The sequence below is a fragment of the Nicotiana tomentosiformis genome, chromosome 9, assembly GCF_000390325.3.
Source record: "Nicotiana tomentosiformis chromosome 9, ASM39032v3, whole genome shotgun sequence".
NCBI lineage: Eukaryota > Viridiplantae > Streptophyta > Magnoliopsida > Solanales > Solanaceae > Nicotiana > Nicotiana tomentosiformis.
This window is the reverse complement of record NC_090820.1, coordinates 715,789-859,967: the sequence shown is the minus strand read 5'-3', so window position 1 is coordinate 859,967 and position 144,179 is coordinate 715,789. Positions and strand designations below refer to the sequence as shown.

General features: G+C 37.5%; 7 protein-coding genes across 10 annotated transcripts in view; 6 read left to right on the top strand and 1 right to left on the bottom strand.

Annotated features, from left to right (window-relative positions):
* LOC138899516 (uncharacterized) overlaps window positions 1-1,530 on the bottom strand; it is a 2,003-nt gene extending 473 nt beyond the window's left edge. Inside the window, exons 1-3 of the mRNA XM_070186042.1 lie at window positions 1,203-1,530; window positions 794-998; window positions 36-586 (exon numbers count right to left, since the gene is read on the bottom strand). Of these exons, the coding sequence (XP_070042143.1) occupies window positions 36-586; window positions 794-998; window positions 1,203-1,530 (1,084 nt within the window). The remainder of the gene's footprint in view (window positions 1-35; window positions 587-793; window positions 999-1,202) is intronic.
* A 5,976-nt stretch (window positions 1,531-7,506) lies between these two features.
* Window positions 7,507-9,342, top strand: LOC104086907 (SNW/SKI-interacting protein-like). The gene has a single exon (XM_009591257.4). It carries the CDS (start codon window positions 7,721-7,723, stop codon window positions 9,050-9,052), a length of 1,332 nt encoding a protein of 443 aa, XP_009589552.4. The 5' UTR covers window positions 7,507-7,720; the 3' UTR covers window positions 9,053-9,342.
* Window positions 9,343-23,484: 14,142 nt separating this feature from the next.
* LOC104086906 (uncharacterized) lies at window positions 23,485-35,980 on the top strand. The gene is made up of 4 exons (XM_070185886.1): window positions 23,485-24,232; window positions 26,178-26,424; window positions 34,936-35,113; window positions 35,391-35,980. Exons 1-4 carry the CDS (start codon window positions 23,686-23,688, stop codon window positions 35,913-35,915), a joined length of 1,497 nt encoding a protein of 498 aa, XP_070041987.1. The 5' UTR covers window positions 23,485-23,685; the 3' UTR covers window positions 35,916-35,980.
* A 12,041-nt stretch (window positions 35,981-48,021) lies between these two features.
* LOC104086905 (PTI1-like tyrosine-protein kinase 1) lies at window positions 48,022-63,659 on the top strand. Of its 2 annotated transcripts, none has more exons than XM_009591255.4 (8): window positions 48,022-48,181; window positions 49,289-49,463; window positions 52,858-53,111; window positions 53,206-53,332; window positions 53,432-53,705; window positions 62,641-62,773; window positions 62,881-62,964; window positions 63,172-63,659. In XM_009591255.4, exons 2-8 carry the CDS (start codon window positions 49,370-49,372, stop codon window positions 63,301-63,303), a joined length of 1,098 nt encoding a protein of 365 aa, XP_009589550.1. In that variant the 5' UTR covers window positions 48,022-48,181; window positions 49,289-49,369; the 3' UTR covers window positions 63,304-63,659. The 2 variants fall into 2 exon arrangements, with proteins under 2 accessions (XP_009589550.1, XP_009589549.1); XM_009591254.4 differs by lacking the exon at window positions 48,022-48,181 and adding an exon at window positions 48,296-48,490.
* Window positions 63,660-68,964: 5,305 nt separating this feature from the next.
* Window positions 68,965-69,378, top strand: LOC138899515 (uncharacterized). The gene has a single exon (XM_070186041.1). It carries the CDS (start codon window positions 68,965-68,967, stop codon window positions 69,376-69,378), a length of 414 nt encoding a protein of 137 aa, XP_070042142.1.
* A 15,167-nt stretch (window positions 69,379-84,545) lies between these two features.
* Window positions 84,546-103,809, top strand: LOC104086904 (plant UBX domain-containing protein 11). 3 transcript variants are annotated; one of them, XM_009591252.4, is made up of 10 exons: window positions 84,546-84,655; window positions 90,502-90,601; window positions 92,168-92,220; window positions 92,319-92,400; window positions 94,330-94,395; window positions 94,473-94,540; window positions 99,030-99,236; window positions 99,313-99,808; window positions 100,605-100,865; window positions 103,414-103,809. In XM_009591252.4, the coding sequence occupies exons 2-10, from the start codon at window positions 90,502-90,504 to the stop codon at window positions 103,635-103,637; spliced, it is 1,557 nt and encodes a 518-aa protein (XP_009589547.1). In that variant the 5' UTR covers window positions 84,546-84,655; the 3' UTR covers window positions 103,638-103,809. The 3 variants fall into 3 exon arrangements, with proteins under 3 accessions (XP_009589547.1, XP_009589548.1, XP_018623124.1); XM_009591253.4 differs by having other exon boundaries at window positions 103,391-103,809; XM_018767608.2 differs by lacking the exon at window positions 84,546-84,655 and having other exon boundaries at window positions 90,483-90,601.
* A 20,814-nt stretch (window positions 103,810-124,623) lies between these two features.
* On the top strand, window positions 124,624-125,067 carry LOC108943499 (uncharacterized). The gene has a single exon (XM_018767610.2). The coding sequence runs from the start codon at window positions 124,624-124,626 to the stop codon at window positions 125,065-125,067; it is 444 nt and encodes a 147-aa protein (XP_018623126.2).
* Window positions 125,068-144,179: the final 19,112 nt, after the last annotated feature.

Sequence of the window (144,179 nt, the reverse complement as noted above, 5' to 3'; positions counted from 1 at the left end):
TTTACAATAATATTTCTACAATAAATCTACAATACTTGCTGCATCCATTGTGCTAGCTGTAAGAATTATTCCCCTATATGCCGACTTCAAGAAGGTCCCATCAACTACTACAACTGGCCTACAATATTCCCAACCATTGATTGGCGTACTTAGCGTAACAAATGCGTACAAGAAACAACCATCGTCAGTCTTCTGCAATTTAACTACTGACCCCGGATAAGTATTCTCCAGAATATACAAATAACTAGGCAATCGACTGTAGGAGTCAGCAGGATGACCTCTCAAAAATTCCAAAACCTTTTCCTTTGCTCTCCAAGCTTGCATGTATGTTAAGTTCATGCCGTGTTCAGACAACTTATCAGTTTGTATGTCTTTTGGTGTGTAAATTGTCTTAGGATCCGCATATTTTGTTATAACCATGCTACCAACTACCATGGCAGTAGGTTTGCGTTGTATGTATGTATTGTCCATCAAAGAGCATGTGTGCAATCTATTAAATTTTCGAACCTTGAACAATGTTGAATCATTTATGCTGGTGGACTTGAAGTGCCATGTACAATTGTCCCCAACACATACCAGGCAGTAGCTACAGAATAAAAACAATTTAAAGAATGTTATGAAAAATGTAGCTACAAAATAATAGGTTGTTTAAGCATAAAAATCTTATATTTAACAATTTATATACAAAAAAACTACAAATTATCTACAATTTGTATACAATGATATTACAAACTATAAAAATAAACTACAAATTAAACAAAGATATGATTTTTGACCATTGAACTATTCCTACCTTCTAGCACTAGACCTTTTCACCCTAAGTTGGAACTTGTTCATGACAGAATAATGATTCATTGCACTGGCAATTGTTTGCTTGTCTTTGTATACCTGACCTACTTCAATAACACTTGGTGTATGTTCTGTTATGATGATACTTTCATATTTCATTATCGCCGGAGATGTTGGCATATCAATCAACTTCAGTATTACAGATGAACCTGCAATCAATCAAAGCTAACTACAGTTCTGACATATATTGTAGATAGTTTGTAGTAAAATTGTAGAACACGTGAAATTCAATACTTTTATATTTATAACAGTTGAACTACACTTGTTATGTAGTTTTTTGTAGCAATATTGTAGAAAAAGTGAAGAACGCATGAAATATAAACAAACATCACCACTGATATAACAGAACAAACCTGCAATTGTGTTCGAATTAGAGATACTGCATTCCAAATTAAAATCACGCACTGTTATACATAGTGGATACATTTCTAAGCTTTTGTTTTTATTTTTCGTCTTCATGTATACTCGAACTCCCATATCGTTCCGAATTTCCATTGGAGGACAATGTTCATTGACAATGTATTTGATTTCGGTGATTTTTTCTGATGTATCGATCATTAGATGCTCTGTGATTGCAGAATTCAATTGACTATAATTTGAATCTTCGCTGACTACAATTCCGTCAATATTAAAATCTTTGTATCTCCCAAAGCTATCCCAATTACCATTTAGCTGAAGCATAATAGCTATTTTCGATATTATTTTGCGGAATTCAGTACAATTGTAGATAATTGCTTCGCTTATGGTTGTGAAACCAGAATAGACAGAGAAAAGTAGAGAAAGCAGAGTATCGGAATAGTGAGAAAAATGACTTGATTGCAGGCTTAATTCATTGCGATTATTGCGTTGCAAAAATCTCGGTAGAATCTAACGCTATCCCAAAATCCCGTTTCTAAAAAAGGAATGCTACTGCATAAAGGATTCTAGTTTAAATAATTGTATAGAATTTGTAGACAAAACCTGTTCAGGCCGGATAATTAAGTAAATATGGATATTTTTGGTAATAAAATTTCATATAGTGTATAGGAATGAAAATATCCCTTTATATATGTACCATTAGGTTGCAATGTTTGTTAGTGGACTGTATCATGATAGGAATTTTCTCTGAATTATGACTTGATAAGAATAATTTTTTAAAAAAAAGTTGAGACACAAAATAAGATATACACACACAATTATCTAAAGCTTCTTTTTGCATAGACTATTCGAGTGGGTCGTGCTCGTCCGGGTCGAGAAAAAAAATAACCGACCGGTCACCAATTCGGGCCGGGTTCCGAGTTCGACAAACCGGGCTTAACGGGTCCGGCCCCATCCGGTCAAAAATGAAACCAAAACGATTCCGAGCCTACCGGTCCAGGCTGGGTTTGTGTAATTTTTTTTTATTATTATTATTTTATATATATATTCTATAACTAAAGTAAAAATATAAATACAAAAAAATAATCTTATAAAAAGAGTGTTTGAATAAAGGATGCAAAGACTTTAAAATTCTTATATTTGAATATTTCATTAAGAATTTAAGATAATATAAATACAATGAAGATAAAAAATAATTGCACTTATAATTTGCAAGTTCTTTTTTTATTTCAAACTTGCAAATTAAAGTTTACATTTAACAACAACTAAATTAACGAAAAAGAGTAAATTTAAAGTTTAATTATTAAATATAAATCTAGAACTTCAAAGGTTTTGCATTGCCTTAGTAAGTTCTTCATAATCAATATGAACTTCTTGGCCATCTTCTGGAGTGTTAAATTCATATGGGTGACCATGTGTTAATATATCTCCAAGTTCCTTGTCTTCTGGTTTATCAACATCTTCACGTCTATGATTTCTTCGTTCCAATCTAATCCAATCTCTGAAACATACTAAAACTTCCAAAGCATTGCATCTCAATGAGTGACGGATGTCTTCTAGTTGTTGTCTTGCTTGACTAAATGCACTCTCTGACGCAATAGTTGAAATTGGCACATTCAGCACATCCCGAGCCATAGCAAAAACAACAGGAAATTGCTTTTCATTCTCATGACACCATCCCAACGGGGAAAATTCCTTATTGCGAGGCTCTGATTGCTTTTGCAAGTAGAATTGAAGTTCATCAATGTTCCTGCTACTGGTTTGAGTGGAAGGAAACGTAGCCTAAATATTATAACCATCAAGACTTTCATCTTCATCCATATTAGCAGATACAGTAGAAGTAGTACAATGCATAGTGGGATTAACATTGCCTACATTAATAGCAGCATCATCAATTATATTTGCATAATAATTATATAATTGTTGTAAATAATTATTTAGCTTGTTCATACAATAAATTATATATATCTAGGGTTTCAGTGGGTCCAATCTCCATATAACTATATAGAACATTGATTAATTGGTGACAATTAGACATCTTTATAGAAAGATTTAAAACAACACCAATTAAGTAAATCGGAGGAATTGGAAAGAAATATTTTTTGAATTTGGCTTGCATTTTTTCAACAATATCCTTATATTTTTCTTTCTTCTAAAATTCAGAGAGTAGAAAAGAAATTTCAGCTATATGTACTAAAGCCATAGTAACAATAGGGTAATATGCTCCAGAAAACTCAACAGTAGCTGTATAAAATTTATGTATAAATTGAACAACATTAATGGCCTCCCAAGTATTAGTTGTTAACATACAGTTTGGATCAATACAATGTGCATTAGCAACTTCAATTATTGGCAATCTATATTTGTAGTAACATTTTAAAAATAAGTATGTATAATTCCATCTAGTAACAATTTCATCTGGCATGAATCTAGGTTTAAGGTTATGCTCCGTTCACTTAGTCTTAAATTCCCTAATTCTTGATTGTCTATTATTTCCTTGAATAACACCCACTGCTTTTCTAACATGAGTAATCTCAGTCTAAAATAAATCAAGACCACTTTTAACGATTAAATTATAAATACGGCATGCACACCTAACATGAAAATTTTTGTCTAGTGGTGGTTTCAAATGTAGTCTTAATATTAAAATAGCGTCATTATTGTTAGAAGCATTATCAAAAGACATACACAATACTTTTTTATTAAGATTATAAAATTCAACAACTTCGCAAATAGTAGTACTTACAAAAATAGCAGTATGACTTTGATTCATCATATTTAAAAGCGATAATACGTTTTTGCATACAATAATTATTATCTATCCAATGACATATAATTGTTAAATAATCATTTCCATTTACAGCATGGCCAATATCAGAAGTTAGAAAAACTCTACAAGGAAGGTGGTCAAACAAATAACGTATGTATGTCTGATATTGTCCATTAAGTCTAAAGATATCAGATCTACAAGTACTTCTAGGTGTACCTTTAAATAAGGGATTATAAATCTTTTGAATATACATAGTTAGATATGATGAAGAAGCAAAAGAAAAAGGTAGACAACCCAAAGCAATCATTTTTGCTAACTCCTCACGATCCTTTATTTTATCATATTTCATAAGTCCTCCAGTACTAGGGTTTAGAGTTCCTTGATTTTCATCTAAATCAGAGCCTCATTCTATAGGATGAGTAATGTTTAAATGTCTACTAAGTGTTCCATTCCCCCCTAAACTTCCTCTAGTCTTATGTTTAAAATCATCCTTACAAAGTTTGCATCTAACTCTATCATAATTCTCTATTTCATCAAAATATTTCCAAACTTTACTTCTTTTCCTCCGATTAGTAGTCGGGGCCACAGGTAATCTACTACTAGTGCCACGACCACCATCCTTGCTACTAACTCCAACACTACTAGGTGTAAGTGGTGTCTCATCTTCAATTTCTAATTCATTATCTTCTATACAGAAATCTTCCTGTAATTGTTCATAATCTATATTATTATCAGATGATGTTTCAGAAACATGTGTAGAGTCATTTAAATTACTACTAGATGTTGAAGTAGTACCTCTTTTTCTATTTTTCCGATTACCCCGATTAGCAACCTTATTACAAACTCTTTTTGCAGCATTAAACGTATTGTGAAAATGTAACTACTAACAAAAATTAAATATGCAAATAAAATAGTAAATAAGAGAAATAGTTTGAGGGAGTGCACCGAATTCCGAAATAAGTTGAACATTTTGATAATTTTCGCAACTCCAATGTTACCACGAAGAAACGTCAATTGTTCAAAGTTCAAACTTCAAACTTCAAATAATACGATAAATTAAATTCCAAAAAAAATGAGAGCCAAATAATTGATTGCAATTTAGGTGAAGAATGAGAGAATGACAATTGAGACTTGAGTTTGAGAAATGAGAGATGAGTGAAGAAATGAAGAAGAGAGGGAGTGTATTTATAGTTTTTCAAAGGGCTAAATTAGTAATTACTAAAAGTGCTATTTATACAAAACATTGCCCAAAAAAGAGCCATTCTTGCAATAATTCCGTTGGGCAACAGTCAAATTTGAAACTGACCGTTGGCAATAGTCGTTGAACTGGGTCGGGCCGGTTAATTGGTTCAATAGAAAATTTATTACAGCGGTTTAGACCGGTCCGGTTAACAGAAATTTTTTTTTATATGGACCAACCCTCCTACCCCTCCCCCCCCCCCACAACCCAGCCCACCCGTCCCCCTAACTACCAGTGGGTCGGTCCAGAAACGGGTCAACCCGACCCGTTTGTCACCTTTAGATAAAGATACTCAATTTCCACTCAAAATTTTAAAATCACAAATAATAGTAACTCTTATAGCGTAATGTGTTGCAAATTCAATTAAATATTTCACTGATCAAACAATTCGCAGTTGACATTCGTGTTTTATGATGAAGGTTTTATAAAAGGATTTTACTTATCCTTTTTCTACATGAATTCCTGCAATAAGTTTATATCCCATTGAATTGAAAATATAATTCAAATAGAAAAACAAGGAAATGCGGTTATCCATGTATAACTGGATTTTTCTATAGGAAAATACCAATAATTTGATGGTTATTTGAATCCAAATTTTGCTTAAATAAAGAGTCCAATTAGAAAAGAAAAGAAAACTAAACTCTCCTTCATAATTCACTCTAAACTCCACGCAAGATTCAGCTGTGTTTTTAATACTCATGAATTTATATCAGGTGGCCCCTTAGGCGCTTGTCATGCCGAAGATATTTGATAGCTGACTCATCTTACGGTTAGAACTAAAGCACCTCTCTACCAGGTTAATTATAAGTCAAAAACTACGGGGCAAACATCATTTTTAGCCGCGGCATAAATTATTTATATTTGTTAGCCGCAGAAATATATAAAATTTATATATAATTCGTATATAACATATATAATTATATATATATATATATATATATATATATATATATATATATATATATATATTTCGACTATTATTTTGAGATCAGCTATATGGTGTCATTTTTTCAAAACAATTCTATTTCATTAAGTGTCAATTTAGTGAAGTGCGGACGTGAATTTAAGTTCAGAAAATAATTATTCCAGCAAATTGATTCTAAATGAGTTAAATTCAACTTTAATCAATGTCGAGTTAGGAAGACATCCTATTTACAAGAAGAAAATTGCGTAGTGACCAAGTAACTAACTTGGTCACCAAGCCACTAATTAAATTAGTTCTCTAGTAACTAGCTTGATCACCAAGTAACTAGCTTGGTCTCCAAGTAAATTTAGAATAATCACAATTAATATTTCTGCAACATTTGCTTCTTTAAGAATATTTGTTTGTTGCATACATTTTTGATCGGCTTACGATTTTTTTGTAGCATGAGTATTATTTCAATCTTACTTTATTAAACTTTTGATAAGTAAATATATGTTTAGTAAAAATAAACATATGATCTATTAAGATATTCTTATGGATGAATTTTCTTAATAACATATGATCATTATTTTTTTTAGTCGCCTGACAATAATTTTTCATTGATGTACACTTTCAAGATAATCGAACTTAATAATTAAACATAAGAATCAATATGATACCTAAATAATGATATACTCTATTTAATTTCAAATTCGAAAAAGATATAAGAATTTAATAGCTCTTGACATATGAATATGGAAGAACAAAGAGATTGACGCATTTCAGTAACACTTGATAAGAAAGTGATTATACAACTCGTTATTTAAAGTCAATAAAAATGGAGTCAGAAATATTTCTAGATATTTTATAAAGAATTTTTTCTAGATATTTTATAAAGAAATTTTATATAAGGTTTTAAAAGTATATATAAAAATCATACATTTATTTGTCGGTTTGGTTCGTTTTTTTTACTCAATACCAAACCAAATATAATCGGGTTTTCAATCGATTTGATTTAACTATTCGGTTTGGTGTGATTTTTCGATTCGGTTTGTACACCCATGTAAGTATTTCAAAAATAAACTAAACATAAAAGAAGATGACAATAAAATAATATATTGGCAAGATCCAGTGAGTACTGAGCACTTGAACATGTTTTTAAAAAAGATTCTAAAATAAATCCTCTACTTTTATTCGCAATTCCTCATCTTATTTTTATAAATGAGCTTTTTAATTGTTTTGTAATTAAGTGAATATATATATAGGTAAATCAATTTTTTTTTAAACGCATGTTGCAAATTAAAAAAAAGGAGCGGTGCAAAAGTGTACAGAAATATATAAACATTATATGTAAAGAACTTTTCCTTATGTATAGGAACGATTTTAGGATCCCAATCCTTGTATCAGTAGGAGTAGAATCCTCTTCTTCGTAGAATTTCATTCCTTTTAGGGTTACTCCGTAAAAACTAAAACATAATATAAAACCAAACATACCAATTCATTCCCCAACATATTCTTTTCTAGTTATGGCCTGTCCTCCACCATTAAAACGGATACAGGATTTTGGGGATGGATTCATTATGTACAATATCCTCTTGATATGGGCAGAAACAAAGATTGGGGAAGGACTCTGCCTGTTACCGTAGGCGAGTACGGTGAAGTGAGATATGATGCAATTGTGAGGCAGGGTGAGAACGTTAAGAAAATTGTTTATTATCAGCACAAGGATCTTGTCCCGAAGGTTGTGAAAGATGAGGATCATGAGGAAGACTTGGATGTGGAAGAGAAGCAAAAAATAATTGAGGAGACGGCCCGGGAGACGAAGGCTGCCCTTGAGAAGATGATAAATGTTGCAGCCGCACAGCCCACTAAAGTTCCTGCACAATCTCAAGACCCCAAGTTCATTAAGTACAAGCCTTCCCAGCAGTCATCAGCATATAATTCAGGCGCAGTGGAGAGGATTATTAGGATGGTGGAGATGCCGGTGGACCCTATCGAGACACCTAAGTTCAAGCACAAGAAGGTCCCCAGGGCCTCTGGTTCACCACCTGTGCCTCTTATGCGTTCTCCTCCTCGTCCTGTTACAGTCAAGGACCAACAGGATTGGAAGATACCGCCTTGTATATCAAATTGGAAGAACCCCAAAGGTTATACAATCCCTCTTGATAGGCGTCTTGCTGCTGATGGCAGGGGACTTCAAGAGGTCCATGTCAATGATAATATGGCAAAACTTTTGGAGGCTCTCTATGTTGCAGAAGAGAAAGCCCGAGAAGCGGTTGCAATGCGTTCAAAGGTGCAGAAAGAGCTGATGATGAAAGAGAAGGAAAAGAAAGAGATGGAACTTCTGCAGTTGGCTCGCAAGGCAAGATCTGAGAGAATTGCTGCAGGTCCTATGAGTAGTGTGAATTATGACTGTGGATTATTGAGAGAGAAGATAAATGAGAGAGAGAAGATACGTGAGGAGCGACGTCGGGAGAGGAGATTGGAGGCAGCAAAAGATGCTGCAGCAGTGGGTGGTAAGAAGAGAAAGATCACCAGAGATAGAGACCGTGATATCAGCGAAAAGGTGGCTCTTGGGATGGCTTCTACATCAAGAGGAGATGTCATGATGTATGACCAGAGATTGTTCAACCAGGAGAAGGGGATGGATTCTGGATTTGCTAGTACTGACGATGCCTACAACATCTATGATAAAGGCCTATTTACTGCTCAGCCTACTCTTTCCACTCTATACAGACCGAAGAAAGATGTGGATTCTGATATATATGGAGGTGCTGATGAGCAGCAGCTGAAGAAGATCAGGAATACAGATCGCTTTAAGCCTGACAAGGCATTTGTTGGAACATGTGAGAAGGTTGATGCAAGAGATAGACATGTGGAATTTGAGGATGCTGATCCATTTGGTTTGGACCAGCTCTGGCCAGCGGTTTAGAACAGTATGGCAAATGACTCTTATCCAAATCGCAAGACAGACTCAAGAATTGGGATGAGTACGTAGCTAGACTCACTTTCCTTCCATTTTCTTGCAAAAGATTTAAAAGAGCATAGAAACCGTTCACTCTCTTGCATAATCAATTTTCAGTGGCTAAACTTGTTTGAAAACTTTAGGCCTATAGATGTTTATTCAATACATTCTGCCATTCTTTGTATTACCTGGTCCCTCTTCATCTATGCATCAAATTTCATTTCTTGAAGCTAATAGATTTCATTTCAGTTTTTTCATGTCTCATTGCAGATGTATTACGTTGCGCACCTATATGTTTTTAAGAAGTACAAGAATTCAAATGTGCTCCTTTTGGCATTAGTTTCATCATTTTGCTGAGCAACTTCCCATATATGTGCCAACAGCATAAACAGAACAATCACGATATTAACCTGCTCATGTTTTCTCTGTCCATTAAACGTAGTCTTTTATTTCATAATTGGACCTGCAAAATGGCTACCACGACAGATACAATAACCAACTTACTAACGTAGTAATTGCAAATTTAGCAAAGATTTTTCTTCTAAGCCTCACCTAAATCTGCCTCCTTCAACAATCCATCTTGGTAATTAATCACATGTGAAATTAGTTTCAGCATATCACTGTTAAAGCTCAGATACATTTGGAGGAGAATATAACCTCAATTTTAGCAAAAAGTAGAGAAACTTATTCACTTGTTTTCGGCTTATGTCAAGCAGACAAGCACCTTACATCAAAGTTCTCTCCTTTTCACACTATCATTTTTTCCATATTGCAATTCACAGTATAAGTGTTATTACAGTTAATGCGCCTAAGCTGAAACTTCCCATAGACGACTGAACGCCAAACAAAAGAAACACATAGTGGAAGAGGTTAATTTATTGCGACCCAAAAGATACCACAAAAGTTAACTGGAATACAATATGGTTCGAGAAGATATCAATGAAGCTAAATAGGGTTAAACTGTTAGAAAATTCTAATTAACTGAACACCTCAATATTCATTTTATACAAGTTCATAAGTTATCCAACTTGGAAATAGGGTGAATTTGTCAGTATGACTGAGTTATACCTTGTCAACAGCTATAATTCTATATTGAACATTTTGTTAGTAAAGAATTCATAACGGTTCTTTACGGACCCAAAGACAGCCTAAGTTTCTGCATACCCGCATAGTTAGTCAGTGTAATTTGTTTGCTACAATTATTGGATATTCAGCAACCTGTGCGTCTAGCTTGCTTCCATCACCGTTAATAAAGTCCTCTCACAAAGTAAAGATGGTTGGATGCATACTACTGGACAAGGGATATACAATAAGTCGCACATCGAACAAACATCAATAGAATCTTAATTATGTGAGCAAGTAGAACAAAGAACTGATGTAAATATACCAATAATAGATACAGTTCCGTAAAAATCATATGTGTTTTATGTTAACTGCACGAAAATGATTTCGTTTAAAAGCTGGATTCACGAAATGCTAAAAATATCAAGTAACACCTGGGGCCAAAAGAATGAAGTTTGAGGGTGTTTTCTAGTACAATAGAAAACTTTCTTTAAAAGATGCCACTTGCATATATCAAAGTAGACTAAGGTGACATGACTAGTACAGTTTTCTGCAATTTGGAACTGATGACCCCGTTGGGAATATATATTGGTCCATCTGTTTTTGGAAATTTGTGCACAAACACATATTAAAAATATATATTTTAGAGCACAAAAAAGATCAAAAATAAATTACCTTTTGTTTGGATAATAGAGTTGACCTATTAGGTAGTCTTGTATAAATATGAACGGAAATATTTTTTATGCCTAAAGAGAAACCTTGCTGGAATTGCTTTACAGGCAAAATAGGCCCCAGTCTTCTGGGGATTCTTGGAGATAGGGGTTGAGGGGAGATGATTTTTTTCAGTAAAGTCCTTTTATCATAGTGTGTTGGTGAGGGAGGAGGTCCCTTTCTCACACTCCTCAAGCTGGATCCTTAGGGCGCCTACGAGGTGTGTTTTTTTGCATGGTTAGCGGCGAGGGGAGTGATCTTGACTGTTGAAAACCTGAGAAAGAGAGGTATTACACTCCTTAGTTGTTGTTATATGTGCAAAAGTTCGGGGAAGAAGTTGATCATCTTTTGTTGCATTGCCCCGTGTCTTAGGGCTTGTGGAGAGTTATCCTGAATTATTTTGGCGTTCAATGGGTGATGCCAAGCTCTGTTAGAGACTTGTTACATAGTTGGGGTGGCTTTCATAGAAGAAAAAGGCAAAAGGCTTGAAAGTTTGCTCCGGTAACTCTCATGTGGATAGTATGCGGGAGAAAAAGAGGAGAGCGTTTGATGGGATTAAGTCTTCCTTTGCTCAACTTAAGAATAATCTTTTATCTTTGACCATTTTTTGGTGCCCCCATGTAGTCTCTACTTGTATAGAAGATTGAGTGTCTTTTGTAGAGAATCATATTTTGATGTAAATTCTCTACTTTTGGTATACTTCTTGTATACAGAAGTTTTCCTCCCTTTTATTTAATACAATTTACCTAATCAAAAAAAAAAAATCTCATTCATTGTCAAGTTTTTTGTTTTTAGTTCTCGGTTAGAAGAAATTTGAAATTGTAGTTCAGTTGTTGTTTTCATTGTATGTGACAATAAGATAGATATAGTATAATTTAGTGCACAACTTCGGCTATTTTGTTGAAACGGTAGGGGAAGTAATCAAGTAAATACAATGGTAGCATGCATGTCACACTATTTGGTTATATTTTTTTTTTGTATTTTTTTGAAATTGTAGTGAAAGTAATAAAGTAAAAAAAATGATAGCTGACTTACTTGGTATCCATGACGAATTTCGCGGCTTGTTAGTGTTGGAGCTAACATACTTTATGCAGCCACAATTCACGACAAAGGCAGATATGCATGTTTATGGGATATTATAAGTATTTACTATTCCCCATTTTAATTTATGTGAACCTATTTCTTTTTTAGTCCGTGCCAAAAATGACTAATGTTGTACCAAACACATCTAAAAGAAAATTTCATTACGGGTATATTATTAACCAAAGCCAGAAAATTATGGTATTGAACATGCAAATATAAAATATACAGTGAAAAGCTCATTACACTCACTCATGCAAAGTTACCCAACCACAGAAATAAGGCAAGTGAAACCATGCATTTTATTTCACAAACTTCTAAATCCATATGCAAAAATAGAATTATGTTTAAACGAACTTCATCTAATACTTCAAGGTTCATCGCCTCCAGACCCTGATCCATAGCCGGAGCCACTACCATAGCCTGAACCATTGCCGCTGCTGCTACCTCCTCCTCTGCCACTTCCTCCTCCACCACCACCACCGCCTCCTCCTCTTCCACCACCACTTCCATAACCAGAACCACTACCACTACCTGAACCATATCCTGAACCATTTCCTGAGCTGCCGCCACCACCACTGTGCCGTCATACCCATAGACACCCATTTATTCAACCGATGTTGTTCCTGGACAAATCTCTAGAGGAATTGTAATTGTAAAGAATTGCGGAAAATGCAACCCGAAAACAGAATACCTAGTCAATGATAAAATATACATGCATATCAGTTTAGGATACACGAAGAGTTGATGTGATCACAACTGAACCAATATTCATACGATGGTAATATGATTAATTCACGATAAATTTCAGTAGAGCTTACAGATATCGCTGGATAAAATTCACAGCTACAGCAAAGGGGAACAACTTAGCATAAGGCGCACTTATATACATGTGCATCCAATTGTAGGCAACAAATACTTAGGAGACATGGAGTCACCAACATATCTGGATTTTTCCTGTATATATTCACTGTTGGAAAGTGATTCCCTATACTGTCTACAATAGCATTCACCATATAGAGAGACAATCAGTAGATAGCATACATGTAGATACAAAATTTAGATGAATTTCAAAGAACGCAAGCGCAGAGGTAGTGCAAAGATACCGTTTTCGACAAATTGAGTATTCTAAGGACGTAAGTAATCAATCCAAAAAGAACTCCAAACTTTAGTCAGTACTGAAGTTTCTGTCCAAGATACTTGGTAAGAGAATATTAGGCAGACGTTAATTTCATATAGCACTTCTGACTTCTTTCATTTCTAAACATAGCCTATGCTGGAGAAATACCTAAATTGTGATTGCATAAGCCAATGAGTAACTCATTCTCTTCTGTTAAAAACTAATGGCAATTGCAATTTTAATTCAACAATTAGAATAAGAAGTAGCACGATAGTAAGAAGATACTCTTTCGTGCTCATGACGAAAACATTATCATGAGCATCTATGCGGAAGACTGGTTAAAACGATCCTGTTTTTCACTTGAGGGAAGTTACTTTGGAGCAGTCTTAGCAAAGAATTCTGATGTATATTGAGAGTTTAGACATAAGGAGCTTCTGTCAAGGATTTCCAAGGGAAAATCTTGGAATATAGTCAATTGTTAGATAGCTTCTTCCAATATTGTGGAGAAAACAGAAAGTTCTTTGGAATAATGTTAGCTATCACCCCAAGATTATCGTCTGGGTGCACACCTCTAAGTGTGTGATGTAGATAATCTATCCTAATGCAAGCATCTGTGGATGCTTCCACAACTCAAACTCGTGACCTATAAGTCATATAGAGACAACTTTACCGTTGCTCCAAAGTTCACCAATTTAAAGCGAAGCTTATGTATCTAAAAACCAAACTCAATCAGCATTATCCAAGGCACTACTTCATAACTTAGCTGATCAGCTCAACCAACACAATTCTGTTGAGGTTTTTGTTTTTAAGATGAAATAGTCTTAAAATGAGGGTGAATGGGAAATGGAGGGAAAATGAAATTTTTGAGTAAAATTTTAAGTTTCCCTCTTGACAATGAGACATTGTCCCATATTGGAAAAGGAAGAGATTTTTGGTGGGTATATATATAATTGCTCTTCTTGTAGCTCTTAAAGAGTTAAGAAGAAAGCAAGCCTCACGCCGTCGTCGTCGTCGCTCGGCTACGGCTACGGCTTCGGCTTCGGCTTCGGCTTCGGCTTCGGATTTTTGGACCAAATTTATTTGTTAATAGTAAATATTAACATGCCTAATGCTCTTCCCACCATGATTGTGCTTGCTCCACAAACAAGCTAATGTTTGCTCCACCATGGAGGGTGGACGATTGTTCTTCTTCAACACTGGCTGCTATAACAACACACAAACTGAAATCGCTCAACAGATTTGGCTATACATTGCACTCCTTCCTCTCAGCATTTCCATACGATTTTCTGAGTTTCTACTCCCTCGTTCTGCATTGTTTTTAACTTCAAACAAAGCAACTGTAAGTGTGATTTGCTACCGAACTTTGTGTTCGCTGAAACACTGGGGTTTGAAGTACTGCTATACCAGTGTGTGATTCGTTCTATCCTGGGAGAAAATAATCTATTACCTTGGGTACTAGGAGGGGATTAAATTCCTTAAGGAAACACTGTAAATTCAGTGGGCTCGAATTAATTACTGTTTTATTACGATAACTTATATTTTGCAGAATTATTATTTACAAATACAGCAATATTGGCGGGACTAACAAATTCTTCTTTTAATGATTTGTCTTTCTCAAAGGAAAAAAAAATGGATTCAGGTTAAAGTTAAGGATTCTACAAAACCACATCCTTCTATCCAAATTGAATTACCCAAAAATGCCAAAACTCCTCATCTTTTCCCAAAATAATCCAAACTTTATGCAGAAAAAACAGAACAAACTTTACAGCTAGCAAATAGGGGCGGATCTATTGAGGCCCGAGGGGTGGTACGCAGTGACGGATCCAGAATTTTCATCAAGGGGCGTCAAAATATAAATAATTAGATACATCGAAAAGTCAAAGGAAGTTAATGTATAGAAAATATACATAAAATAAAAAAAATTATCTAACAAAATAGCATAATTTTCGGAAGGGGTGCCGTTTGACACCCCTTGCTTCAATGTGGCTCCGCCACTATTGGTACGCCACCCCCAAGCTTCGGTAGAAATTCTATATATATATATATGCAAGAAAGAAGATAAATAAAACAGTTGCCACTCGGAATAACGAAAGGTAACGAGGTGCCAGTGGTTGAGCCACGTCGTTTTCTCCCTCATGGCGCGGGATCAAACCTGCCCTGTCTACGTTTTTGAAATATTTTCGCAATGTTTTCGCTTGCTACATCAGATAGTCCGTTATTTGTAATTTGACTACAACTATGAAAGTACCTTAAAATTATACTTTGTTTTGTTTAAATTTTATTTGGGTTAATCAAGGACTCCTTCATAATTATTAGTAGGAGTATCATTGTATCACATATAGGATGCTCATAAAAACCCGAAAAACCGAACCAAAATGACAACAAAACAAAACAAAAAACTTTTTAGGTTTGATTTGGTTTTGGTTTTGAATTTTAAAAATTAATCAAATTTAATTTTGTTTTGGTTTTAATCAAAGAATAACTAGAAAAAATCGAACCAAACCGACTATAGAAGTAGCTATTTAAATTTATTAAACACCTATATATATATATATATATATATATATATATATATATATATATATATATATATATATATATGTATATGTATACTTTTATATAAAGTTTCTAAAATTTTATGGTACATATTAGTCATTTGTATTTTTGGTCTAGTTCTTTGCTACTATAATAATCTATTTCTTTGTCTTTACATTCTAGTTTGATCGGTAGTTTTATTAAAAATAATTAATTTTTAATTGAGTACTTAAATTATTCATCACTATTTGATTCAATTATCATCAATATATATTGGTAAATGATAAATTTCTCAAAGAGTAATTGGTTTGATAGTGTTACGTTGAAAATATAGTCGCCGGAATATGTGTTTGATAGTGTATGTTTCATATGTAAGAAAAATCGATAAATAACCAAAAAAATAAAAAAATCGATAAAAAACGACAAAAACCGAATCAATAAAAAACCGACTTAATTGGTTTGGTTTGGTTCCAATATTTGAAGAACCGACTTACTTGGTTTGGTTTGGTTTCTTTCTAGGGAAAAACCGATCTAAACCGAACCATTAACACGTTCATGATTCTTCGTTATTGTCAATTTATTATCTTCTCTTAGAATTTTAACATAAATATTAGGAAAATTAGCATGCAAAATATTATAGATATGTTACATAGTTTAAATAAGAAAATAATTTATGTAAGCTTATTGGAATTTAAAGTCCTAGTATTTAGGACTTTCTACATACTTCAAATTTAAAAAAAAAGATTTAATAACGATGCTTTTAGTTAGTTTTAAAAATTACATGGGGCGTCCTATTTGGTGGCCCTCGTTTAAGCTATACACACATTTTTTAAATTATTTTACCTATAATTTTGACAACTTCAGACCAGTCATCGCTCCTCTTCTTCCTCTTATGACATGTGCGCTCATTTCTTCCTCCTCTTCATCTTCTTTTTTTCTCTCAAACACGTAAGACTCTGTGTAAGTATTATTGATTGAATATAAAATATACAGTGATTTAGCACTAGGGTATGAGTTTTGCGTTAAGTACGTTGTATTATGCTGAATATAAGAACACGGGTCCAGGATCGGATATCAATAACAGGGTTCACGGCCTGATTATCGTGGTGAGATTAACTTCTTGGATGCATCTTATTTCACTGTCTTTAATTTCATAGTGGGAATTATTGGCTGCCTTAGACTAGAGTCCCCTACACCGGTGGTTTTCTCTTATATTAGAAGCAACAGTTGGGGTTTAAGCTATCCCTGTCATCAACATGCTTGTCTAGCTTTCACATGCTTCTCTGCCGTTTCAACAGACCCCAAGGAAAAGTCAAGAGTCTTATAGTTGATAACTTCTACCAAATAATATCTCACAGGATATTCTCTTACAACTCAGTAAGCTTCCACCGTCTCTGAAACTGTAACACTCCGAAAAATTTTGAAGAGTTTTAAGACCATTAAAGAGATTGGCGGGTGCTAATTATATTAATTCGAGTATCAACAAGACTGATAATTTGAATGATATCAATTGATCATGATAATATATGTATGAGGTGCATTAAGAATGGTTTATGGTCTAAGAAAAGTCCTAAGGCTAAGTCAAGTTGAAAATTATATGATAGGATAAAGTTTCAAGTGAGTTCGCACAAGACCTAATTTCAAACGAGCATAACTCTCACTATATGAAGATTTATATGGTGTATAACCTATCCAAAGAAAGGTATATGTGTCTAGTTTCTAATTCTTCAAACTGTTTGCCATTTAGAGATTCCTACAAGAAGTTATGACCTTTTTACTAAAGGATAGTATAACAGCTATGCGAGTCTTACGTAGCCTACTCAGCATAGCAGCGTAACCTACGCACCAATGTGTAGGCAAATACAGCAACTTCCAATTGAAGGGGAATGAAAGTCCACCCTGCGTAGCCTTTGTGCGTAGCCTACGCAACTTCAAGGGTTATTTTAAGGAGCTGAAAAATATGGGTTTAGAGAGAGAATGAGCTAGTTCTTCATCTTGGAATGGATTTCTAGAGAGAAGGAGGAGCTCTTTCACCATGGATACACTTCAAGGTAAGTTTTTTTGGTACAAGGATGATTATATAATATCATTTAGTGATAATATTAACATTATTATGGATCAAATCCATAGTAAATGGGTTGAATCTTCAAGAACACCAAAAAGAGAAAAATTTAGATTCTTCCACCAAGAGGTAATCCCTTCACTTGAGCTTTATATATATGTCATATTAAAGTATGGGTAGCATATTTATGAGTTTTGGGATATTGTATGAACCCTAAGGGAGGGTCTTGAAAATGATATTTTGTGCAAAGAGGAAGATGAATAGTGATAAATTGATATAAAATGAATTGTTTTGAGTTTCTAATGATTCCAATAGACTTGATAACTTAATTGATGAATGAATTGAATAGGGAATCACCATTTTAACAAGATACAACACTAGTTCTTGAAATGAGTATTCTTGAACATAGGGTTTTGTTGGAAAAGACAATGAATAGTGACTTAATAATGTTAGGTAATTAACATAGTATTATTAATGACTCCAAATGAGTATTAAACGATAAGAATGGAATTGAATAGGCTAATGGATGAGCCTATTGGATAATTTGGGATGGTTGAAAGCTTGTTGCCGAATTATGAAGCCTAAATAGATATTTATGAATCTTTTCGTATTTATTTTGAGGTAGTTGGGATATCTAATGGTAGGTATTGAATTGTGAGTGATATTTGGATATTTTAATCAATTGGAGCATTGTAGTATTTTCAGAGCTTGAAGGTTGAGGTAAGTAACTCTTCTAATCTTGAAGCTGAGGGTGTGAATCTTGAATATACCTATTATGTGAATTATTTGGAGGTGACGCACATGATAGGTGACGGGCGTATGGGCGTACACTATAAAAATTATGACGTAATAGGTTCCGTGAAATTTTATAGTCAAATAATTTTGGAATTTTCTATGTAGTTTTATGTGTTAAAAAAATTGAGCTGAGAATCATATTAAAAATCATGCTGAGGCTATGTGCCAGTATTATTGAGATCCACAGAGGTCATATTGCTGTTGAATTATTTGTTTAAAATAAAATTTCATACTCACTCATGTTCATTCATTTCATATTATCTCTCAGTCTCTGTTGCTATTTATTGATTCATCATATCATCATTTTGGGCTAGTTTCATGACATTGTGAGCCCGAGAGACTGGAGAGATTGATGACTGAGTGAGGCCGAGGGCCTGATTGTGAGGATAATTATGAGATCGGACTGCACGCCACAGCAGACCATATTGGCTTTATATACTTTATTATTATGGGATCGGGCTGCATGCCGCAGCAGGCCAGATTGACTTATTATAGCATGTGAGTTGTCTGTGCGGATCCAGATATTGATACTATAGCACGTGAGTTGTCCGTGATCACGTGAGTTGTCCGTGCAGATTATAGCACTTGGGCTCAAGGAGTCACTCCGGAGTCTGTACGCACCCCAGTGAGTGCAGATACCTAATAAGTGCGAGTGTCGAGTACCGAGTGCGAGTACCGAGCGATTGGGAGGATTGAGTGACTGTGAGGACTGAGTGATGGAGAGGACTGAGTGAATTGATACTCTAAGAAGTATGCATATGGTTTTATCACTGAGATACATTGCATTGACATGCACCCATGACATACAGACATAGAGATGTATTTTTCTCACGTTGTACGGTATCACATCATTCATGACTTCTCACACATATTGGCTTACGGGCATAGTGATGCGTTTTTCCACTGGCTATCTGGAAAGAAAATAAAATATCTTATCATTGTTGAAAGGATTTTTGAGAAATATTATTATTTTCAAACTTATTCGTATTTTTGGCAACTTCGATAAACGACTTGGGACTTTCACTAATACACTTGAAAGGCAAAACTATTTTTGAAAATCATGATTTAGCTGAACATTTATTCCTTGGGTTACTTCTTTTATTACTTGCTTTATGTGGTTATGAACTGTTGTTGGTTATTGGAGTTGGACTCTAACCTTGGTACAAGCTCGTCACTACTTTCAACCTAAGGTTAGGTTTGTTACTTATTGAGTACATGGGGTCGGTTGTACTCATACTACACTTCTGCACCTTGCGTACAGAGTTTTGATGTTGATGTTGTTGTACATGGCGGGAGCTGGATCTGAAAATATACCTGCGTACACAAAATTTGTCTTGGTCTACAAATTGAGTATATGAAAGATGGAATTTTTGTCCATCAATCAACATACACTAAAATGATTTTAAAGCGATTTTATATGGATAAATCACATTCATTCCGACCTCATAAAAATAATGAAGAGCTTATTGGTCCCGAAGTACCATATCTTAGTGCAATTGGTGCACTAATGTATCTTTCTAACATTACAAGGTCTGACATAACTTTTTCAGTTAATTTTTTAACAAGATATAGCTCTGCTCCTACAAGGAGACATTGGTATGGAATCAAACACATATTGTGGTATCTAAAAGGGACTACCGATATGGGATTATTTTATGGCAATGATTGCAGTTTCGATCTAATTGGTTATGCCGATGCTGGGTATTTATATGATCCACACAAGGCGCGATCTCAAACAGGCTATGTGTTTATATATGGAGGCACTTCCATATCTTGGCGATCGACTAATCAATCAATCGTGGCTACTTCATCTAATCATGTTGAGATAATTGTTATTCATGAAGCAAGTCGAGAATGTGTATGGTTGAGGTCTATAATACACCTTATTCGAGACAAATATGGTTTGAAGTGTGACAAACTACCCACAATTTTATATGAAGACAATGCAGCATGCATAGCCCAATTGAAGGGATGATTTATAAAGGGGATAGGACAAAGCAAATTTCACCAAAGTTATTTTTCACACGTGATATTCAAAAGAATGGTGATATCAATGTGCAACAGATCTGTTCAAGTGATAATATGGCTGATCTGTTCACCAAATCTCTACCGACGTCAACCTTCAAGAAATTAGTGTACAAGATTGGGATGCGAAGGCTCAAGGATGTGAATTGATGCTCTCATCAGGGGGAGTTAATACGCGTTGTACTCTTTTTCCCTTACAAGGTTTTGTCCCACTGGGTTTTCCTTGCAAGATTTTTAACGAGGCAACCAAAAGGCGTATTTCTAAACATGTGTACTCTTTTTCCTTCACTAGAATTTTTTTCCCATAGGGTTTTTTCCTAATAAGGTTTTAACGAGGCACATTATCTATGGACATCCAAGGGGAGTGTTATAAGAAAAATCAAATTATGGTGGATGTCTACTCTTCCTCCATGATCTTCTCAAATGCTTAATGGCATATTCAATGACATATTTCTATGCTTAATAATATATTCAATGACATATTATTTTTCATTTTTCATGCCTATATAAAGGTTTTGTAATAGATAAGAAAATACACACAATTGAAGAAGAAAATCTCTTCCTTCTCTCTATCTCCATTTCTTGTTCATGTTTTACTAAATTTGCTTTTATTTCATAACAATATTTCTTATTCATGTTTTACTAAATTACTTTTATTTTATAATAAGATTTTTATTGTTTATATTCTCCGATAAGTTATCGAAAATAACGTAAAGACTTTTTTGAATCAAATAAGAGTTATAACATTATCAATGGTCGATTAAGTCGTGTTAATCCTAACCACTCTTTAGTGCACACAGAAGTCGAGATGGCTTTTACTAGTAATACTATTATAAAGAAATTTGACAATGACCTTCCCAATTAAAAAAAATCAAATGGGTTATCCTTGGAAGAGGCAAAAATTATAGCAAGGACACTATTTTGTGGTAATTCTTTATAGAAATTTATGAATTATTTTAACACAATTGCTTTATAGTTATCATTAATTTAATCTCACAGTTTTCATATGTAATTTTCGTAACAATGAAATTACTTTGGAGAAGGATGAAGTAGGAGAAGAGTTACAAATAAAAGGTTAGCTAAAATTACATAAGTTTTCATGAAAAAATATTAACTTTTTGTACTATATAAATAAGATAATGTAATCCATGTAATTTTTTATTTTAAAATATAGCTATATCATATAATTATTACTTTAAAGGGCGATTTTGCCGAAAATCACATGTATCTAATTAGACGTTGATTGTTTATCTTTGTAGGTTCAGATGATCCAATTATTACTACTATATGATAATTTATATTGATCATTCATATATATACTTTATCTTGTCATATATAATTATTTACTCAAATAATTTTTTATTAATATTGATATTATTTTAAAAAATCGTGTATTACATGACTCAGACATATACGTACGTTGTACGTGCAAAAAAAAAAACTAGTTATTAATAAAATTAGCCACAAAATAATTTACCTAGTACTATTTTCGTTTAAAAAAGTACCTAAGGCAGAAGATGAAATTTAGTTTGTATTTTGGTAAATGATTGGATACAGAGACAATTAATCTATAATGCAATAAAGTTTAAAAGTGTTCCTTTTTTGGAAACATAAAGAATTTATTGTGGGTCAGATTATATCCTTATATTATACTATGAGAAAATATTTAAATATGGAATAAATATCTATACGGCTCCTTAAACTTGACTTTACTTTTCATTTTGACATTTTAACTAAGTCTATTACCCATTAAACACTTAAACCTTATCTTACCTATACATATTAAACACATTTTTTATAACCTTAAACAGACTTCAACGCGTGAAGCTACTTGCCATTGACCTAACAAATGACACCAATAAGAAAAAGACAAAGCAATAGAGAAAAAAAAAAGTAAAAATTCTAGAAAGCAAAAAAGAGAAAAAGAAATGGATTTCATGCCATTTGTTTAAACGCAAATATTGGGAAGAGTCTTCTATAGAATCTGATCTCTTTCAAACTCTCCGACAGATTGATGATGTATAAGGTTGGTTCCATTGACTAAAAAATAAATATTTGAAGACGAAAAATAATTTGAAGTTCATGAAAAATTTTGTAGAGCTTCATGGTCGAAAATTTTTCCATCGTCCTCTTCTTCGTCAAGCTCATACTTCACCATTTTTCTTTGATCCAATTTCTGATCAATTTTAATTATCTCACCAATTCAACCTCGTGAGTCAACGTGTTGTCTGTCTCTGAATTTTTAAATCTCCTTTTCTATTCGTTTCATGTAAGGAGGGAAGGGAAATGGTCGAGGAAGGTGGTGGCAGTGGTGGGTAGGGAGGAGGAAGAATAGGAAGGGTTGAGGGTGGTGTGAGGAAAAAGAAGAACTAAGGAGAATGGTGGCAGATGAATGACAATAATGGAGTTAAAAAGGCAATGATACAGTTGCTTTAGAAAAAGGGGTTTTAATTTAAATAAAAAAGATGAAAAATATAATTTCAGATCCATTCACGTGCTTAAGAGCGGTGAAATACACTTATTTTTGTCATGTCTGTTATTGTGTGTAATAGGCATAAGTAAGATAAGGTTTAAGTGTTCAATAGGTACTGGCCTTAGTTAAAATATTAAAATAAAAACTAGAGTCAAGTTTAAGGGGCCACATAGGTATTTGACCTTTAAATATGTCCCTCGTTATATTTTTGGTCTAAATATACCTTATCGTAATACTATTGATTCAAATATAACCCTCTTCTATTAAGTTTATCCAATGTGAAAATCCAATACGTGACACTAACATTTATGAGTTGGATGACACGTGGCATGCCACCTTATAGCCCCTAACGTATTTTACCCTCCGCTCTATTTTTTTTTCATCATTAAACTTTCCTTCCCCGCAAACAAGACATATCAAATGTTAGTGTCATATTTAAACTCGTTCACATTACAAGGGTATATTTGGACTTTTAGGATTGGGATTCTCAAAAAGTTTCTACGCCGCGGGTAGAAAATGCTATAAAAGCCCTCCAAATGCCTAAACCTCAAACTCCTTAGCTCCAATTTACAGCTCTCTCCCTCTTGTGAATGTGAATAATCATCATCATCGCTGACGCTTTGGAATTTCATGCTGTTTGTGCTTCCAAAGAAACCCTCTCTGAGTTCTCCAACACCAAAGGGTACCAAGTTGAAACCGATTCCCTTTCTTTCTCCGAGAAGGCCAACTCTGTAAAGATGACAAGCATTTCTGAGAAGCTCAATATGGATACTCAAGAATTTGAAGTCAAAGACAATACCCATGTGCCGCCCAAAGATACAACAGATGATGGGTCTGTCAGGTGTTCACTGAAGATTGAAGTAATTGATGATACAGCAATGATTGATATCTCTCAAGGTGGAAAAAGTCGCACAGTTGATAAAAGATTCAAATCGGGAACAAATAGGAAGAAAAAGAATGCAAATCATCAAGTGGAAAAAGAGAATGGAGAGAAAATGGTGGCAAGAAAAGCAAAAGGTAGGACTATGGCTGAAGCCAAAGAAAAAAATGTGCTCATTTCTGATGGCTTTAAAAGGAAAGGAGGAGAAGAGAAAATGGTTTATCGTAGGAAGGAGTTGGAAAATTTGAGGTTTATTGGAATCGAAGAACAGAGGAAAAAGTGGGTTGAGGTGTACTGTGGGCTTGGTGATACTGTACAAAAGGAGTACGATGGCCTCCTTCAGTCTAATACTCAAAATCACATTCGTGGACACCTTGGAAAAGAAAATACCCCTGTGATTTCTGGTGCGTTTTTCTCAGTCAACTCGTATTATCTGATTCTTTTTTCTGCATTGTTTGAATAGTTGTGCGGCTAATGTTGTTTGTTCTTTGATACCTGGTGTTTCTTCAGAGTATAATTTACTATATTTCCGAAACTGGCAGTAAAGATTACATGATAATTTGTGGAGCCTGAAAAAATAATTATGCTGTGAAGTTTACCTTGTCATTAGATTTGAAGGTTTAATATTTAAACCTCTCAATCTTTGTGAAATAGTGTTCATTATCTGTCGGCATGGTGGTACCATTTTAAGAGATTTACATGTTGGATTATTGCTTTTGGATATTTCTTTCTAAAGTTGTTCAAATTTAAAGCGGGAGGTCATTCTATTTAAATCAATGTACGAACATGCAGGCCAGCCAAATTTAAGTTGTATCTTTCTTTTCTTTTCGTATTTGATCGGTAAATAAGAAAGCTATATAAAATAAAAGCATCAAAGAGATGTAAAAATACGTATGGTGATCCGGGAGTACATGAGAAAAAAGACAAGAGAATGCCATACCCAAATTTGTATCAAGTCAAAATCAAGATACTGGAAGATGGCAATTGTAAATGAAGTTGAAGCCATCCTTGATTTCATCAGCAAACTGCAATTCATGTATATCGTTGGCTGTATTTTGCACCAGCGTTTTCTTAATGCTGGTTTTCATCTGTGAAACTTTGCTTATTTATTAAAAAAAAAAAACTAAAAGTTTTGTTTTTGTTTTTCACCCTTCCTTTTTCGTTTTCGTTGTTGATGCTTGACTTCTTTATACATATAAATATAATATATATGCACACACCCATACTTGGTCGCTATCAAAAACAACATCTCACTCTCTCCGTCTGCTAAACATATAAGCCTGTGCGCAAAGTCAATATTAGTTTCAGAAGCTGTTTGATCTTCACCTTTTTGTTTAAGGTCAGGGTTTTATCTTTTCTACCATTCCTTGCTGGCACTATTATTGGATATATCCAAGAACGCCAAAGAATAAAAAGTAAAATCTCAAATGCCTCTCTTTACATTAGTTTTTTTTTTGTTGTTAAATCTGTTTAACACTTTGGGTAAAAGAGGATTCAAAGTGTGCTTCTTTCACCACAAAAAAAAAAAAGAAGGGAAAAGGACATAGCTATTGCAGTGGAGAATTGTGTTCCAACAGCGGACCCCTACATTGGCCTTCCCCATTTTCATGCAAATGCAAGTTTAGATGTAACTTGGGTTATATTGTAGGTTATAACTCTTGACATTTTGACAAGCTATTTCTTTCCTTTCAAAGTTTTTACTCTATTTCTTGCCTTTATGTATTTTTTGCTTCTCTACACATTCTGTTGTGGTTGTGTCAATTTGATGGGTTTCCAAATTTCTGTTGGCACAGGTGTTTTGGCTGCAAAAGAACGAGGAAAACATATGAAAGTTTATACACAAAGAGGCATGACATATATGAATCTGCAAAACATTTTGTGTTTACCTAGCCATTAGGTCTTTACTATTGTACCCAGTTCGAGATAAAGGGTTGTCACGAAGAGCATTTCTAACCATTGTCCAATACCTCTGCTGTACAGAAAAGTGTTTGCTATGAGCATTGATTTCTTATTTGCTCATATCTTACCACAGTGATGAAGCTGATTGTAGATAGATAGCTCTTGTAAATGAAATGCTGATACAGTGCTAGATAGAGAGATGATGTGTTTACGTGTATTGTTCATGTAATAGAATGTAGTACACTGGAAAATGGATTGCTGATGTAATCGTATGGTCTACATGCAGTTGTAAAGTGACTGAATTGATAAATTTCATTTGCATTTGAAGTGAATAAACATCTCAACCTGAAATTTGCTTGAGGATGATATATTAGTTGATTTTCTGGATTAGCTCAGACATCTGTACTAGAAGTAGCTGGGTGTATGTCAGTAATCGTTTATGCCTTTCAGGTAATGACCATTCAGAGCACTTGGATGATCAAGAAGGGAATGTAGACACAAGAAATTCTCCTTCGGCGTTTCCTCTCAGTAGGGATGATGGCATCTCTTATGAGGGAGAAAGCGATGTTTATGAAGAAAGTGATGATAGCAATGATGATTATAGTAGCATCCAAAGACCTGCCTTTATAGTTACAGGAGAGCCTGACTTTGATTCTGGTCCTCCTGAAGATGGACTTGAGTATCTTAGGCGTGTCAGGTACCACTTTTCTATCCGTGTCTAAAAGGGCTGCTCTTAGCCCTATCCATGTTATGGATGTTGCAAAAATAAAATGAAGGCTTTATAGTAGATCTGGGATGATAAGTTGTGCTTGAAGCCTCTACCCTTCTCATAAAAAAATGTAGAGGGATAGCTTGGTATAGCATTGAATAACTTGGTAATCCATCCTACTCCAACCTCTCCAAGATATTTCCAACCCTCTATAGGAATACTGTTTGGACCACAGACTTTCTAATGTTCATTTTTTTTCATGGCATCCTTTACCTTTTGATGGCCTAATTCTAAGAGTGTAGCTAAAGGGTAGGATGTATGGAGATTTGTAATTCTCATTGTTCGAGTTGAAGAATTGATAAAAATAGCCTAATCAATTTCTCCTTGATCTGATTATCTCCTGTCAACACTAGTTGAGCATTGTCCTTGATACACTTCAGCCAGTTTAAATCCTTACTCCTCTTCTCTCTCAATCTTACTATTTTAAACATTTCTTTCTCCCTTTCTCATGTCCCTAGTTTTTGGTACAAGCCATTTAGGGCTTCCTCTCGAGCTTTACTAATAGTATTTGTAGCTTCGCTCTTAGCTCTCTTATACTCTTCAAATGCTTCTCGGTCTTCTGCTTTTGTTAACTTCCTATTGATCTTTTAGCTCAAATAACAAATTGATCCATAAAAAATTACAAAGAAAAATAAGTTATTTTGGGTTTGATCTGTTTGATATAGTCAAAGTAAATAAAAGAAACAACCTTTATTAGTTTGGTTTGGTAATTAAATAAATTATAAAAGAAGAAATAAATTAATGAAAAATAATTTTGAGTTGGGTGGGTTGGGTTATGATCTATGTTTAGGCAAATTGACCTTCCCATCTTTGACCTAAGCAAACTGTGGCCGGGTTATGACCCAACCTGTTTATTGATTCAACCAATTTTAACCCCACCCAAGTATAGCACAGGCCGCCACTTGACGCAACTGACTCAATAACATTGTTGATGTACTGAAGTTCTAACAAATCGAGTCAAATTTGGAATCACTTTTAAAAGTAAGTTGATTTCTTTTGAGATGGTGGTGATAAATCAATTTCATTTCAAATGGTGAACTGTCATTGATATAAGCATTTTCTTTTTTGAATGGGTAAGATGAAATCAGTTTAGTACCACATATACAAGGATATACAAGTGTTATTAACAAAAACACCTTTAATTGAATAGGCTTGATGTCGCATATAGAAGGATATACAAGTAGCCCTTAGCATGTAAAAAGATGTACTAAATTTGTCACTGACTCTGTTTAGAGCCCGTCAACCCAACAAGAGAAGCTAGTTTTAAGCTGGTATAAACTGACTTCATTCACTCAAATATTTCAGTTTCTCTCCCTCCATGTCAATCAGCATATAGCTGAAATGTTATCAACTGCCGTGCTTTCTGCGAGACAATTCTAGTTCAGGAGGATATCTTTGACCATTGCTGGATTTCTCCATTTGACATTAAAAAATGCAATTGATGCCGACAAAATCCAGTCATAATTGAACCAACACATATTTAGACGTGACGCTAATTGGTTCACAGGAAGATTTGATAAATACAGCAAAATGTGAATTTAGGAGTTAAGTAGCTTAAGAGTATTTTGTGTCCAAGTTCTTTTATAACCTTCTTGTAAGTCATCTTTTAGCTTCGGGATATTTCTTAGAGTTTTGGTTCTTGAGCTGTAATTTCATGCTTCCTCGATCTCAAAAGCTATTGTGGGATTTGAATTTTGAGGGTCAGCGCATCTAAGCCAGTTTTCAACCATTGCTTTATTAACTTTTTGAAATAAAATTTTCATATTTAGGGATTACGTAAAGTACTATATGTTTAATCCACTGATATGTCTGATATGTTTAAAATAAAGTGCTATATGTTTAAATTAAGGTTTACAGTTAAATATGTTTAAAATATATGCTCCCAAGGGTGTGGCTTATCAGTTAATGAAGCTGATAAAGGAGATGGAATTTCAGGGCACAAATCCCAGTAGAGGCAAAATAAATGTTTAGGTTATTTATTCCCAGATGTCTAAGTCTTGGTATATAGAGTTACTCGGTACCTATACTAGTGGGAGATAGCGCGTATGCAGTGGATAGTTGCGCTGCACACAAACTCCGCCACCATTATTAAAAAAAAAATAAAGAGTCTAAAAAATGTTTGAAAAGATCATAGTCAAAGAAAAAATTGTTGACTCCCAAATAGTAAACGTTCCATCTTAAAGTAATAGTTCCATCTTTTGGGATGTAAGGAGTAGTTTTTTTAGTAGCTAGCCTTTAGAGAAGGCTTGCGCCACAAGTTTGCTAGCAGTTACGAGCTGGTTTGGCTGACAGTTGATAGCTTAACTTGGGAGTTATTCATTTCTTATCACAAGTTTTTGAGCAGTTAGTGTGCCTTTGTATCCTTGCTACTTCCCTATCATATGAAATGAACATGCTTAAAGTTTCAAAAGTCTTTTAACGAACATTTTCTTGAGTATGACAGGTGATTGTTTTCTATTTATAGAAGAAGAAAAAAGTTATGTGATTGTTCCCCCGTTGTCTTCCCATTGTCTGCTACTTCTACCACTGCTTCTCTTCTTTGAATTTTAGATTTTGCTTCTGCAAACTCCTATACTATTTTCCCTCTCTTATTCTTCTTCTTTCCTTTTCCCTATCTTTACACTCATAGTTCTGCTATAGGAGTTTTTGTGCATTTATGTCTCGACTTAAAATTAATCTGGATTGGCTGCTTGGTATCAAAATAAAGGATCTACTACATCAAGATGATCAACAATTGACACCAATCATTGCACTTCCTAAAGGTTATAACCCATTGGGTAATCCCTTTTAACGTCACCCAGCTTCAAGCTTATCAGCCAGAAGCTTTTATTTTTTTTATAGTCATAGCACTATAAAACATTTCTTGCTGGAGTTGCATCTTATAGATGTGCCTTGTCCCCTTCTCTCCCCTTCCCCACAGAGGCTTTGCTCTAGTCAAACTTAGAAATCTTAAGTGCTTAATGAAAATGGTTAATGTTAGATAATATACCCGTTCTACATTGATTCTGCAAGGAATGTGATAGGATTTTTTAAATTCTCCTGGGTTAATTCACTAAGTTTCTTAAGGTTTTAAGTAGGTTTTAGGTTGGATACATAGATTCTTCACATGATAGCAATGCCAAATTCGGTAAACCTATCCTTGCTCTACTTCTATGCTCTGGGGTTCCTCCTCTGAACTCAGTCCTATGAGTTGCTCCGTGCTTCTCTCTAAGTTCAGTCCATCAGTCACTAACTCTATTTCAGGCACGCTTATTTGCCTATTGAGCTTACCTTCTATTTACGCTAAGTTTACTCTTCATCATATCGAGCCTCTCCAACTTGCATAACAGTGCTGTTAATTTCACTTGTCAGCGTATCGAAATGACTGGTCTACTCTAAACATGTTGAGCAATTTCAGTTTAGAAAAGAAAAAAAAGCCTATAGAAAACCAAAAAAAGAGCAAAGTGACACGCAAAAAGTCAAAATTTTGCATGTAAACCTTTGAAAGGATAACACATACAGAAGGGCATCTGATAATATACGTCCCGCATTGGTTATGTAAGTGTTTCCAAAGGGGTATATAATGTTTACGAAATACTTCACCCATTGCTTTAGAGTATTTTGTGTCCAAGTTCTTTTATTACCTTCTTGTAAGTCATCTTTTAGCTTCGGGATATTTCTTAGAGTTTTGGTTCTTGAGCTGTAATTTCATGCTTCCTCGATCTCAAAAGCTATTGTGGGATTTGAATTTTGAGGGTCAGCGCATCTAAGCCAGTTTTCAACCATTGCTTTATAAACTTTTTGAAATAAAATTTTCATATTTAGGGATTACGTAAAGTACTATATGTTTAATCCACTGATATGTCTGATATGTTTAAAATAAAGTGCTATATGTTTAAATTAAGGTTTACAGTTAAATATGTTTAAAATATATGCTCCCAAGGGTGTGGCTTATCAGTTAATGAAGCTGATAAAGGAGATGGAATTTCAGGGCACAAATCCCAGTAGAGGCAAAATAAATGTTTAGGTTATTTATTCCCAGATGTCTAAGTCTTGGTATATAGAGTTACTCGGTACCTATACTAGTGGGAGATAGCGCGTATGCAGTGGATAGTTGCGCTGCACACAAACTCCGCCACCATTATTAAAAAAAAAAAAAAAGTCTAAAAAATGTTTGAAAAGATCATCTTAAAGTAGTAGTTCTGTCTTTTGGGATGTAAGGAGTAGTTTTTTTTAGTAGATAGCCTTTAGAGAAGGCTTGCGCCACAAGTTTGCTAGCAGTTACGAGCTGGTTTGGCTGACAGCTGATAGCTTAACTTGGGAGAGATTCATTTCTTATCACAAGTTTTTGAGCAGTTAGTGTGCCTTCGTATCCTTGCTACTTCCCTATCATATGAAATGAACATGCTTAAAGTTTCAAAAGTTCTTTAGCGAACATTTTCTTGAGTATGACAGGTGATTGTTTTCTATTTATAGTAGAAGAAAAAAGTAATGTGATTGTTCCCCCGCTGTCCTCCCATTGTCTGCTACTTCTACAGTTCTACCCACTGCTTCTCTTCATCTCTGAATTTTAGATTTTGCTTCTGCAAACTCCTCTACTATTTTCCCTCTCTTAATTCTTATTCTTTCCTTTTCCCTATCTTTACACTCATAGTTCTGCTATAAGAGTTTTTGTGCATTTATGTCTTGACTTAAAATTAATCTGGATTGGCTGCTTGGTATCAAAATAAAGGATCTACTACATCAAGATGATCAACAATTGACATAAAACATTGCACTTCCTAAAGGTTATAAGCTATTTGGTAATCCCTTTTAAAAGCACCCAGCTTCAAGCTTATCAGCCAGAAGCTTTTATTCCGTATAGTCATAGCACTATAAACGATTTCTTGCTGAAATTGCATCTTATAGATGTGCCTTGTCCCCTTCTCTCCCCTTCCTCACAGAGGCTTAGCTCTAGTCATACTTAGAAATTTTAAGTGCTTAATGAAAATGGTTAATGTTAGATAATATACCCGTTCTACATTGATTCTGCAAGGAATGTGATGGGATTTTTAAATTCTCCTGGGTTAATTCACTAAGTGTCTTAAGGTTTTAAGTAGGTTTTAGGTTGGATACTTAGATTCTGTCACTTGATATCAATGCCAAATTTCGGTCTCTACTTCTATGCTCTGGGGTTCCTCCTCTGAACTCAGTCCAATGAGTTGCTCTGTGCTTCTCTCTAAGTTCAGTCCATCAGTCACTAACTCTATTTCAGGCACGCTCATTTGCCTATTGAGCTTACCTTCTATTTGCGTTAAAGCTTACTCTTCATCATATCGAGCCTCTCCAACTTGCATAACAGTGCTGTTAAATTCACTTGTCAACGTATCGAAATGACTGGTCTACTCCAAACATTTTGAGCAATTTCAGTTTAGAAAAGAAAAAAACCCATAGAAAACCAAAAAAAGAGCAAAGATAACACGCAAAAAGTCAAAATTTTGCATGTAAATCTTAGAAAGTACAACACATGCAGAGGGGCAGCTGATAATATAGAGTTTTTAGCTAAAATTGTCCCTTATCTTTAGGAGTAGGTCTAACTTTGTCCTTTATATATGACCTTGAGCACCTTTTGTCCTTTAACTTTGCTAAAGTGGAGCAGTTTTAGTCCCTTTTAACATAAAGCCCAAACGGAAACCTAAAAACTAATGTTGGTTTTACAGTCACCTGGATAAAGGATCTTTTAAGTACTCATGTTCTGCAGAACCTGTGTAGTGATTATATTCTACGAAACTAAGGAATCTGATTTGATAAAATTCACGGGAGGCCAAAAGCTCATCCACCGTTCCTCGTTTTTGGGATGGATTGGAGAATCTGGAGATGGGGAAAGTAATTTTCTTTTGTTTTCTCCCTCTGTCCCTCTACTAATCTCTTTCAATCAAAAGTTAGAAAAGAAAATAATAGAAGGCAAAGTTAGAATTGCTGCTAAAGGCAAAGGGCTTGTTTATAAGCAAGGAAAGGAAGAGGCGGCTATAGTTTGATGATTTCAGACATTAATTATCTCAAAAATAATTTCCGGTTTTCTCATAATGCCTCATATACACATGACCATTCGATCAATCGCATTCTACCAATATAATTCTCAAATGTTAGTGAAAAGTAAAGTATCTTTCAGAAAGTATTAACGATCAGATTGATTTCAGAAGAGTACTAACGCTATCTTCTTGATTGATTTCTCAATTGAAGCCTTCTTTTTGCACAGAGAAGTTGGCTTCTTCGTTTATGAATTCAAAGAGCAAACTGAGAGAAATGGAATTAAGATTTCAAAGAACATCTATTCACAGTCTCTTTTTTCCCCTACCCACGGGAAAACCGAAAACCCATGCATCTTCCGTTAAAATATTACTCTCCGTTTGATGTTTCTGTTAACTAGACTAAAACTGCTCTACTTTAGCAAAGTTAAAGGACAAAAAGTGCTCATGGTGGTATATAAAGGACAAAGTTAGATCTACTTTTAATGATAAGGGATAATTTTAGCTAAAAACTCGATAATATACGTCCCGTATTGGTTATATAAGTGTTTCCAAAGGGGTATATAATGATTATGGAATACTTCACCCATTGCATTAAGATTTTATATTTGATGCTCGAATCTTTCACAATTAATTTCTGTCGTGAACATATCTTCTTCTGGTGACTGGTGAGCTCCTACATGACTTGGCTCATCTGATCACACCAACAGTTTGAATTGACCCCTTTCTCTATCCATCTCAATAGCTGAGGGATGCAACTCTTCATTTGAGGGGGACATATCCACGGTGGAATCTAATATTTGCCTTGCATTGGAAAAAATTCTTGAAGTGAACCCATTCTTTTCCAATACTTTTCTGAAATCAATGACCCCCCCACATGCACTTGTATTTGCATTTACCTTTCTTCCCATTCTAAATTATATCTTCTTGAGATTTGCTAATATCATACTGCATCCTCACTGAAACCTCTGTACCAATTTGCTGATCGTGAACGAGAAAAGAAGAAGAGAACTTTTATTGATAACTGATGACAACATAAGATGGCTCATTTTAAGGATATTAAGCAAAAAAAATATTTAGGAACGTTTTCCTAATTCTTGGATAACCAACTTATCACAATGTGGTTGCCAAGTCCACCCTGAACTGTGTATAACTTCCGGTAGAATGATTACACTTCTTCTGCTGCCTTGAACTGCAACTATGTGTATGTATCTGCCATAGTAGTTGTAATTTTGGGAACAATAATACTGGTAGAGTTGGTCTAGCATCTTCCATCTTCTGTAGATTATATCACGTCCCACTGAAGCTTTGTGAAACAACTGGCATAACCACAACAACACTCTCCTACTAACAGTCATACGACAAATGGAGTTTTTCGTTCTTTCAATCCAATCATACCAAGCTTCACTGTCATAACTGTTCTCTGAAATGTCATAAGACTTCTTACCAGATATGAAATAAATTCTTCTTTCCATCATTAATTGCTCAGTTTTTAATCGATTACTTTAAGAAAATGATTGGAGAAAAACAAAGAAACAGTGTCTGAGAAAACTGGCCTACCAGACTTCTAGAGAGAAGTTGGACATTCTCTCTAACTTTCTGCTCCACTGTCATATCCCCTTTCCTCACAAGCTCTATCAATCTTATGTTATACGTCAAGCCATCAACTGCCTTCCCATGAACTCCACCTTTATGCTATGTTTGCTTCGGTAAGGAGCGGGGAAAAGGGGAGTCTCTGTATTTACTCCCTTGGGTGAATATTCTCATTAACTTCCAATTACTTGTTGTGGTTGCAAGGGATGTAAAGGATTTTTAATTTCTCAATAAAAATGGAAGTAAAGGATTTGTAGTTTCTCCTATGTCCAGTTTCTGGGGCTTGAAAAAGCAAATGTTGAAGCCAATAAAGCCTCTACTTTAAATTTCATGCCTTTTCATTTTCTAACTGAACAAGCAAAATAGGCATCAACACTCCTGTAACTGCTCATCTTGCTAGCCCAACCAAAAATAACATTGATGACCTTGCCTATGACCAGTTGGTACTCTTCTCCAGAGCTTTCAGCCCTGCTGCCAAATTAACCATGCATGCTTTCCTCTGCCACAGTAGGAGGCTACGCATCTTTCATGACATGTCTGAAATTTGTGGTTGTGGTTCCTGCAAAAGGTATAGTACTCTTATTGTCGCCCTCCAATTTTTCAGTCTTAAACTCTTGGTCACCAGTAACGTACCTGATGTATTGTACACTTATGCCCATGCAGGTTGAAGCTCTAACTTGAGTTAAAGCTCATGAGAGCATTTGTTAGCTAAATGTTAAACACGTTCTGAAACTTGGTCGATATATTTACGAGTTAGCTAGACATTGTATTTCAGAATTTCGTCATTTTCTGTAACCTGTTCGGCTGGCCATGACATTAAGCTGGCGCTAAAATGATATGGATGCTGAATTTGTCCTAGGTGGGAAGCATTACAGTTGCCAAAAGTGAAGGTTGCAAAGGTTGAAGGCAGTAAACTAAACAAAGAACAGACGTCTTACATGCCCCAAATTCCTGATATTGCAAGCTGTCTAGAGCACTTGTTGCCGCTCAAGGAGTGGGAGGAAGCATTCCTTGCTGATTTTTCAGAGCTAAGACAGGTATTTCTTTCATATTTGCGTTGAAGTTTTTTAGAAATGGAAATGCAATAGTTGTTTGAGCCATCCAAACATCAAAATATCCCATTACGAGCTCTGCTCCTTTACCCCTGAAAATGTATCAGAACTTAAAGTTGCATGACGGATGTGATTTGTGTCATTATTGGTTACTCATGACCCGAATTTTGAGATTACTTTATTTTTATGGAGTTCCTGAGCAGGTAGTGCTCCTGAACGGTTTACATATGTTTTTTATGAAGGAACTTGTGGTTCGTTTCAGGCTTTATCACGTTTGGAAGCTAATGTTGGAACTTCTACTCAGCTGCGTTCTGCAACCTTTGTTGATCAAGAAAACTCGTCAGATCAGCCTCCTGAAAACATTGTTTTGGATAAGTTTGATGGTTTGATGTCAGGAGAAGACGAGTCTTGCCTATCTGATGCTGGTGATGATCCTGACCTGGGAAATTCCATACCAAAGTCATCTCCTGCCGGAAGATTTGGCAACAGCCCTACCTTGTCTGTTATCTTACGAATGGATGCTGCAGGTCGAGTTTCAATGTTAAGGAAGAGAATTACAGCTGTGCAAAGCATGAGCGCTCTTTCAAGGGATGACTGCTTATGGCTGTTTGCTCTGTGCGCTGCGGTTGATACTCCTGTCAATGCCGATACATGTGCAGCCCTACAGTTATTACTCCGAAAATGTGCAAGCTTGAGAGCTGAGAAGTCCAAACTCGATGATGAAGTTATTATGCTTAATATATTGGTGACAATATTTGGCAGATATTTTGGACAGTCGGAACAATGAATATATCTTTTTATTTAATCAAAGAGCCCTGTTGGGGACTAGAACAAAATGCACTTTCCAGTTTTCTTTGGTCATGGTGTTCCCAGGATAGTTTGTACTAAAAAAGTAGAGTTGATGTCGTACTTCATTTCTCCAACTTGTCACAACTAGTTTTTACGCTAGAAGGAAACCTCGCCTAGTAATTCCATGCTTCCATCTTTATGTACAGTGACGTGCGCGCATGTGGGCATACGCTTTTGAAGTTCTCCTATGAGCCCGACAAGTTCTGCAAAGCCATTGAGATTACACCATTAGGGGTTGTTTATGGTCTACTTAGGTGGAGATTACACTTTTATTGATATTGCAGATACATATGACGGGCGAATAAAACATCATAAATTATTATGTGGTGAATTGTAATATATTGATTGTTATGTAGGAATTGCCTAATTTAAGGTAGTTAGTTATCTTATACCGAATCAATGGTGAAATAACAAATAATTTTACTAAGTCGAAGTATAACAACTCACAGAATGTTGGAGGCTAAATTAAAAAGCGGTTTGTCGTGAAGCTTGCCTTAGGAAAATCCCGCATTGAAATGGAAGGGGAAGTTATTTCCATATTCCTCATTTTATTTAGGACACGTCTTACTTACTAAATCAGATGTATAATAGTCATACCCTATAAAATCACATAAATGATATAAATTTATATGGAACTGTTGTGTTTATCTATTTATTGATAAATGATACAATGTAATATGAACTGTTGGCGTTTTCTTAGGTGTCTCAAATTTATCACTAGATTAAATAAACATATTAGTGGCATAAAGATGCTCCTTTCTGGTAACATTATTAGTGTTGGTTTCTCAAATAATTCCTCTCGAGTTACTTGAATATTTTTATTAAACCGGTTATTTGTCGTTAGTTCATCTTTGCATATTTCTCGTGTATAAAGATATCACAAAATATTAGATAAAATAGATTTTAATTAAAGTGATAATTTACATACATCAAATAAAATTATGTGTCTGTAATTACAAGAAATTTTAATGCTTCAAAACAAACATGTCATTCATCTTCTTCTTTTTTTACGTTACTTCTATAAGACTTTTCTTAAGCCAGGAGGAAAAGAGAAGTTTTTGTGTATCATTCCTTTGAAGGACTATTTAATTTAGGCGGAAGGAAAAAATAAACAAACTATAGTTATAAGACAAGGAGAAGAAGGTTTTTGCGGAAGTTGTACAAAAGCTATTTTATTTGGATAGTCAACCCCATTAAATATATCATTTTTTTATAATTATATATGTAATCGTTTATTTTGTTACACAGTTTTACAAAAGCATCAAATGATATTTACAATATATTGTTAACTAAAACATATTTTGAGAAAAGCGAAGTAAAATATAAATTGTAGTTTTACGTAAGTTTGTTATGTGCTGAAGTGTTGGATTGTGGAATTGTATTATTTGATTTTTACTCAATAAAAAAGGTGAAAGTTTGCTTTATATTCATACACATTGATTTCAATATTCTCTAAGTGAAATTTTAATCGTTTTCCTTTTCTTACTTATTTGATTGTCTTTTTGCACGCATGATGCTCGTTATGGATTTTCTCAAATTAATTTTCATTTCAACTAAGAATGTTTACATTTATATTCGTAGGAATCATATATTTGTTGAAGGTATTTCATTTTAGAATTAAATTTTTATAATTGAAGTTTACTAATACAATCGTAAAACATGTGAAAGTTCAGATTAAAAAATGATTATGAAGTACTAAATTTGTCATATAAAGAAGGATTTCTAATATGGATATTTGAAATGCATTACATAAAAAATAAATTTGAGTTTTACATTTCTATTACGTGTAATGTTGTTGCTATCTTGGAATCGTTAAGAAATAACGTGTTTCATTTATATTTTTATGAAAGAATTAAACTAGAAATAATCATTATAATAATTTCATCGAATTAACAAATATTGAATGAATTTGATAGCTAAGACAACAATTCTAACTAGAACTAAGAATTCTTGTTCTTCCATGATTTTTTAGAAATTTCAAAGTCATATTTTTGATTTTTTTCGATGACTTTTTCACACTCAAGTATGTATAGCTTTCGTAAAATAATTCCGTAAAGTCTAATAAAAATTGTAAAAATAAAAAATATTAAAAACATTTATGTAACATTTTGATATTTTCTCAATTATTTGACATAGTTATGAAAATTGTAGCATTCATTTCTTCATGATTCATAGATGAGTCTACTAACAAAACAATATCGTCTTGATCTAGGAAAGAGGTGTGGCACCTTTTCTTCTCCTTTGTGATTAACGAGAATTTTCATTTTAGGTTTTTTTCCTTTGGGCAGAAAAACTAGAGCATTCAATTTCATTTTAGTTTATTTTCTTTGGGCAGAAAGAGTAGAGAATTCAATTAAATAAAAAGCTAGGGTACAAAATAATTATATTATAATGTGACTTATAAAACGTATTTGAGGAATGAAACTTGTAATCGCATTTGAGGAAGCGAGTTGTAAATAGTAGTATTATTAATCGTATTAGTAGAATGCAATATATAAAGAAGGAGACCAAGGGGATTTCTACTTTTTTTTTCATTAAATAATAGAAGGGGAGTAGGGATTGGACCGATAGGCTCGTTTTGGACCCGAGGACCTAAGCTTTGCTAAAGCATGAAAAGGAGTGGACGGTTGTATTTTGGCCTAGTTGGACTGGTTTGCCTAATCGAAGAGCCCTTACCTTACTTGTTCACAGTACTAAACCTCCATATCATATGTGTAAAAAGCCCACCTCGGATATGAAAGAAGGTCAGTGTCACGACCCAAACAGTACGGTTGCGACGAGCTTTCGGTGCCTAACTCAACCGAGTACCAATGTAACGTATCTTTCTTATCATACTATCATGGGTAAATAAACCGGAAAGGTTGTCATGAGATAACTAGAATTAAACATAAGAGAATACTCGACATGGGATGACCCAGCATGATATAGAAGCTTATGCATGCGACAAACGGGACTATAAGGCCGACATGATCATTTGTATACTCAAAACATAGGCCGACAAGGCCATACAAGTATATATATACATGACATCTGTCTACAAGCCTCTATGAGTACATAAATGTCATAAAACTCGAGATATGGCACCGCCATACCAATCAATACATGTCCAAATCATACTGACCAGATAGGCAAATTCGGAGCAAGTGGAGTGCACTAACACCTTCCGTTGAGCTGATAGCCTACTAGGAGGACTCTCAACCTGTCTATGGGGACCTGCAGGCATGAAACGCAACGTCCCCAGGAAAAAGGGACGTCTGTACAAATAAAGTATCGAGTATGTAAGGCATGACAGTAGTATATAAAAGACATGAAAGAAATATGGAGTAAATAACTCAACCTGTAATTCTGAATAGCTTTGTGAATCATGAAAATTTTATAATGTCATGCATGTGCGTATAAATGTCATACCATGCATAGGTATATGCATACATAACATCATCAAGCCTCTAAGGGCATCCTATCATATCATCTCAGCCACTGTGGGCAAAATCATCAATGTATACCAGCTGATCAGGTGGTGGTGCGTATATAACGCCATAACCTTTTCCCATATCCCATATACATATAATATACGCGTATATAGCGTTATCTGGTCATGGGTCAATATACATGTATAAATGAATGCAATGCATAATGAAGTAAGTCAGTAAGATTTCTAGGAATGTCATAAGATCAATATGCCTTCGGATAAACTTTAACAACTTACGTATTTTTCTGATACCCATGAACAGAAGATATAATAATAGGACACATGGGGAATCAAGAACATAGGCACCCCTAGTACCTCTATGAATATAGTCATTTATGAAAGTTCCGTATTTGCACGTTTCGTTTGTATCATATGGATCATGCGAAAAGGAAAGAATGGATAGCCTTAACATACCTTCATTCCATTGAGTCCTTAATACCTTCCAAGCGATTCTTCAAACAACTCAACCCAATCAACCATAGCATAAGGAGATTCAAAATCAGTGTTGAGTAAAGGCTAAGTCTGCAACTTAAACTAGTAGCTCGTTTATGTAAATTTGGGCAGCATCTCCCCTGTAACAAGAGCCTCCTCCAATACCATATACCAACAACAATGACCAGAGAAATCCAACAATATATAATTATCAATAACAAGATATCATATAACAACAAGTCACAACTATTTCATGACGAGCTACATGCCTAATTGAAATCCGTATACCCCATAACACCCCTTATATACTTCTTACTTTAACTTACTAGTATCATTAACATGATAATAAAGTCATTCATCAATTATTCCAGCCTTGTACCATATATTTATAACAAAGAAAATAATCCACAACTTCAATTATCCTCAATTAGCAACTTTATTCACTAGTTCATGTCTATTCCATCTATTTAACTTAATCAATGTCAAGATAACCTTAAGTACATGCAAGAACACAATATACATATCTCATACAGTAGCTTCAAGTGGAAATCCAAGTTATATTTAGCTTACAATAGCCCTCAATGGCAATACAACACCATATAAGTGACTTAAGCTAATCTTCATTTCCAACCTCAAGTTTCGTATGCTTCTTTCACCAATTCACTTGATAAACATATAGACATGCATAACAACAGAAACCATATCATAATCAAGTTATTTTCCCTATTTTTCAGCCATTTATAGTTCATAGAAACAACCTGTCCAAAATAGTCCATTAAAACCTAGAATATCTCAAACTATTTCAAATCTCCTCTTATAGTATTTTATTCAGATAATGCAACCAATACAAAAAAAACTTCAAGTTCATGTAGTAGGATTTTATTGTCACGACCCCATTTTCCCCTCTGTAGGATGTCGTGATGGCAAATTACATGTAGTAGGTTGCTCGAGGACGAGCAAATGCTTAAGTGTGTGGTGGTGATGTTAGGCTAAAACTCCATGTTTTTGCATGTAATTTGCCTTGCATTATACCTCAATCTTGTTAACTTTGGTGTAAATAATTGTGACTCGAGCTTAATAATGGTGTTTATATGTGTAGGAGTCAATTTGAAGCGATTTAGCAAGCTTGCATGCAAAGTGAAGTAAAAACAGGGGAATTTGGAGGGAGTATGAGTTTGGTGCCCAGGTTGGTTCCAGGCACCAACCAAAACGCCAAAGGCAGAATAGTGGAAATTTTCGGTGTCCTGGTTGGCGCCAGGCGCCAAGCGAGACGGCTAAGGGCGGATTTCGTCCAACTTCGGGTAGGACTTGGTAGTTTCGAACATACATGCCCCCAATATGTATGGGGGGGGGGGGGGTTCTAAACCTATTTCTTGTGGAGATATGCTATTTTGGAGAAGAAAAATGTTGCAGAGCACGGTGTAGTAAGAATCAAACAACAATTCCCTCTGTTTATCTCTATACTTTGTAGTTTAATGTCTTTGAACATCATGATGATTGTTGATACTTTTATGAGTAGCTAAACTTTCTAATCTAGGGTTTGACGGAACCTATTGGAGGATGATTTTCTACTACGTTTAATATAGATTTGCCTTTGATTTTTCTCTACTTGTTCAACTACATTTAAATTGTAGTTTATTGAAGAGCTCTCAATCGACTGTGCCTATTTAGTGTGTATTGCTTGGAAAAGGGTACATATATAGGTAGTTGTTGAACAACATCACTCATAACGTATGTAAGGAATCAATATGGAGGGTTTAAAAGTGGGATTAGGAATAACGAAACCTTGATGCGATCTTAGTGAGCGGTGAATTAGTGCCTCCTAGCGTAGTTCGGAAGGAATTTGTCTAGTAAATTGTGGTAGTTGCTCGAAAGAGAATTACGACACCCGAAATACTCACGATCGGTAGATAATACTTAGGCAAAAATAAAGAAGACGTAGCGGGAAGGATTCCGATAATTGGGAAAATCATAACTCTAGACCTCCTTAATCTTGTCTCCAACCCTTAGTATCCCTAGTTGTTAATCTACTAATTTAATTTGTTAGTTAATTAGATACAAGAATCTTAATATTTATAACTTAGGAATTGTTCGAGCTTGTCTTCTTAGTGATAGTAAACAGTTATAGCTAAACCTTTGTTCTCTGTGATATTCGACTCCGGACTTGTAAATCAGATTATATTTGCAACGACCGCTTAGTTCTTTTTATAAAGTATAGTTGGGCGTGATCAAAACTTGGCGTCGTTGCCGGGGAGCTAACGATGTAGCTGTAGTTGTACATATTGCTAGGTTTCAGTCTGAACTTTTTTTTTTAGTATTTAATTTTTTTTATTTTAATTTTACTTGTTGATTTGAAAAACATGGCATCTTTGAATTATGAGAGTTTTGATGTTGGTAATTCTACTTTTGATCTCCCTCATGCATATTGTGGAGGAAACCACTTGTGCCAAAATTATCAATATATTCCCGAGAGCGAGTTATGTGAACCAACTCAATCTCATATGTGGAACGTGTGTGATACGTGTGGTGATCAAGATGATAGAGGGGGACTCCGAGGTCTGCGAACGCTGGCAGGTATACTTAGAAGTCTCCACGCACAGTCCGACTCACTGGTATCTAGACTGGTGGGAAGAATCCGGATGACGAGGTTAGGTCAGAGCCCTACTTGTTTAAAAGAAAAGTAAGGTAGAGGATATAATATTATTTTGAAATGACTGAGAATTTTAATAATAAGAAGTTTCAGAAAATATATGCATAATAAATAGAGGTACAAAGCAGGGGCACTCCCGAGGTACCGTCTCGTAGTCCCAAATATAAAGATGTAGTATAGAGGAATCTCTCGAGGAACCGCCTCGTAGTCCCAAAGTAAATATGCAGTACAGGGGATCTCCCGAGTAAACTCCTCGTAGTCCCAAAGTAAATATGCAGTACAGGGGTATCTCCCGAGTAAACGCCTCGTAGTCCCAAAATAATTATGCAGTATAGGGGGATCTTCCGAGTAAACGCCTCATAGTCCCAAGTAAATATGCACTACAAGGGGATCTCCCAAAGAATCGCCTCGTAGTCCAAGTAAATATGCAGTACATGAGGATCTCCCGAGGAACCGCCTTATAGTCCCAAAGTAAATATACAGCAAGTAATCGAAGGAAAACACAATTTTTCAGCATGAATCTCACAGTTAAAGATTTAATTCAAATCAAGGAAAGCAGGTAATTCAACTAAGTATGTTGCACAAATTACAAGTAAGAGTTAAGGTACGTAGACATGCAATGCTAGACTAAACATGATCACTACATATGCTAAGGCAATTTTGTTAATGTATTTTAAAAGAAGACAACTCAATTAATATATTTTAAAAGATAACAAATCAGTAAGAACCAAATTTTTCATAATTAGCCCGTGTACGCACTCGTCACCTCGTATACACGGCGCCCACATATCGCAGATTGTTACAACAGTACCAAATCATAAGGGGATTTCCTCCACACAAGGTTAGACAAGTCACTTACCTCAAATGTCGCTCAATCAATCGGTAAAAATGCCTTTCCCTCGATTTTCCGACTCTGAATGGCCCAAAACTATCCAAAAGCAATTTCATAATATGAATACAATTAGAAGAAACTAATTTAAATCATAAATCTACGACTTTAGCAAGGAATCGAAAAATCACCCCAAAAAGTCTATCCGGACTCACGTCTCAGAATGAGGTAAAAATTACAAAATACGAACACCCATTCAACCACGACTTCACCCATACTAAAATTATAAAAATCCGATACCAAGTCGCCACTCAAATCCCCGAATTATACTCTCCAAATTCCTAGCCTCAAACTCTCACATTCCACCTTAAACACACATAATCTAGGTGGGAAAATCAATGGGGAAACAAGATTATTGACCAAAAATAAGAACAAGGGGCTTACCTCAAGAAATCCCTTGAAAATGCTCTCAAAAATTGCCAAACCCGAGCTCAAATGTCCAACAAATGATTAAAAATCTCGAGCCCTTGATTTTATAGAATCTGCCCAGGCTTTCCGCTTTTGCGGACCAAATTCCGCTTCTGCGATGAAGTCTCCACATCTGCAGAGTTCACTTAAATCCCCAGGTTCCGCACCTGCGGGCAAATCGCCGCATCTGTGGATGCGCTTCTGCGGTCCCTCGTCCGCTTCTACGGAAGCCTTCCTAGGCACTCATCCGCTTATGCGATCGATCCCCCGTAGAAGCGACTCCTCTTCTGCGGCCCACACACTGAACCTGTGATCGCTGGCCAACTCCCCTAGCTCCGCACATGTGCCCCATTGCTTGCACATGTGGTCAACCTTGTGCATGTGCGATTACACTAGAAGCAGCCCAGCACCAGAAAATTTTCTAAGTCCTAAAATGATTCGTTAACCATCCGAAACTCACCCGAGGCCCCTAGGACCTCAACTAAATATACCAACCAGTCCTCAAAATGACACTAACTTAGTCGAGCCTTTAAATCATATCAAACAATGCTAAAAACACAAATTACACATCGATTCAAGCCCAATGAACTTCAAAGTTTCAAACTTCTATATCCGATGCCGAAACCTATCAAATCAAGTTCGATTGACCTCAAATTTTGCACACAAATCATAATTGACATTATGGACCTACTCCAACTTTAGGAATCGGAATCCGACCTCAATATCAAAAAGTCCACTCCCAGTCAAACTTCTCAAAAATCATCCTTTTTTCCAACTTTCGCCAATTAGTGCAAAAATGACCTACGGAGCTATAGGAATCGTCAAAACTCTATTTCAGAGTCGTCTTCACACAGTTTGAACTACGGTCAATTCCTATGACTCAAACCTACATTTTACGGACTATGTTTTCCATGTCACTCCGAAATCAAAACAAATCCTCCCGGCAAGTCACAAAACCCAAAAATGAATTAGAGGGAACAGTAAATAGGGGTTCAGGGCTAATTTCCTCAAAATGACCGGCCGGGTCGTTACATTTATACTCACCTTAAACAGTCAAAACAATACGAAATTTCAGCCAAGCACAACCCACAACTATCCTCAATAACACCACAATACTATAGTAGTTATATTCTCTTCTTGAATCAACTTTTGGTGTTCAAGTTGGCACGTAAACACTTATAGTTCGCCTTGAAAATCTAATATATATGAAGGAGGGACTGATTATTACCTTAATCAACAAGAACAACACAAAATTTGAGGTTACTTACCTTTGAAGAGCCCTTCAAAATAGTCATAAGACGAAAAACTATGATGTAGCAAGCACCACGACATTTCTAGCGTTGGATTCATGTTTTCATCTTAGGTTCTCACCCTAGAATCATGGAGGAACCATTGGAGAGCATTTAGGAATTGTTTTGGACCAGAAAAATGAGTTAAAAAGACGGAGAATTGACTTTAATACAAGCTGGAAGTTTTCCCGACTTTGTGGGTCCCATCGTTCTACTTGCGCAGTCTCGCAAAAATATGAATATCTCTCTACTCTGATATCATATCGACGAACGGTTAAATTCATTAGAAACTAGACTCAAAGACCTTCAATTTAATATATAATATGTCCCAAAAGACATCATAAAACGTATGAAATGTATTACTCAAAATGCTTCATTACAAGGTAAATCCTTGGTCGATTGTTTCCGCAACTTAAATCCGTTTTTTTCCAAACTTTATATTTCATATCGAAACATAATATATAGTCATATCATGACTTTAAACTCATTTAAATTATGATTAACAAGTCTCATATTCATCTTAACTTATGTAAGACTTTGGTAAACCTTTCTTATCCTTGTAAAAGGATTTCGTTCTTTTTGAGCTTACATTAGATAATCCTATAATGACAGTGATGTCTAAAATACGGGGTGTAATAACATGTCTCCTTTGAAACATTTGTCCCCGAATGATAACTCTTAAAGTCTTGTGAAAATGGGACATAGCATCATTAAATCACTCTATATACTTTCTAAGAGGATCTCGTTTTCAAGTTTACATCAATTGACTTACGACTTACTTTCATGTACAAAAACATGGGGTGTAACCTTGAGGAATGGTTCCACTAGCCGATGCTTAAGCTTCGAACCTCGTAGCTCGTAGTTGAACAAAACATATATAAATTGCATTTGTTGAATGCAACATATATTATAAGTTGGAAGAATGCGACAACAAATTGTACTATAACAACTTGTTTGGATGGTTGTTACCCATTGTATTGTATCGTATTATTACTTTAAATACGATGTTTGTTTTGATTGTTACTTAAATTTTATTGTATCGTATTGTTAAATGCGTCGTTACATAATGACGAAATGTGCCACTTTATGTAACGACCGATTTGTGTGGTTGCGTCGTTACCTTGTCTTTTTATCTCAATTTCAACGTTCATTATTATTAAATAATTTTATTTTATTATTTACTCTACTTTTTATATAGAAATTTTATCCCGTGCCATAATTTTTCTTTATAATATTACAAGTTTATTGTTCATATTGCTGGTATGTGATATCATGAAATGTTGGTAAACATACAATATATCCAAATATTGTATTTATCGAACGATACATATATATGAAGGAGGGACTGATTATTACCTTAATCAACAAGAACAACACAAAATTTGAGGTTACTTACCTTTGAAGAGCCCTTCAAAACAGTCACAAGACGAAGAATTATGATATAGCAAGTACCACGGGATTTCTAGCGTTGGATTCATGTTTTCATCTTAGGTTCTCACCTTAGAATCATGGAGGAACCATTGGAGAGCATTTAGAAATTGTTTTGGACCAGAAAAATGAGTTAAAAAGATGGAGAATTGACTTTAATACAAGCTGAAATTTTTCCCGACTTTGTGGGTCCCATCGTTCTACTTGCGCAGTCTCGCGAAAATGTGAATATCTCTCTACTCTGATATCATATCGACGAACGGTTAAATTCATTAGAAACTAGACTCAAAGACCTTCAATTTGGTATATAATATGTCCCAAAAGACATCATAAAACTTATGAAATGTATTACTCAAAAAGTTTCATTACAAGGTAAATCCTTGGTCGATTGTTTCCGCAACTTAAATCCGATTTTTTCCAAACTTTATATTTCATATCCAAACATAATATATAGTCATATCATGACTTTAAACTCATTTAAATTATGATTAACAAGTCTCATATTCATCTTAACTTACGTAAGACTTTGGTAAACCTTTCTTATCCTTGTAGAAGGATTTTGTTCTTTTTGAGCTTACATTAGATAATCTTATAATGACAGTGACGTCTAAAGTACGGGGTGTAACAACATGTCTCCTTTGAAATATTTGTCCCCGAATGATAACTCTTAAAGGCTTGCGAAAATGGGATGTAACATCATTAAATCACTCTATATACTTTCTAAGAGGATCTCGTTTTCAAGTTTACATCAATTGACTTACGACTTAATTTCACGTACAAAAACATGGGGTGTAATCTTGAGGAATGGTTCCACTAGCCGATGCTTAAGCGTCGACCCTCGTAGCTCGTAGTTGAACAAAACATATATAAATCGCATTTGTTGAATGCGACATATATTATAAGTTGGAAAAATGCGACAACAAATTGTACTATAACAGCTTGTTTGGATGGTTGTTACCCATTGTATTGTATCGTATTATTACTTTAAATACGATGTTTGTTTTGATTGTTACTTAAATTTTATTGTATCGTATCGTTAAATGCGTCGTTACACGTCGTTACATAACGACGAAATGTGCCACTTTATGTAACGACCGATTTGTGTGGTCGCGTCGTTACCTTGTCTTTTTATCTCAATCTCAACGTTCATTATTATTAAATAATTTTATTTTATCATTTACTCTACTTTTTATATAGTAATTTTATCCTGTGCCATAATTTTTTGTATAATATTATAAGTTTATTGTTCATATTGCTGGTATGTGATATCATGAAACGTTGGTAAATATGTAATTTATCCGAACATTATATTTATCGAATGATACAGTACAATACAATACAGTAAGATACGATATATTATCAAACATATATAACAACCATTCAAACAAAATGTAAATCCATTAATCCTATCGCGTCCACAATCACATTTTATGAATGCGGCGTATAAATTGTATTTGAGAAGATATATAAATAGCATTTGAGTATATTCTCCCCCGTTCGCTCGTTGCTTTGCTTACCTGTTCTTCGCCTTTATTTCCGATCATCCGAACCCCCAAAGAAAAGAAGAAATCAAAAACCCACAAACCCCTTTGCTCCTCTTTGTCTCTACAAAGCAACCAGAAGAGGAAAAAAGAATCAGGTAGATTCAAAAAAAAAGAATATATTACATTTAAAGGGAAAAAAAGAGAACAACTTTATGGTTTTTTAATGACTACTATTATTCTTATTATTATTATTCGGAATGAGTTGTGTTTTCTTCTTTAACCTTTTTTTCTCATTTTTCAATTGCTTTCAGTCTCTCTCTCTCTCTCTCTCTCCTTGTTTCATTTCTTGTTCCTTTTTGGGATCTGGGGTTTTCAAGATTTTGGTTTTGGTTGATTGTATAAGCTGCTTATTTTTGTTTGTTGGGATGGCTATGGATGATAATTTCCATAGGCAACGACTAGGGGTAAGATTTTGAGCGACTTCCTTTTTGAATATGTCAACTTGAGCCTCTGTTATGAAAAAAATAAAAACTTGAACCTTTGTTTTGTTGCAAAATTTTTAATGTTGATGTTTTTCTAATTTTCTTCATTTTAAAGAGATTTTATCTTATAATTTTGAATTTGAGAGGTTTGGTTGTATAGGAAATGGTATCTAGTCGCATTTGGCTATTTTCTTTTTGTGGATTCTATATTCAGTGCATTTCTTCCTCTCTTTCTCTCCTTGTTTCGTTTCCCCTTCTGCTGAATATAGGGAAATGTGGCCATATTAGGTGCTTCTGTGGAAGGAAATATTATTTGAAAGCATTAACATGTGATTCTGTATCTTTTACTAATAATAACATACTTTTTTTTTTCCTTTTTCTTTAGAGAAGGTATTAATAACCTGCTACTTTAGCTGAGAAAAATATGTTTTCTTGTTGGTGGGTTTATGCTTGTTTTCTGGTTCCTTCTGTTATTGGCATAAAATGTATATTAAGCTCCTTTAGATGTCATAGAGCAAGAATATAGCCTTGAAATGAAGATCATTCGACTTCGTCTTTGATGGTATCGGGTTAGCATTCGACTTCATCTTTGATTATAACGGGTTTTAGTTTTGGAATGTTTAATGGTATGAAGAGTTCCAAAGTAATTCAATAAAGAGATGGTATGCAGTTTTCGTATGGTAATATCTTGGAATCAAAAGGTTTATGTGTTATGGCATGCATGCTATGATAAAGTTGTATTAAGTACTGTGCTATTCTTAGGTTTGACTTACTTCACAGGCACATGCACCTCCTGGTTACTTTGTCCGCTTGGAGAACCGAAGGGCTAAAGACGATCTTTATTTGAGAAAGAGAGGAAGGATGAGAAGGTGGCTCTGCTGCACCTGCCAAGTCGAGGAGTCTGACCCATCGTATGAAAACGAGCTCCACAAAAGCCCCAAGAACAATGTTGACGGTATGTTGATATTTTTTGTGCTTATGCTACATCAGATGAAACAAAAGTTTATCTCCTTTTTCTTCTCTAAAATGGTCTTTTGGCTCATTTGTCCCATTTGATATTGCTAATAGTTGTAATCTTAAGATAACTATATCCCTTTCTGGGTTTAGAGGACAAATTTATAATACTCTGGAGATTCAGTCAGGCCTATGATTATCCCATGTTGTTGTTCTCTTTCCAGTGTCTTTAAAAGTAGTAAAAGCTGCTATGTACTGAGAGGTGTTTTCTGCAGTGGTGATGCCCGTTTGGTGGTCACTGGTCAGTCTCTTTATATCCAGTCTTGTGTTATAGGTTCTTTCTGAGCCATTATGTGATGTAAGTTTAAAGATTGGATTGAGGAATGCAAGCTCATCGACAAAGAGCCCATGCGGGACTTGTTCAGAACTATTGGAATGATTCAGTTACCATTCGATTCTACCGGGAGATTTTAACAATGAATACTGATATGGAATGGATACGGAAACATGGGAGAAGGGAGAAGAAATTTTAATTTTTTTAATAAGTAGAGGTATTATTAATATAAAGTCAGTAGCAAGCTGGCACCGAAACAAAGTACAACAAAGCTAGATAGGAATCCTTTAAAGCTGTAAGATGGTGAAGCTTGTGATGGAAAGTTCAACAAACCTTTGTTTTAGTTCCCAAGATATATCAATCGATGGTGAGGCTTGTGACAGAAAGTTCGAGAACAGAAGCGGTGACAGAAATGGAGAAGATAGAAGCTTCCAGCCACTGAAGTTGATGATGAAGATGAAGTAGACATTAGAAATGGCGTTTCTGATGGTGACTGATGATTATTAGTGAGAGTTGGGAATGATCTCTGACAGTGAAAACAACATTTTTTTGAGAAAGTAACATAGGTAGCTACAGTGAAAACAATTAAAGTTTCTCTTTTGCTGATGATTACAACCACATTGAAAGTATCTATCAGCCGCATGCAAGGATATTTTGATGCTTCCACGGTATGAAGAGGGAACGTACGATTTACAAGAGAAATTAAACCAAGCTGAATCATCCAGATGGGTTAGGAGGAATATGCTGAAAATTAGGCAGTTGGGGGTACAAAAAGCAGAAGTGGAAGAAGATTTATTAGAAAATTTTCTTGCACTGCCTTTGTGCTAATGGAATATAATTTGTTATCTTTCTCAAAAAAAAGATTTATTAGAAATTTTGTTGCGAATTGGGGGTAGGGAAATACCAAGATTAGTGCTCCCAACAAGAGTCCATCTTAAAAGTAGGAGTGAGAGGGAGGTTAAACTGCTGGAGTTTAATGTGAGCTTTGGGACAAATTCTAAAAGCAGGGAGAGAGGTGGGAGGTATTCAGAGAGTACCCAATAAAGCTCAAATTTTTATGCTGCAATGTGTAGGGTATTAATGATAGAGATAAGAGGAGGATGGTTAATCTGGGGATTAATAAATGGAATGCAAGTTTTGTATGCCTCATCGAAACCAAAATGAAAGATATGAACCATAATTGTAGTACGCAATTAGGGGATTCCAGATGGGGTGAGTGGGTGGAGATGAAATCTCAAGACAACAATGGGGGAATTGTAATTTTCTGGGATAAAAGGAATTGGAAATGCAATGATAAGCTTATGTTGGCACAATCAATTGCTGTCTTCATGGAATATAAATTCTGGATTCAATTATGTGTTCACTGGGGTGTTTGGACCCTGAGATAGAAGAGCTATGGAAAGAGGTTGCTGCCCTTTATAGTTTGGTTTCTGTTCCATTGGTTGTGGGTGGAGATTTTAATGGAACCCTGCTAGGTTACTCTTATTGCTTTTTGGTGCACCCATGAGGTTCCTTTATGTATAGAAGATTGAGTATTGTCCGTACAAAACCATGTCTCTTTGAAGATTTTCTATTTTTCGGTGTACTTCTATATGGGCGTTTGTTTAAACATTTAATAAACCTTAATTCTTTTATACCTAAAAAATGTCTGCCAGGCTAGTGGGTGGTTTGGACGATTACTCTGCTTAGTACTGCAAAAAGCAAAAAATATTTAACGTTGTACCCACTTTGTTGTGCTCTAATATGCCCCTGAGAGCATTTTACCTATTCATTAATATATACTCCCTCCGTTTCAATTTAGATGAGGTAGTTTGACTCGACACGGAGTTTAAGAAAAAAGAAGAAACTTTTGAAACTTGTGGTCTTAAAAGTTTTAAGGGGTAAAAGCTTTTGGGGCCATGACATTTGTGTGGTTGTAAAAGCTTCTCATTAATGGTAAAATGAAGAGTTTAAAGTTGAATTATTTTCAAATTTAGAAATGTGTCATTTATTTTGGAACAGACTAAAAAGGAAATTACCTCATCTAATTTGAAACGGAGTGTATATATATATATACACACACACATACATACATACATATTTGTACAAAATCCAGATAGTTGCTTGATTTTGCATTTCACTCAACTTCCTGGGAAGTATGATGGCAACGGGAAAGGAAATTCAATGCTTTCTGAAAAGAGGGAAACAATTATTCAGAGCCCATTGTCAGCTTCAGTTCCTTGCTGCTTCTGCTGAGTCTTCTCTAGATAGGCTTAGGGCTACACTTGTTGAGACTTGTTAATGTGTTTTTTTTTTGGGGGTTTGATCATTGATAAAATACTTTTGTTGATACTAATCATATTTTTCCAGGGCCTTTGTATGTTTATGTTGTATGCTCTGAAATATTCACTACTATTGTTGGGAAAAGCTTAATTGGTGCTCCAAGTAGAAAAAGGGTAAAAGAGTCTAGCTGGTACCACAACTAGAAAAAGGTCTAGTTGGTACAACAACCTAGCTAGGATTCTTCCTAACTGTTCTTATAACAAAAAATAAAAAAATAAAAAATCCAGTGAAATCACACAAGTGGGATATGGGGTAATGTGTAAGCAAACCTTACCCCTACCTTATGATGATAGAGAGGTTGTTTCCGATAGACCCTCGGCTCAAGAACAATGAAAAGGAAGCAATAAACAAATAATAACAACAACAAGGTAATAGGACAACGGAAGCAAATGGCACAACGTGTAATAACAAAGATCTAGGAATACGAAAATACAAGAACAACTATGGTAAGACTAAAAGCTCATGAATTTGTCTGAGCATATATAATAAGACTAAAATCCTGCTAACTTTTTTCCTATTACATTTAGCTATCAGGTATGCATATTAGACCAATAAAAAAAAAGGGTTTATATGTGTCTGCCAACTGAATTCGTAGAGCACACATTGAATGTGGAGGATAATTCCTTGCAATTTTGCTAGTCCATTTATCTCATATATACTTGTGACTTGTGAGATGAGTCCTACTGTTACAATGGGCCAGGTTATAGGTTTTAATCTGTTCCTTGGATATACACATTAGGATATCAGAAAGGGTCAAAAGCATCAGTTCCTGCCAAGGCTGAAGTGCAAAAAGCAATACCAACTATAGAGGTCCCTGCATTGTCTTTGGATGAACTGAAAGAGGAAACTGACAATTTTGGATCGAAGGCATTAATTGGTGAAGGATCTTATGGAAGAGTATACTATGCTAATCTAAACAATGGCAAAGCCGTGGCTGTGAAAAAGCTTGATGTTTCATCTGAGCCTGAGACTAATGTTGACTTCCTGAGCCAGGTAACTGTATTGTCTTAATGTAATTTTTCGTTACTGCTTCCATGTCCTGTCATACACAGACCCCACTGATCTTTATTTTCTTTTTCCTCTTAAGATCTCTATGGTTTCAAGATTGAAGCATGAAAATCTGGTTGATTTGCTTGGTTACTGTGTGGAAGGGAACCTTCGTGTATTAGCTTATGAGTTCGCAACAATGGGTTCCTTGCATGATATTCTGCATGGTATAAGAATGTATCATTTGAATGAGATGGAAATTTATTAGATTGATGAAAAGGTGAATATATGATATATATGCTTTGTGATTGTATTTATACTTGCAGGCAGGAAAGGAGTACAAGGTGCACAACCTGGACCTACACTTGATTGGATGCAACGGGTAAAAATTGCTGTTGATGCTGCAAGGGGCCTTGAGTATTTGCATGAGAGGGTCCAGCCTCCAATAATACACAGGGATATCAGATCAAGCAATGTCCTTCTCTTTGAAGACTACAAAGCAAAAATTGCTGATTTTAATCTGTTAAATCAGTCTCCTGACATGGCTGCTCGTCTTCATTCTACACGAGTTTTGGGAACATTTGGTTATCACGCACCAGAGTAATGTCTTGCACCTTACTCTTCTTTGACTAATCTTTACCTAGCGAAATTGTCCTGTCTTCTTACATGGCAGTACACGTAGTTTAGTTTCTACTTTTTTTGTATTTTTGAATAATTCGGATCTCATTGTTTCCTGCAACATGCTACTGAATTTTGTATTCTCTTAAGGTATCTGGATTAAGTTTCTTTCCGGATAGGCATATCCTGGACCAGAAAAATCCAATTTAAATGCGAAAATGGATAACAAAGTAGTAGGAATGAGTGTTATCTGTAGGAATATGAGGGCGAAACACGACGGCAAAGATTATATGTTTTGTATCTTTAGCTAAGCATTTGAAACTGTAGTTCTGAGAGAGGAAAACCCATAAGACTTCAGTTTGCTTTCGATATACATTCCTATATATGCACATAGACACACACACACAGTATGTGTTAATTATGAGGGAGGTCTTGACGTCAAGATGCATTTGTTAGAAATTACAAGAACAACAACAATATACCCTGTGTAGTCCCAAAAGTGGGGTCTGGGGAGGGTAGAGTGTACGCAGACCTTACCCCTACCTTAAAAAAGGCAGAGAGGCTGTTTCCGGTAGACCCTCGGCTAAGGAAAGATAAATGGAAGGGACATTTGTTAGAAATTATAGATTGAATTTATTCTGGCAAAAGTTTTCAGGAATAAGGGTATGGGTCAAAGCGTAGTCATGCTACGGTTTATATCTCTTATTTGAAATAAATCAAGGGCTCATTATGATGTTGTTCTCCAAGTTATCGTCTTTTCAGTCTCAATCTTCGTTCTTGACAGTATCCATGAAATGTTAAATAAGGAGAGTACTACTGTATATACTAAGTTATGTAGTGGTATCCGGACATGCTATTTCTCACCTTAGACCATGAGTCCATGAAAGTTCGGAACTACATGTACACTTCACAAAACTCTATGTTAAATGTTTAATCAGGGATATGCAACTGTCATTTGTTGTAAACTTATAGGCATTAACATGCAGTGTCCTAAAAGGAACCTTAGTGTATTGTCAATTTAAGAACTTATGTGGCTTGATGTAAGCACCAAGAATTGTGGAACGAGAATATGCTGAGATAACGAACGCAATAACAACAAAGCTTCAGTCCCAAACAAGTCAGAGTCGGCTATATGAATCCTCGTTGACCATGTTTCTACATTTAAATTCATCTCAAGCAAACATTATTCTAAATAAAAAAAGAGAGGTAATGGAAGTTCCCCATATTGCTACTGGCATAAAAAAACTCTACAAGGGCTAAAAGACTCCTAAAAGGCATAGGACCAAAAGTAAACGCACTAACATGACTAAAACATTATTCCAACTAATTGGTATTGCCAATATAGATCATTTTTGCCATCGTGTCTTATCTTTGCTAAGCTTGCAACTCCGAGAGACTATAGGTCTTTTGAAATAAGTTCCTACATGTCGTTGCATCTAGAGGTCAGTGTTGGACGGGACCAAACCATCTCAAGCGACCTTCTCTCATTTTATTTTCAATATGTGCTACTTGCACCTTCTAGCAAATGTGAATGTTTTAATCTTATGTTATCTTGTTTGACTGCATATCCATTTTAATATTTCTGCAACACTCATCTTGTGGATGTGTTGAATTTTATATGTCCGAATACACACCGAAAGTTAGTCAACTTGACCCTCGTACTACGAACTACGTCACATAAAGTGAAACGGAGGGAGTACTTATCTGAAAACCCTTAGGCTCTATAGTGTTTTTCAATAATTCAAGCTTTTAGTTGTCGGCCTTGCAGGTTTCGTCAATTAGCACAACTTTGTCAGCAAATAGCATACACCATGAGCCATCATCTTGTATTGTGTTGGTTAGCTCCTCTATAGCTATGGTAAACGAGAACGAGCTCAATGTTGGGGAAACTTCTTTGTATCTCTTACGATTGTTCTCATGCTAGTGACGGGCCCTTCATACATGCTCGTTGTAGTATTTATTGATTCAATATTAAATGTTTTCTTCTCCAATACCTACCAAAAGACCTTTTTGGTACTTCTTCATATGATTTCTCCATGTCAACGAACACCATGTGTAGATGTTTCTTCCCCTCGCAATAAGTTTCTGTCGATCTGCCTAGCAAGAATATAGCCTCTATAAAGAATATAGCCTCTATTGTTTTTGAAAGCTCTAGCATTTCTTTCTTCCCATAAAACCCATCAAAAGGCGACAAGAATAAGGAAGAGAGCAGGTCACTAGGAAACTAACTGGCCTTGGAAAGTGATTTGGAGGAACAAAGCTCCGGTTAAGGTAGCATGCTTTCCATAGGTTGCTACTTGGAGGCTTTGCACTTTAATAGATGCTATTTATGTGAAGAAGAGATGGAAACTATGGACCATCTTCTCTTGCATTGTAGTTTTGCTAGGGAATGTTGGGAACTACTTTTCAGTATATGTGGTATATAATGGATCATGCAAAGTGTTAAGGCTTTATTAGAGAGTTGGCATCATCAGATGACACATAAAACATACAAGCAGATTTGGAGTACCATACCTGTGTATATTTTGGATTTTCTGGCTAGAGAGAAATAGAGCTCGCTTTGATGAATAGAGAGATCATACTGTTAGAGTTAGAAGCAAGTGTTTGCATAATCTGTTTATTTGGTGTAAGAGTAGTCTGATTGATAGTATTATATTGACTTCTTAGAGTTACTAGGGAAATGTTGTAATCGACTGTACAGTTATTCCCAGAAATCTCTTGTAACTTTCTAGTACATCTTGGTACGTTATTAATAAACCTTTACCTTATAAAGAAAGGCGATAAGAATAGAATTCCAGGCACCAAGAGAAGATTTAGTCTTGTTTTTTCTTCGCATTCATGTAGAAAATCCAAAGTAGTTCTTGGCATGTAGAGAATATGCCCAAAATGTTGAGGATGAAATTTCACACTTTTGATTATCTCCTTTGTTCTTATAAATTGGAAATTGAAATTTGGGTACTGTTTCTCCCCTCCTCGGGCATTCTACCACTTCTTAGTACATCATTAAATAGCTTGGTAAGCCATCCTTACTCAAACCTTTCCAAGACACTTCTAAACCTCCATGGGGACCACATGTTTTTCTAGTCTTCATATTTTTTATGGTAGCCTTTATTTCTTTTTGTTGGGATGAGGCGTGTATTAGGCGCATGTGGCATACGTACTTCCATAAACTCTTGAACGAAGATAGGGATAGGATCATTGAGCTTGGGATGTTAGAGGACTCGGAAAGCCAGCGTGATTTCGGGTTTTGTAGACGTATTAAGGTTGAGGAGGTTATGCGGAAGATCAGTAGGGGTAGGGCGATCAGACCAAACGAGATTCCGGTAGATTTTTGACAGAACGTGGGCCGAGCAGGCTTGGGGTGGCTTACTGATTTGTTTAATATTATTTTTAGGACGAAGAGGATGCCAGAAGAGTGGAGGCGGAGTTGATAGTCCCGTTGTACAAGAACAAGGGTGATATCCAGAATTGCAATAACTATAGGGGTATCAATCTGTTGAGTCACACCATGAAAGTTTGGGAGAGGGTGGTGGAGAGGAGGGTAAGAAGGAGTGTGTCTATTTCGGAGAACCAATTTGTTTTCATGCCATGACGGTCGACTACAGAAGCCATTCATCTAATAAGGAGGTTGATGGAACAGTATAGGGAGAGGAAGAAGGAGTTGCATATGGTGTTTATTGACTTAGAAAAAGCCCACGATAAAGTCCCTAGGGAGGTTTTATGGAGATGTTTGGAAATTAGCGGTGTTCCGGTAGCGTACATCAGGGTGATTAAGGACATGTACGATGGAGCTAAGACTCGGGTGCGGATTGTGGGAGGTGACTCGGACTATTTTCCTGTGGAGATAGGGTTGCATCAAGGATCAGCTCTTAGTCCATTTTTATTTGCCCTGGCGATGGATGTGTTGACGCGACACATTTAAGGAGAGGTGTCATGGTGTATGTTATTTGCAGATGACATAGTGTTGATTGATGAGACGCGTTGTGGGGTTAATGCTAGGCTAGAGATATGGAGACAGACCATGGAATCTAAAGGTTTCAAGTTGAGCAGGACGAATATTGAGTACTTGGAGTGTAAGTTTAGTGTTGGGGCCCAGGAAGCAGAAATGGACGTGAAGTTGGATACACAAGTCATTTCCAGGAGAGAATTTCAAATATCTTGGGTCTATGATTCAGGGTAGCGGGGAGATAGACGAGGATGTCGCACACTGTATTGGAGCGGGATGGATGAAATAGAGGCTCGCTTATGGTGTTTTGTGTGACAAGAATGTGTCACCTAGACTTAAGGGTAAGTTCTATAAAGCGGTAGTTAGACCGGCCATGTTGTATGGAGTCGAGTGTTGGCTAGTCAAGAAATCTCATGTTCAGAAATTGAAAGTAACGGAAATGAGGATGTTAAGATGGATGTGTGGATATGCCAGGAGAGATAAGATTAGGAACGAGTATATTAGGGACAAGATGGGTGTGACTCCTATAGAAGATAAGTTGTGGGAATCGAGGCTGAGATGGTTCGGGCATGTGAAGAGGAGAGACCCTGATGCTCCGGTTAGGAGGTGTGAGAGGTTGACCATGGCGGGCCAGAGGAGGGGTAGAGAGAGGCCTAAAAAGTATTGGGGTGAGGTGTTTAGGCAGGACATGACGCTTCTTCAGCTTACCGAGGACATGACCCTCGATAGGAGGGTGTGGAGGTGGATGATTAGGGTTGTGGGTTGACAGATAGTCTAGAGTTTCGTCTAGGCATCCTACTAGTACTAGTCTTGTATTTTGCTATGCCTAGCCCCTTGCTAATTCACATTGTGTCGTTATTTCTAGCAAGACTGCATCTATTTTTATAGTGTCGTAGTCTTAGATATATGGTGTTGCACGTATCTCCGTTTGCACCCATGTCTAATTACCTGGTTGTTGCTACTGTCTGTTTATTGCTTCATTTTCACTTCCTTTGACCCGAGGGTCTTTCAGAAATAACCTCTCTACCTTCATTAGGTAGGGGTAAGGTCTGTGTATACTTTACCCTCCCCAGACCCCACTTGTGGGATTTCACTGGGCTTGTTGTTGTCATTGTCGTTTATTTCTGTTGGCCTGGTAAAGTTTCCATTGTGCTCAGATGTATTGAGATTCAAGATGTTATTCTCGTGATTTTAGTTTAACAGTTGATCAAAATAGCCTCTCCATCTCTCCGTGATGATGAGATGAAGAATAAGCAAGTAAAAGAAAGGTTCTAGTTTTTGAAATAATTTTTTAACTTACTGGCATATATATATGCTACACCTTGAAAGGCCAATTGAGGCACCGATTTTCTAGGTTTTCCCAACCTTTTCTAAGACTTCATAGAGGTTGATTAAGGATTTCTTTCATCTTATGAAGACTAACCATAGAGGTCTACTTGAGCCAAACAAAAGTTTTGAAAGAAGATACCTCACAAATAAGCGAATTCTGGCTTGTGAAAGATGATAATTTTTTTTGGAAATTGAAAAAAAGAAATCACTTTGGAAATGTACTCTGGATTGGCCTAATTTTCGCGGACGGTCTATTTTAGGTGCTGTCAGGAAATTATGTCCAACTTAAACGTTTGGACATGAATTGGTTGATATTTGAAAAAAAAGTATTTGAAGTTAAGTGGAAAAAGGCATTTGGAAGTTAAAGTTGTGTTTGGGCATGAAAACAGAGTTGAGGTTTTGTTAATGAAAAATTGACAAGAATTGAATGACTCTTAAAACCTGTTTTTGAAATTCCATATTTCAAGTTTGAAGTTGAAATAATGAGCCAATTTGCTAACAAACACTTATCCAATTATTTCAATTTTTTTATAGTAGTTATGTCACCTAAACAGAGGAAAAAAGCATTTAGGTTACGTCATATTTAAGGAAGAAGGTCTAATGTAAATTCTTTATAGTGATGGAACTTCAGCTCCCAAAATGATTCGTCTTTTATAATGTAAGATTTATTGTTGTAAGACAGCAGAATCTGGAAAGAGTACATCCAAAGTCACAAAGTATGTAATGAACACTGAACAGATAAAGTCCAGCATAGCATCTGGCTCTAACAAATTTGTCGCTGCCATGTTGTAAGCAAGAATATACATTTGTGTTTAAGCTTAAGAACTGAATCATTCTTGTCTTAAAAAATTCCAGCGTTTCTTTCTTTCCATATAATCCAGAAAATGGTGGCAGGAATGGTGTTCCAAGTAGCAATGAGTGATTTTGGAATTCCTTTCCTATTCCAAGCGATCAGGAGTTACAAAAACGTTCTAGGCATGTACCATTTGATACCTAGGATGTTGAAAACCAGATTCCAAAGTCGACAGGGAAACTTTGCAGTGAAGGAAGAGATGATGAACAATCTTCCTCTTCTTCCTTGCAGAGGCTGCATCGGTTACATAACCGGAAGCCTCTCTTTTGCATGTTGTCTAAGGTGAGACATTTGCTGTTTGCCGCTATCCAAGTGCAACATTTCACTTTATAAAGGGCCTTGTTCCCAAATTGTTTTTCGAGGCCAGACGATGGGAGAAGCCGAAGAGCAAGAGAAAGAATAGTAGCAGCTTTTTACAGAGAAACACCTTTGGGATGGAAGTTCCATTCTAAGTGATCCGAATTAGAGCCAAAGGATGGGAGATTATGAAATAACTGAAGCATCATAGTATAACTATCAAGTTCCCAATCATTAATATTCCTTCTAAAAGGGATGCTCCAGTCTAGATTTTGCCTGAGCTCGGAAATGGTGGCATCAGGGAGAGTGGTGCAACTTTAGAGGGACGGGAAATCGAATTTCAAAGGGGTATGGCCCAACCAAGAGTTGCCAAAACCTGATCTTTCTTCCATTCCCTACCTGTAATGTAGCATGTTCTCTAAAAGAATCCCACAGAGATGATATGTTCTTCCATAAACTTAGGCCAATATTCTTGGTTGACTAAGGACTAGCCAGACCATACTAGACCATACTTGACACTGATCAGGTGCCTCCAAAGGGCATATTCTTCCGTACTAAACCTCCATAAGCATTTGCACAACAAACTCTTGTTATGCGCACTCATATTTCTGACTCCAAGCCCAAGGCCTCTAATTTGCTTATGAAGTGTAACAATTTCCTACTTTACAAGGTTGAAGGATTTTTTCTCCTTGTTTCCTTGCCCAAGGAAATTCCTAGGAAGCTTATCAAGTTTTTCAGGAATAGAAGAGGGCCATGGTGTAAGTGGGCAAAGTATCCGACACTGTTGATGAGAAATAATCTAGCCCTCAAGGAAAGATATTTTCTTTCCCAATCGGAAAGTTTCTTCTCGCATTTTCAAGGATTCCATCCCAAATAGAGATAGAGAAGACTTAACACCAAAAGGGAGGCCTAGATAAGTAGTTGGCATGGTTCCAATATTGCATCCCAAAAAGTCTGTAGCATAAGAATATTTGAAACATCATTCACTGGAAGTAGATTGCTCTTAGAAAAATTAATACATAGCCCTAAGATAGCCTCAAATGCATTAAGAATGACTCTTCAAAAAAGAATCTGAGAGACGGGGGACCTCGCAATAAATAAGAGTATTGTCTAAGAAAAGAGTATGAGAGATGTCCAATTGGATAGTATCTCTCCAATGGAAGGTGAGAACCTTGTAAGCCATCTGTGTTGTATCGCGGCACTGAACATGATGCTAAGTCCTTCCATAACCGGGATGAAAGGAAATGGAGAAAGAGAATCCCCTTGCCTTAACCTCTATGAGAGGGAAAGAAACCTTGCGGTGAGCCATTAATAAAAATGGAGAAACGTACTGGAGATATACTTAAAGAAATCCAACTAATCCACCTTTGGCTAAAACACAGATCCTTAAATAAAGAGAGGAGAAATTTCCAGTTAACATGATCAAATGCTTTCTCAATCTCCAATTTGCAAAGTAAACCTGGCATGTCTTGTTTTATCTTGGAATCAAGATATTCGTTATCAATAAAGGAAACCTCCATAATTTTTCCGGCCTTTAATGAAATCCGTTGAGAGGAGACCAGTTCCCAAAATTCTTCTTTAATCTTCCTGCCAGAACTTTCAATAAAATCTTTTAGAAACGTACTAAAGTCGCCCCCTTCCTTTGCTCCTATTTTCTTGGGGATGAGAGCAATGGAAGTGGCATTTAAGCTTCTAACAAAATATTCTTGCTCGTGAAAGTGATTCGAAGCATTTAGAAGATCAAAGCATTCAACTTCCAAAATGATTGTTTTGTTGTTCCACATGGTAGATTTGGTAGTATTGTGTGTTCCGCGAGCCTAGTAATATCCCTTAGGCAATGGAATTATACGAAATTTGCTATGCTCTTACCAAAATGCTACTACTAGACTTAGTTTGGTCTAGTGGTAAGAGCGCAACACGTGATGTGTGAGTTAGGCGCATGTCACCCGTTTGAACCTTGCTGCAAACAAAAGCTTGGTACTTAAGTGGAGAAGAGTAGAGGGCTGACTCATTATTCCCCGAGTTTCGAACAGTTCGCCGCTGACAATCAGGGATTTCTCTTTATAAAAAAATGCTACTAAACCTTGCCGAGATTTGTGGTGGAATGTTCGGATATGCTTTTGTGCATAATACGCATAAGCCGACAAGCATAAAGATTCTTTAACAAGTTTTTATTTTTTCATCTTTCTATAGAAATGCCAGGTTTATTAGGTTTTGTTCTATGACAATGCCTGAATTTTGAAGCTTGTTATTTAAGGAGGTTTGCTTCGTAACAATAGTTGTCTACTAAGATACCTAAAGTTTTGGTACAGAGCTTAATGACTGATATGAGATTTTAATTTGTTGCTCATTGTGTCATATTCTATTTTACCAAGTTGAGATCTATGTTATTATGTTACATTCTTTCTGCTGCTTATTAGTGGCAAATTCTTCAGACGTTTGTTGTTTTGAGGAGTTTTATCTCAACCCAACTTTCAAAAAAATGTTTACAGATACGCAATGACAGGACAATTGACACAAAAGAGTGATGTGTATAGCTTTGGGGTGGTTCTTCTTGAACTTTTGACGGGAAGAAAACCTGTAGATCATACGATGCCTCGTGGACAACAGAGTTTGGTTACTTGGGTGAGCAATTTGCACGAAATGACATGTTTAGTTTCTTGTATTTCTTCTCATTTTGTTTTGGTAACAATTATTTTCTATGCTTGATTATATATTTGTAATGCTTGTAGGCTACTCCGAGGCTAAGTGAAGATAAGGTTAAGCAATGCGTCGATCCAAAGTTGAAAGACGTTCCTGCAAAAGGAGTTGCTAAGGTTTCTCCCCTTCCCCTTTCTGACGTCATTCTTTTTTCTTTTTTTCTTGTTTGTTGGTAAAAGCTTCCTCTACCTTCAGTGAAAGAAAAAGTAAGAAAGGAAAAAGATGTAAATAAGATACTTAGCAACCTATTCCCCAACACCCAAAAGATAATAAAAGTCTCTAACGAGTCTAGTGGTAATTTTTTTCTTGTTTGCTTAATTCAGTTGGCAGCTGTTGCAGCACTGTGCGTGCAATATGAGGCTGAGTTCCGTCCTAATATGAGTATTGTTGTCAAAGCTCTTCAACCACTGTTAAAGGCACCTGCTCCTGCTCCTGCTCCTGCTCCTGAGTCATAGGGGCTCTAGTTTCATTTGCTCATATCATATACAGTTTGACAGCTGATTGCACAGTTTGAGTTTGATTACGCGAGGATTTCTGATTTCTTTTCACTTGGATAAAAATCATGTTTTCATTTTTCCGCTCTCCTGTCTCTGGTTTGTTTAGCCTATTGCGGTGTCTTTTTAAAGTATGGGAGTTCTTTCGAGGGTTACTCAAAAACTGGGTTAGGTTACTTGTTGATTTTTTTCCTTTTCCTCGTTTTGGTGGTATATCCTCATATCAATTTGTGTATTATAATTTATTTTATGGATTGGATGAACATCTGGTATGCTACTATGTTTTAAGTAATGTCAAGGTTGCAAACATTGTTGCACCATTGTCCCCATATTATTACTGTCTTCTCTCTATTAATTTCACACTTAAGAAATCCATTAGGATCTTTTGCTTCTTTTTCTCCAAAATAAGAAAATTTAAACTAATTCGTCCAAAATAAACCCAGATCACTAAATTAAATTATTTTAGACCGTATGAAGTATCCAAAGCATGGCGTGACAGTTAATGAAACTGAAATTTTGTTAAGAAAAATTAAGAGCAAAGAACTTGAAAGGGATTATGGGAGATGAGTGATCAAATCAAGAAGAGGCTGACCATCATATATCGTCCAAATGAGATTTCTCTTTGCCAGGATAGATCAATTTCCAAGGATTTCTAGTCAACCTTTTTCCTATAAAGCACAAAAAGTCCATTTGTCGTGTATCATATCTAGTCAAATAAACTATTTTGAAATAGATTTTACTTATCTATACTACTTTTGGTACTTATTTACCCTAAATATTGAGTTTAACTTAATTACAAGTTAGATATAGTATAATTTACCTTTCATATATAGAGCAATGTATTGGATCCCAATCTTCCCCATTTTCTTGCCTTTGCTTTTTGTTCTCAAATTTCCATTGCTCTGCCACTTTCTTGTAGCTTCAAGTCAAAATCTGTCCATAGGTATTTAGGGGACATATAAAGCGGTCGATTATAAACAGTAGGTATATAGACTCAAGTTGTTACAATAAGCAAACAACTAGATCTGTAGATCAACAGGGGACAATAAGCACCCTCTTCATGGAAGATTTAGTTTAATACCAAGTACAAAGAGCAGCAACACATGCATTTTACTTCATAAAACTCATTTTAAAATCCAAAAACGAGATTGTTAAGAAAAATCAAAAGAGAAATTTTGATATAATACAATATCATAGTTCAAAATCCCAAAACAATCGACTTCACAGTTCAATAGCACGAAAGATCAATGTCACATTTAATAACTCGAAACATAAACTTGGAATATATAAGGCTAGAGATGAATGAGTGTAAAGTTGTGTTGATTCTATTACGATGAATTCCTCTTTAAACAGTTGGTTAGCATATAAATTACAGAATTAAAGCTAGGGTAAAGGAAATATATTAAATTATAGAGCTACATTCATAATCCTAACATACTATAATCAATAAAACAGTTCCGCCGAGCAGATGGAACAAACAATAATCGACCATAGGTTTATTATAGAACTTAGGTCGTTACAGCTACGGTAATTGAAAATACAGCGCCTCCAATTACATATAGCAACAACACATACATTTCGCTTCAAATAACTCGTTCTTTAAACCCAAAATCAGACATCTAAGAAAAAGTAAAAAATAAATTTAAGTTACCTGAAAATTATTAAAATCGGAAAAACTATGCAGTGTTGGGGTCTAATATAGACACGAGAGAGTCAATCATGACCAACTTTTGATCTGAAATCAACGTTTGGTATACCGAAACTGACCTGGTGAAGTTCTTGAGGGGGAAGTGTGCGTGTGTTGTATGTTGTGTGTGTGGGGGGGGGGGAGGGGGAGGGGAAAGGCTTGGTTCGTCATTGGAAGTGTGTGTGTGTTGTGTGTGTTTGGGGGGGGGGGGGAGGGATAATATTTCTAACTTCAATAGCTAATCCCCAAGTTTTGATAATGTTAAATTGGCCCCCGATAATCCCTTAAGCCATTAAACCATATGCTAGCAATTTTTTGGTCAAAAAATAAGTAATAAAATCACTCATTTTTCATGAAAATATCCAAACACACCCTTAAGTTTTCAGCTATGTCAATATAATTCCAATTAAGGTCTTGATACATCAGTTGTATAGAACTACCCACATGTCACAACTTCTATTTTCTACAGGAGAAACAACCTAAAAGTTAATTCCCCCGGACAATTAATCAAAGTGAAAACAATAATCACCAAGCAAGTAATATAAATTCAATTTGCTTATTTGTTTCTTCATTTTTCTTTTTAGGCTTTTGGTTTAATATAATAATTCAATCCAAACGTGAAACTAAAATTTTCCAGATCTTAAACTCAGTCTAGTATAATGGCTTCTTTCTTTATTCAGAGCAAGGTAAACACGATGATAGTAGAGTTGCAGGTCCTTTAATATTTTCCTAAAAGTGATATGCCTAATTGTTTACCCGAAAAACGGATAGAGTTGAATTTATACGTAGTTCTAAGGGTACATGGTATAATTTGACACAAATCGTAAAGGTAAGTAGAAATATGTTGAATATTAATTGTAAAGAATGAAATACGAACCGCATTGAATGGAGAATGATTTATGAACAAGCAAGATGAATCAATGCATAAAGCTTACAAAAGGATAATCTCTGAGAATATCAGTAATCTCTGAATATGAGAATGTATGAATGCCTTAATCTTTGATCCCCCTCCAGAAATAGTAGCCATCCCTCTTATAGTGGAGGGATCATACTTTAGATATAACTAAAAATATATAGTGGGGATCCCATGATAGATTAGCTTTTTCCTAATTCCCGCCGAGATTCTCTCCCGTAGTGCGGCCGTAACGGCTCTTGTTCTTGGCTCGATCTTGATCGGATTTGGTATTGGTCGATTTCCAGATTTAGAGCTCGATATTAACTCTAGGCTTGGTATCGACTTGGGCTAGATATTGGTCGGTCTCTGGCTCTTAAGCTCGATGACACCGCTTCACATCATAATTCGATTTGAACTCGAGCTCGGTAATGACTTCGAGCTCGATATTCGATCGGTCCCAGAAATTTGAGCTCGGTACCATGGCTTCAGATCTTATCTAGATATTATGAAGATGACCTTCGGTCCATTATGTTACAATCTTGACTAATCATACGAAGGTCGAAACTGGTTTTGACCGTATACAGATAGTCCCCTCGTTTCTCCGAAAGAATGTGGCGAGAAATGACATGATTTTCCAACGGTATGACTAGATATACACTGACGTTTGCATCGAGCCCGACTATGACGTACGTGATAGATGTCCCATCGGTTCAGTTTACTAAGGCATTATATGCATGTCAGACGATGGTCGGCCATTTTCTGATTTTGAACCGTCATTGCCAATCCTATAAATAGCTCCTCTTTTTACCGTTTTTTACTTTTATATCTTCAATTTCCAAATCTTCTAAGTTCTTTTTCGCATCTTCTGAGTTCTTCATCCGTAATCTGCGATTTTCACTGCAAAATCCCTCTTCAGAATACCAAATCTTGTCATCTTCCTCTATCTTCAAAATCCAAACGGCGAAAACGTCAAAAATCGTTCCTCAAAAAGAAAAAGCTTCCTCTTCGCGGCCCGCCGACGACAAAACACCGGTGGAGCCATGACCTGAGGAGTGTGTTCCCGGGGTATGTGTTATTACTTCTGATTTTAAGATCGACAAAGCTTCGTCAGTTCCCGGTCGATGTGAGCCAGTATCGAGGTACATGTGCTCGATAACCGAGGGACATCTTGAACAGTTAAGAAAAGATTGCAACTGGGAGAACAAAGAAGTGATAATCATGTCTCTCTCAAAGATATTACTACTCATGTGAAAGGGTTTTTAAGTGTTTATACTTACCCTTTCACGTTGGGCCCCGTCGACCCAGTTGTCATCAATTTTTGCCGCCAATACCAAATAACCCTGGGCCAAATCCATCCTTCTTTTTGGCGAATCGTTATTCTGATCCGCTTATTCGTGAAGAAAGTCGAGGGGATGCCTTTCACCCTCGACCACCTCATCAGATTGTACAGCCCCCGCCTCTATCGAGGTGGGTTAATAAAACTCCAGTGTCGGGGTAACAAAGTGTTGTTCTCGAGCATAGACAAGGACAAGGACCGAGGCTGGATGGGCAGGTTCATTCGAGTGAAGACTTCCGACCTAATCCCGACCGAGAAGATGCCATTTCCCAAGGAATGAAAAGTGAAGCATAAGTATAATTTTACTGTTAGCTCCTATCATGTTGCCCGTTCGTTTCTTTCTCACCGATATCCTTTTACGTGATGTAGCGGTTGCTTGGATGCCCGGTGTTGTTCCTATCTTTAAGAGCTGGGTACGGGACTTGACTTTGACCTCCACATACGCCGAGCGCTCGTGGCGCGACTTATCAAAGGGCCGATGGGAGGCTAAAACGCATGGTAAGCCTCTTTCCCATGTCTTCGATAATTCGAACAAAATGTCTTTTTTATACTTAACCAATTTTTTGTGTGTAGGATTGGGCAAAGATGCGATTATGAGCCGAGGAAGAGACTTCAACCCCGGTTCCAAAATCGGTAAAGGACAAAAAGAGAAAAAGGGCTTCTACTTCTGAGGATCCAAAATTTAAGACAAGGACGGCTCGTAAGCCGAGGAAGAATACCATCCTTTTCACCGAAGAATCAGTTCGGCGTCTAAGGGATGAAGACGAAGAAGAAGAAGAAAATGATGGGTCTATACTGGTGGTCTGAGTGAAGAAAACCATCAATGCCCCAAAGGCAGCTGGGTCGATGGCGGTTGATGAAGCTCCGTCTCGAACTGAGGGGATATCGGAGAAGGACTCGGGCAAAGTCCCCGAGTCATTGGAGATCGAGGATGCCTCCCACCGAAGTCAACAAACAGTGGATATATCTGAACCTCTTTGAACTGAGGAGAACGCCCCAAGCGACTTGCTTGGGGCAATAGTAATCGGAGACTCGCCTACTCTCCCTGCTTTTTCCGAAGGGGCGATTCGGGAAGCCCGAGCTTTGGGGACCCTTGAAGTAGACGGGGCCCATGAGGGAGAGGACCCCTTCCGTGATTTTCTTACCGGTATCGAGGATATTTCCGGCCCGAGTGACTCGTCGGGTCTTTTCTTCGAGGTTCAACGAACCCTGAATCGAGTAAGTCTCGATTCCCTTTGTTGATGTCATATTTTTCCATTTTCTACCTAACTTTTCCTCTTTTTTGTATAGGCTTTAGCTCCTCATCAAGAGGAGTTTTCCAAGTCTCCGGCAGAGATGAGACGACGTAAGGCCGACTTTCGAGGGATTTCGGAGGAGAGAAATTCCATCAAACTTCTTAGTGGACAGAAAGAGGAAGAGATCAAAGATCTTCGAGTCGAGTTGGCCAAGGCTCATCAAGATTAGACAGACCTGATTGAGCAGGTAATGAAAATTTTATAAGCTCATGGGCTCGACTCGGGAACGGTGGCTAACATTTCAATCACACAGCTGCATCAGAAGATTGAGAGGATCGAGCAGTTTTGTGAGGAGGTCGACACGATAAAGGCAAAGTCCTTAGGATGGAAAGAAGGTATGGATCGTCTTGCTGGAGAGAAAGAGACTGCTTGAGCTCAATTATCATCGGTCGAAAGTCAACTTCAAGGCATGAAGGAGAAGAGCTCGGCTCAAGCAAGAAAAATAGAGGAGCTCGAAGCTCGGTTGGCTTCCGAATTTGCTAAGGCCAAGAAAGCAAAGGCCGATGCGGATGCAATCATGGCCGTCTATCGGGCTGATATTGAAGCCGCTCAAGTACAAGTGAGAGAGGCAGTTGAGACCGCTCAAACTCGAGTACATTGGGTTGCTGAACTCACCAAATGCCAATCTAGGAGGGAAACCCTCGAGGATATCCATGCTCGAGGTTTTGACCTTACCGAAGAGATACTAAAGGCTAAAGAACTTGAAAGCGATGCTGTAGACTTGGCTTCCGATGACGATGGTGATGACATCGAGAGTGGGTCTGAGAGCGAGGAGGATCATGATGTAGAAGAGACTGCCCCCGGAGATAATCAGGAAACTTAGGGTTTTTTCCAATTTGATCTTTTTGTGTAGGGTCCTGATCGGACCTTGTAAATACTCTTATATATATATATAAAGATCTTTTCCTTTCCCGACTTATCTTTGTTTAATCCTCTGCCTTGTGAAGATTTTGTTTCATTCATGTCTTATGAAAGTTTTCATAAGTTCGAGACTTTAGGCAATTTGATCGAAGTCAGACCTTGTAGTCTTTATAACCGAGTGAGTGTTTGCTTGAGCTCGAAGTAAGAGTAGCCCTTAGGCTTAATAGTTGAGTGAGTGTTTGCTCGAGCTCGAAGTAAGAGTAGCCCTTAAGCTTAATAGTCGAGTGAGTGTTTGCTCGAACTCGAAGTAAGAGTGGCCCTTAGGCTTTATGGTCGAGTGAGTGTTTGCTCGAACTCAGGGTAAGAGTGGCCCTTAGGTTTAGTAGTCGAGTGAGTGTTATCTCGAACTCGAAGTAAGAGTAGCCCTTAGGCATAATAGTCGAGTGAGTGATTGGTCAAACTCGAAGTAAGAGTGGCCCTTAGGCATAATAGTCGAGTGAGTGATTGCTCGAACTTAAAGTAAGAGTAGCCCTTAGGATTAGTAATCGAGTGAGTGTTAGCTTGAACTTAAAGTAAGAGTAGCCCTTAGGCATAGTAGTCGAATGAGTGATTGCTCGAACTCGAAGTAAGAGTGGCTCTTAGGCTTTTTGGTCGAGTGAGTATTTGCCCGAACTCGAGGTAAGAGTGGCCATTAGGCCTTATGGTCGAGTGAGTGTTTTCTCGAACTCGAGGTAAGAGTGTCCCTTAGGCCTTATGGTTGAGTGAGTGACTACTCAAACTAGAAATAAGAGTATCCCTTAGGCCTAATAGTCGAGTGAGTGTTTTCTCGAACTCGAAGTAAGACTAGCCCTTAGGCATAATAGTCGAGTGAGTGATTACTCGAACTCGAAGTAAGAGTAGCCCTTAGGCTTAATAGTCGAGTAAGTGTTTACTCGAACTCGAAGTAAGAGTGGCCCTTAGGCTTTATGGTCGAGTGAGTGTTTGCTCGAAATCGGGGTAAGAGTGGCCCTTAGGCTGAGTGAGTGTTAGCTTGAACTCGAAGTAAGAGTAGCCCTTAGGCATAATAGTTAGGCATAATAGTCAAGTGAGTGATTGCTCAAACTCGAAGTAAGAGTAGCCCTTAGGCGTAATAGTCTAGTGAGTGGTTGCTCGAACTCGAAGTAAGTGTGGCCCTTAAGTATAATAGTCAAGTGAGTGATTGCTCGAACTCGAAGTAAGAGTAGCCCTTAGGCTTAGTAGTCGAGTGAGTGTTAGCTCGAACTCGAAGTAAGAGTAGCCCTTAGGCATAATAGTCGAGTGAGTGATTGCTCGAACTCGAAGTAAGAGTGGCCCTTAGGCATTTCGGTTTAGTGAGTGTTTGCTCGAACTCGAGGTAAGAGTGACCCTTAGGCCTTATGATCGAGTGAGTAACTGCTCGAACTCAAAATAAGAGGATCCCTTAGGCTTAATAGTTGAGTGAGTGTTTGCTCGAACTCAAAGTAAGAGTGGCCCTTAGGCTTTGCGGTCGAGTGAGTATTTGCCCGAACTCGAGGTAAGAGTGGCCATTAGGCCTTATGGTCGAGTGAGTGTTTGCTCGAACTCGAAATAAGAGTAGCCCTTAGGCTTAATAGTCGAGTGAGTGTTTGCTCGAACTCAAAGTAAGAGTAGCCCTTAGGCTTAGTAGTCGAGTGAGTGACTACTCGAACTCAAAATAAGAGTAGCCCTTAGGCTTAATAGTCGAGTGAGTGTTTGCTCGAACTCGAAGTAATGTAGCCAGTAGGCTTTATGGTTGAGCGAGAGTTTTTCTCAAACTCGAAGTGATGTAGCCCTTAGGCTTATGTGGGGCTTGATTTCATTGATTTTTCGGTTGGCAGTCCCCGATTTATGGGGTAATGGTCGGCCCTTAAGCCTGTTTGCATAATAGATCATGGAATAGAGGATGGATTCTGAGATACGAGATATCAGTAAAGAAGAAATTTCTCTTCATGTCATTATACATGTGTTCATGTTTTGTACCAGGGATCGATCAAACTATACGAGCATGGTTCGTTTTGATCATTTGGCTTTTATAATGTTTCCTATCGTAAACCTGTTGCCATGAAGTAACTTCCTTGCATCAAACTTGATAATCGAATTTGATATATTCGAGGGTAATGCCCCCAGTATCCGAGGTTAATTGTAAAGAGGCCTCAGATACTGTTGAATTATTCTAAGTTAGCACGATCAATAGTTGCCTCATTAAAAACCCTGCCGAAAAACGCATTTGGGACAAAATCGGTCTAAGGGAAAAAGAGTGCAACGCGTGCTTTCAGGCCTAAAAACTTTGAGTTAAATAATCCATCCCTATTTCTGGTCGAACACCTGCAAGGGTTAATTTCGAAATATAAATGAACATAAGAGGGTTGTACCTTAACAGTAGTATCGTTTTAGGTGTGATACGTTCCATCTGCTTGGTAGTTGTTTGCCGTTTACTACACTGAGCTTGTAGGATCCTTTCCGACAATTTCGAGAACCTGATACAGTCCTTCCCAGTTCGGACCCAATTTTCCTTCATTTGAATTTCAGGTGTTAAGGGTGACTTTCCTTAGCATTAAGTCCCCGATTTTAAAATATCGAAGATTGGTTCTTCGATTATAATACCTTTCTATTCGTTATTTTTGGACGGCCAATCGAACGAGAGCGACTTCTCGTCTTTCGTCCAACAATTCTAGGCTTGTATTCATGGTCTCGTTATTCAACTCATTTGTTGTATATCGAAACCTGATGCTAGGTTCTCCGACCTCTACTAGGATCACAACTTCGGCGCCATAAACCAACGAGAATGGCATTGCTCCGGTACTGGATTTCGATGTTGTGTGGTATGCCCATAGGACTTCGGGTAGTATTTCTCTCCATTTTCCTTTGGCATCGGTCAATCTCTTCTTAAGATTTTGGATGATGGTTTTGTTGGTCTATTCGGCTTGTCCGTTCCCGCTGGGATGATACAGTGTTGATAGGATCCTTTTGATTTTGTGATCTTCGAGAAATTTAGTTACTTTGCTTCCGATGAATTGCTTTCCATTATCACATACAATCTCGGATGGCATACCGAACCGACATATGATGTGGTCCCAAACGAAGTCTATCACTTCCTTTTCTCTAACTTTCTCGAAAGCCTGTGCTTCAACCCATTTAGTAAAATAATGAAAAGTCATGTTGACTTGATTTATCACGAGGAGGGAATCACATTTAGCCTCAACGACCTCAACTCCCAAACTTTTAGCTCGTTCGAGACCTGCAATCATGGACTCACACTCGGCCTCATTGTTAGTCAATTTTATAGTTTTAATAAACTGTCTAACTATATTACATGTAGGTGATTTTAGTACGATGCCCAGTCCGGAATTGTGTACCTCGTTCCTCTCGAATTAGGACTCCACTTACCGCTATCTCCGAGATAACTAGATACATATAAAGTTGTTCGTCTTCCTTCGGGGTATGAAGCAACGGAGGGCTCAATAAATACCGTTTTTGCTCTTCCAAAGCCTGCTGACATTCCGGAGTCCATGCAAAATTGCTTTTCTTTTTAAGCGGAGAGAAATATCGGTGGCTCCTATCCGAGGATATCGAAATGAATCGTCCCAGGGCGGCTATCCGTCCCGTTAGCCTTTGTACGACCTTTACATTATCTACCACTGTGATGTCCTCGATTGCTTTGATATTATCGGGGTTAATCTTGATTCCTCGATTGGACACCATAAAATCGAGAAACTTGCTCGAGCCAACCCCTAAGCACATTTTTCGGGATTGAGCTTCATATTGTACTTCCTTAGTATGTCTAAAGTTTCCTGCAAATGCTTTAAATGGTCCTCTGCTCGCAGGGATTTAACTAACATGTCATCAATATAAACCTCCATTGATTTTTCTATTTTCTTTTCGAACATTTTGTTTACTAGGCGTTGATAAGTTACGCCAGCATTTTTTAGGCCGAATGGCATTACATTATAACAGTAAGTCTCATACTTAGTGATAAATGAGGTTTTTTCTTGATCCTCAGGGTTCAATTGTATTTGGTTGTACCTGGAATAGGCATCGAGAAAACTGAGAGTCTCGTGGCCGGCTGTGGCATCGATCATACGATTGATATTAGGCAAAAGAAAAGAATCCTTAGGGCATGCTTTATTCAGGTCTTTATAATCTTTACACATTCTAAGTTTGTTCCCCTTTTTAGGGACTACCACCACATTTTCTAGCCATTCGGGATATCTTACTTCCCGAATGGACCCTATTTTAAGAAGTTTGGTTACCTCGTCTTTGATGAAGGCATGTTTGACCTCGTGCTGGGGACTTCTTTTTTGTTTTACCGGGTGGAACTTTGTGTCCAAACTTATCTTATGAGTGGTGATTCCTGGTAGGATCCCTGTCATGTCAAGATGGGACCAAGCAAAACAGTCTATGTTAGCTATAAGAAATTAAATAAGCTTTCTCCTGTGCTCGAGATCTAACCCCATGCCCAGGTATACCTTTCGTTCGGGAAGATATTCGATTAGTATAACTTGCTCCAGTTCTTCGACCGTTGATTGGATAGCATCGGAATCATCGAGAACTACAAAGGGTCGAGGGACCTCATGTTCATCATCTTCGTCAGTCTTCTGATTCTCTAATTGGGTCGAAGCTGATGTTTGTGATTGCTATTTGGTATTCCATTCCTCCTTCGAATCCGATCCTTTTGCTGATGATAATGATGATATTGGAATCACTTCATTGACGACAAATATTTCTTTTGCGGCCGGTTGCTCCCCGTAGACTGTTTTGATTCCCTCCGATGTTGGGAACTTCAAAACCTGGTGGAAGGTCTAGGGCACAACCCTCATATTGTGGATCCATTGTCTTCCGAACAGGGCGTTGTATCTCATATCGCCTTCGATCACATGGAACTTCATTTCTTGTATGGTCCTGACCACGTTAACTGGAAGGATTATTTCGCCCTTAGTAGATTCACATGCTATGTTGAATTCGTTTAGTACCAAGGTTGCATGACCTAGTCCTATAGACCGAGTTGCTCTACGACCCTCGACGAATGATGTTAGCCAAACTACCTGGATCAACTAACACACGTTTAACTTGAGTTTTATTCATTAGTACGGATATTACCAGTGCATCGTTATGTGGTTGCATAATTCCTTCTGCATCTTCGCTATTAAAGGACAAAGTTCCTTCAGGGGAGTAATCCTGAGTCCGAAGTCGCTTTTCTCTTACAATCGACATCTTAGTGTGTTTAAGCACCGGGCCCTGGGGGGTATCGATCCCACCAATGATCATGTGGATGATGTGTTATGGCTCTTCTTGTTCATTTTGTCTACTGAAATTCCTGTTTTTGAAATGGGTTTTGGCCATGTCACTTTAAAATTCTCGAAGGTGCCCTTTATTGAATAACCGGGCTACCTCCTCTCTCAGTTGCCTGCAATCTTCCGTTCTGTGGCCATGAGTACCAATATATTTGCACATTTTATTAGGATTCCTTTGGTCAGGATCGGTCTGCAGAGGTCGATGCCATTTAGTATCTTTGATGCGTCCGATAGCCGGCACATTGGCGGATGCATCGATGCTGAAGTTATACTCTGATAACCGTGGTGCTTCCTTATGTACGGTATGACTGTCGAACCCACTCCTGTTCATCATCGCCCGAGACCCTTGGCCTCGATCACTTCTCCTTTCGCCTCGTACGAGGTTGCGCAAATGTTCGCTACCCCTACGATCTCCATTTTATAGCCGATATCGATCCTTGTTTGACTTTGGTTCTCGGTCGATGTCCCTTTTAATAATGGGCCTAGACCCCAACTGGTCGTCTTCAACTCTGATCTTCGATTGATATCGATTATGTACATCGGCCTAAGTAATAGCCAAGTACTCGATCAAATTCTGCTTCAACTGTCGTGAAGTCATCGAGCTACGCTCGTTCAGTCCTTGAGTGAAAGCTTGTACAACCCAATCGTCAGTGACCGGTGGTAAATCCATTCGTTCCGTTTGGAAATGAGATACAAACTCTCTCAGTATCTCGTTGTCCTTCTGTCTTACCTTGAAAATGTCTGACTTCCTTGTCTTGACCTTTATGGCCCTGCCGTGTGCTTTTACGAAAGAATCTACAAGCATAGAAAAAGAATTGATAGAGTTAGACGGCAAATTATGATACCATATCATTTCTCCCTTTGACAGGGTTTCACCGAATTTTTTCAATAATACAGATTCAATCTCATCATCTTCTAGATCGTTCCCTTTAATGGCACATGTGTAAGAGGTGACATGTTCGTTGGGGTCGGTCGTTCCATTATACTTAGGAATTTCGGGCATGCAAAACTTCTTTGGGATTGGTTTAGGAGCCGCGCTCGGGGGGAAATGCTTTTGTACAAATATTTTGGAATCTAAGCCCTTCAATATCGGAGGTGCCCCCAGGATTTGATCAACCCTGGAGTTATACGTTTCCACATTTTTGTCGTTTGCTTCGATCCTCCTTTCTCCTGACTTTATTCATTTTGTCATTTCTTCGAACATCTTAACGATTTCGGGATTAGTCCCCGATTCTTGCTCATTTGATCTTTCTATGGCTGGGCCCATTTTGTGGGTGACTTCTTGGGGTGGACTGGGCTCGAGTCTGGTCGGTGCCTGGGTTTGGCTCTATAATTGTGCTATTGCTACTTGTTGATCTTGCAACATTTCAAAAATCATTCGCAAGCTGATTCTGTTTCCCTCGTTTTGGGTATTTTGAGCTACAGACCGAGTTCCACCATGAATGCTATTTTTAGGGTCGAAACGTTGGTTCGCCTCGATGGCCACATGTGAATTAACGTCTATTGGATCTTCGACCCGAGCTCCAACGGGATCGACGAGTGGCCTTCTACCCCCGGGGGTTAAGTTGTTGTTCTCATCTTGAAGGCTAACTTTGTTGTCGATAGGTAGGGCCATTAATTGAGAATTCATCATTTTCAACCTGAAATCAAAGATACTTCCAAGAGCACGCGTAAAATGGTGTGTTTTGTAGAGATTCGTACCAAATAACCACTGTTACCCTTAGCCCCACGGTGGGCGCCAAACTGTTTACCCAAAAAATGGATAGAGTTGAATTTATACGTAGTTTTAAGGGTACGTGGTATAATTTAACACAAATCGTAAAGGTAAGTAGAAATACGTCGAATATTGATTGTAAAGAATGAAACACGAATCGAATTGAATGGAGAATGATTTATGAACAAGTAAGATGAATCAATGCATAAAGCTCACAAAAGGATAATCTCTGAATATAAGAATGTATGAATGCCTTAATCTTGGATCCCCCTCTAGAAATAGTAGCCATCCCTCTTATAGTAGAGGGATCATACTTTAGATATAACTAAAAATACATAGTGGGGATCCCATGATAGATTGGTTTTTCCCTAATTCCCACCGAGATTCTCTCCCTTAGTGCAGCCGTAATGGCTCTTGTCTCTTGGCTCGATCTTGATCGGATTTGGTATTGGTCGATTTCCATATTTAGAGCTCGATATTAACTCGAGGCTTGGTATCGACTCAAGCTCAATATTGGTTGGTCTCTGTCTCTAAAGCTCGATGACACCCCTTCAGATCATAGTTCAATTTGGACGGGAGCTCTGTAATGACTTCGAGCTCGGTATTCGATCGGTCCCAGAAATTTGAGCTCGGTACCCTGGCTTCAGATATTATCTCGATATTATGAAGATGACCTTCGGTCCATTACGTTACAATCTTGACTAATCATACGAAGGTCGAAACCAGTTTTGACTGTATACACTAATACTAACGGGTTCTTCTTCCTTATTGCTTCACTTTTAGTTCATAATATACACGTATTTAAAACGAGGAAGGTTTTGTTTGAATAGATAATAAATATAAAGGTGCTAACCAAGCGATTATCTACTTTAACATAGAGTCTTACTAAAGCAAGAAGCTCTTGCGAGTAGAACATAGGAAAGAGTAGCTTAGTATCGCAAGGAACTTTTTCAAGTTTTTAGTGAACTAATTCCCACTCTTACATCTTATTATATTATTCGGATGGTTGTTGCCCATTGTGTTGTATCGTATTGTTACTTTAAATACAATGTTTGTTTTGATTGTTACTTAAATTTTATTGTATCGTATCGTTAAATGCGTCATTACGTAACGACGAAAAATGTCACTTTATGAAACGACGGATTTGATGTGGTGACATCGTTTCCTTATTTTTCCCTCCCATCTAGCCCTTCTTTATTATTAAATAATTATATTTTATTCTTTATCTTGTTTTTTATACAATAATTCTTCTTTGTTTCCTAATTTTTCTTGGTAATGTTGCAAGTTTATTCTTCATATTGTTAGTGAGTGGTATCATAAAATGATGGTAAACAATACAATCTATCCAAGCGTTGTATTTATTAAACAATACAATACAGTACAGTACAATACAATACGATACATTATGAAACGACATGTAACAGCCATCCAAACAATCTGTGAGTTGGTAAGACTTGAAGCAAGTACTCGAGCAAATCTGAGGAAGAGCCACTTGAGTGGATCCAAATTTTAAACAATATAAACATTTATTATTTTTAGAAACTTGTAGCTTTTTAAAATTGTTGTTTTATAATTTGAACATTTTGTTTGAATATAATTTTTGTCAACAAAAACAACAACATATCTAGTATATTCCCACAATATTGGGTCTAGAAAGAGTAATGCGTATGTATACCTTACCCCTACCTTGTAAAGATATAGAAACTATTTTCGATAAATTCCCAACTTATAAAAAAAAAAAAAAGCAATTCACAGTAGGTTTGAAAAAGAAAAAAATAGTAAAGAAGCCATGTTGAAAATAATAAACGAAGAACAATAACAATAATAAAATAATAAATTAATAAGAAAATCGACAAAAGGGAAACAACATGTAGTAATAGAGATCGAAGGCTAAGATAATACTCCACTAGAATGGAAATAATAATACTATTGATATGAAAAATACGAATAGATACAGTATCCCAAATTCGACTACCTACTAACCTTGTACTTTAATACCCGACCTACATATCTTTCTATTTAGGGTCATGTACTTGGTAAGCTGAAGATGTGTCATGCCCTACCTAATCACTTCTTCCAATACTTCTTTGACCTACCTTACCTCTCCTTAGACCTACGATAGCCAACCTTTACATCTTCTCACCAGGGCACCTATACATCTTCACACGCCAGCCCCGCTTCCGTAATCTTGTCAAGTGTCAACCACGATCCACTCCCACCTTATTTATGAATTTATATCATTTTTTCAAAAAACAATTCCCATGATACAAGATACATTGCTTACCAAGAGACTAGTACATACATACATGAATATCTACATATTTGACTGGATAATTTGATTACTGTTATAAGAAAAATCAAATTATGGTGGATGTCTACTCTTCCTCCATGATCTTCTCAAATGCTTAATGACATATTCAATGACATATTTCTATGCTTAATGACATATTCAATAATATATTTTTCTTTACTTTTCATGCCTATATAAAGGCCTTGTAATAGATAAAAAAAATACACACAATTGAAGAAGAAAATCTCTTCCTTCTCTCTATCTCCATTTCTTGTTCATATTTTACTAAATTGCTTTTATTTCATAACAACATGTCTTGTTCATGTTTTACTAAGTTGCTTTTATTTTATACCACGTTATCAGCACGATGCCCTAATCAATTGAGTTACTTACATCTACAAAATTGTCCTACATCATAAAAGGCATGTTCCTGCTGTGCCTAATATTCATCTTGAAGAGATAAGCTTTTCTTTCTCATTTAGCAATTTCAAAGAATGGTATCAAACATAATTGAAGTAACAATAAGGTTGAGGAGACCAGTACACTGTGATAAGGCATATAATGCTAATTTAAGATACGTTTTCTAATCCTTTTTAATTAATTTATTTTCTTATTCGTTTTTCTCATAGGTTCTTTATTTGTTATGAAAGTTTCCAATGCTAAGTATTTTCTTCTTACAAATCCATTCATATTCTTAAGTGTTTTACTTTATAAAGGAAAATACTTAAATGTAAACTAAGTACTACTCCATATTTTACTTATTTTATTTTGTTGCATTATCAATATCCATTTCAATGAACGAGTTTCTAATATTTGTTGTAAGTTTGGTATGATCTCTTTCATCTCGTATCCTGGTTATATAGATCTTATTATAAGAATCAGAAGTATATAATGATGCAACCAAGAGTTACGTACTAAACCAAAGACCAAAAGAAGTACAAGAAATTGGGGAGCTACTACAGCTTTTGCAAAGTCATTTGAGGAACTTTGGTTCCTTAGTTAAAAAAAAAGCAAGAACCTTATGTAAAGTTTTCCTTAACTTAACATTTTCCTATAAAATTTATGCTTGACCATCATGCGCCATTCTGACTTTTGAAAAGGTAATGTGAGGTAAGTTTCTCTCGGGTAATCTTAATAGCACAACTAGCATACGTTATTGATAAATAAATATACGATCTAAATGGAAAAATATTTTGAATTAGCATTTGACGATCAAAACTTTTAATTCTCGTATATTAAAAAATTGAGTGAGTTTGTATCTCTGCAACCTAATTTTTTATTATTTGTACACGATATTCTTAGTACACTCCATTAAATAAATAAATAAAGGTTTAGTTTCTTGTGACTTAAAAAACATAACTGCTCCTATTTTATAACTGATGTGGGAGGCAACAATATGGTAGAGTCATTCCAGTATTGACTTTTTCATTAATGTTAAAAATATTGCCAATGATTTTTTCAATTAAAGGTTCTGCTATATCTCTTTATTTTTCTAGAGAGCATAATACTTAGTTTCCATAAAAGTGCATGGTAACTAGTAGTACTATATTATTCCTAGTCATATCACTTTCATTTTGAAGTAAGCTTATTGCAGCAAAGACCACATGTGAATTTTTAATATTATTTTGTATTTTCATATATCTGTTTGACATTAATTACTTAGCTGATTTGAGTAAACGAAAGTCTATTGTTGAGAACTATATCCAAATAACATTATGAATAGTTTAACTCAAGAGGTAAACATTGCCTTCGCAATAATAATAATAATAGTTCTTCAAAATGCGAAGACAATGTTTACCATCAAATTGGTATGCAAAATAATAAAGCACGCCACCGATTATGATACATTCATTGAAGAGAATGTGACTTGTGATAAGCATTGAGAATACGGACCCATTCCTAAAGGTGAATGTTGTAATATGTGATAAAAATAATGAATAAAGACATGCAATGCATGATTGGATGAATACCACACAACTCACCTCCGAGGGAGGTTTGAGTGAAATAAAGAGAATAAATATTATTGTGTGGTTACGTGAATATGTCATTGGTCGCGTACATGTGATACGCCAAAAAATATTTTGTTGTGCCTTATATAAGGTTATTAAAGGCAAAATTAAAGCAAAAAAAAAATGACTTTGCTTATGATGATTTTGACAATGACAATTTATTATGATATAATTTTCTCCATGAAGGATACATTTACTATATGAATAGTGTGACAAAAGATCTTGTAGTACAAAAGTTATTAAGAGCTCCGAAAAAATTAATTTATTACTACCCGGATGAATAAAAGTATTCACGACATTGATATTGTAAAGTCTCAAAAGAAACTTTTTGAGTTTCAAATGTATAAGTCAATAAGTGGTTGGCATATTGAGACTATAAATGAAAGGAATATTGAATATTTTCATATTTCTATAATCATAACGGATAAATATGAAAGATTACCCGATTTTTTTTCTATTTATACTACACAAATATAAGCATGATGATGGAATTATATGTCACAAGTAAACTAGAGGTTTACTAAAATAAATATTAGTTGGCATGACCGGTTGACCATCTCGGTTCAATTATAATGCGAAAAAATTAATTGAGAATTACATTGACATATATTGAAGAAATATAAGATTCTTCAAGAATTCTCTTGTGTTGCTTATTCTCATGATATATCAGTTAAAGTTGGGATTGAATCCTTTGATTTCTGGAACTAATAAAAGGTAATAAATATATGGGCCCAGTCACCTGCCATGTCGACTGTTTACTATTATATGATTTTAATAGATGTATCTATTCTTTGGTCACATGCGCATTTGTTATCAACTTACAGTTTGACCTTTGCATGATTGATTGCTCAAATTATTAGAGCACAGTTCCAAAATATAAATTATGATTATTTATCTTGATAATACTGGTTTAAATCCAAGTTGGTTTAGCAGAAATTGTATGCCTCCAATTATAGCTAAACCATTAGTTATGAGAACAAAATTGCCAAAATAAAATTTGGTATGTGATGTATTATTTAATATACAACAACACTTGTATGCATCTAGCCAAATTAAGATAAGTTCTCCCTATCACAATCGGTTCAGGGTCAGGAACCAAATAATTTTTATCTAGAAATATGAATGTGCTATATGATTTAATTATTCCACCACAATGTACAAAGATGGATCCCCAAATAAGGTTAGGGATATGTGTCGGTGATCCCAACAATATGGGAAGAAAATGGGCAGCTGAAAAAGTAATGCATGTAATGAATTATTATGAGTACATCTAGATCCTCGTATGAGAAAATGTAAACTTGAAGTTCAAGGGATAATTCATTTGCAAAATATTGCATACGTATTTGCTGACCCAAAGTTAAATATCATATTCAGCTGCTAATGCTCCAAATAAAATAAAGTTCATAATGAATAGAGTCTATGGCATGCATGAAGCATAATAGACTAATCGGTTCCAAAGATAAAACTCCTTAAAAAAGAAGAGGAGCAAATGTTCAAGATTGTCATAATAAGGAGGCAAGTGCTCTAGAAGAGCACCACGATATAGCACTTCATAAGACCTCATGGGAAAGGCTCAGGTACCTGAAAATAATAAGATAAAGAGATCTCAATAAGTTATGTCTTTATTGGGTAATAGTAGAACCGATATAAAATGATCATCGACGATATTGTTAATATAATGTAGCGCTCAATATTATTAATATTGACGAGGATCTTGAGCTCAAATCTATCATGAAATTTAGACAGATAAATGATTGACCAACTAAAAAATACGCAATGAAAATTGATTTCACTTGAAAAATATGAAGTTGGACGGATAGTCTCAACACCTGAAAGTATAAAGCCAGTGGAGGTATAAATGCGTTCTTGTGCGGAAAAAAAAAGGTCAAGTCGATAAACATAAAGACGACTTGTGTCACAAGAAAATTTGTAAATATCCTGGCATTGATTATATAGATACATGTTCTCCTGTGGTAGATGTCGTCATTTCAGGTTTTAATCTGGCAATACAAGAAAAACGTGATATGCGTATAATGGAAATCATTGAAGGATTTAAATTGTTTTGAAGCATATTAAGGTTTCCAAGAAATTTATTAAATAAAGCTTCAAAAATACTTATACGGATTGAAACAATCAGGGCGCATGTGGTATAGTCACCTGAGTGAGTACCTGTTAAAAGAAGGGTACAAGAAGGATTCAATTTGTCTTTGTATCTTTATAAAAAGTTTTGGATCTAAATTTGTTATAATCACCATGTATGTTGATGATTTAAATATCATTGGAACTCCTAGGGAGCTTCCTAAAGCAGTAGAGCTTCCTAAAGCAGTAGACTATTTAAAGAAAGAATTTGAAATGAAAGATCTTGGAAAGACAGAATTTTGTCTTGGTTTACAAATTGAGTATATGAAAGATGGAATTTTTGTCCATCAATCAACATACACTAAAATGATTTTAAAGCGATTATATATGGATAAAACACATCCATTCCGACCTCATGAAAATAATAAAGAGCTTATTGGTCCCGAAGTACCATATCTTAGTGCAATTGGTGCACTAATATATCTTTCTAACATTACAAGGTCTGACATAACTTTTTCAGTTAGTGCCTTAACAAGATATAGCTCTGCTCTTACAAGGAGACATTGGAATGGAATCAAACACATATTGCAGTATCTAAAAGGGACTACCGATATGAGATTATTTTATGGCAATGATTGTAGTCCCGATCTTATTGGTTATACCGATGCTGGGTATTTATATGACCCACACAAGGCTTGATCTCAAACAGGCTATATGTTTACATATGAAGGCACTACCATATCTTGGCTATTGACTAAGCAATCAATCGTGGCTACTTCATCTAATCATGCCGAGATAATTGCTATTCATGAAGCAAGTCGAGAATGTGTATGGTTGAGGTCTATAATACACCTTATTCGAGACAAATGTATTTTGAAGTGTGACAAACTGCCCACAATTTTGTATGAAGACAATGAAGCATGCATATCCCAATTAAAGGGAGAATTTATAAAGGGGATAGGACAAAGCAAATTTCACCAAAGTTATTTTTCACACATGATCTTCAAAAGAATACTGATATCAATGTGCAACAGATCAGTTCAAGTGATAATATGGCTAATCTGTTCATCAAATCTCTACCGACGTCAACCTTCAAGAAACTAGTGTACAAGATTGGGATGCGAAGGCTCAAGGATGTGAATTGATGCTCTCATTAGGGGGAGTTAATACGCGTTGTACTCTTTTTTCCTTATAAGGTTTTGTCCCACTAGGTTTTTCTTGCAAGGTTTTTGACGAGGCAACCAAAAGGCGGATTTCTAAACATGTGTATTCTTTTTCTTTCACTAAGATTTTTTTTTCCGAGAGGGTGTTTTCCTAATAAGGTTTTAACGAGACACATTATCTATGGACATCCAAGGGGGAATGTTATAGGAAAAATCAAATTATGGTGGATGTCTACTCTTCCTCCATGATCTTCTCAAATGCTTAATGACATATTCAATGACATATTTCTATACTTAATGACATATTCAATGACATATTTTTCTTCATTTTTCATACCTATATAAAGGCCTTGTAATAAATAAGAAAATACACACAATTGAAGAAGGAAAATCTTTCCTTCTCTCTATCTCCATTTCTTGTTCATATTTTACTAAATTGATTTTATTTAATAACAACATGTCTTGTTCATGTTTTATTAAGCTGCATTTATTTTATAACAATTTCTTGTTTAAAATCATTTTTTAAAAATTCAATGTCAAACCAAACTAAAGGATAAATTGGTTTTTACGGGTTTTCCCTTCAGTTAATAACACCCCTAGAAAACTCGAAAATACGACCCGAATTCCCATTGATTTTGTTTCGACGAAGCTAACGTTTTTCTCCGGCGAAATCAAGTTGTGAGTTTACCTTTTCTTTCTTACATCCCTTCCCGAATTTCCTTTTTTCCCTCTCTCAGGTTACAGAAACCCTCAATCCGTTTTATCAAGTTGAATTTTGTTATTCTTTCAGTTTTTTTTTTTTTGTCATGTTGTTTGATGGACCAGTGGAAATCGAAATCATCTAGCACGATCGGAGGGAACGATGTTGGCACCTGAGGCCAGATGATGTTTACTCAATTATCTTAAATTTCGAATAGTTATGACATATAATTAGTAGTAAAAGAGAATATTAAACGTCAGTTGGACGGGAGAAAACATTACATCAAAATATAAAACGGATTAGTCAAGTGTATTTGAATTGTTGAAACTCATGAAAGTTGTGTTAATAATGTTATTTGTCAAGTGGTGTCTAACACTTTTAAAAATCCTAAATAGAAAAGTGGTATATAAATTGGCACATTGGTAGTAATGCTTTTTTGCTACATCTGATTGATATATTAACAAAGATATCTTAAAATGAAGCAAAATATACATGTCTTCTTTTGATCCAATTGTATATTCCAAATTTTGCTCCAATTTATTTGGAAACTTAAAGTTAGTTGGAATTCAACAAGTTAAGGGTTAGTATATGTGTGCAGTTTGGAAACGTAGTTTGATTGTATCTATAGCTTACCATAGTAGGGTAATGCCTTATACAAATCAGTGTATTTGTATCCTATCCACTTCCTTATGTGGTTGGCTGATTGCTTTACTTTTTCCCTTTTTTATTTTTTTGGGTTTGAGAGGGTGTGGGTGGGTGGGGGTGGGGTGGGGTGTAGCACTTCTACTCTTTACAAGCTTATCTCAACCTTAATGTAACTAGATGGTTTTATTGGACTTGGCTTGAGTTTACACTTTCTTTTTAGTTCTCTTATTTTTTCAAATGGCTTTGTTAATTCTGCACTGAACCTATTTACTGAAAGAAAGGATTTCTTTCATGGTGAAGTGTGTGGACTTGACTTAGTGGTTTTGGTCAATTGCAATTGCGTTATTTCATAAGATGTGGATCAGTTTTTGTCCATGTTACCAAAGTTTTAAGGTCAATACTATTTTTTGGGTCTTTAACTAGTCTGTTTATTAAGTGTTTAACTATTTTATGGATTTCAACTTATTGTCGAAGTTAAGTTTTGAATTTGTTTAATTATTTAATTGTAATTTCTTAGGAAATAGAAAGATATCCTTATAAATATGCCATTACTCTTTAATTCAAAAGGGTAGATAGTATGATTTGGTCATTTTTTGTCGTGGTTTTTACAACTTAGTCTTTCTTTGTGCAAGTAGGAGCATAGGAATCTGAGTGATCACGTGCTTCACGTGGTATTTTGTTAGGATTAAGAATGACCAAAAATTATTGCTTATTTAAGATAACCCATCCCTGTCCATTGCTTTTATCATCAATTAAGTATTTCCACGTGCTTGACTCATCAACAAGAATCAATCCCGCACTTGAAGGGCGTATTGAAGACATAATTAAATAAATAAACTTGTGCTCTTTCTAACGGCTTAAGCTTTTAGTCGAGATGGTCACACACTTCAACAGGATCACTGTGCCTTCTTTTGAATGTGAATCTAGTAACATTGAAATTCCTGCATAAGACCGGAGGCCCATTATATAAACCATAACAACCGAGTGTTCGAGCCACAATTCCTGTCTCTCCATTCTATTATTAGGGGCATATGCGCCATAGATGTCACCACAATTTTTTTGCTCCATTAGATAATGAAATAGATAAAGAGATATAGCCTTTTAGTAATACCTCGATTGTCATACCCATCTATCCCATATAAAACACGCCTTTTTAAAAATCCATCCGCTTCCAAAGAAATTAAATAAGACCATCTGTTAGCCAAAAGCTGACCTTCCATTTTCGGATCCCATTGTTGAATTTGCCTCTCGAAGAAACAAAAATGTCGGCAATGCCAATGTTATGGCAAGAAGGATGTTGATGGGACTTTCCTGTCTTTCTTGCGACTCACGCTACCTTCATAATTGATGTGAAATTTCAAATTCTACTGAATTTTCCGTTGTTCTTATTTAGAATAAGAAGAATGTGAATTGTTATTTTTCCTTGATAAGTAATGAGAAGATTTTATAAATGGTAAACTTGCTGTAAGAAAGTGCTACAAGGATGTAATTACAGATTGTGCAATTCCTCTATCATATCTAGTAGTAAATATACATCATATACAAGGGGGAGTTGCACAAAAAACTAACATAGAAATAGATGTATGTATAAGTAAGTATATTCTTTCTTTTGTCTTCAAAAATTATGTTGTTTCTTTCAAGCCAAAGAGTCCATCAGAGGAGTTGAGGTATGGTGTTTCAAGTTTTCTGATTTCTCTTGTATGGTCCCTCTTTTTTCCACCCAGACCCCAATTGTGGGATTCACTGGGTTGTTGTAGTAGTCCCTCTTTTTTCCAGCAAAACAGAAGATTTGTGATGGAGTTTGGCATTGTCCAACTCATGTCAAGAATTGCAAAAAAATATGCTCCGACATTGACTTGTGATATGTAATGCAAACTGAGGTGGTGGATATCTTCAGAATGTTCTTCATACAAACTACAAAGGACATCTATAAGAAAGTTGAATTCCCCTTTTCTGTAGATTTGATTGGGTGCCTACTTTTTTTGTGGGGGTGGGAGCTTTGTCAAAGCGAATCTTCTTTCATGGGCAGAAGCTAATGTTTTTGGTAGACTCCAACAGTTTGTTGCATGACTGCACTAAGAGGAGGCCCTTAAGATGACCATTCCACTTGATATCTGCAGGCTTATATAGGTCCAAAACCAAATTGCTCAAACGTTGAAATAAGAGACTTATCCTTTGTACTTCCCAATTATTTATAGTCCTCCTCAGAAATAGATTCCAACCTTGTGGAGAGGAAAATTCAGCAACTGAGTCATCATGAAATGAAGCTAGGCAGAAAATATCTGGAAAGAGAAGAGGTCTTTTAGAGGGGTATGATCTAACCATGCTTCCTTCCAAAATCTGATTTTTCTGCTATTAGCAAGTAGAAGACCGTATGTGCCATAAAATTATCCCAATACGTACTATGAAGCCTTTGAGATATTAGTGTGCCAAGGACCTTCAAGTGTGAATGTTTTCACCAATATTCTCCCCCTGAGTGCATTGATGCATTCTTCTCCAGGCTGAAGAATCTCCAGTGCCATTTCATTAAGAGAGTTTTATTGTGTCTCTTAAGATTCTTAATATCAAGACCACCATGCTCTTATCTTTGGTAACAACTTTCCAATCTAACCTAACAGATAAAAAAACCTCCTCTAGGGAAATGCCCCCGATGCGTGTAATAGAGAATAGGCGTGCTTGGCTTACTTGAATCTACGTTGGGGATGAGATTGCCTAACTGTCATGTTTGATTTGCTTCACCTATGAGACTTTCTACCAATTCTTCTTTTCATCATCAAAGCTCATCCTAATCTCCGTCAAGATTACTGCCTTAGCAGTTTTCTAGTTCGACTAAGTGACTTCGTAACCTCAACGTACTTTTTTTTTTAGTGTAGCATAGGCCTTCGCCACTTCACCCCTCTTTTTTTTTGAATTAGAAAGAGCGGCGTCTTACTTATTCAAGGGAGATGAAAGACAAATAAAGGAATCGGGGGGCTTTATGATGTGAGAAAGAGAAGGGGCGTGGTTGGTGTGTCACTGGGTCGGTGGGGGAACCCGTAGGAAGGGGGGACGACCACGCCGAATTCACATTAGAAATCGCCAAGGTCAGGTTACTACCATCGTAGCCCTACTCAATGTCCACCTTTGCACCAGTCCAAATTTAAAATATGGGAAACACCATCCATAGAAGGACATTCCAGGAGAAAGCAGTTGTTGAAATTTCTTCGACATTGGCATAAATCTACCACTTTCTGAGGGCCCATGAGAATTCCCATTAAAGAGGGAGCTTTAATGGCTGAAAAGTACCCAATTTTTTTTCTTTTTTCTTTTTTTGTTTTGTTTCGATAATCAAGAAGTCCTTGAGGTGCCAGTGATGCACAATTCGAAACTTGTTGGATAATGTGTTCGGCCTCTATCCTTCTCCATTTAAATACAAGTTTTTGTACGCAGTAGGGTTTTAATCTGTGACGTGCGCTTAACCGCACATCACCTGCAGCACTCTTACCGCTAGGCCAAAGCCTTGGAGCTACCCACAAGACATCTTTTAAGGAAAAATTGTCTGGAATGAGTAGAATCATCATTAGTAGAGATTCAAAAACCATCAGAATCAGATATTTTTGAAAGAACAAGGTTGGTGGTCCAGCAGGGATCTTGGTAGTATTTGTGAAACTCTTTGGTACTGGCTCGTGGATTAAATTGGTAGAACTTTCAGAAAACCTCCATAACTTATTAGCAAAGTCTGACCAGCCGGCATTGGTGGAGAATTTCGAAATAATAATGCTTCTTCTTCTTCTTCTTAAATTTGAGGACTTAACCAAATCTGTTGAAATTCTGAAAACCTGAGATATCTAAGAAGTTTTTCCCTGGTTGTATACTTATTGATGATCGTTCTATATATTTCGGAGGCCAGAAGAAAGACTTGACAGACCCATAGAAGAGTGGTCTTTTCCTTTCCATATCTCTCGGAGGCCAGAAGAAAAATTTGATGAAGATATTGTTGACAAAACTAGGTTTACATTCAATCTATTCACCAAATATTAGATTCCAATGTCCTTTCGTTGATCTCAAAAGATTTGTTACCAACGATGAAGATTTCCTGTTCATGGGTAGTTTGAAGGAGATCGTCAAAAAGGTGATCATCGGCAAATTAGGAGGAAGGAGAGAATCGTGAGGGGAGAGAAGAAGAGGAAGAAAAGGAAAAAGTTCTCGGAGAGTTAAGAGAGAGAGAGGATAATTTTCTTTGGGGTGAGCACAAATATCTATGTTCCACATTAATGGTAAGGTTTTCCTTCTGTAATAGAATGTTGCCCAAGGATCATAGCCGTTCACCTACAAGTGAAGCAGAAATTTAAAAGAAAAAAATCTACGTATAACTTCACTTTCTAGAAATGTCAAAGTGACCCAAACTTGGGATAGATGATAGAGGGAGTCGATTCTTCTCTGTTGGAATTCAAGGAAACATTTGAGGAGAAATACGCTTCTAAAACCCACTAAACCATATCAATAGGAACCAAAGGAGAAAAATACATTCAATAGTTTGGATACTCAATTTTAACCCGCTGATTTTGGTATAGTTATGGGCTTTAGGCCGAAGTTCAATCGTACTGTGAGGTAGAAGCAAAGGTCAATGTGATATTTTAATTCAGAAGTCTTCATTTTGCACTGATTTTGTTGAAGACTAATCGATGCTATCGCTAAAACAGACTCTGTCAGATTTTTTTCCTGTTTGAATATTTCTCAAGTCAGCAATAGTGGTGTTTCTACTTAAGGGGATCCTCCCCCCCCCCCCCCCAAAAAAAAAAAGAAAAGAAAAAGCCTCAGTCACCTATGTTGTGGAGAATCAGAGAGCTTGTTAATGGGGATACCAATTATTGGTGGATTACTGCTGCATCATAATGAAACAAAGTCCTTTACCATGATTAGAGTCTCTTGCTTTTCTTCACTAATGTTAGAATCTCAAAAAATTAGAATTTATGCAAATATAGTTTTGAAGTCATTCATAGAACTCTACTTTTTGCACAGGCCTGTGTTTGTCTTGTGTACTTTTGTTTGAATTATGGATGATTCTACGAATATTTCTTTGTCTTTGCTTATCTCTTTTTTGTTACTTTATTTTCTGTAGAATCTTAATCTTTCTTTGTCACCCTGGATCATATCATCATGAAGGAATGTTGAAATTTATATTTTCCTCTTATAATAGATGGAGCGACCTTTATCTTCACTTGTGTTCAATGGTTCTATTATAGAAGCCATCACTGAAGCCAAGCAGCAGAAGAAGCTTTTTCTGGTTTATGTTTCAGGTAAATAGTTTCCAATTCTCTGCAATTTATTTATGCTATAGTTTCCATTAGTGTCCTAAAAGAACCTGATGTTAGAGAGATTTGGGTGATGTTGCACCAAGGTTGAAGACATAGAATGACAGTAGTTTCCCTAGTAGCTCGGCTGGACTCTAGGGTAACATGGTAGTGGTTAGACTCAAGATAAGTGTTATTGACTGACCCAGGGAAACATATTCTCCCACTCAACTGAAAAGGGAAGCGTTTGATTGCAACTTAGTCTGTTCGTGAACAATATCTTTTTTTTGGATGAAGTAATGTGTTTCATTAAAAAAATGCATCAAGAAGATGCAAAGATACAAGAGGCATAGTTACAAAAGAACAAAATACAACAGAGCATTGTTTGCCCAAATAATATCTCAATCTAGAACAGGAGAGCTAATAAAATCCAAAAGTGTCCAGTACTATTTAGTGGGGACAATTTTGTCCAGCAAAAAAGTGTCCAGTGCTATTAAGTGGGGACAATTTTGTCCAGCAAAAAAGTGTCCAGTGCTATTAAGTGGGGACAATTTTGTCCAGCAAAAAAAGGTTGAGCAAGCATTTAGCTGTGAGTGAGTGGTTTGGATTTGAGGTGCCATCAAAACATCTTCCTGAACAATATCTAATACTATATATTCCATGTTGGTAGAAGGATAGAAGAAGTGCAGATGGGATAGGCTGCTTTAGTTACCCTTTACTTGCTTAATTTTGAAAAGAAATAATTTATTATGCAATATGCAGTTTTACATAATTCACCCGTTGCTTAAACAGTTAATGCAATGGAATACCAATTATTAACAAAGTACAACAACAACAACAACAACAACAACAACAACAACAACAACCCAGTATAATCCCACTAGTGGGGTCTGGGGAGGGTAGTGTGTACGCATACCTTACCTCTACCCTGGGGTAGAGAGGCTGTTTCCGATAGACCCTCGACTCCCTCCCTTCAAGAACTCCTCACCTTGCTCTTGGGGTGACTCGAACTCACAACCTCTTGGTTGGAAGTGGAGGGTGCTTACCACTAGAGCAACCCACTCTTGTCAAGGGATGCAACTTGTTGGAGGTTGTATATTCAATCAAGTTTAATCCTCTTTGAATAAAATTGCTTACTGTAGGAGAAAATGTTAAAATCATTTTTGATAATTTACTATTCCACAATTTCCTAAGGACGTTGCATTACCTAGCGACATTGTTGAGGATAACAAAATAGTCTAATTGGCGGGTCCATTTTCTGACTTCGTGAATTAAGGTGAATTGTTAAATATTTTTCATACAGACTTCGTTTACAAGAATAATTAGCTGATTTTACAAGAATCATCATAAGAATTTAGTAACTAATTTTTTTTTTCCTGTTTTTGTGTTATCTTCAGCATATGTTCTTGCAAAATATATTTGTCATTCTTACTTTACCCTTTTACTTTATTCTTTCCTTGGTTCTTTAGGGAGAGAGATTGGGGTATATGAGAGATGACTTTGATGCTTATGAAATGCAAAAATCATTAGACTTGTCATCCTGATTGTATTTCCTTCAAATTTGTGTCCTAGGTGGCAATATGGAATCAAATCAATTGGATGCATCAACTTGGCTGGACCCAAGAGTAGATTTATCCTTACGCTTCCTAGAATGTTATTATATTTGATACTTTTGGCCCTTGGATAGTGAGTTCACTTTCTCATCCTTCTTGTAATTGCTCAGGTTGCTGATTCTATAGCAAAATACTGCATTTTGTTGCACATCCTAGAAGAAAGTACTGATGCCAAAAACTTCTCAGCACTGTGTATCCTTTACCCTGTAGCTAGCTTCTTCCTCGCTTCTTAAACCTTGACATACTTGCTATTCTTCTTTTTATTTCTCTTTTTTTCTACACATCCCTCTCTTTGTCGGTGCAGGGAGTTCTCTTTTCTTTGGCTATTAATTGCACGTAATCTGAGAGGGTGGGGATATTTTTCTTCTAGGAGTACCATGGAGCTCACGCTGGATAACATAAACAAGGAATTCTAGGACCTGATTTTATGGAGGTTTTCTAGCTGAAATTGTGTAAATTGCGTTAGTTAAAGAAGCTTCGAGCAGAGGTCATGATGTCACACTTCAGTTTGCTTTACTTGTTCTGTACATAGTTCCACTTGGTAATAACATCTTTAATTACCCCAAAAAAGACTTGATAGGATCTCTCTAGGAATAGAAAAGGGACATACTTTTGATCTTGATCTGTAAATGCTTTTGACTGCATCTTCAATGATATAATTACTCATTCTTAAAAAAAAGAAACAATTGATGCAAGAAGATTGAAAGGGGAAACTATGACTTGTATTCTAAAGAATTTTGATTACACTTTCTCCCTTGTGCTAACTTGGGAGGGTGTTTTGCATGAGGCCTGGTAGATAAAGTTTCAGGTGCATAAATGTAGTAGTTATTTCTATAACTGGGCACAATGGACTTCTTTCTTCACCTTATTCTTGCATGTATATTCAAATGCATATCCCGTTTTGAATGATTTGTTGGGTCCAGGTACTAGTTTATCTTCTTTAAATATGGACTTGTACTATTCAAACTTGGAAGGGGCAAAGACAGTGGGAGAACAAACAACAGCAACAACATACCTAGTATATTCCCACAAGTGGGGTCTGGGGAGGGTATTGTGTACGCAAACCTTACCCCTACCTTGTGCAGGTAGAGATACTGTTTTCGATAGTCCCTCGGCTCAGGTAAGCACAGTATCAACATTAAAGAAATGCAATATAAAAAATGAACAAGTCATGGAGAGGAAACAACAACAATAGCGGGATATTAACAAACCAAAATAAAAGCAATATCAGGTAATAGTATGAATCCAAGAATAAGCCACAACTAGAGTAATACTAAAGGTACCGGTATGTAAGGGAAATACGCTTTACTGCCTATTAACCTTCTACCCTAAGCTTCGACCTCTACAACCTCCTATTAAGGGTCATGCCTCAGTAAGCTGAAAATGCGTCATATTATGCCTAATCACCTCTCCCCAATACACAGTGGGGGAAGTAGAAAAGAAATGTTATGCGTAGTTTCCAGAGTACAAGTACTTCAACACGTGTTTTCCTTTATATTTATTAGCAATGCTCCTGATACAATCCCACCTTTGAAGACTTATTTTAGAAGAAAACGTGAAAGAGGAAATAAGATTTGTGCAGCTTTGACCAAGTCCAACTTCTCTCCAGCATGAAGAAACTGCCTTACGAAGAAACTGCAGTTACTAAATATTCCAACCTACTATCTGATTAGGCTTTACAGTTTTCTAGTTATTTTAAACAATATATATTCTGTAAATATCTAGTCAGGATTAGTTTTAAGGGCATTGAATGTTTGTCTAGATATTAGTATCTGGGAGTTTTGTCCACTCCATACGGACAGATTTGTTGGTTGTAAATTGTGTTTAAGATTCTTGCACAATCTATTGCCAATAGTAATTTCCTTCTCTTCTCAATTTCTCTGTCCTAAATTTTCAGCATCTAACAGCTCCTCTCGTAATACATGGAAAACCTGCTTTAGTATGAAAATTGAGGAGTTCAGTATTGACAACGGTCTACCATGGGAATCTTGTCAAAACCATTCAAAACTTTGTGAATCCTTTCTTGCTTGAGAGTCTTAAAATTGGGCAAATATTGCTGTCAATGTCATGCTGTTGCTATGCACTTTTCACGTAGATATATCCTTACATTGATCTTCATAGATCCACAGATGGCCGCCCCTTGTATTACAGCTATTGGATACAATGGTGTTCAACTTTGGCAACATGGTATGGTTAGCTGTTTGAGATGTAACTGAGTTGTTGTATCTCTTTCTGGTTTCTTAGTTCTGTATCTAATTTTTCAGAGGGTTTTGTTTCTGCTGATAATCTTGCATCTAGTCTTGAGAAGGCGTGGTTAAGTCTTCATGTTCAGGTATTTATGATGTCATGGTCTTTATTGCCATGGAATTTTGTTCTGGTGCTGGAGATATTATCTGAATTTCTTGATTTTATTCCCAATAGTCGTGATGGATAGTTTTACTAGGAGACTACTAGCTTTACAGTTTACACTGAGCAAAATGGAGGGGATCACTTGTTTTGAGCCATTCTTTTAAGACTTTTTAGACAACTAGATTCTGCATTGTGAGTGTGACTAATTGCTAGAATTGTGACTTGTGTTGAATCAGTAGAAAATTACGTGTTTATCCATAGAGAAAAATATTCCCCTTTAAAGGGGATACACAGAATTATTCTTGTGCCCCATCCAGAGGGGGGAGCCTACACTCTACTAGCTCTAAGTCTTCAATGAAATCTGATAGTTCTATTACTTTCTGAATATTCTTATGTTGTTGCTTCTTTTCATTATATGTCTAGTGACAATAAAGTCTCCATAAAAACCGAGGATCCCCCACCCTAATAACAGCCACCTCATCCCAGATCGACTCAAAACTATGGTTTCTTTCTTCCCGGATTCACTTAGCATAGAGATGTATACAGTCGAAATCTTTTCTTGAGTCAACCTACTTGTTTGAGATGTTGAGGAACTTTATTGGAATAACTGGAAGAGGAGGATATAATGTTGGGTTGTAGTCAGAATATTTGAGGGAAATGTGGTGACAGTGTTTGTTGATTTGAATTTCGGGTGGTTGGGGTTTTAGAGAGAAAGCAGACCTTCTCTCTAACCCATGTTATCACACACACTATGCATCTCCAAATGTCCAAAAAGTTTCAGCAACAAACTAGTTGGACAAAGTAATGCATTGTATCACAAATGAAGAATCTTGTTTTTGTTAACATTGTTTTCTTTTGTAGGCAGAGTTATTCCCATTACGTCACTGGATTATTAGTTTCATAATGAAAGAAAAACAAGAATAAATAATAGCTAAATTTCATTTCCATTTACGTATTCAAAAAAAGAAAAAATCATTTTCATTTAAAAGTGAAGCATTGCAAAACATTACTTCTGTGAGTGGTTACAAGATGAGACGTGCGCTTTGGACGGTATACGTGGTAGGCGGAAAATTATCTTTAGCAAGAAGTGTTCTTTCTGTGGATCGTTCTTTAGAAGAAGGAAAGGGAAGGAGAAGAAAAACATAGAGGCTATATCTATGTTAGGAGACCTCTCCATGTAAACATCAGTGTTTTCTTCGACTTGTTATTGTCTAGTCTAGTTTGCAATGACTCTTATATTACTTCTGTCTTTCTATTTCTTTTGATGTGCTTCTTTCGTTTTCTTTTTGTTTGCCTCAAGTCTTTCTTCTTTTTCTTCTGGTGTGCACATTCACTTCTTTTGCTACTTCAGCTTGTGGACTTCTCTTTGCTACTCTGTTGTATTCTCTTTTGTTTTAAACAAATCTTTCCTCTACTTTCTGCTAAGCTTTTTGCTTTTTTCTATTTATTTAATAATTATTTTATCTTAATGCATATCTTTAGATTCATGCTACTCAACTTCTTTATTTATAAAGTTTCACGCCCTTTGACTTCTTAAATTTTATATAAACAGCGGAGAAGAGCCAAAAATGCCCTTATACTGTTGAAAATAGAGCATATTTGTCCTCCGTTTGAGTTCTGGTCCAAAATTGACCTTGCCGTTACCCAACTAGGTCATATATGCCCATCTGAGTTAGCGGACCTCAATATCCATGTTTAAAATAATAATGCTTAAAATGAGCTCCACGTTGGACCCCCTCCCCCCCCCCCCCCCCCCCCCAAAAAAAAAAAAGAAAAAAGAAAAAAGTCTAATATGAAATTCTTCTCCTCAATTGACAAAAGTCCTTCTCGCTTCCTTATCGTCATAGTTCAAACATAAATAGTGGGAATAGCATCTAACATAGTTGAAACTTGCGAAGAACCCTACGTAAAAAACCAGCCAAATCGAGAACCATTATAGGATGGGTCTATCACTGTATTAACCTCTACATGAAACCTCAAACCCAGAAAATAAAAGTTTCTTATTATCCATAAATGGAGCAAAAGTTGGTCTTTGTTAAACATAAAGATTTACCAATGTTTTTTATTAAAAGTAGCAAAATCCGGATGAAAATGTGGAAAAGGGAAAGTGGGAAATTGCTTATGGCTAAGATAAGATCGGGCATGTTGCCATCGCGAACAATAACTTGGAGCCAGGTGGCAACATCTTCAATGCTCACAATGTCCTATACCTTGGCGGGTCGGAACTTCTCTACCCAAGGGATATCTAGCCGCATGATAAGTCGAAGAGACCATTTCTGTACTCAATTAATGACTTCGAAGGTTCAAAGCTCAATTTCCGAAGAGAGAGAAACACCACATGGACGCTTCAGACATTGAAAATGGAATTTCGCACAATGATTTCAAGATGAAGAAGCAAGAAGAGATTTTATTAATGGAAGAGAAGAATCTAAATATTAGACCTATGTGGGAAGGGTAGTGGTTGGTGGGTGGGTGGGGTGGGGGGGTTTCCAATGCGGAGCTCAATTTAAGAAAAAAAATAATTTTTAAACATGGATATTACCCCTGGAGGTCTGTTAACTTAGAAGGGTATATATGAGCTAGTTGGGTAACAACAAGGTCATTTTTGGGCCAAAACTCAAACAGAGGGCAAATATGCTCTAGTTCCAATAGTATAAGAGCATTTTTGGCCCTTCTCTGTATAAACAATGATGATGAAAATAAATATGACAAAAAAAAGGTGAAAATGCAGAGTTAATGAGAAAAAACTCTCTGTTCTCTTTTAAACTTGCGTTTCTATCTTGATTTTGCAAAACCTGTTAGTTTTTTTTTTCTTTTTTTATTAACCTTTTTGATTAAGCAAAAATCACTTGAAGAACTTGAATGAGGATATAGAGTTGCTACAAAAAAGAATAAAATTAACGTATAGAGGCAGACACCCCCCTCCTTTATTTTTATTTATTTTTAATAAAGGCGGACCCATTATCTATCAAGTTTTGTATTGTGCACCACTTGTTCTTGGGATTTCTCGGTTTTCCAAGAAAAGAAGGGGTAAAATAAAATAAAAGGACAAACTTGTCTTTTTGTGTATTATAATATAGTTTTGTTACATAAAACAAAAAAGAAGGGTTTTTTTTGTGTGAAATTTGAAACCAAAAAGGAAGGTATGTGTGACAAGTCCAAACCTCAGGGGAGTTTGTGCTGTTTTCCCTCATCATTTTTGTGTCTTCGTTATGTTGTATTGTATACTGATCAAATTTTGTGCAATATATGTGAATGACCGAAAAGAAAAAAAGTTTTGTATCATCTGACAAGAGAGGATAGCTTAAGTGGAAAGCCACCTCTACCTCCACCTCCACCTTCAACCTTAAGGTTGTGGGTTTGAGTCACCGATGGAGCAAATTACCATATTAAAGAAAAACGTTTTGTGCATGATATTTAGAATAGGCAGTCCGGCTAAGTGGCAACCAGGAATTCAAGAATCAAGAGTTAATTTATTTCTACAACTTTGGTTGCTCTTTGGTGCTTCACGATGCTTCACTCCAAGAGCTTCAAATATCATCCATGTGCTGCATGTATAGCCTTATAGCTGTGGCTAAATCAAGTCATTTCCTTTATTCAAAATCTACAAAGTCATCCTCTCAAGGGTATTGCTTACAGCTTTCTGTAATTCAGCTACAAAGCTATCTAAAATCAGCCTCTAAGTTGCTATTCTTATCCCTGCTAAGCCAAAAATAATTAAACCCTCAATTTGTTTATCCTTGTCTCCTTTGCTGCTGTAATTGGTTTGACAAGTCAGTTCAACCAATGTTGTTAGGGAAAATGCCATATTTACCCATGTACTTCACGAAAAGGTCTACATTTACCCTCCGTTTGAAGTTTGGCTCACTGGTGCCCCTGTCGTTAAACTTTTGGCACACATTTGCCCCGTGGTTTGTGAGATAGTTTTCTTTTACCCCGTTAGTGAAAAAGTGTGAAAGTAAACTATTTCACGAACCACGGGGGCAAATGTGTGCCAAAAGTTTAACGGCAGGGGCACCAGTGAGCCAAACTTATAACGTAGGGTAATGTAGACCTTTTCGCAAAGTACAAGGGTAATTATGACCTTTTTCCCTTGTTGATGAGGTGAATACTCTTGCCTATGTTTGTCTCTGCCATTTTTTCCCCCTACTCTGCCCTGTAATCTGAAGGAAAAATGCGAAGGTTGGATGTTGTTTTGCTAGCTGTTCACTTTTACATTTCATTACTTCATAAACCGTGTTTAGCATAACATACTCAATTGGAGGCTGAAATAATTAATTCAGATTTGGGTTTAAGTTCATGGGGTTGCTGTTTAGCATGTTAGGAAGCACTGAATTTCCTTCATAATAGAGGTCTACAGCGTTACCCACTTCATGATTTTGGGATGCTCCTCTTAGTTTATTATGTTTGTCCTTGAATAGGTGCAATCTGACCTTGGTCCTTTTGTATCAAATTTTTATGATTAACTGAAGGAGACAACAGCTACTTTCTTGACTGCTGCACTTGCTTCAAAGAAAGAGCTTGTATCTGGAGCTTCTTCTGTAACCTCTGAAGTAGGGAGTTCTTCAAATGCTCAAGTTTCACCAGCTCAGGCAGAGACACAGATACAATCTTCAATGGCTACATCGGCTAACAACAATCAGATAGTAGAGGAAGAGGATTGTGGACGTGCTGCTACAGTAAATCCCATTTACTGGCTTTCAGACTTTTATTCACTATTGTCCTGCATAATATTTTTATTTAACTACTTTGCAGGAGATAGATTCCTTGGTGATTGACATGGCTTCTCATGGATCAGCAGATGCTTTTGAATCCAGAGTTGGCGAGTTCAATGAGTCTACCGGTGCGATCACAATAGCAGAAAAGCCACTTGATCTTGTGGAGGTAGATTCAACCAAGACTATAGGTGCATATTCAATGTCAAAAGAGAATCCTGATTTGCATGATCAACACATGTATCCTAATGAGGAAGCTCCCGGAGAGATGGCCAAGAAGGCAAGGAAAGGTCCTGAGATAAAAATAGTTGAAGATGCAACTGCTGAGAAAGCTGATTTTTCAGATGCCTCGTCAAATAGATCTCACGATGTTTATTTAAACATTAGATTACCTAGCGGTTCAAGTTTACAAGTGAAGTTCCTTGTTATGGATACTTTAAGAATGGTCAAGGACTATGTTGATAAAAACCAAACAAGCAGCTTTGGTTCTTACGATCTAGCAGTTCCTTATCCCCGCAAGGTTTTTGATGATGGAGGTAATAGAATATTTGTATTTTCTGTCTCATTAGATCCTTATCCTTTGTTTCCTCGTTTTGGGTGGCAATACATCCTCCATAGCTGTCTCAAGACAAGGGAATGCAAGTAGGCAACTTGGCACTCCGAGTTGTTGGTACAACACTTCCACTTTTAATATCTAACAAAGATTTTTTCCTTTGGTTAGCATACATTCTTAAAGATTTCTAAATGTTGGTTTAAAAAAAGCAAGGAAACGCATCAGAAGATGTAGTTTGCCCAAATAGTTTTATTTCTTGGGTACAAATAGTTTGATTTGCCACCTGTAATTGCTTTAGCATGGATCAGATGCAATCAGAACAGTGGAAATGATAGGTGGGACCTTAGAAGTTACTGTCATAAATTTGCATGTTGCTGCCATGCACTATGACTGACCATCATCTAAGGGAGGCCTTCAGTGGAGAAGATCAAAAGAAATTTCTGCTTATCCATTCTAATGTGTTTTTTTATGCAATAGTGCGAGTTCAAATTCTTATAGCCAGCCTCAACTAGTATGAAACATAGTATATATCAGTAACTCAACCCTTCCTGTCAAGTTTGTCTATATATATTCCACATGGCTACTTAGCATCTTCTTTTGAGCCTTTACATGGTTTTGTTGGGTCCAGCATATGATCCATGTACTGCCATCAAATATAGTTCTTTTTGGAGCTTTGCAGCTATTAATATCATTTACTTGATTGCCTCATACTTTAGAGAGTATGCATTAAATTGCTGTTATACCTGAAAGATATCTTTTTTTCCTGAAACATGTAACAGATCTAAATAGAACATTGTCAGATTTGGGTTTACACAATAGACAAGCACTTATAATCGTTCGTCATAACAAAGTGAACGTTTCACCATTGCATGGTCAAAGCAGTTCTGCTGAGAGTAACCATTCAGCAATTGGATTCAATGAAGGTTATTTTTCTATGATCAGAAGGCTCATTTCGTATGTGAATCCCTTATCTTATCTTGGTGGAAGTTCCAACACATCAGACGCTGCTCAGGGTTCTCAAAATAGCATATGGCAATATGGTAATTTCCGCTCCTTTCTTTTTGACCTCTGTGAGAACTTTCTTTTTGAGATGGTAACATTTGTATATATTAAAAAAGGTACATTAATAACCATATATACAAGAGAGAAAAAATAGAAAAATTGTCCAGTAATCCCAGCAAGAGACTAGAATTTCTATGATTGAGACAGTATCTTCTGTGTAAACCTATTCACACTAAAACAAAAAAGCCTATACAATTCAGTTTGATCTTCTGTACTGTATTGTTGCTGTTTTCATGTTGTCCACCAGATACAGGTTGGGCCGAATCTCCATCTATCTCTTTCCCTTGCTCCAACTCCAGCTTCATCCCAGCTAGAGAGTACTTCAGTAATCTTACTAGTCATTGTCCAAGATATGCCTCTGAGATAAATAAAAATCTTCCGGTTGACATGGTCATAAGCTTTTTCTATGCCCAATTTACAATGAATTCCTGACTTCTGGTTGATTCTAGAATCCACACAATTAAAGCAACATCCATTATTTGTCTTCCTTTGGTGAAAGCCATCTGTTGAGAGTCCACCAATTTTTCTATCACCCTTTTGAGTCTTTCTGTTAGAACTTTTGAGAACAATTTGTAAACGCTGCCCATTAAGCTTATAGGCCCAAAATCTCTCAACTCTTTAGCTCCTGTCTTCTTAGGAATCGGAGCTATGTAAGGTGGAACTTTTCTCAGAAATTCCCTGTGAGTGAAATTATAGAAAGCTTCCATAATGTCCTGCTTCAACACATCTTAACATTTGATAAAAAATCCCATTGTGTAACCATCAGGACCGGGGGCTTTGTCCAAGGCACACATCTTCAGGCAGCCAAAAACCTCCCGTTCATCAGAGTTGCCTTGTAAACATTCCGTCTCTTCTTCAATTATAACTAGACAGTTGACAAAGTTACTAGCAGGTCTCCATTCTTCATTCTCTGTGTATAACCTTTGCTAACAGTTAATAATCTCATTCTTGATTCTTCCTGGCTCCACAACTATTTTTTCCTGGATCAGTTAGATCACTAACTGGTCAGTGTTGTTGCTTCTTTTATGTGCATTAGCTACTTTAGGAAAGAAGCTGGAAAGAAGCTAGTATTTCTATCACCTTCCTTGAGCCAATGAGCTCTGGATCTTTGTCTCCATGCAGTTTCTTCATTTTTAATGTGTTACTCTTAAGAAGAGAAACCTTCTTTCTTGATCCATCCTCTTCAGGACTAGGTGTCCAGTAAAGAGTTCAGCTTTTGTGGTGCTTGAATATTCTTATAAGACTTGCATTAACAGACACTTTACCCAGCATCTTTGCTAATACAACACAACCTACCCTTCAGTTATTGATGTGTTGGGAGCCGACGGTATGAATCCTTGCTCACCATTTTTCTCCATTTAAATTCATCTTAGGTCAACATTTATGCGAAATAAAAATAGGGAAAAAGGCCAAATTTACCCCTCTACTTTTTGGATATCGTCTACATTTAACCTTAGTTGTACTATTCGGCTAAATTACCCCTGCTAGAAGTTCTCTTTATTTTCTCTTAATATTGTGTGAAAACAATTTTTTCGCGATTTTGTGCCCGACTTCTGACTCTCCGGTGTGGTTGTTTCTCCATGTGCTAAATAAAGTAACAAGCTTGTTATTGAGCTTTTCGAGATCCACTCTCAGCTATCTGGAACTGCATTTTTGGGATTTTGTTATTATGATGCTATTAAAAATGTTCTTCGTAAATGGATAAGATAGAGCAGCTAAGTTGCTCGGACACGGGTGCGGGTGTCCGACACGGGTGCAGATCTAGAGGTCGGATCCTTCGAGATGTAGATTCGGGGATACGAATCCTAGTACGGATACAGGTGCGGGGATCCGGCTAAAAATAATTCAAAAAAAATAAAAATATATCTAAATTATGAGGAATTTGGTAGAATATTTATGTATAGCTTGTAAAGTGTGGATTTCTTTTTTATTCTCAAGTTATAGATAAGTAAATAATTGATTTTGTGGATAAGGTATGCTATTTTCTTCAAATTCGCCCTAGTTTTGGATCTGATCTCGGGAATCAAATTGTATCCCGTCTCGAATTTTTCCGTCCGTCGCGGTCAAAGTACCCAAAATTGTTTGACCAAATCCAGTACGGATCCCATACCCACACCCATACCAGTGTCGTGTCGACACGGGTACGACACCTAAACTGCCGTGTTAGAGCAACTTAGTAGGGCAGAACTAGGTAGGTGGAAGGGGGTTCAACTGAATCCCTTTTGTTGTAAATTACATTGTGCAAATAAGGTAAAAAGAAATTTTTTAGGCTACATATGAATTGTTGAATTTTCTTTACACGGGAGAATTCTAGTGAAGTTGTAAAGGAGATTCAAAAATTGCTTTAGGTCACATGTTCAAATGTAAGGTGTGACATTCTATTTTTTTAAAACCCCTTGTATAGATTTTTGGCTTCGTCATTGGATAAGATGTTTATATATTCATGCATTGAGTGGCACTTTGTGCCATGTTAATTTGGTTCGGCTAATCTGAGATAATTTAGTACTGTCTCCTCATGACATGCAGGTCCAAACCCCACACCTCAGAATAATCAGACGTTGGCGTGTAAACCATACCAAACTCCTATAACTTCCACAACTAATAACAGAAGTACGAAGCCAGCTTCATCTCGCTTTGGAAGCAACATCCACACTCTGAAACATGATGAAGACGAGAATCAGTTTGGTGACAAAAACACATTCTGGAATGGTAACTCTACTCAGTTTGGTGGTGATGACAACAGTAAATAAATTTCCTTAAGATTCTTTGCACTTTCTTGTACATTGATGGGTCTACAAATAGCATAGTGGGTACAATTCAGTATTTTCTTCCTGTTAATGTTTGCATTAAGTTTTGAATTGAAGCCTTTTCCTTTTATCTTTACAATGATTGGCTTATAATAAATTGCGGTTGCCAGAGTCAGATTTCTAGTTCCACAATAAACCTAAATTGAGGTTAATTCGAAAGGCGAGTTTAGTATCTCTGCTGAATTTTTTTACAGTTGGTGAAAACTGTTGCAGGAAAGTTATATGATGTTTCGATCACTACTAATCATTACTATTCAACTAGATTTGGTACTTGTTCTTCTAGTAGGTAGATTTATTGTTCTTCTAATACAACTCTTGACATGAAATTCTCCTTCAAAGTTAAGCTTGTCCTTCCCCTTATTAGTCCAATAGGAAAAGAGAAATGTTAGAGAAGATAGGTGGCAGGCTATGGTTATAGAAGGTTTGAGCTAGTGGGAAGCGATATTTCTCTTTTCCCAAAATGCCAAAAAAGGTCAAAAAAATGAGGAACGATCATGATGAGACGATGACTATTGTTCCTTAGGTCGTTTTTAATGGGTCGGCAAAAATTTAGGTGATACAGGTCCGGGCGTCCGGACCCATGCAGATAGTGTGAGCTATATAGCACACGAAAATCTGGGAATCGGGCCGAATTTCAATTTACGACTCTAAAACGTCAAAAAATGAGGAACGACCACGGTGAGGCGGTGACTAATTTCCTTAGGTTATTTTTGATGGGCCGACAAAATTTTAAGCTATTCGGGTCCCGGCGCCCGGACCCATGCAAATAGTGTGGGCTATTATATCACACGAAAATTTGGGAATCAGGCAGAATTTCAATTTTATGGCCCTAAAACGCCAAAAAAGAGGAACAGTCATGGCAAGTCTGTGACAATTTTCCTTAGGTCGCTTTTGATGGGCTGACAAAATTTTAGGCGATCCGAATTCGGTCGTCCGAGACCATGCAGAAGGCGGTGACTATTGTTCCTTAGGCCATTTTTTACAGTCCAACAAAATTTTAGGCGATCCCGGTTCAGTCGCCCGTGCCCATGCAGAAGGCGTGCACACACAAAAATATCGGAATCAGGCGGAATTCAAGTTTTATTGCCCTAAAATGCCAAAAACGAGGAACGGTCATGGCGATGCAATATCTATTGTTCCTTAGGTAGTTTTTGATGAGCCGACAGTATTTTAGACGATTCGGGTCCGGTCGCCCGGGCCCATGCAAAAGGCGTGAGCTATATATGAAAATTTGGGAATCGGAAAAAATTCCAATTTGATGGCTCTAAAATGACACAAATAAGTAACGGTCATGGCGAGACGTGACAATTGTTCCTTCGATCGTTTTTGATGCGTCGGCAAAATCTTAGGCAATACGGGTCCGGTCGTCCGGGCCCATGCAAAAGGCGTGGGCTATTATAGCACATGAAAATTTGATTGGGCAGAATTCCAATTTTATGGCCCTAAAATGACAAAAATGAGTAACGGTTATGGCGAGACGGTGACAATTGTTCCTTCGATTGTTTTTGATGGGCCGACAAAATCTTAGGCGATCCAGGTCCCGTCGCCCGGTCCCATGCATAAGGCGTGGGCTATAGCACCAGTAAATCTAGGAATCGGGCGGAATTCCAGTTTTATGGCCCTAAAACGCCAAAAAATGAGGAACGGTCATGGCGAGACGGTGATTATTGTTCCTTAGGTCATTTTTTATGGGTCGACAATATTTTAGGAGATCCGTGTCCGCTTGCTGGAGCCCAAACAGAAGGCGTAGGCTATAAAATGCACACGAAATTTGAGAATCGGACGAAATTCCAGTTTTATGACCCTAAAATACCAAAAAACGAGTAACGGTCATGGCGAGGCGGTGACTATTGTTCCTTAGGTCGTTTTTGATGGGACGACAAAAGCTTTGTCTATCCGAGTTCGGTCGCCCGGGCTCATGCACAACGCATGGGTTATAAGAGTTTTAAATCACAAAATCGGGTGGTATTTCAATTTTATGGCCTTAAAACGCCAAAAAACGAAGAACGATCATGGTGGGGAGGTGACTATGATTTCTTAGGTCGTATTTGATGGCACAGAAAAATTAGGCACTCCAAGTCCGGGGGCCCAGGCCCACGCGGAAGGCGTGGGCTATAGGACCTGGAAATCTAGGAATCGAGTGGAATTGTAAAACGCCAAAATACGAGGAACGGTCATGGCGGAGCGGTGACTATAGTTTCTTAGGTTGTAGTTGATGGCCCGTAAAAATTTAGGCGATCTGGGTCAAGGGGCCTGGCCCACGCGAAATGCGTGAGCTATAACACACAAAAATCTGTGAATCGGGCGGAATTCTAGTTTTATGCCTATAAAACGCCAAACAACGAGGAACGTTCATGGCGGAGAGGTGACTATGGTTCCTTAGGTCATGTTTGAAACACTATCGTTCGAGCCAACTTCTCGTTTTATAGCCCTAAAACACTAAAAGATGAGGAACGTTCATGGCTGGTCGTTGAACAATATTCCTTGGGTCATTTTCAATTATCAGGATAAATTTTAAGCGGCCCGGGTCGGTGGGCCCGACCCACACGAAAGGCGATGACTATTGCATACGAAAATATGAAAATTGGGCAGAGTTCTCGTTTTATAGCCCTAAAACGCTAAACAATGAGGAACGGTCATGGCGGGTCAGTGACCAATATTCCTTAGGTCATTTTCTATTGTCCGGATAAATTTTAGGCGGTCCGGATCCGGGGGCCCGGGCCTACGCGGAAGGAGTGGGCTATAACACACGAAAATATGGGAATCGGGCCGAGTTTCCATTTTATGGCCCTAAAACGCTAACAAATGAGGAAAGATCATGGAAGGTAAGTGACCAATGTTCCTTAGGTATTTTTCTATTATCCGGATAAATTTTAGGCAGTTCGGTTCAGGGAGCCCGTTCCCACGCGAAAGGCGTAGGCTATAGCACATACAAATATGGGAATGAGGTAGAGTTTTCGTTTTATGGCTCTAAATTTGCGAAAAATGATGAACGGTCTGGTGTGTCGGTGACCAATGTTTCTTAGGTCATTTTCGATGGTCTGGAAAAATTTTAGGTTCCACATTCGTAGGCCCGAGCCCATGCGAAAGGCGTGCGCTATAGCACATGAAAATATGAGAAACGAGCCGAGTTCTCATTTTATAGCCCTAAAATGCTAAAGAATGAGGAACGATCAAGGCGGGTCAGTGACCAATGTTCCTTAGGTCGTCTTCTTTTGTTCGGATAAATTTTAGGTGGTCCGGATCCAGGGGCCCGTTCCCACGCGGAAGGCATGGGTTATATAATACACTAAAATATGAGAATTGGGTCGAGTTCTCATTTTATACCTAAAACGCTAAACAATGAGGAACGGTCATGGCGGGTCAAAGGCCAATGTTCCTTAGGTTATTTGCTATTGTTCGGATAAATTTTAGGATTTTCGGATACGAGGGCCTGGGCCCGCGTGGAAGGCGTGCGCTATAGCACACGAAAATATGGGAATTAGGCTGAATTCTCGATTTGTGGTCCTAAAATGCTAAACAATGAGGAACGATCATGGAGAGTCCATGACCAATGTTCCTTAGGTCATTTTCTATTGTCCGGATAAATTTTAGCGGTCCGGATCTTGGGGCTCGGGCCCACGCGGAAGGCGTGGGCTATAGCACAAGCAAATATGCGAATCGGACCATGTTCTCATTTTATGGCCCTAAAATGCTAAAATATGAGGAGCGGTCAAGGCGGGTGGGTGACCAATGTTCCTTAGGTCATTTTAAATTGTCCGTATGAATTTTAGGCGGTCCGAGTTCGGAGGCCCGGGCCCACGCGAAAGGCGTGTGCCATACACACGATAATATGAGAATTGGGTCGAGTTCTAATTTGATAGACCTAAAACGCTAAAGAATAAGGAACGGTCATGGCGGGTCGGTGGCCAATGTTCCTTATGTCATTTTCTATTGTCCGGATAAATTTTAGGCGGTCGGAATCCAGAGTCCTGGGCCCACACGGAAGGCGTGGGCTATACCATACGAAATTATGGGAATCGGGCTGAGTTTTCATTTTGTAGCCCTAAAATGCCAAACAATGAGGAACGATCATGGCAGGTCGTTGAACAATGTTTCTTAGGTAGTTTTGCGATTGTCCAGATAAATTTTATGCGGTCTGGGTCCAGGTGCCCTGGCCCACGCAGAAGGCGTGGGATATAGCACACAAAAATATGAGAATCTGGCTGAGTTCTCGTTTTATAGCCCTAAAACGCTAAAAAATGAGGAACGATCATGGTGAGTCATTGACCAATGTTTCTTAGCCCACATATGATCGTCTGAATAAATTTTAGGCGGTCCAGGTCCAGATGCGCTATCCCACGCGAAAGGCGTGAGATATAGCACACAAAAATATGAGAATCGGGTTGAGTTCTCGTTTTATAGCCCTAAAACGCTAAAACATGAGGAACGTTCATGGCTGGTCGATGACCAATGTTTCTTCACCCATTTTCGATTATAGGGATAAATTTTAAGTGGTCGGGGTCTAGAGGCCCGGTCCCACGCAAAAAGCGTGGAATATAGCACACGAAAATATGAGAATCGGGCCGAGTTCTCGTTTTATAGCCCTAAAACGCTAAAAAATGAGGAACGGTCATTGCGGGTCGTTGATCAATGTTCCTTAGGTCATTTTCTATTATCCGGATAAATTTTAGGTAGTCCGCGTCTTGAGGCCCGGGACCACAATTCACGCGGAAGGCGTGGGCTATAGCATATGAAAATATGGGAAGCGAGACTAGTTCTCGTTTTATGCCCCTAAAATACCAATAAAAAAGGAACAGTCATGTCGGGCCGATGACCAATGTTCCTTAGGTCGATTTTAATTGACCAAAGAGGAACAGTCATGTCGCGAAAGGCGTGGGCTATAACACATGAAATTATAGGAATCAGGCGGAATGATAGTTTTATGACCGAAAATGCCAAAGAAAGAGAAAATATCATGCATGGACGGTGCCTATGGTTCCTTAGGTTGTGTTTGATGTCCTAGAAAAATAATTAGGCTAGTCGAGTATGGGGTCCCGGGCCCATGCGGAAGGCATGGTCTATAGCACACGAAAATTTGGGAATCAGGCCGAATTCCAGGTTTATTAGCGTAAAATGACAACAAACGAGTAACGGTCATAGCGGGGCAGTGACTATGGTTCCTAAGGTCGTGTATTACGTCCAAAATAAAATAAAACAACCCGGGTTTGAGGGCTCGGGCCCATACGGAATGCGTGGTCTATAGCATACGAAAATCTAGAAATATGGCGGAATTCCTATTTTATGGCCGTAAAATGCCAAAATAATAGGAACGGTCAGTCAATCAATGAGGAACGGTCATGGCAAGTCGGTGACCAATGTTTCCTAGGACTTTTTTGATGGTTAGGATAAATTTTAGGCGGTCCGGGTCCAGGGGCCCGAGCCCACACGGAAGGCGTGGGATATAGCACACGAAAAAAATAAGAATGAGGTCGAGTTCTCGTTTTATAGCCCTAAAAGGCTAAACAATAAGGAACTTTCATGGCAGGTCATTGACCAATGTTCCTTAGGTCGTTTCTATTATCCGGATAAATTTTAGGCTTTCCGAGTCCGGGGACTTGGCCCATGCGAAAGACGTGGGATATATCACACGAGATTATGGGAATCGGGACAAGTTATCATTTTATGGCCCTAAAATACCAAAGAAAGAGGAATGATCATGGCAGGTCAATATGTTCCTTAGGTTGTTTCAATTGTTCGGATACATTTTAGGCGGTTCGGGTCTGAGGGCCCTGGCCCAAGCCTAAGGTGTGGGCTATAATACACAAAAATATGAGAACTGGGCCAACTTCTCATTTTATCGCCCTAAAACACTAAAAGATGAGAAACGTTCATGGCTGGTCGGTGAACAATATTCCTTAGGTCATTTTCAATTATCAAGATAAATTTTAGGCGGCCCGGGTCGGGGGGCTCGGGCCCACGCGAAAGGCGTGGAATATTGCATACGAAAATATGAAAATCGGGCAGAGTTCTCGTTTTATAGCCCTAAAACGCTAAACAATGAGGAACGTTCATGGCGGGTCGGTGACCAATATTCCTTAGGTCATTTTCTATTGTTCGAAAAAATTTTAGGCGGTACGGATCCGGGGGACCGGGTTCACGCGAAAGGAGTGGGCTATAACACACGAAAATATGGGAATCGGGTCGAGTTCTCATTTTATGGCCCTAAAACGCTAACAAATGAGGTGCGATCATGGAAGGTCAGTGACCAATGTTCCTTAGGTCATTTTCTACTTTTCGGATAAATTTTAGGCGGTTCGGTTCAGGGGGCCCGTGCCAACGCGAAAGGCGTGGGCTATAGTACACAAAAATATGGGAATGAGGCAGAGTTTTCGTTTTATGGCTCTAAATTTGCAAAAAATGATGAACGGTCTGGCGGGTCAGTGAGCAATGTTTCTTAGGTCATTTTCGATGGTCCGAATATATTTTAGGCAGTCTACGTCTGGGGGCCCGGACCCATGCAAAAGGCGTGCGCTATAGCACACGAAAATATGAGAAACGAGCCGAGTTCTCGTTTTACAGCCCTAAAACGCTAAAGAATGAGGAACGGTCATGGCGGGTCAGTGACCAATGTTCCTTAGGTCGTCTTCTTTTGTCTGGATAAATTTTAGGCGGTCCGGATCTAGGGGCCCGTTCCCACGCGGAAGGCATGAGTTATATAACACACTCAAATATGAGAATCGGGCCGAGTTCTCATTTTATACCTAAAACGCTAAAAAATGAGGAACTGTCATGGCGGGTCAAAGGCAAATGTTCCTTAGGTTATTTTCTATTGTTCGGATAAATTTTAGGCTTTTCGGGTACTAGGGTCCGGGCCCACGTGGAAGGCGTGCGCTATAGCATACGAAAATATGGGAATCGAGTCGAGTTCTCGATTTATGGCCCTAAAACGCTAAACAATGAGGAACAATCATGGAGGGTCCGTGACCAATGTTCCTTAGGTCGGTTTCTATTGTCCAGATAAATTTTAGGCGGTCCGAATCCTGGGGCTCGGGCCCACGCAAAAGGTGTGGGCTATAGCACTAGCAAATATGCGAATCGGGCCATGTTCTCATTTTATAGACCTAAAACGCTAAAGAATGAGGAACGGTCATAGCGGGTCGGTGGCCAATGTTCCTTAGGTCATTTTCTATTGTCCGGATAAATTTTAAGCGGTCGAAATCCAGGGTCCCGGACCCACACGGAAGGCGTGGGATATAGCACACGAAAATATAAGAATCGAGTCGAGTTCTCGTTTTATAGCCCTAAAAGGCTAAACAATGAGGAACGGTTATCGCGGGTTGGTGATCAATGTTTCTTAGGTCATTTTCAATGGTCCGATTAAATTTTAGGCGGTCCACGTCCGGGGGCCCGAGCCCATGCAAAAGGCGTGCGCTATAGCACATGAAAATATGAGAAACGGGTCGAGTTCTCGTTTTATAGCCCTAAACGCCAAAGAATGAGGAACGGTCATGGCGGGTCAGTGGCCAATGTTCCTTAGGTCGATTTCTATTGTCCGGATAAATTTTAGGCGGTCCGGATCCTGGGGCCCGTGCCCACGCGGAAGGCGTGGGCTATAGCACAAGCAAATATTCGAATCGGGTCATATTCTCATTTTATGGCCCTAAAACGCTAAAATATGAGGAGCGGTCATGACGGGTGGGTGACCAATGTTCCTTAGGTCATTTTCAATTGTCCATATAAATTTTAGGCGGTCCGGGTTTGGGGGCTCGGGTCCACGCGAAAGGCGTGTGCTATACACACGATAATATGAGAATTGGGTCGAGTTCTCATTTGATAAACCTAAAACGCTAAAGAATGAGTAACGGTCATGGCGGGTGGGTGGCCAATGTTCCTTAGATCATTTTCTATTGTCCGAATAAATTTTAGGCGGTCGAAATCCAGGGTCCCGGGCCCACACGGAAGGCGTGGGCTATACCATACGAAATTATAGGAATCAGGCTGAGTTTTCGTTTTGTAGCCCTAAAATGCCAAACAATGAGGAATGGTCATGGCAGGTCATTGACCAATGTTTCTTAGGTCATTTTGCGATTGTCCAGATAAATTTTATTCGGTCTGGGTCCTGGTGCCCTGACCCATGCAGAAGGCGTGCGATATAGCACACAAAAATATGAGAATCGGGCCGGGTTCTCGTTTTATAGCCCTAAAATGCTAAAAAATGAGGAACGATCATGGCGGGTCATTGAGCAATGTTTCTTAGCCCATTTACGATCGTCCGAATAAATTTTAGGAGGTCCGGGTCCAGGTGTCCTGGTCCACGCGGAAGGCGTGGGATATAACACACAAAAATATGAGAATCAGGCTGAGTTTTCGTTTTATATCCCTAAAACGCTAAAACATGAAGAACGATCATGGCTGGTCATTGACCAATGTTTCTTCGCCCATTTTTGATTGTCCGGATAACTTTTAGGCGGTCGGAGTCTAGAAGCCCTGTCCCACGCGGAAGGCGTGGGATTTAGCACACGAAAATATGAGAATCGAGCACACGATGTTCCTTAGGTCGGTTTTAATTGTTCGGATAAATTTTAGGTGGTCCGGGTCTAGGGGTCCGGGCCCACGCGGAAGGCGTGGGGTATAACACATGAAATTCTGATAATCGGGCGGAATGATAGTTTTATGACCGAAAACGTCAAAGAAAGAGAAAATGTCATGCATAGACGGTGCCTATGGTTCCTTAGGTTGTGTTTGATGTCCTAGAAAAAAATTAGGCTATTCGAGTACGGGTCCCGGGGCCATGCGGAAGGCATGGTCTATAGCACATAAAAATCTGGGAATCAGGCCGAATTCCAGGGTTATTAGCGTAAAACGACAACAAACGAGTAACGGTCATAGCGGGGCAGTGACTATTGTTCCTTAGGTTGTGTATTACGTCCAAAAAAAAATAAAGTGATCCGGGTCTGAGGGCTCGGGCCCATGCAAAAGGCGTGTTCTTTAGCATGCGAACTCGTAGAAATGTGGCGGAATTCTTGTTTTATGGCCGTAAAATACCAAAATAATAGGAATGGTCAGTCAATCAATGAGGAACGGTCATGGAGGGTTGGTAACCAATTTTTCTTAGGTCATTTTCGATGGTTAGGATAAATTTTAGGTGGTCCGGGTCTAGGGTCCGGAGCCCACACGGAAGGCGTGGGATATAGCACACGAAAATATAAGAATCGGGTCGAGTTCTCATTTTATAGCCCTAAATGGCTAAACAATGAGGAATGGTTATGGCGGGTCATTGACCAATGTTCCTTAGGTCATTTTCTATTATCCGAATAAATTTTAGGCTTTCCGGGTCCGAGGACCGGGACCATGCGAAAGACGTGAGCTATAGCACACGAAAATATTGGAATCTGGACAAGTTATCATTTTATGGCCCTAAAATACCAAAAAAAGAGGAATAATCATGGCGGGTCAATATGTTCCTTAGGTTGTTTTCAATTGTTCGGATATATTTTAGGCGGTTCGGGTCCGAGGGCCTGGCCCAAGCGTAAGGTGTGGGCTATAACACACAAAAATATGAGAATCGGGACGAGTTCTCGTTTTATCGCCCTAAAACACTAAAAATGAGGAACGTTCATGGCTGGTCGGTGAACAATATTCCTTTGGTTATTTTAATTAATAAGGATAAATTTTAGGCGGCACGGGTCGGGAGGCCCGGGCCCACGCGAAAGGCGTGGGCTATAGCATACGAAAATATGAAAATCATGCAGAGTTCTCGTTTTATAGCCCTAAAACGCTAAACAGTGAGGAACAATTATGGAGGATTGGTGACCAATATTCCTTAGGTCATTTTCTATTGTCCGGATAAATTTTAGGCGGTCCGGATACGTGGGGGAGGGGGTGGGATGTGGAGAGAAAAACGTGGGAGAGTGGAAGATACGTTAGAGTTATTTTAGGATACTAATTACTATCATTAATTGCCTTAAAAATGTACATAAATGATAATTGGGTATATAATATGTAATTATATTAAAACTTGAGTAGGGAGGATAATATAGTTTCAATATAAAAATTCTATATATAAATTCGCAAAGATGTAGCCCAGCCACAATAGGCCATAACTGAATAATGAACATCATTTCCATTTCTTTTTATTCTGATCTTCAAGCGCAAAAATTCTATGATTTCTAAATCATAACAAAACCTAACGTAAATTGATCTTATACTTTCCTATCGCATCTACAAAGAGCAAAACCAGCCACAATCCAACTAGAAAAAACTAAATTTTCTTCTTCCCCAAATTCAAAAGAGCAGAGACTGGAATATATAAATTGGAAGAATTTGCTTCAAGTTCGTGATTTGGCAGGGAAATCAATTAAAGAAATGGACTTTATACATAAATTATTCGAGCAATGATAAGAACAACACAAAAAAATCAATTTCTATTTTTGTCGACGGAAGTTTACACTATATACATTCTTCATAGTGGTGAATGTGTTAATGACAATTAGGATAGTGTATATATATTTTTATACACCGGTATGCAAAAAACTATACACACTTATACAAATTTTCTAAAATATATTTACACTTGTATATATAATTAGTCTTTGGCCATGCACATTGTGCTTGTACCCCTTATCAGTGAATATAAAATTTTAAAAATGACATAGATATTATTCATAAAACAATCAAATATAAGTTCCTCGAAATGCTAACTTGTTCATTCTAGCTATGTCAAGAGAGGAATTGAAGAAATCCCGCCCTACATGTGAAAGTCCTTTGGATATTCTGATCCATATTGTAATTTAGCTATATGATTTTTTATGTTTTGTGTAAAAGTTCGGAACAATAGGCAAAATATGCTGGCTTATATGTAATCCTTTAATTAGTATCGAATAAGATCACTGTGTGAAGTCAAATAAGTGGAAGTTTAGAAATGAAACTTGATATAAACTAAGGGTCCACCAAACTATATAGAGAACTAGGTTCTCTATAAGTTCCCACGGAACGCACGCACACAACAGTAAGTAAATGATACAATGAAATTTTACGTGGAAAACTCCCAGCTCACGGGATTAAAAATCACGACCTACCCTTGTAGGATTTAAACTTCAATACTGAGCAAACTTTAGATTATAACCTATTGTAACCTAGGAATTAACCTCTTAATCCCTCACTAACTTCTATATTACAAGCCACTTTGTAATAACTCTATTATAAAGACTTACAACTCGACTAATTCTAGCCAAGACACAAACACAAGACTTATGATTTTACAAAGATTTCCTACACAATGCTTCTAACTAAGCTAAGTAGGAATTACAAGTAAAGTGCTTTAACAAAGGTGCAACACAACTAAGGATATGTAATGACTCAATGCAAGAACTAGCCCTTCGTTATGTTGTTCTTTGTTCTTGATGCCCTTGAGAATCACTTGCAAGATTGACATAGACTTGAGAGAATGCTTGATCGATTCTTGAATGTGCAAGTATTTTGTTTTACCTTTGCTTGATATTAATAACTCATTTGTGACATCACTTGAAAGATGCAAGCAAGTTAGGTAAAGGGCATTCCCCATAAAGTTGACTGCTGCACTATTTTTGCACTGTTGCGCGTGCAGACAGCAACTTTACAGCTGTGGGAAGTTGACTTGTACAGTCACTACGGGAGCTGGTGGCCATTTTGCCACGCCCCAAAACCGAGGAGCGCGACCAGCGCTCAACCGAGTGAACCCGACCGAGCAAGCCTGTTAGATTTTCTTCTATCCAAACTCATCCACGAATGAAGATAATACATATTTTTCATTAACTAGACAAAAACGTGATCATATCTACAATACCAATTCATTATCAATAGTTTTCATCATTTTTAAAGTCTCAAATGGGACAAGTAATACAACCACAACATAACATAGTTTGTCTTTCCCAGCACCAATACACAACCCACACTATGTCTACAGAGCTTTTATAGATAAAGAAGAGCACAATGATAATACCAGCAATATGGTCCCGACTATACCTCAAACAGAATACACAAAGAACAAAAGATACATGACCCCGGGATGAAGTGGGGCTCACCAAGTCAGCTGGGAAGAAGGTGTACTGCTATCACTGATCAATACCTCTTGATGTGGAACCACCTGCATCCATTTAAAGATGCAGCGCCCCCGGCAAAAGGGACGTTAGTACTGCCGAATAGTACTAGTATGAAAACCAAACACCAATTTAAGAATTTAGAAATACAATATGAATATGATGAATCAGGGCGACAATAGAATAATATAGATAACCGTTTAAACCAGAACAATCTTATTGAGAGCTATCAATAACGTTTATAGGATTTAAGATGAGATCCTCTGTAACAATTTTCACACAAAGCGGCCCTGCCGCCTCACTCGATGTATGCATGTGGAGGTGTAAGTACAATACCATAACTCTACTCAAGCGGTCCTGCCGCCTCACTCCAATGCATGCGGGTGGATGTATAACCACAGTACCAAGAACCTATACAAAGAGGCTATGCCGCCTTACCCCAATATATGCGGGTGGAAATGCATCAACGATATTAATACCAATACAAAGCGGCTATGCCGTCTCACCCTAATATATATATACATGTGGGTGGTGGTGCCACAACAATACCAAAACTATAGATAAAGTGGTCGTATTGCCTCACCCCAATGTATGCGGGTGGAGGTGCAGTCCCACAATACCATAATTCCTACACAAAGTGGTCATGCCGCCTCACCCTAATATATGCGGGTGGAGGTGTATCACAATCCCAATCTCTATACAACTTGGCATAATATCTTTCACATAAATCACGACTTGAAAGTATAACATGTGGATACACAATTCATAGTTTGGAACACATCCTCAATTTATAATGCAATATGATAAGAGAATTTAAAATACGAATTGAACATATATCTTTATCACAAAACTTATCGGAATACTCGATTTGTAATCAACATCTTGGAACTTACAAGGATAATAGGAATTCCAATTCTTAAAGAAGAGTTTAGCCAACATACTTCAATTAAGCTTCCTTAAACTCTAAAATATTTTGGAATTCTTAGCAACTTCAATCTATTTTAGAAATATAACAAATTGAACCAAAATTAGGAAGATGATCATGGTTCTAGCTCATTTGAGCATTTTATCAAACATTAGGTTTGCATAAGGTTTCAATGTCTTTTCATGGAGGATTCCATCATCCCACAACCCAATCTTTATCATTTTTAGCTCAACAATCTTCCTACACCCTTTGATAACACATGCATGTAAAATAAACAACTCTCATGCCCCAAAAATTATCTTGCTAATTATCCATTTCTAGACAAAATTCGAAATTGAAGATTAGGGTGTAGAATCTTACCACTAGGATGAAGACCTAGTGAATTTTTCTTATTAATCTTCCAAAATTTGAGCAAGAATTGAAAAATAATTATTGAGGAACACCTTCTCACTCTAGGGCACTCTCTCTCACTCTAAAATGTTAGATGTTAGCTCAAAAATGGCCAAAAAAGTGTATTTAACGAAGTAGGATCGGGTGTTAAAAACCCAAAAATAGAGCTCCGGAACAAGGTCTATGATCGCATATGCGATCGATATGCGGACCGCATATCGGTCGCACAATTTGGCCTCCAAAACTGGGCATGACTGACTTGGTTTGCGATCATTATGCGTCCCGCAGACCTGTTCTGCGATCGCATAATACACCGCAAAATTGGTCTGCGGTAGCATAATGCGCCGCAAACCTAGTCTCCAAACCTCCCCTTTCCTGTCTCACTCTGCGACCATTATGCGGTCCGTAGAGTGATTCTGCGATCACGTAGTGGGCCGAAGAAACGTCTTCTTTTGTCGAAAATGTTCATTTATCCCTCAGTGCATTGTTCAACCCAAAAAGTGCGAGCCGTGGCGAGCAAGCTCACCGTGAAGAATTTCTATAATCCTCAATACGTAAAACCAATTCGGCACCATGAAACATTATTTTCTTTTGCAAAATTTTACGGGGCCTTACACATCTGTTCCCTCTGTTGTTCCTTTAACTCTGAAGAGTTGAACCACGTCCCCGAACTGAGACTTGTTGTTCTTTAAGTATTGAGGATGTGTAACAGGTTCCTTCTATGGTTCTTATCATTAAGTTTGTTAGATCATCAAAACATAACATGGATACATATATAACCTATCAATTTCCCCCTTTTTGATGATAACAAATCCCCTAAGAGCCAGAATGGTAGATCAGTTTCCTATATTCCCCATGAATTTGTTCCTCGGCTTGTTCCCCCTCAATTATTTTCCCCCCTTTTGGCATCATAAAAAGATCAGTAGCAAGCAATAAGCAAAAAGAAGTCTAGCTTGGATAACTCATGCCACATGTGTGCACACAATCATGACTAAAATCAGAGCAAAAGAGTAAGACATACACAACAAAAAGGATGAAACTTTCAATAATTATTGGAAATTAAGCTGGGAGCAGTTCCATTGTTACCAAAACATCCACAAAATAAAAACAACAAAAGGTACCAATCATAAACATCATTAAGACTAAAAACAGAGGATGGACACTAGGAACTTGACACTGGGAACATGACGGCTACTAAGGAGCACTGGAAGGGGAAGCACTGGAGGCTGAAGAAGAGGCAAGGGTTCTAAGAAGGATGTCCATGCGAGCATTTGCAGAACCTTGATCGTTTAGCAGTCTATTCTTCAGGTCCTCAACCTATTTCCTGAGAGCAGCATTTTCCTTTGTCAGCGCGAGCAACCTTTGTGTTTTGGGCACCACTGGATCCAGCTTCTTCGTGGGCCTGACTGAGCTGATTTTCGAGAAGCCTTCAACTTCCTTATTTCTTCAGTGACGCTATTTTGAGCGTTGATCAGTTGAGAAATAGTCGAAGTGCTGCCAACCCCTCCACTCCTATCAATGCACTCACACTCTTCAAGGGTGGTTTTGGAGAAAGATTACTTGCGAGTTCCTACTTTAACCTGTCCCAATGGAACCTTGAAAAATTCAAAAACTTTAGTGAGGAGAAACCCATAAGGCAACCCATGATTACCTTCCTTGAACTATGCTATTTTCTTCAGGTGCTCTATCATAAGACCAGACAGGTTTAGAGTGGTGTATCCATCTAGTGCTTCCATGAGAACTAAGTATGCTCATGATGTAATGGAGCATCTTTTAGCACATGGGAGTAGAACGTTGTTCACTATTTTGAATAGTAGTTGGTACATTGGAAGGAGGGCCTTCTTGTGTACCCGTTCCCCTTATTGCACTGCCTTATCCTTCACAATGGTGTTTCTAAAATTTGTAGAGCAGACCCCGTCAATGGAGGACATCCCATCAGTAGACACGCCCAAAATGGCTCCCAGTACAGTAGTGTCTATCACAAAATTAACACCGTTCACTTTCAGAAAAATGCTATCATCCTTAACTGTGAAGAAGTCAATATAGAAATTACGCACTTCTGCCTCATATACTCTGGGATTTTCACTTATGAATAGATGTGTCCACTGTTGGAATTCATAGATCTCCACCAATTGGCGCATTCCTGACATATCCAGAATATCAGGAAAAAATGTACGGCCCCACAGTACCTTTTGGATTCTCAATTTTTCCCTGCTAGAATCCTGGGAAGCACCAACCTTGGTCTTCTTGGAGGAACCAGGTTTCTCAGTGGCATCAGCCTTCCTTTTCACTAATTTTCTAGCACTCTTTCTTTTCTCCGCAGATGTTTCAGACACCCTTTTCTTAGACACTCTTTCAACCAGTTCTTCAGTCTTCTTATCTCCAAGATCCTCAACCACCTTTCTACCAGATGTTTCAACTTTATCATTTTTCAAACCCATACCACTTACAAATGACTCTTTCTTCGACATTGGAATTGTAAGTTTCTTTGAGGACTTACGAACTAAGGAACCAGGTTCCTCATCTACCTCATCATCTATATCGACAACTAGTGCTGGAGGCACTACCCTCTTATTTACAAACATCCCATCCTTCACCAATCTCTTTTTCTTCTTTCCCTCTTTTCGTTTCCTTAAAACTGACTCAATTCTTCCTTCTTCTGCAACCTCATGATAGGTCTCTTAGAAGTGGACCCCTGGGGAAGTGCCTTTCTACTCCTAGCATTAATGAAGCTCACCAGCTCCACATTATAATAATCTTCTCCCTCACTATTCTTATTCTCCTCCTCAGACAGAGATCACATCGCAGGAACCATAATTGATAATGGCTTAGCGTAGAAATAAAGAGAGGGGGCGGGATCAATACTGACCTGGAACTCTTGTTAAGAACTAGGGGTTTTATCAGTATTAGAGCAATAGGGCGCTTCTGGGGCGGAGGGATCATGTCCCTCAGTTGGTTCCTCAGTTGTACTCTCAGGTGCCGAGGTTTCAACAGGCACCATTTCCCTGTCCTCGACCTCTATACCATTGTCTTCCCCCTGAAACTTAGACACTCTCTCATAACCTTCAATCAGACTTCCCTCAGCAGCATTGAAAGCATATTTTCTATAGCTTTCTGGTTTTGTAACTCCAAAGTAACTTCAGAATACATAAGAGGATCATTACTTGTAGGATCAAAGCCCGGGGATGCCATTGTCGATTCATCACTGGTATAACCTACACCTTGTTCTTTAGCAGAACTTTCTTCCACTGGTAGACTAGAAATTTCTTGATTTTCTTCTCCATCCATTTTATCTTCGTCAACCATCTTTTTCGGCGAGGCAGAAGTAGAGGTCACGACCACAAATTTCTTGGGAGTCGATATTTTGCGACTCCAATGAGAACCAGAACTCGACTGGGTTGGAGAGGAAGCAGAGGGTGGTTGTGACTCTAACTTAGAGTTTGGACTAGTCAGAACATGGAGTGTGGGCTCTATCACTGGTGTTGCAGCGAATGAGGACACAATGGGGACGATGCTTAGAACATTTTGTATTTCCTGATTGTCATACATGGTGGAGTGTAGTTAGTTGAAGAGGAGTATTTGAAGAAGGAAAAAGGGAATTTTGGATTCTTGATGTGAACAGTTCTGAAAGTGATTGTGAATGGATTTATTTAAGAGGAGTGAGAGACAGGTTAGGTATAAATTTCTGGTAGTCGGGTCGCTTCATAAAGTTTGAGACGCTTGGATTCAAGAAGCAAAAATAAACTGACAATTTAATGATGTGACACCATTTCAGCCATTTAAAACATTGTGCATGAGAGTATAGAGGAACTACTAACCTGTGTCAAAGGAACTAGGTTCCCTGACAGAGTTTGAAAATGTAAGCCTCATCCTTTGACCAACATGCAATGCATTAGCTACTTGTCTGCTCTGTAATCGTCATGCGTGTCTACCTGTAACGGTATAAAGATGAGTTAGACTGTGCTAGAAAATATTTTCCAGCTATTTTACATGTACATTCTTTTGTAGCTAATCATCGAGGGACCAGGTCCTCGGCTTGATTTTATCAATCCTAGTGCCATGCGATTTTTTTCAAAGCGCTCTTTGCTCAATGCTTTGGTGAAGATATCTGCAATTTGATCTTCTATGCTACAAAACTTCATGCAGATGAGCCCTTTATCAACATTGTCTCTAAGGAAGTGATGTCGCACATCAATATGTTTTGTTTTCTTATGTTGGACTGGATTTTTTGCCATGTTGAGAGCACTAGTGTTGTCACATAGTAAGGGCACGCAATCAGAAAACACACTGAAATCTTCGAGCTGTTACTTGATCGACAACAGTTGAGCACAACAAGAGGCAACTGCCACTTACTCCGCCTAAGCAGTTGAAAGGGCTACTGAGTTATGTTTTCTTGTGCCCCATGAGATTAGACACGAGCCCAAAAAATGTTCCATACCAAAAGTGCTTTTCCTATCCACCAGATAACCAACATAGTCAGCATCAACATACCCTATTAAGTCAAAGTTATCTCTTGAAGGATAGTAGAGAACCATGTACTTTGTGACTTTGAGATACCTCAGGATTCTTTTGGCAGCCTTCAGATGAGATTCCTTAGGATTAGACTAAAACCTGGAACACAATCCCATACAAAACAATATCTGGTCTGCTTGCTGTGAGATACAGAAGTGATCCTATGATACCTCTATACATAGTTTCATTCGCACGAGAACCAGGTTCATCCATGTCCAGACGAGTAGCAGTAGAAATGGGGGTATCAATGATCTTTGATCCTTCCGTATCAAATCTCTTCAGAAGCTCCTTGATGTACTTCTGTTGACTTATCATTGTCCCCTCAATAGTTTGCTTAACTTGCAGTCCCAAGAAGAAATTTAATTCCCCCATCATACTCATCTCAAACTCACTTCCCATGAGTTTTGCAAATTCCTCACACAGTGAATCATTAGTTGCTCCGAAGATGATGTCATTAACATAGACTTGCACAATGAGTAGGTTCCTCCCTTGTTTCTTTAGAAATAAGGTGTTGTCAATTTTTCCTCTTGTAAAGCCATTTTCTAGAAGAAATTTGGAAAACCTTTCATACCAAGCACGAGGAGCCTGATTTAGCCCATATAGTGCCTTGTCAAGTTTAAAAACATGCTTAGGATCTTTATGATTCTCAAATGCAAGAGGTTGCTTGACAATGACTTCTTCCTTTAGAAAGCCATTCAGAAAAACACTTTTGACATCCATTTGGAACAATTTGAATTCCATATGAGACGCAAAGGCAATAAGGATTCTGATTGCCTCCATTCGCGCAACTGGAGCAAATATTTCATCATAGTCAATCCCTTATTCCTTATTGTAACCTTGAACTACCAGCCTTGCCTTGTTTCTGGTTGTGTTACCAAACTCATCAAGTTTATTTCTGAATACCCGCCTGGTTCCTATAATAGTTCTGTCAACAGGTCATGGAACCAGGTGCCATACACTATTCCTCTCACATTGATGAAGCTCATCTTGCATAGCGGTAATCAAGTCCGCATCTTTCAATGCTTCTTTGATATTTTTGGGCTCAATCAGTAGGATAAAGGCTGAGAAGGAAAGCGTGTTTCTTGCCTTTGTTCTGGTTTGAATTCCTTAATCAAGGGGAGTGATCATATTTTCAAGAGGAAGTGAGCTTTTTTGTTTCCAGTTAGACATTTGAACCTCGTTGTGGGATGGTCCAAGTATTTCTGATTGTGATTTTCTCTCTGCATGTGGGGTCCCTTGAACTGCATCAACAACTCTATTTTCAACTTCAGTTGTTGTGATTTGGGAACCGATTTCCTCTCTATCAGCTAGAGAAATAGCTGCACCATCATCATTTGATTCCTTGACGTGACTCATCATGTCAGTTTTTCCATTTTCCATGTCAATGACTTCACCAGGGATAGTTGACTGTTCTCCCTTTTGATCAATCTTATCATGTGAATCCTTTCCACATGATTGGTGAGATTCATCAAAGATCACATGTATACTTTCCTCAACACATTGAGTTCTTTTGTTATATACTTCGTAAGCTTTTCTTTGTGATGAATAGTCCAGAAAGATTCTTTCATCACTTTTGGCATTGAACTTTCCAAGTGCTTCCTTACTATTGTTGAGGACAAAACACTTGCAACCAAATGTACTTAGATGTGTCACCTTAGGCTTCCTCCCATTTAGCATTTCATATGGAGTTTTGTTCAAAAGGGACCTGATCATGCACCTGTTTACCAAGCAACATGCAGTATTGATAGCTTCTGCCCAGAAGTTGTTTGCAATGCCGTTGTCAATCAACATTGTTCTTGCCATATCTTCAAGAGTCCTATTCTTTCTTTCCACAATACCATTTTGTTGAGGTGTTCTTGGAGCTGAACAATTATGAGTGATGCCATTTTCAGCAAAATATTCATCGAATTTGGCATTGTCAAAGCCTGTGCCATGATCCGACCTGATACTTAATACATTATGGCTCATCTTGACTTGGATCCTTTTTACAAATGAAACAAATACTTCAGATGTTTCATCCTTGGACCTGTGAAATAAAGTCCAAGTGAATCTGGAATAGTCATCCACAATAACAAAGATGTACTTATTTCCTCCTCTACTTGGCATTCTCATAGGTCCACATAGATCCATATGAAGGAGATCAAGTGGCCTTGAGGTACGGACTTCCTTTTTGGGCTTGAAAGAAGAGCTGACTTGCTTTCTTTTTACACATGCATCGCACACCTTGTGATCCTTGAAGCTTGAGTTGGGCAGGCCACGAACCAGGTCCTTCTTGACCAACTTGTTTAATAAAGCTTGCATGACCCAGTCTTCGGTGCCATAGTTCAGCATCATCATCTACAACACTCAGACAACTGAGATCTCCATTTTGCAGAGATTAAATGTCAGCAACATCGATGTTTTTGTATCTTTTGGCCACCAAAACCAGCTCACCAGTCACAAGATTTGTGACTGTGCATGTTTTTGACACAAATTCTACCTTGTTTCCCTTGTCACAGATTTGGGAGACACATAACAAGTTGTCTTTTAACCCATTCACGTAGTACACATTTTTAATTGAGTGAGAAAGAGACTTCTCAATTCTTCCAATTCCCAGAATATATCCCTTTTTGTCGTTTCCAAAGGATACATTCCCTCCTTGCATGGCTTTGATTGAAAGGAAATCATTTGTGCTTCCAGTCATGTGCTTCGAGCAACCACTATCCTTGTACCATTGTTGGCTGCTCCCTTTCACTGCTCCCTGCACAAGAAAATCAAGGTTAGACTTAGGAACCCAAATAAGTTTGGGTCCCTTGTAATGAGAAAAGGGATGAATCAGAACTTATTTTGTCCAAGCAGGCATCACACGAGTTTTATATAAGGGACTAGGTTCTTTAGCAGTAGTTACCCTCTTTTTTACAAAAACTTTGTTTTTCTGTTGAGACTGAAATCTGGCCTTACATGTTTCCTTAAAGTGCCCAGTGGGGATCCAGTTTCTATCAATAGGGTGATATACCAGATCTCAACAATGCTTCAATCACTAGTGAAATTTAGAAAACCAAGCATGCAGAATGTCCCACACAAATGGCCAGATTTAATAAACATGATGAAGCAATATACTCCTAAGTTGAAGTACACTAAAGTTCTATGGGAATTTCCTGATCAGGGCTGGATAAAAGTGAATACAGATGGTGCATCGAAAGGAAACCCAGGAAGGAGGTCATTTGGTTATGTTCTGAGAAATGAGGAGGGGAGTGTTGTCTATGCATGTGGCAAAGAAATCCAAGAAGGAACAAATATAGAAGCTGAAGTGAGGGCCATCTTGGAAGCTTTGAAGTATTGTGTGGACAATGAATACATACTCACTGATCTACATACAGATTCGATGTTTGTCAATAATGTGATACAAGGGGTATGGACTACACCATGGACAATTGCAGCAGAAGTGGAGGAGATAAAGGAATTAATGGAAAGCTGTAATGGGAAGTTATCACACACACTCAGATAAGGCAACCAATTAGCAGATCACATTGCTAATTATGCACTAGACACGGGACCTTTGGAATGCCATGGTTTCTGCAATCTGGATGTCAAGGGGAGGAAGATTGTGAATAGTGATAAGTTACAATGTTCATACCTAAGAGTGAAGGTTGCAAGAACCTAGGAGGGGAGGGGGAAAAGAGTAGCAGGAGCAGGAGCAGGAGGAATTCTGGGAACACGCTTGATCATCATGCTCAAATCCATATGGAGGAGAGTTTGGTGATCATTTTTCAAAAGGAGAGAATCAAACACAAGAAGCAAACACTGTCCAGTATGATTCCAATAACACTTACAGGAAACCAGGCGAAGTCAATGCATAACAGTTTGTGTCTAACAGAAATCACAGAAGCAACTGGAGAAGACATCAACATACAACACAAGGAATATGATGGAAACACTATGTCCTGTCTGTATAGTATTGGCAGGCATAGATTGGAAAGGAGGAAAATTAATTTTTCATTAACCTAGTGTTCTCTTTTGCAGGAAATGATACTGTTGTCATGCCTTACCCTTTGCCTAACTCCCATTTGGTGGTATTAGTACTAAGTACTCATTCCAATGGGAGGGAAGCTGGGCTAGGCACAAGCATAACACTGGGTTTTCACTGGATTTGGCTAGGTCTTTACAGCATTATGAGGGAATTTTGGCATGACAATCTTCATGTTCAAGTTTCCATTATGTTAAGGAATGTAATCGACCCAGCAAGCAGCTATAATATGCATGTTTCAAAGGATTTCCACACTCACAGTTTGCACATATTGCCTAGTTTTTGGACGAGGCAGTGCTATTTTCAAATGGTCATATGGAAGAATTGCAATGCAAAGAATGGAGCAACTCAACATTTTCATCAAGGAATTATATTGTATCCATGTCTTACTATTCGCTAAAACTTCAAAGGGTGGTATTAGCATTTGATGCTCAGTCCCTTGAAGGTGTACTAATAGTCGACACAAGCATGGAAGCATGGAGACTTATGCCCAGCATTGGTTTGGCACAAATATACATGACCTGGGCTTTTGGGACTCAAATATGGGAGCACTGGATGCATTCTGTAACAAAGCACCAGCACACCTTATTAGTACTACATCCCAAGAATGGTACCAAATAATGGTTAACACAGAGGGATGCTGGAGATCACACGACCACCTGCTCAAACAGGGCACACGCAAGCAAAATATGCCCGGTTTATTGGTCGACTTCCTGTTTGACAGGAACTTTTGGCACTCAAAAATTGGGGAAAAGGAATAACACCCCAATGCATTTCATTAATTTGACATCCCAAGAATGGTGCCAACCACTTAGAGCAACAGACGATAGCTTCAGTTCACATGATTTTCTCCATAAACAGTGGATACTCACACATGAACGTAAGTGCTGGACTTTACTGTCATTGAGAGGTGAGTATAGTTGTCCCATACTTTTGGAGAAAACAGGTACATTACTGGTTTCAAGACTTCATGAGGAAATTTTTTTGCTGTGGCAATGGATTGATAGATGTAAAGACACACACGACATATCAATAGAAAATCAAGGCCACACCAAGGCAGTAATCTTTGCGATTGGAACTGCTACTCATTATGTGGATGATCGTAGGAGTTACATGCCTAAAGAAAATGCAGATGCATACTTAAAACAATCAATTGGACAGGCACGCTACTGGATACTTTTTGCTCACAGTTGATACACCACTGGGAATATGGTCAAATGTGCAACAATATAAGATTTCATCTGGGCTTCAATTGTGAAGACATTTCATGGCTAGTTATTATAAATCAGTTCCTTTACCTTATTAGTTTGCATAATGTGTTATCAATGTTGAGTTCATTACACAACAATGATAATAGGAACTATGTACTCGTCAAATTTTATTACTTTAATCATGTAAGACCTCCTGACACTTTATTTTATTTTTTGATTTATATATATAAACAAATAGCCCTATGTACACTGTCTAGTGGATTGTGCAAAAAAAAATTCCTTCTCCTTTAAGAAGTCCTCCTTTAAAAAATTCCCAAAGGAAAAAAAATCAATAAAAAGAGAGCTGGCTTATGTACTTTATTCTCGATCTTCTCGAACTACACAAGATCTAATTTATGTGGCGTCATGATACGTAGGCAATCTCCATCGGATTCGATCATTGCCATCAAATAAATTGAGTTAAAAAAAAAAGAGAAAAGAAAGAAAACAGTGACAAAAGAGAAAACAAAGAGCGAAAAAAAAAGAAAAACAAAAGAAAGCAAGAGTGAAAAATCCAAAAAGAGAACTCTGTGTCCAAGTTAAAATAGAAAACCGCGGAAAGTTTCTGTGAATATGCTGTCAAATGGCATGAGCAAGTTACCAGGGTAAAGCCTCCAACGAACGAAGCATAAATGGTTGCGGTCTTCTTACAGGCCCATGAGGCGGACTACTTCCAGAACATGATGTCTGCTTTGAGTAAGCCGTTTGCTGAGGCTATCAAAATTGGGGAGATGGTCAAAAATGATTTAAGAACGGGCCGAATTTTGAGTTATGCTACCTTTATGGCCACATCACAAGCCGCTCATAATAGTTTGGAGAGTTTGATGAACAAAAATTAGAGAGAAGAGGGAGCCATGATGGCTTCAAGCTCGAAGGGGGCCCGCACGACATTCAAACAATCATATATGCTTTCTAAGGTCCCTCAACAGTATTATCCCCATCAAGATGCTGCTTATGCCGTGGCACCGCCTCCCTATGCGGTGATGAACGTGCAACCTTACACGCGTCCACAATATTATACACAAAATCGAGCTCCACTTTTCAGAAATACCCATCCTTACCAAGCTTCATATAATCCCCAACCAAATGTTCCCCAATACAATCCTCGCCCAAGAGAGCCTTTCAGAAAGAATTAGTTCATCCTTATTGTTAAATCGTATTCAAGCTTGTTCCAAAAGCTAATCAGGTTAGATCTGTTACAGCCAGTGGCCCCGAACCTGCCGAACCCCGAGTCCCCTCGCACTGAGCTGATGCTATATATGAATACCACTCTGTAGCAGTGGTACACAGTACGGATGACTGTTGGACCCCCAAAAGGGTAGTGGAAAACTTGATTGAAGCTGAAAGAATCGTTCTTCAAGACGAAGAGGCTCCTGATGTGACAAACAATTTGTTGCCTGCTCACAACACCGGGCCAATGGTCGGAATGATTTGTGAAGATAAGGTATTTGATTCGGCACTGAAGGCCATTGTAGCCATTGCTGAGACAGAAGAAAAGCCAAAAACGGTCGCCAAACGTGAAAGTTCCCTATTAGATAGGAGTCTCGGTAGCCGGTCTTGCTATCCTTTCTACATCCAAATTATTTCAGAGTGTAATCCGGATGTTTTACTTTATTGTCTTACTTTATGATGTAAACCCTTCTATCTTTAAAAATTAAAAAAATAAATAAAAATCAAATCAAATAAATATTTCATCATTAACGAATGTCTCTTTTCTTCAATCTTGTCACCTTTCTTATTCTCTTTTCAGTTTTGTTGATGCAGATTTTCATAACATGACATGCTTGCAGACTTCATGCCTAGATCTTAAAACACTGTCAGACCTCGAAATAATGAATCAAGAAGCAGAATGTGTTGAAGATATAGCTTGTAAGAAAATAAATAGAAAATTGGAACGAAGTTAAGATTCCCTCTCTTCGGATCAGTGTTGAAGCCGAGATTGAGGACAGAGATTGGGTCAAGAAATGATCGAACAATTGTACTGATTGATGAAAAATAATTGGCCGCAATTTTCCACGGGCAGTTGTACCAACAAATAATGGACCGTGTCTACAACAAGAAAGTGCAGCCCATGTAATTTGAAAGAGGATAACTCATTTTGAGACATATCTTCCCGTCTCATAAAGAAGCTAAAGGAAAATTGGCTCCAAATTGGAAAGGTCCATACATTGTAACGAGAGTACTGCCAAAAGAGAGCATTGTATCTAGGAAGAATCGAAGGAAATGTCCCTGAAACAACTGTCAATGCGGATGCAGTCAAAGGTACTATATTTGATCCTATATATAGTATTAATGTTCTCTGATTGGGATGACGAAGGCTTTCATTAACCCTTTTTGCCAACCCTTTGAGCCTATTACCTTTCTTTGATTACCATTTTTGGAACCTGAATGTGTTATTGAAAAAAAAAAGAGAGAAGAAGAAGAAAAACAAGAAAAAAAGGAAAAATAAGAAAGAATTAAAAAAAGGAGAAAGAGAAAATAAAAACAAAAAAAATCAAAAAATAAGTTCAAGTTCCTCGAACTACGTTTGACTTGATTCCGAAAGGTTACGTAAGCAGTCTCTCTCTGGGGTTTAGTCACACCAAAATAAAAATCCTCATTTCCCCAAAAGTTAAAACTAGGACAGATGTTACAATGGTTCGGCGATGGTTTCGCCTGAAAGGTTCCAAAGTTGTAATTCAATTCAAATCCTTTTTACCCAAATCCTTTTCAAGTCCTTCCGATCAATCAACGAGAATGTTTAAGAATTGGAGGATACAACCATTTTGATTTGATGCCACAAAAATGAGAGAAATAAAATGTGAGAGTTTTATTAGTGAAAACCCTCACTGGCACCATAAGGCGATGACGAGCAGAGAAAATGAAAATGAGAGTCTTGTTAGTGAAAACCCGCAAAGGGAACTATAAGGCGATGGTGAGAAGATAAATGAGAGAGGTCAGCTGGTGAAAACCCGCAAAGGGCACTACTGATCGAAAAGAGAATCTTCACAGTCATTGGTATTGACAGTCCTGGGTAAGGTTTCTCGGTTTCGAGGCAAAAGTTGTGATGAATTTATGAGATTCAGACGATTTACACAGATCAGGCATACGGTCCAAAAGGCATATAATGTTCATATAAATCCGTAGATACACCAGATTAGTCCTTCTTTCCTTTTCCCGAAAGGGATACCTCTTATCTAAATTCATTGTCGATTCCATTACTTGTTTTTCTTTGAATCCCTTTCGGTCTAACTCGGTTTCAAAACTAAGGCAAAGAAGGGATGGCAAGACTGATTTACAGGGCTCTCGTTTGATACAAGGTAATATGTAAAAAAGAGGCACCCAAACTCGACAGGGGCATCAAGTCAACCCCGACTGCCCATGGTGGCTGATGTTTTGAGATAAAAAACTCTTGAAATGAGGAAATCAAATTTAAAGTGCCTACAAGGGCAAAATGAATCTGATAGGTTTAAGTCCCAAGTGGCTAACCATCTTGGCAAAGTTTGGAAAGCCAAAGGTTCCCCAATGCTCTAATGTTAAAATTGGAAGAAAGAAGTCAAAGGCCTACAAAGGCAAAATAAAGTTGAAAAAGGTTAAGTCCCACGTGACCGACCGTCATGGCAATGTTTGGAAAAGCCAAAGGTTCTTCTGGGCTAGAAATGAAAGTGGTGTTCAGGAAACAACTAGTGGCAACCTTGCAAGAAGCAGGTGCAAATAAAAAAAAAAAAAGAAAAAGAAGAAGAAGAAGAATCCGCGCGGGAGCTACAAACAGCTCTGTAGCAACAACGACTCCAAAAGGGAAGTCTTCTCAAATTCTTTCCCGCATTTACTCATTCCCTAAAAAATAATTAAAAAAAATTAAAATGAATAAAAAATAAATAAAAGAAAGGAATTTCAAAATCATGGTAGTATAGGATACACCAATCCCTAGCTGCATTTCCAACATAGGGTCTCCACTCCCTAGTTGATTTTTACTTTTAGACATAGGTCTTCACTCCCTAGTTTCTTTTCCAACATAGGGTATCCACTCCCTAGTTGATGATATTATAGACATAGGGTCTCTACTCCCTAGTCACTTTTCCAACATAGGTCTGCACTTCCTAGTTGATTTTATTTTAGACATAGTGTCTTCACTCCCTCGTCTCTTTTCCCACTTAGGGTCTCCACTCCCTAGTTGATGATATTTTAGACATAAGGTCTCTACTCCCTAGTCACTTTTCCAACATAGGTCTGCACTTCCTAGTTGATTTTATTTTAGACATAGTGTCTTCACTCCCCAGTCTCTTTTCTAACTTAGGGTCTTCACTCCCCAGTTGTTGATATTATAGACATAGGGTCTCCACTATCTAGTTGATTTTATTTTGGACATAGGGTCTTCACTCCCTAGTCACTTTTCCAACATAGGGTCTCTACTCCCAAGTAGATTTTATTTTAGATATAGGGTCTTCACTCCCTAGTCACTTTTTCAATATTGGGTCTCCACTCCCTAGTTTATTTTTATATTAGACATAGGGTCTCCACTCCCTAGTTGATTTTTATATTAGACATAGGGTCTCCACTCCCTAGTCTGTTTTCCAACATAGGGTCTCCACTCCCTACTTGATTTTAATTTAGACATAAGGTCTCCTTTCTTTAGTCATTTTTCAAACATAGGGTCTCCACTCCCTAGTTGAATTTATTATAGACATAGGGTCTCCACTCCCTAGTTGATTTTATTTTATACATAGGGTCTTCACTCCCTAGTCACTTTTTCAATATTGGGTCTCCACTCCCTAGTTGATTTTTATATTAGACATAGGGTCTCCACTCCCTAGTTGATTTTATTTTAGACATATGGTTTCCACTCCTAGTTGCTTTTTTAACATAGGCTCTCCACTCCCTAGTTGATTTTATTTTAGACATAGGGTTTCCACTCCCTAGTTTGTTTTCCAACATAAGGTCTCCACTCCCTAGTTGATGATATTTTAGACATAGGGGATCCACTCCCTAGTAACTTTTCGAACATAGGGTCTCCACTTCCTAGTTGATGATATTTTAGACATTGGGTCTCCGCTCCTTAGTTGATTTTATTTTAGACATAGGGTCTCCACTCCCTAGTCGCTTTTTCAACATAAGGTATTTACTCCCTAGTTGATTTTATTTTATACATAGGGTCTTCTCTCCCTAGTTGCTTTTCCAACATAATGTCTCCACTCCCTAGCTGATGTTTATTTTAGACATAGCGCCTCTACTCCTTAGTGGGTTTTCCAAAATAGGGTCTCCACTCCCTAGTTGAATTTATTTTAGACATAGAGTCTCCACTCCCTAGTTGATTTTATTTTAGACATAGGCTCTCCACTCCCTAGTCTCTTTTCCAACATAGGGTCTCCACTCCCTAGCTCATGATATTTTAGACATAGGGTCTCTACTCCCTAGTCACCTTTCCAACATAGGGTCTCCACTCCCTAGTTGATGATATTTTAGGCATTGGGTCTCCACTCCCTAGTCTCTTTTCTAACATAGGGTCTCCACTCCCTAGTTGTTAATATTTTAGACATAGGATATCCACTCACTAGTCTCTTTTCCAACATCGGGTCTCCACTCTTTAGTTGATTTTATATTAGACATAGGGTCTCCACTCCCTAGTCACTTTTCCAACATAGGCTCTCCACTCGTTAGTTGATTTTATTTTTAGACATAGGGTCTCCTATCCCTGGTTACCTTTTCAACATAGGTGTTCACTCCCTAGTTGATTTTATTTTAGACATAGGGTCGTCACTCCCTAGTTGCTTTTCCAACATAAGGTCTCCACTCTGTAGTTAATTTTATATTAGACATAGGGTCTCTACTCCCTAGTCGCTTTTCCAACATAGGGTCTTCACTCCCTAGTTGATTTTACTTTTAGACATAGGGTCTCCACTCCCTAGTCATTTTTCTAACATAGAGTCTCCACTCCCTAGTTGATTTTTATTTTAGACATAAGGACTCCACTCCCTAATCATCTTTTCCAACATAGGGTCTCCTCTCCCTAGTTGATTTTATTTTAGGCATAGGGTCTCCACTCCCTAGTCTGTTTTCCAACATATGGTCTTCACTCCCTAGTTGATGATATTTTAGACAAAGGGTCTCCACTCCCCAGTCGCTTATCCTTTTGACATTGGGTCTCCACTCACTAGTTGATGATATTTTAGACATTGGGTCTCCTATCCCTTGTCTCTTTTCCAACATAGTGTCTCCACTCCCTAGTTGTTGATAGTTTAGACATAGTGTCTCCATTCCGTAGTCATTTTTTAAACATAGGGTCTCCACTCCCTAGTTACTTTTCCAACATAGGGTCTCCACTCCGCTGTTGATTTTTAAACACAGGGTCTCCACTCCCTAGTTGATTTTATTTTTAAACATTGGGTTTCCACTCACTAGTCGCTTTTACCACTTAGGTTCTCCACTCCTTAGTTGATTTTATTTTAGATATAGGGTCTTCTCTCCCTAGTTACTTTTCCAACATTGTGTCTCCACTCCCTAGCTGATGTTTATTTTAGACATAGCGTATCTACTCCTTAGTGGGTTTTCCAAAATAGGGTCTCTACTCCCCAGTTGAATTTATTTTAAATATAGAGTCTCCACTCCCTAGTTGATTTTATTTTATACATAAGGTCTCCACTCCCTAGTCTATTTTCTAACATAGGGTCTCCACTCCCTAGCTGATGATATTTTAGACATAGGGTCTCTATTCCCTAGTTACTTTTCCAACATAGGGTCTCCACTCCCTAGTTGATGATATTTTAGACATTGGGGCTCCACTCCCTAGTCTCTTTTCCAACATAGAGTCTCCACTCCCTAGTTGTTAATATTTTAGACATGGGGTATCCACTCACTAGTTGCAATCATCTTTTCCAACATAGGGTCTCCTCTCCCTAGTTTATTTTATTTTAGACATAAGGTCTCCACTCCCTAGTCGCTTTTCCAACATAGGGTCTCCACTCCGTAGTTGATTTTATTTTAGACATGGGGTCTCCACTCCCAGTCGCTTTTATAATATAGGGACTCTACTCCTTAGTTGATTTTATATTAGACATAGGATCTCCACCCCCTAGTTGCTTTTCCAACTTAGGGTCTCCATACCCTAGTTGATTTTACTTTTAGACATAGGGTCTCCACTCCCTAGTAATTTTTCCAACATAGAGTCTCCACTCCCTAGTTGATTTTATTTTAGCCATAAGGTCTCCACTCCCTAGTCATCTTTTCCAACATAGGGTCTCCTCTCCCTAGTTGATTTTATTTTAGGCATAGGGTCTCCACTCCTTAGTTTCTTTTCCAACATAGGGTCTCCACTCCCTAGTTGATGATATTTTAGACATAGGGTCTCCACTCCCCAGTCGCTTATCCAACATCGTCTCCTCTCCCTAGTTGATTATATTTTAGACATTGGGTCTCCACTCACTAGTTGATGATATTTTATACATTGGGTCTCCACTCCCTAGTCTCTTTTCAAACATAAGGTCTCCACTCCCTAGTTGTTGATATTTTAGACATTGTGTCTCCATTCCCTAGTCATTTTTGAAACATAGGGTTTCCACTCCCTAGTCACTTTTTCAACATAGGGTCTCCACTCCCTAGTTGATATTTTTAAACACAGGGTCTCCACTCCCTAGTTGATTTTATTTTTAGACATAGGGTTTCCACTCACTAGTCGCTTTTCCAACATAGGGTCTCCACTCCTTACTTGATTTTAATTTAGACATAGGGTCTCCTTTCTCTAGTCGTTTTTCAAATATAGGGTCTCCACTCCCTAGTTGAATTTATTATAGACATAGGGTCTCCAATCCCTAGTTGCTTTTCCAACATAGGGTCTCCACTGCCTAGTTGATGATATTTTAGACATAGGGTCTATACTCCCTAGTCACTTTTCCAACATAGGTTTGCACTTCATAGTTGATTTTATTTTAGACATAGTGTCTTCACTCCATAGTCTCTTTTCCAACTTAGGGTCTCCACTCCCCTGTTGTTGATATTATAGACATAGGGTCTCCACTGTGTAGTTGATTTTATTTTAGACATAGGGTCTTCACTCCCTAGTCGCTTTTCCAACATAGGGTCTCCACTCCCTAGTTGATTTTATTTTAGACATAGGGTCTTCATTCCCTAGTCACCTTTTCAATATTAGGTCTCCACTCCCTAGTTAATTTTTATATTAGACATAGGGTCTCCACTCCCTAGTCTGTTTTCCAACATAGGGTCTCCACTCCCTACTTGATTTTAATTTAGACATAGGGTCTCCTTTCTCTAGTCGTTTTTCAAACATAGGGTCTCCACTCCCTAGTTGCTTTTCCAACATAGGGTCTCCACTACCTAGTGGATTTTATTTTTAGACATAGGGTCTTAACTCCCTAGTCTCTTTTCCAACATAGGGTCTCCATTCCCCGGTTGATGATATTTTAGACATAGGGTTTTCACTCCCTAATCTCTTTTCCAACATAGGGTCTACACTCCCTGGATGATTTTATTTTAGACATAAGGTCTCCACTCCCTAGTCGTCTTTTCCAACATAGCGTCTCCTCTCCCTAGTTGATTTTATTTTAGACATAAGGTCTCTACTCCCTAGTCTCTTTTCCAACATAGGGTCTCCACTCCCTAGTTGATGATATTTTAGACATATGGTCTCCACTCCCTAGTCATTTTTCCATCAAAGGGTCTATACTTCCTAGTTGATTTTATTTTAGACATTGTGTCTCCACACCCTAGTTGATTTTATTTTAGACATAGGGTCTCCACTCCCAAGTCTCTTTTCCAACATAGGGTCTCCGCTCCCTGGTTGATGATATTTTAGACATAGGGTTTTCACTCCCTAATCTCTTTTCCAACATAGGGTCTACACTCCCTAGATGATTTTATTTTAGACATAAGGTCTCCACTCCCTAGTCGTCTTTTCCAACATAGCGTCTCCTCTCCCTAGTTGATTTTATTTTATACATAGGGTCTCTACTCCCTAGTCTCTTTTCCAACATAGGGTCTCCACTCCCTAGTTGATGATATTTTAGACATATGGTCTCAACTCCCTAGTCGTTTTTCCATCAAAGGGTCTACACTTCCTAGTTGATTTTATTTTAGACATTGTGTCTCCACACCCTAGTTGATTTTATTTTAGACATAGGGTCTCCACTCCCAAGTCTCTTTTCCAACATAGGGTCTCCACTCCCTAGTTGATGATATTATAGACATAGGGTCTCCACTCCCAAGTCTCTTTTCCAATATAGGGTTTCCATTCCCTAGTTTATTTTATTGTAGACATAGGGACTATACTCCCTTGTCGCTATTCAAACATAGGCTCTCCACTCATTAGTTGATTTTATTTTTAGACATAGGGTTTCCACTCCCTAGTTGATTTTAATTTAGACATAGGGTTTTCACTCCCTAGTCGCTTTTCTAACATAGGGTCTCCACTACCTAGTTGATTTTATTTTAGACATAGGGTCTCCACTCCCTAGTTGCTTTTCCAACGTAAGGTCTCCACTCCCTAGTTGAATTTAATTTAGACATAGGGTCTCCACTCCCTAGTCATTTTTCCAATATAGTGTCTCCACTCCCTAGTTGATTTTATTTTACACATAAGATCTCCACTCCCTATTCGTATTTTCCAACATACGGTCTCCTATCCCTAGTTGATTTTATTATAGACATAGGGTGTCCACTCCCTAGTCGTTTTTCCAACTTATGGTCTCCACTCCCCAGTTGATGATATTTTAGACATAGGATATCCACTCCCTAGTCGCTTATCCAACATAGGGTCCCCTCTCCCTAGTTGATTATATTTTAGACATTGGGTATCCACTCCCTAGTTGATGATATTTTAGGCATTGGGTCTCCTTTCCCTAGTCTCTTTTGCAATATAGGGTCTCCACTCTCTAGTTGTTGATATTTTAGACATAGGGTCTGCATTCCCTAGTCGTTTTTCAAACATATGGTCTCCACTCCCTAGATACTTTTCCAACATAAAGTCTCTACTCTCTAGTTGATTTTCAAATACAGGGTCCACTCCCTAGTTGATTTTATTTTTAGACATAGGGTATCCACTAACTAGTCTCTTTTCCAACATAAGGTCTTTACTCCCTAGTTGATGATATTTTAGACATTGGGTCTCTACTCCCTAGTCGCTTTCCAACATAGGGTCTACAATTCCTAGTTGATTTTATTTTAAACATAGTGTCTTCACTCCCTAGTCTCTTTTTCAATATAGGGTCTCCACTCCCTAGTTGATGATATTATAGACATAGGGTATCCACTCCCTAGTCTCTTTTCCAATATAGGATCTCCATTCCCTAGTTTATTTTATTTTAGACATAGGGTCTCCACTCCCTTGTCGCTTTTCCAACATAGGCTCTCCACTCATTAGTAGATTTTATTATTAGAGATAGGGTCTCCACTGCCTAGTTGATTTTATTTTTGACATAGGGTCTTCACTCCCTAGTCGCTTTTCCAATATAGGGTCTCCACTCCCTAATTGATTTTATTTTAGACTTAGGGTCTCTACTCCCTAGTCGTTTTTCCAATATTGGGTGTCCACTCCATAGTTGATTTTATATTACTCCACTCCCTAGTCGCTTTTCCAACATGGTCTTCACTCCCTAGTCGCTTTTCCAATGTAGAGTCTCCACTCCCTAGTTGATGTTATTTTAGACATAGGGTCTCCACTCCCTAGTCACTTTTTCAATATTGGGTCTCCACTCCCTAGTTGATTTTTATATTAGACGTAGGGTCTCCACTCCCTAGATGATTTTATTTTAGACATAAGGTCTCCACTCCCTAGTCGTCTTTTCCAACATAGGGTGTCCTCTCCCTAGTCGATTTTATTTTAGACATAGGGGCTCCACTCCCTAGTCTCTTTTCCAACATAAGGTCTCCACTCCCTAATTGATGATATTTTAGACATATGGTCTCCACTCCCTAGTCGTTTTTCCATCAAAGGGTCTACACTCCCTAGTTGATTTTATTTTAGACATAGAGTCTCCACTCCCGAGTCGCTTTTCCATCATAGGCTCTCCACTCATTAGTTGATTTTATTTTTAGACCTAGGGTTTTCACTCCCTAGTCCCTTTTCCAACATAGGGTCTACACTCCCTAGTTGATTTTATATTAGACATATGGTGTCCACTCCCTAGTCGCTTTTCCAACATAAGGTCTACACTCTCTAGTTGATTTAAATTTAGACATAGAGTCTCCACTCCCTAATCTTTTTTCCAACATAGGGTATCCACTCCCTATTTGATTTTAGTTTAGACATAAAGTCTCCACTCCGTAGTCGTCTTTTCCAATATAGGGTCTCCTCTCCCTTGTTGATTTTATTTTTGACATAGGGTCTCCACTCCCTAGTCGCTTTTCCAGCATAGGGTCTCCACTCCCTAGTTGATTTTATTTTAGATATAGTGTCTCTTCTCTCTAGTCATTTTTCCAACATAGGGTCTCTACTCCCTAGTCTCTTTTCCAACATAAGGTCTCAATTCCCTAGTTGATGATATTTTAGACATAGGGTCTCTACTCCCTAGTCGGTTTTCCAACATAGGGTCTACACTTCCTAGTGTATTTTTTTTTAGACATAGTGTCATCACTCCCTAGTTGATTTTATTTTAGACGTAGGGTCTTCTCTCCCTAGTTAATTTTATTTCAGACATAGGGTCTCGACTCCCTAATCTCTTTTCCAACATAGGGTCTCCACTCCCTAGTTGATGATATTATAGACATATGGTCTTCACTCCCTAGTCGCTTTTCCGATATAGGGTCTCCATTCCCTAATTTATTTTGTATTAGACATAAAGACTCTACTCCCTTGTCGCTTTTCCAACATAGGCTCTCCACTCATTAGTTGATTTTATTTTTAGATATAGGGTTTCCACTCCCAAGTTGATTTTATTTGAGACATAGGGGTTTTACTCCATAGTTGCTTTTCCAACATAGGGTCTCCACTCCCTAGTTAATTTTATTTTAGACATAGGATCTCCAATCCCTAGTTGCTTTTCCAACGTAGGGTCTCCATTCCCTAGTTGATTTTAATTTAGACATAGGGTATCCACTCCCTAGTCGTTTTTCCAACATAGGGTGTCCACTCCCTAGTTGATTTTATTTTAGATATAAGGTCTCCACTCCCTATTTGTCTTTTCCAACATAGGGTCTCCTCTCCCTAGTTGATTTTATTATAGACATAGGGTGTCCACTCCCTAGTCTCTTTTCCAACTTAGGGTTTCCACCCCCTAGTTGATGATATTTTAGACATATGGTCTCCACTCCCTAGTCGTTTTTCCATCAAAGGGTCTACTGTCCCTAGTTGAATATATTTTAGACATTGGGTATCCACTCCCTAGTCACTTTTCCAATGTAGGATCTCCATTCCCTAGTTTATTTTATTTTAGACATAGGGTCTCCACTCCCTTGTCACTTTTCCAACATAGGTTTTTCCACTCATTATTTGATTTTATTTTTAGAGATAGTGTCTCCACTGCCTAGTTGATTTTATTTTTAGAGATAGGGTCTCCACTGCCTAGTTGATTTTACTTTTGACATAGGGTCTTCACTCCCTAGTCACTTTTCCAACGTAGGGTCTCCACTCCCTAGTTGATTTTATTTTAGACATAGGGTCTCCACTCCCTAGTCGCTTTTCCGATATTGTGTGTCCACTCCTTAGTTGATTTTATATTAGACACAGGGTCTCCACTCCCTAGTCGCTTTTCCAATAGGGTGGTCTCCACTCCCTTGTAGATTTTAATTTTTACATAGGGTCTCCACTCCCTAGCCATTTTTCTAACACAGTGTCTTCACTCCCTAGTTGATTTTATTTTATACATAAGGTCTCCACCACCTATTCGTCTTTTCCAATATATGGTCTCCACTCCCTAGTCTCTTTCCAACATTGGCTCTCCATTCCCTAGTTGATGATATTTTATACATAGGGTTTCCACTCCCTAGTTATTTTTTTCCAACATAGGGTCTCCACTCCCTAATTGATGATATTTTAGAAATTGGGTATCCACTCCCTAGGTGATGATATTTTAGAGATTGAGTCTCCACTCCCTAGTCTCGTTTCAAACATAGGGTCTCCACTCCCTAGTTGTTGATATTTTAGACATAGGGTCTCCACTCCCTAGTCACTTTTCCAACGTAGGGTCTCCACTCCCTAGTTGATTTTAATTTAGACATAGGGTCTCCACTTCCTAGTCATTTTTCCAACATAGGGTGTCCACTCCCTAGTTGATTTTATTTTAGACATAAGGTCTCCACTCCCTATTCGGCTTTTCCAATATAGGGTCTCCTTTCCCTAGTTGATTTTATTATAGACATAGGGTGTCCACTCCCTAGTCTCTTTTCCAACTTAGGGTCTCCACTCCCCAGTTGATGATATTTTATACATAGGGTCTCCACTCCCGAGTCTCTTTTCCAATACAGGGTCTCCTCTCCCTAGTTGATTTTATATTAGACATAGGGTGTCCACTCCCTAGTCGCTTTTCCAACATAGGGTCTCCACTCCCTAGTCGCTTTTCCAAATAGGTTCTACACTCCCTAGTTGATTTTATTTTAGAAATAGGTTCTCCACTCCCTAGTTGATTTTATTTTAGACATAGGTTCTTCAATCCCTAGTCTCTTTTCCAACTTAGGGTCTACACTTCCTAGATGATTTTATTTTAGACATACTGTCTCCACTACCTAGTTAATTTTATTTTAGACATAGGGTGTCCACTCCATAGTTGATGATATTTTAGACATAGGGTCTCCACTCCATAATCGCTTTTCCAAATAGGGTCTACACTCCCTAGTTGATTTTATTTTAGATATAGGGTCTTCACTCCCTAGTTGATTTCATTTTAGACATAGGGCCTCCACTCCCAAGTCCTTTTTCCAACATAGGGTATTCACTCCCTCGTTGATGATATTTTAGACATGGGTTCTCCACTCCCTAGTCTCTTTTTTTAGACATAGGGTCTCCATTCCCTAGTTTATTTTTGTTTAGATATAGGTTCTCCACTCCCGAGTCGCTTTTCCATCATAGACTCACCACTCATTAGTTGATTTTATTTTTAGACATAGGGTCTTCTCTCCCTAGTAGCTTTTCCAACATAGGGTCTCCACTCCCTAGTTGATTTTATTTTAGACATAAGGTCTCCACTCCCTAGTCGCTTTTCCAATATAGGGGCAACATTTCCTAGTTTATTTAATTTAAGACATAGGGTCTCCACTCCCTAGTCGCTTTTCCAACATAGGCTCTCCTCTCATTAGTTGATTTTATTTTTAGACATAGGGTCTCCACTCCCTAGTTGATTTTTTTTAAACATAGGGTCTTCACTCCATAGTCATTTTTCCAACATTGGGTCTCCAATTCCTAGTTGATTTTGTTTTAGACATAGGGTCTCCAATTCCTAGACGCTTTTCAATTATAGGGTCTCAATTCCCTAGTTGACTTTATATTAGACATAGGGTCTGCACTGCCTAGTCGCTTTTCAAACATAGGGTCTCCACTCCCTAGTTGATTTTAATTTAGACATAGGGTCTGCACTCCCTAGTAGTTTTTCCAACATAGTGTCTCTACTCCCTAGTTGATTTTAATTTAGACATAAGATCTCCACTCCCTAGTTGTCTTTTTCAACACAGGGTCTCCTCTCCCTAGTTGATTTTATTTTAGACATAGAGTCTCCACTCCCTTGTCGCTTTTCCAACATAGGGTCTCCACTCCCTAGTTGATTTTATTTTAGACATAGGTTCTTCAATCCCAAGTCTCTTTTCCAACATAGGGTCTACACATCCTAGTTGATTTTATTTTAGACATAGTGTCTCCACTACCTAGTTAATTTTATTTTTGACATAAGGTATCCACTCTATAGTTAATGATATTTTAGACATAGGGTCTCCACTCCCTACTCGCTTTTCCAAATAGGGTCTACACTCCCTAGTAGATTTTATTTTAGACATAGGGTCTCCACTCCCTAGTTAATTTTATTTTAGACATAGGGTCTCCACTCCCAAGTCTCTTTTCCAACATAGGGTATCCATTCCCTAGTTGATGATATTTTAGACATGGGGTCTCCACTCCCTAGTCTCTTTTCCAATATAGGGTCTCCACTCCCTAGTTGATTTAAATTTAGACATAGGGTATCCACTCCCTAGTCGCTTTTCCAAATAGGCTCTATACTCCCTAGTTGATTTTTATTTTAGACATAGGGTCTCCACTCCCTAGTTGATTTTATTTCAGACATAGGGTCTCGAATCCCTAGTCTCTTTTCCAATATAGGGTCTCCACTCCCTAGTTGATTTTATTTTAGACATAAGGTTTTCACTCCCTAGTCTATTTTCCAATATAGGGTCTCCATGCCCTAGTTTATTTTATTTTAGACATAGGGTCTCCACTCCCTAGTCGCTTTTCCAACATAGGCTCTCCTCTCATTAGTTGATTTTATTTTTAGACATATGGTCTTCTCTCCCTAGTCGATTTTCCAACATAGGGTCTCCACTCCCTAGTTGATTTTATTTTAGATATAGGGTCTCCATTCCCTTGTTGCTTTTCCAATATAGGGTCTCCACTCCCTAGTTGATTTTATATTAAACATAGGGTGTCCACTCCCTAGTCGCTTTTCCAAAATAGGGTCTCCACTCCCTAGTTGATTTAAATTTAGACATAGGGTCTCCACTCCCTAGTCGCTTTTCAAAATTGGGTCTACACACCCTAGTTGATTTTATTTTAGACATAGGGTCTCCACTCCCTAGTTGATTTTATTTCAGAAATAGGGTCTCGACTCCCTAGTCTCTTTTCCAACATAGGGTCTCCACTCCCTAGTTGATGATATTTTAGACATAGGGTTTCCACTCCCTAGTCTCTTTTCCAATATAGGGTCTCCATTCCATAGTTTTATTTTATTTTATTTTAGACATAGCGTCTACACTCCCTTGTCGCTTTTCCATCATAGGCTCTCCTTTCATTAGTTGATTTTATTTTTAGACATAGGGTCTCCACTCCCTAGTCGATTTTCCAACATAGGCTCTCCGCTCATTAGTTGATTTTATTTTTTGACATAGGGTCTTCTCTCCCTAGTCGCTTTTCCAACATATGGTCTCCGCTCCCTAGTTAATTTTATTTTAGACATAGGGACTCCACTCCCTAGTTGCTTTTCCAATATAGGGTATCCACTCCCTAGTTGATTTTATATTAGACATAGGGTGTCCACTCCCTAGTCGCTTTTAAAACATAGGGTCTCCACTCCCTAGTTGATTTAAATTTAGACAAAGGGTCTCCACTCCCTAGTCGGTTTTCCAAATAGGGTCTACACTACCTAGTTCATTTTATTTTAGATATAGGGTCTCCACCCCCTAGTTGATTTTCAAACATAGGGTCTCCACTCCCTAGTTGATTTTAATTTAGACATAGGGTAAGCACTCCCTAGTCGTCTTTTCCAAAACAGGGTCTCCTCTTCCTAGTTGATTTTATTTTGGACATAGAGTCTCAACTCCCTAGTTGATTTTAATTTAGACATAGGGTCTACACTCCCTAGTAGTTTTTCCAATATAGTGTCTCCACTCCCTAGTTAATTTTATATTAGACATAAGATCTCCACTCCCTAGTCATCGTTTCCAACATAGGGTCTCCTCTCCCTAGTTGATTTTATTTTAAACATAGAGTTTCCACTCCCTTGTCGCTTTTCCAACATAGGGTCTCCACTCCCTAGTTGATTTTAATTAAGACATAGGTTCTTCAATCCCTAGTCTCTTTTCCAACATAGGGTCTACACATCCTAGTTGATTTTATTTTAGACATAGTGTCTCCACTACCTAGTTAATTTTATTTTTGACATAAGGTGTCCACTCTATAGTTAATGATATTTTACACATAGGGTCTCCACTCCCTACTCGCTTTTCCAAATAGGGTCTACACTCCCTAGTTGATTTTATTTTAGACATAGGGTCTCCACTCCCTAGTTAATTTTATTTTAGACATAAGGTCTCCACTCCCAAGTCTCTTTTCTAACATAGGGTATCCATTCCCTAGTTGATGATATTTTAGACATGGGGTCTCCACTCCCTAGTCTCTTTTCCAATATAGGGTCTCCACTCCCTAGTTGATTTAAATTTAGACATAGGGTATCCACTCCCTAGTCGCTTTTTCAAATAGGCTCTATACTCCCTAGTTGATTTTTATTTTAGACATAGGGTCTCCACTCCCTAGTTGATTTTATTTCAGACATAGGGTCTCGACTCCCTAGTCTCTTTTCCAACATAGGGTCTCCACTCCCTAGTTGATTTTATTTTAGACATAAGGTTTTCACTCCCTAGTCTCTTTTCCAATATAGGGTCTCCATGCCCTAGTTTATTTTATTTTAGACATAGTGTCTCTACTCCCTAGTCGCTTTTCCAACA

Bases quoted from the DNA above. Each gene is read 5' to 3' on its own strand.
- LOC108943499 (XM_018767610.2), top strand. From the start codon at position 124,624: ATGCAGAATGTCCCACACAAATGGCCAGATTTAATAAACATGATGAAG.
- LOC104086906 (XM_070185886.1), top strand. From the start codon at position 23,686: ATGACAAGCATTTCTGAGAAGCTCAATATGGATACTCAAGAATTTGAA. The intron at 24,233-26,177 runs GTGCGTTTTTCT...TATGCCTTTCAG, and splicing joins AAATACCCCTGTGATTTCTG to GTAATGACCATTCAGAGCAC. The intron at 26,425-34,935 runs GTACCACTTTTC...AATTTGTCCTAG, and splicing joins GAGTATCTTAGGCGTGTCAG to GTGGGAAGCATTACAGTTGC.
- LOC104086905 (XM_009591254.4), top strand. From the start codon at position 48,452: ATGGCTATGGATGATAATTTCCATAGGCAACGACTAGGG. The intron at 53,706-62,640 runs GTAATGTCTTGC...AAATGTTTACAG, and splicing joins TTTGGTTATCACGCACCAGA to ATACGCAATGACAGGACAAT. The intron at 62,965-63,171 runs GTTTCTCCCCTT...TGCTTAATTCAG, and splicing joins CTGCAAAAGGAGTTGCTAAG to TTGGCAGCTGTTGCAGCACT.
- LOC138899515 (XM_070186041.1), top strand. From the start codon at position 68,965: ATGAAGGAGAAGAGCTCGGCTCAAGCAAGAAAAATAGAGGAGCTCGAA.
- LOC104086904 (XM_009591252.4), top strand. From the start codon at position 90,502: ATGGAGCGACCTTTATCTTCACTTGTGTTCAATGGTTCTATTATAGAA. The intron at 99,809-100,604 runs GTAATAGAATAT...AACATGTAACAG, and splicing joins CAAGGTTTTTGATGATGGAG to ATCTAAATAGAACATTGTCA. The intron at 100,866-103,413 runs GTAATTTCCGCT...CATGACATGCAG, and splicing joins AAATAGCATATGGCAATATG to GTCCAAACCCCACACCTCAG.
- LOC104086907 (XM_009591257.4), top strand. From the start codon at position 7,721: ATGGGCAGAAACAAAGATTGGGGAAGGACTCTGCCTGTTACCGTAGGC.